This window comes from Macrobrachium rosenbergii, chromosome 36 (genome assembly GCF_040412425.1).
Source record: "Macrobrachium rosenbergii isolate ZJJX-2024 chromosome 36, ASM4041242v1, whole genome shotgun sequence".
Taxonomy (NCBI): domain Eukaryota; kingdom Metazoa; phylum Arthropoda; class Malacostraca; order Decapoda; family Palaemonidae; genus Macrobrachium; species Macrobrachium rosenbergii.
In genome coordinates, this window is record NC_089776.1 from 6,041,207 (window position 1) to 6,152,689 (window position 111,483).

Sequence of the window (111,483 nt, forward strand, 5' to 3'; positions counted from 1 at the left end):
TTCTGAAGTTTATAAATAAATGCCTTGTGATTTACTAAATCAAAAGCAGCACTAAAATCTATTTGAATTACTCTGCACTCAAAGTCCTATCAAGGTTCTCTTGCAAATGGCATGTCAAGTCTACAAGAGCATTGCAGGTACCTAGCTGCTTCGCCTGTGCATATTGACTATCAGCCACAATCCTTTAGAGTCCACATACTTATGTAGCGGCTCAAAAATAAGTTATTCTGCAACTTTGGAGAATGCAGGGAGAATAGAAATTGGCCCTGTAGTTACTGCAGTCTTCAGATATGCCATTCATAGGAACAGGCGCTGAATTACTAAGCTTGCGCTCATCCGCAAAGATACTGTGTCGACACAAAAATCTATAGAATCTAATCTTGGGAAACAAAACACTAGGAACTTTTTTAAAATACAAAGGGAAAAAACCATCAGGATCTTCTCTGCCCCAGCTATCAAGATTATCAAGAGTTTTCTTAACATCCCTAGAGCAAAATGAAAAGAGGTTCAAGATGACAAGTATCAGGGAGAGAGATATCCTCAGCTGAAAAAAGCTCTATGAAGCAGTTCAGCCTTTTCCCTAGGGCCAGTAACCAGTCTACCATCATCTGTTAGTACTGGTGGAGTGGAAGACAAACTGACCCAAAGATGGATGATGCCAATTTGGTCCACCATAGATGAGGCTGAGTAATTCCTTCCAGTTTCCTCTTCAAGGAGTTATTTTAATTTCTCTTGGCTGTCTAGTGAATTCTACTTGCAGCATGGTGAGAGTCAACAAAAATGGTGTAATTTTCATTTGATCGATTTCTTCTCCATGTGTTAAGTTTTGTCTGTTTGTTATGGTAAGCTCGCCTACATGTGTATCATCAAACCATGGCTGGTCATTTGTCCTGAATTTGATGACCTTTCTAGGGACATACCTTATTAAAACAGCCATCAGCATTTCATTTAACTTCTTCTTGGGATCAGGATCTAATATAGCATCTGAAATATTAAGTGCCTGACAAGCTTCAATAATACAGTCTCAGTTGGCTCTGGGTTTCAGCCAGACAATTTTTTCAATGGTGGCATTAGGAATGTACTGATAGACAGATATGTCCATCTCAATGGGACAATAATCAGAAGTGCCTATGTATTCGCAGACTTGGACTTTACAGTAGCCGGAACATCTGTGAATATGAGGTCTAATCTATTACCAGACACATGCGTGGGATCCTCAGTTAGATGGAAAAAATCGGAGGATACACAGAACTCAAGAACTTACCAGCCATGTTGATCTGTAGAATTTGAGTTTAGCCACTCACTGTGCTTTGCATTAGTCTCCACAAATAACGAATGAAGCTTTTGAATCCTGTGACTGAGCCATATTAATCCTTTCCAAGAGACAGTCATATATAGAATTGTTGATACCTGGATTTGGATTTTGGTAAACAGCAAAAACGTTGTAGAACTTATTGAAAATTTTAAAACAAAGAATTTTATGGGAACTAAATTCCAAATTTTTCTGATGATAAATATGTCGTCCAGCCATACCTTGCGCATGTGGGATGTTATGATGATAAATAAAATCAAGGCCATCAAAATCTGGGATTAAAAACTCAATCTTTAAGTTGTTACTACTTACAAGTGTCTCAGATAAAAACATCAAACCGTAGTCTGTTTATCATGTTCAGAGTATCTCAGGGTTTGCCTTTATGAGTTGTAGCTCACCTTCCTTAATGAAGGCCATGTCTACTGTGTACATATTGTTGGGGTTTGGCTGTGTTCGTCCAAGCTAATATGTCAAAACTGGACTGTGTATTAGTGGTTCCTATTCACCTCCATAATCTGAGGTTTTCTGTAAACACCCCTTGGGATTCATTACCTTCCAGTTATGTCGCTGTGCCTCCCTCTTCTGTGGGTTCTGTCAAGTTATTTCCATGTATCCTCCCTCTGCAAAGCTTCAGAGGCACTCTATGGACATGCAAAGGACTGTGTCAGCTCATTCTACCACCCCAAAGACAGACATTTCATTTACCACTGCTGATATTGTGGTTGCCTCTCCTATCAGTAGGTTCATGTTATCAAATTCATGTTACTGAATCTGCTTCCTCCTTTGTCACTCATGCCTTCAACTACTATCATCACTCACTGTTGACTGTTGAAGTCTCTGGTCTCTGGCTACCTGGATCATGCAGGGTGTTATCAAAGCATAACTTTGGTCAGTCACTGACTCTTCTGTAGATGCCTTGTAACCATCTATTCTAGCCTTTCTTTACTATTTCTGCTCCTTATCCTGCTGTATTGACGTCCTCTTATGGTACAGTTTCCTCAGTTGCCTGAAGTCCCATGTGCTGTGCCTTCAAATTTGGCTGCTCCCAGTCTGGTTGCCATGCTGTCCCTCAGTGATATTCCTTTTCCAGATGTTTGCCCAAGTGATCCTAGTTCTCCTTTACTACTGCCATTTCAATGGAAATTCGTCCTCTTTGTTAATCTTTTTTCCATAGGCAAAGATGATCACCCTATTTGGAGTTTCAAAGGCACCACTTAATCCACGTTGGCAATCTGTGCTTCATACTCCAGGGCCACTGGTTGTCTACCCTCAGCATTCCTGGTGCTCCATTTACTCCAGACTTAGTAGCCAAGACTTAATCTTAAGGTGCCTACGGCTTGACAGTTGTCCCTTTTGCTATCCCCTAGCTGTCCTCCAATGATGATGACCTTTGTCCTGTCCAGGAAATTAAATTTTTTCTTACTGGCCTGCAGAGAATTCTCTTAGTTTTCTCCTAGCCTCTTTCTTCATTTTAGGCATTGGAAGTCTCAAGCATCAAAAGATATGGTTTTATTTTGGCTCTGCCAGATAATCATTCACAGATGAAACTAAAGATGCACACATGGTCCTTCCTCTTCATTAGCCTTAAAATATGTCTAATTTGGAGCTCATTGAAATCCTATGAGCAGATACCTGGAAATGTTATTCCATGTTTACAAGATTTTACCCACATGATGCCTCATGGACATTTGGATGTGTTGTTGTTGGCTCAAATTGTCACTAGGTCATGTTTTATCAGTAGGGAGAGGTCATGCAATTTTTCTCAGCATTCTCTTCATCATATTTACTATCTCCTCATCTTTCTGGCACTTTGGAGGGTTGGCTGTCCAGGTTATTTATGCCTCAATTTACTGGTGAGTGTTTAATTCTATTTTATCAAATTTGTTTTATGGTACAAGTTATTAAGTGCCAGGCCCAACTGATGACAAATACAGTTGCTTTACAAATCAGACCCTCCTTGCTTTGCACATAATGACCTCACTCATTGTCCTCTTCCCTCTCTGCAATGCTTGATGATGGGCCTGTTTCCATCTTCCTTCTTAGTTTGCTATTCATGTTTTCCCTTCTAGAACAACGCATAAAATGTGCATACATCACACTTTTCCTCTACATTGTTAGCCATCTGTTGAGATCTCTTTGCTTGTTTCTATCTTGACTCCTACTTTCCTAATTCCTGTCTTGTCCAGGTCCTCATCTCTGACCTTTCTTTGTGATTTGGGCATTTTACCTTGCCAACTGGCTACTCTTCTCCCATTCTAATCAAAGGCCAAAATCATCTAAATTTTCCTGCCTCAGAAGACCATATCTCTGCTACTTCCTTATCTGGAAAATGATGTATCTAACACATTTTGTACCATGCCTTTTCAGAATCTCATCTTTTTTTGCAAATGCACTTTCTTAGAGAATCACAGGTCTTACACATGCATCACATAAAGACACCTTTTATCACCTTCACTTTATTCAAATGAACTAAAAGTTCTTTTGCTCATTTCTGTCTTGTAATCTCTTTCTTTTTTATAGTATACGTAAACATTATTGGAACTACATAATTTTTTACCGGCAGTTAGTGCATTTGACGTAAATTTGTCCCATTTATTTATGTGGTTGCTGGATTGGCGATAGTCTCATTTAGGGTCATTAACATTTTACCCCAACATCCATATTTAGAATATCATTTGCACATCACCTAAATTATTAGGTGATGGTACCATACCTAGTGATATACATGACGCAACTTGATAGGTACTGTTTTCAGTTTCATAAATTGTTAGGTAGTGTTCAAATGTTAAAATGGTTTAAATCATTGATTCACAATACTCAATTATCTAGTATCAAAGAAGACACCATTTCTTCTATCCTCTATACTAGACACCCAGATGGTTGTACTCTAAAACTACAAAACAAGTTGATGAACCTTTAATCAGTCCAAAGTCAAAATAAATATGGAGGCTGAGGTTTATCGATAATAGTGTGCAGCGAGTGCAAAAAGATACTCAAAACAATAATTGTGCAGCTTTATTATAATACTAGCACAATGGTGGCTATGATGCAGTTTTACTTTTCTCTGCTTTTTCAATTTCTTTAACTAGCTGGTTTCTTGCAGCATTGACCATCTTCTCATGACACACTGTTATTTACCTTTGACTTTGAAATGCTGTGGATCTGTTACTGTTACACAGACTTAAGAGGGCTAAGGATACTTAACTTGCCTTTTTCTTTGTCATCCAACACCCAATGCATTTTGCTGATTGTCATAACTGTACATTAAACACAACTGAATTTTCCTAACTTCAAACCCCTGCAAGTAGACGAAACTTCAGCTGTTAGACCTTTGGATCATTCTCATTTTCTTCAGCCTTCACCTCTCACTCGCAGAGAACTTCTACACATCAGCTGTGAGAATTCTAGATAGTCTAACGCAAGAATTTTTCTCTTTGATTTTCGAGAGATTGTTACTTGAGATGGATCCCCGAACTTGTGATGTCTAATGTTGATGAGCTTTCAAGACCGATTATTGAGTTGTCTCCTCGTTTACTTGTTTACCCTGCCTGTCCTCTAACCACTGGTTTGACCAGCCCTGCTTTTCAGCCATCCAGTTAAGAGTGGATACTTATCATTTCTAGTATCTACTGTTGCTACTTATGCCTCATTTACATCTTCTAGGAATCATTATTCTATGGAAAAAATTTTCTCCAAGTTCTATTGATACTTACACTTGCAGAATTTTTTCCTGAATTACATACTACCATAATTTTCATTTAGGGGGATTGCTGGAGATATCTGAAACATGCTGTCTTCACAGTATAACTTTTTTGCTAAGCTTGACAGTTTAAGCATATCGTCATTACCAAAATGGCTGCACAGGAAACCTGACAATGAAAAACAATTCAGCCCCACCGACTACAGATCCTCTTAAACTGACTAATGTGGTATACTTATTCAAATGCCCTATATCATTATGACCACAGTGAAACTGGCAAAGAGGATCTCTTGTCATGCCCACCATACTAACACCACAAGGAATGCAATTATGGGAAATAAAGAAGTACATAATTGGAGAGGCCCCTAATCCAAGATGCCTATGGCTGCTAGAGGCACTCTTGATACAGCAAGAGATGCCCTTTTTGAATACCACCCAGGATATGTTCCTCCTGCCTACCAGCCTTAGGCAGCCTATTGCTCATATAACTAATAGACCTGTGCCAGACACTGTGACGAGCGACATTCCTGACTGGGAAACACAAGACAGTGTCTGAGATTCTGTGAGCCGCCTGGCAACCAATCAGAATATTCGCCAGATAATACCTGATAATGATGTCAAACACCAGCCGTGCGACTCAGCAAGGTTGCAGCAGCAAGATCATCAACCATAAGTTTTTGGTTTATGAGGAAATCTCACCAGCCTATCAGCGACGTGCTTTCCTCTTCAGCCAATCAGCGGTCAGCATACATTTGCCCACTGCTGACTATCTCGTATATAACGAGCAAGACTCCCCATGAATGAACCCACTTCCGTCTTCCGGTGTGATCATGCTCAGCGAAGCCTGAGAGAAATGTGGCCTAGTTCTACACTGACGAAGATTTTCTCCAGAATGACAACTCCACAGAGGATGAACTCCAGATTTCAGTTACCATTATTGTTACTCTGTAACCAATAGTGTATTCATCTGAAATTAAACTATTAAACTAACAAGCTTGCAACTGCTTTCCTCTCCAAGAATGACAAACATTGGCTAGTTACCAGCAGAATGCAGTAACCCTGAAAAATCAGTGATCAGAGAGATGAATAGAATAGAATATAGAATTTAGACCAAAGGCCAAGTACTGGGACCTATGAGGTCAATCAGTACTAAACAGGGAATTGACAGTAAGAAGGTTTGATAGATGTAACAGGAGGAAAACCTTGCAGTTGCACTTTTGAAACAGATGGGATTTATGAAGGGAAGGGGAACAACAGATGGTATATTTTGTCTGAGACAGCTAATGGAGAAATTCAGGGAAAAACAAAGGGACCTACACATGGTATTTATTGACCTTGAAAAGGCTTATGACTGAGTCCTGAGACAAGAGGTATGGAGGAGCCTGAGGGAGAGGATGGTGCCAGAGAAGTACGTGCGATTGATACAGGAGATGTACCGGAATGTATTTACCAGAGTGAGGAGCAGTGTTGGGGAGACGGAGGGCTTTGAGGTGAGAGTAGGATTACACCAGGGGTTGGCTCTTAGCCCACTTATCTTTAACATAGTGATGGACGTTATCATAGAGGAAGTAAGGGAGGCAGTACCGTGGAACATATTGTATGCGGATGATATTGTCCTGTGCGCACAGAGCAAGGAAGATCTGGAAATGGAATTGGAAAGATGGAGACAAGTACTGGAGGACAGAGGAATGAGAATAAGTAGATCTAAGACAGAATATATGTGTACCACCAATGAGGGGGGTGATAGGGAAAGTGTTCAGCTTGGGGGAGAACCAATAAAGAGAGTTGATAATTTTAAGTATTTGGGCTCCTTTGTTAATGCTGGAGGAAGTATGGAAGAAGTAAAACATCGGGTACAGGCAGGCTGGAACAACTGGAGAGCGGCTTCCGGAGTTCTTTGGGACAACAGAGTACCGCTGAGGTTAAAAGGAAAATTTCATAAGACGGTGGTAAGAACAGCAATGATGTATGGCATGGAAACAGCATGAGAAAGACAGAGGAGAAGAAGATGGATGTGGCAGAAATGAGAATGCTTAGGTGGATGGCTAGGGTGACGAGAGAGGATAGGATCCGAAATGATTACATTAGGCGGTCAACCAAGGTGGTGGAAATATCAAAGAAGGTGCAGGAGGGAAGGCTGGGATGGTATAGACACCTGTTGAGGAGAGATGGGGACCACGCTGGTAGACATACTATGGGGATGGAGGTCCAGGGAAGAAGAAGAAGAGGGGAGACCAAGAAAGAGATGGAAGGACTGTGTGAGGGGAGACCTGCGTGAGAAGGGAATTGACGAGGCAGAGGCACAGGATAGAAATAGATGGAAACGGCGACCCCATATAAAAATGGGAACAAGCTGGGAAGAAGTTGGAGGGCAGAAAGTCAGATGGAAGAGAATAAAAATGGAGGTACAGTAAAAGGAATGAAAGAGGTTGAGGCTAGGTGCTGAAGGGATGCTGCAAAGACCCTAAGTAATGCCTACAGTGTACCATGTGAGGCACACTGATGGTACTAACCCCCTATGAGTCAGAGAGATAAAACTCTATACACTGCAAATTTAATGCTGTTATCATCTTCAATACTACAGAGAGAAAATTTATTAAGTAGCTCAACCAACCCACTATGCTACTTTATTTGGCTCTTACAGGGATGGCCCAAAGGATATGCCTTTAATAATGATGGTGTAGACTTTATTCAGTTACAGCTCCTTATAAATGTTATAATTGAGCTACTTGAAAATGATGGATAATCTCACAAAACTTCCCGATCTGTTTCCAAAAATTGACATTTGTTGATTATATTTTGGATATTTCACAAAAGAAAATACTAAGTTAAGTGTTATTCCAAAGTTTGTACCCATGGGTGATCATGCTGGCTGTTCATGAAGCATCCATGGATTAACCAACCCACTGAGCTAATTTAGGAGCTCTCTCAGAGCTGAACCAAAAGTTTTAATTATTGATAAAGTTTTGAGATTATCTTTATATTACAGATTTTTCAAATTTTATATGGCTAATTTAAAATGGAGAATATCTTTTTAACTGACTTTCTTCCAAAGTCTGACATTCATTACTGATTATATTTTGGACAATCCTGCAATTTGTAACTTACACTAGTTTGTACATAAAGGGACTGGATCATGTGGGTTATTCCTCATATATCCATGTTTAATGAGTAAATTGCTCCCTTTTGATCTGATGAATACCACACTTCAGTACTGGTATTGATCATTTTAATACGTTCCTATAAAGTTCATTGTTCCATACACACTGCCAAGTTAATATACTGGTTTCTAGATGTTACATAATCACTAATAGGAATGTCTACATGTGACCTCATAGTAGTTGCAGCATCGGCTGGTGTTTTGGCTGCTTCACTTCCTTTAATACCTACAGATTCAACATATTTCTACGTTTTAACCTTTTGTTTCAAATCTGGAGGCCTTGATTCAGTTATAGTTTTTACTTTACAAAAATGTTCATCTTGGTTCTTGTTCCTACTTACTTTAGAAGAATTTTCCTGATATGTTGGTTATCCCTTGTGATTTTTTTCTGTTTTTAATTTTCATTGATGATTTTCTTTCAAGTTTCACTTCTCCTAGCTTTGAAGAGGTCATTATTTTCCCTGCCTCTGAGATTATAGAGTTCATAATTCTTCACAGTACAGCACCTATTTTGAGTCTTAAAATTTTTTTTCAGTTGGTTCATCTTCAACATTGGGTAATAAGATTCCTCCTTTTATACTCTGTTTCATGTTTTGTTAGTTATACTTTTTGTTGAAAGACCAATTTTTGGTATTGCTTCAAACAACCATGAATTGTTTTTGTTTTTTGTGTGCGAGAGGTAACTTAGTTGTTAAATGCCTGCTCAACAATAGTTTTCAAATCTTGCTGATGAAAATTGATTTTTATCTTCTAGTGTCTAGAAAAGGACCTAGACCAGTTCTTGTTTCCAAAAATGATAATCAAAATGGGTCAAGATCGGATCCTGCCAGATCTTAGCTTTTGTTACCCAAAATTTTTACATGTTATTTCAATATAGTTTTCATTTGACCGAGAGATTCTGTAAAAAGAATCACAGGTGCCAGATGTCGGAGTTTACAGATAATTATTCATGTTACAAAATACAATTCAGGATGAGTTCCCTCCATCCAAGGGAGGGCGTAATATTGCTACCTTTAACAAGTCAACTCCACTGGGAGACCCATCTGACTGCACCTTACCCTCAGCATCCAAGCCAGAACTTAGGGTAAGGTTTGAGACGTTTCCCCTCGCTCAGTTGTCAGGAACTCCAATTTTATGGATGGACAGGCATGCCACCCTCCATCACAGATTCATGGGCAAAATAAAGTTAGTTTTCATCTTAGTCTGTTTTGTAAGATGAAAAATAAATTTTAAAAGTAATGTATATTTTTCCTAACATACAGACCCGAAGTTCTTTACATTGGATTTTGCTTACGAACACAAGCAGGAATGGCCATATAAAACTTATTTGACAAGGCAGTAAATTACCAACAGGCAGGGGGAAGCCCTGTCCACCTGGTGGGCAGAGTGATTTTTGCCCATGTATCTGATGGAGGGTGGCAAGTGGAAGGTATCCCTTTTCCCAAAAAAATGGAGTACCTGACAACTGAGCGAGGGGAAATGTCATCAAACTTTGCCCTAAGTTCTGGCTCTGATCTTGATGGACTGATGATTGCTAGGGTGCCAAGGGTAAGGTGTACAGTCAGATGGGTCTCCCAGTAGAGTTGCCTTTTTAAAGGTAGAAATACTGCTCTTCTTGTATGGAGGGAAACCATTCCAAATTGATTTTATTTTGTAATATGAATAATTATCCTCAAACTCCAACAGCTAGCACCCATGATTCTCCTTTTGCAATCTTCCAAATGAAAAATTTATTGAAATAACATGTAAACATTTTGGGGTAATAAATACTAAGATCTGGCAGGATCCAACCTTCACCCATTTTGATTATCATTTTGGAAACTAGAACTGGTCTTGGTTTTTGACACTAGAAGATGAAGTCTGTCTGCACTCCACTTTGCCTTACGGCCCAAGTACTGGAGTGAGGGGTGGCTGAGATGGGCCGTAAATGTTAAGAACTTCAGGTTTGTATGTTAGGAAAAATACAAATTACTTTTAAAATTTCCTATTTGTTCCTACACAAATACCAACCTTCGTTCTTTACACGAGACTTACCCATTGGTGAGAGGAATCTGGGTATTCTCTGAACTGATTGGTAGGTTCCCCCAATCTGGTTTGTTTAAGAGTAGAGGAAAGAACCCCACACCTCTAGCATACAGCACATATGGGATGTATCGGACGCTAGACTTCTAGACCATTAGTAAAAGGTGTGTACACCATTAGTAAAAGGTGTGTACACCATTAGTAAAAGGTTTGTACACCATTACTAAATCAGGCTTAAGAACCCACACTGAAGTGTCAGAGACAAACTGGTAAACATGATCAAAGAACTTGCTTTATTGTCTGTCCTCCTCTCCCCTTGCCAAGAGAGGAGGGAACTTGTATCCCTTAATTGCCAATGAAAAGACTGGTGCTCATTCGAAAAGCTAACCTGTACTTACATCTGTCCTGCTTGTAAACTGAATGGCCCTCTCTCTCTGCTGGAGAGGAAGGAAGAAAAAGAGAGGGATGAGAACCAGTTACTCCTATCCTGTCTCCTGCCAACTGGACACCTAGACAAGGTGCTACCTCTCCCAGAGGGAGCTGGGTTCACCCTTTGAGCAGCCACCACTGGTCCATGGAAAGCCTGTCCAAGACTAGTGGGCAACACTCTGCAGATAAAACAACATACAGATGATCATACCTGATCGCCTTTCAGTATATAATACCTGAGAGCTGACAGGTTCCTACCAAGTGGAAAGCATAGGGTAATGCCCTTACTATCCTGAGCTCTCATCTGGACTGTAATCCTTCACACTGGAAGAGACAATGCCTGCGGATCAACTTACAGAGCCAGGATGCAAGTGTACTCAGAAAACTCCAACTCTTGTTTGTACTAACCAAAGAGTTGGCGACATACGAATCAGAGGTGTCAAGTTCCTGCAAGATAGTACTGCAACACTCTAACAAAGTCCGGTAGTATCTCACAAGTCACTACTGATAAGTCTTTCCGTGGGAATAATGACCAACAGTTCTAAATCTTATTACAAAATTCAGGGCACTTCAGACAAACAGATCTCCATTCTCTGAGTGCCATACATACGAGAGCCTAGACGACTCGCCTATTCCTATGCCAATGTCAAGGATAAATGAGACAAAGTCTTGTGTTCAGACTTATGTCTGACAACCCTTGAGGTCAAACTCCTAGAGGAGTGTCACGACCCTTTGGTGTTTGAATTCCCTAGAGAGAAAAAGACTTACAGTTTCTCAGGAGTACAAAAGATCTCCCTCAAAATGCAGACCTACTCCTAGAATTAATTCCTAGTTAAAGATTGACCAAGCCTTTCAAAAACTGTGGCAGAAAGAAGCTTCATGGCAAAGGTATGAGAGCGAAACACCGCTATCTGCTGACATGCAGCTCTGACCAAAGATATATCTTCATCTCCAACACCAATAACTGGAGACCATTCTAGTTTTGCAAGCAACTGCTCCAGGGACGAAGTATTCGAGAATTCCAATGAAGAGTAAAGAAAGAACCCTCTCACTGGGAGAGGCTGGAAAACATCCAGGCGTGAAGTGCCAGAGCTCTCAACACCAGGAGATACCAGGAGTGGCTGGATCTGATGTTTAACTAGAGAGGAATATCTCTTACAACCTTGAACCACAGTGCTGGCAGGTCGGGATATTACTTGGCTTGGACATATGGTAAATCCCAGATTTCACTTGGGAGAAACAAAAATCAACATGCTGTTGATTACATACTAAAAGGTGAAATGGTGATAAAGACATAAGGTTCAAGGTTGCCTTCCAGGAAAGAAATCTTTTTCTATGCCCAAACCAAAGCAAGCATGGAGAAGAATAAACCCCTAAGCCACCAGTTCTGCTGAATGTTAGCCAGGTGAAAGCTCAGAACCTGGAAATCTCAAACAACTTCTTTGCCATACAGGTGATTAGGGACCATACATCCCTATTACCTGTCACTGGTATCAAAAGCTATCTGGACATCAGCCCTAAAGTGAGATTTATCACTCTGAGAAATGCCCAAGTGTGCATCCTGCTCACTCACTGGATGCATCCAACCATGAAAGCATCCCTGGGGGAAAAACCTAGTGGCACTCCCATGTACAGTTCCTGTCTTCCTGCTATAGTCTCAGTCCCCTGAAGACAACTTCTTAAGACTAAGTCAGGAGAGAAAGTGAAGTTGCCCTTGGAACCCGCCTCTAGAAGGACAACAGGGGAACTAAAGAAATAAAAATCTAAAGAAATAAAAATCTCAAATTCATCACCATTAAATTTGAGAAAGGTTGTCCTATGGCCAAAACTGCAACAAGTTCACCAAGACAAACCAATATCTGAATACGTTCAGTATACCTCTCAGGAAAGCGTAACTTGACACCAACGTAGACTCTGTGTTAGACCTTGAGGGGAGGTGACTGAAAGTCCTGATGGAAGGCCTTCCTCCCATAGAGTAAAGCCGAGGTATTTTTGAGATAACCAAAATGTGTATTTGAACAATAACCATCCTTTTAGTTCCTCGATAAAGAAAGAGGTTGCTCTCCCTTGACTTCTAGCACAAATCTTCAGCATTGCACTTCCTCTACTGAGGGTGAGGTCCCATTGAGAGCCACAAAGAAGGCAAGGAAATGGACTGGAAAAGGGTATGAGATGTTGGGAAGTCAAAAGCGATGGGCATTTTCTTATGAATAGCAACCGCAGGGAAAGAATGCCACCCTTGCATTTCCCCTTCTCTTCTTCCCCTTACCACCCTTCTGAAAACGGAAGAGTGATTAAAGGTAAGACAAAACTCCCAACCGGAGTAGTAGTCCGGGAAACTCCACGGGGAAAAACGATGTTGAAGCACTGCTGTCCCAAAGAAAAGAAGGCCAACTGAACGCAAAAGATCAACTGTAGTGCCTTACAGGCCTGGGAGCCTATAGGACACTGTGAAGCAAAGATGGGTGCTGTTAATCAACTGCACCAACCTTGCTGCAGCCTCTACCTCATTCCAAAAGGATTGAAGTAGACCTTGAGCCGGAACAATCCTAAGTGCCAAAATTTTGCCCAGGGACTTGAAACAACACTGTAGCTAGTTCCCCTACACACAGAAAGCAGCTTGCAGGATGTGTTCTGGTGGGTCGGGTAGTCAACAAAGACTAACCCCAGAGAACAGCATTTGAAACGAGCTGTACAAAGGAAAGACTCACTACTGAGAGAGAGAGAGAGAGAGAGAGAGAGAGAGAGAGAGAGAGAGAGAGAGAGAGAGAGAGAGAGAGAGAGAGAGAGAGAGAGAGAGAGAGAGAGAGAGAGAGAGATAGCTGATGACAACATGTTGGCTCAACAGCTGAGGTGCAATGTTTTCAGGTCTTTGATGTCTGTCATCATAAAAGTACTGTAATACTGCTCGCTGTCATCCTCTAAGGTCCTTAAGTTGGTAACAGGAGAATCTAATGAGCACTTCTGGTACTTTCTGTGTTTCTGACCACAGAGCTTCCTATGTGGAGAACATCCAGTGAACTCCCCAGAGGGTAAACAGGAATGCATATCCTATCTCTGCAACACGACCATACGCAACAATGATCTATGCTAAAGGGTGGCATTCAGCATTTGCAAAATACAACTCAACTCACCTCACACAGCTATGCTGTTCAAAACCATGTTCTTATTTTGAACAAAACCCATACCGAAAGAGTCCGAGCATACTTGCAAACACAGCACATCATCAAAAGCCACAAAAATTTTAAGCAAAATTTTAACACAACAGTCAGTGTCTCAGGATGGTAGCTGAAGAGGAAGTACTGAGTTACCAACAGGGAAGTGGGCAGTAGCCTGCCATTCACCCCAATTAATCACCCTATTACCACACTTCACAGATTGTTTCAGCTCACATCAGGAATACTCCTGTACAAAAAACAAGGGTTTGTATCTTCGTAGGAATAAATTAAAGTATTATAATTAATTAATATACGAGAACAAGGTAAAGAGATTGAAAGACTTGTCTGAACATTCTTCTGCTTTAGAAAGCCGTCATAAAAAATTACATGGTAGGAAGCATTAACATACCCCTACCTAGTTTCTTAACATATAATCCTATTTCCAGTGCTGTTCTAACAGAAAAATTAGTTATTATATTCTCAATCAGCACTGTTTCAGACAAGCTTAATTTTGAATAATCCCTGTTAATGTATTGTAAATGACAAGGTATTTTGAAGTTTTGTTTCCTGTGACATTTCCATACAATGATGCTTACTACCAGAACATAAAACATTTTACAAAAAGTTGAAAGGGGTGAAATCACAATAGAAATGGTTGAAAATTTATGTAGTGATAATTACTGTAGGTGCTAATATATCTTACACCTTCAGTATTCCATGTGTAAGACAATAGCATTTCATACTTTATCTTATTAAAGAATGTGAATGAAGCTTACAGACTGATCATTCCACTTGAAATTGAAACCTCAAGCCATGAACAAATTACACTTCACAATAATCACATGGAAAAGGTAATGCCATGCTTATTAATACTACTAGGTCAAGCTAAAAATGTTTTGATTCTAGCTTTAACAGTTACACAAGTGCACACTACCTAAATCCACACCATAAGAACAAGAGTAAATTGCATAACAGGATGGTATCAACCTGGCCACAAATTAAGAAAGAAATTAAGACAAAACACAAAAATTAAAAGCTACACTACAAGATTGTAAAGCTCATGTCAACTTAAAACTAAACACAACAATACAGAACACAGAAGGATAAAACAAAAATCCAGCAAACATTAAAATGGATTTATATCTTAAAACAAAATTTTCTTACTTTTTTTATAATAAAGAAAATCAACAAAAGACATTTTGGTAATTTTTTTCCATTGCAATAAGGCTAATTAGAGAAAGTAACACCAAAAAATATGAAACAGACCAACAGGAAATATAATGCATGAAAATAATAAATACAGGGATTCAACCAAAGGAAATGAAGTCCTTAATCCAATGCGTTAAGGTGCATAGTGTTCTCATCAATATTCTCCAGTCTAAACATTCTTTATATATACAGATCAGCTTACAAGACAAGTGATAGCTCTTTTCATTTCAAAGTTTAAAGGATTATTCATATGATATTTAATACTTAAATTTTATTTTTTGATGAAGGCTTGAAGCCTTTCAAACAGTGATATATAAACCTACCCTTTTTGGCCATAAAAATACTTTCCACAACAAAATTCATTAGATTACAATATATAAAAAGAAAATCAAGTAATGAAAAGCATTAGCACATTTCTTTCAACTTATATACAGCTATGGAACATCACAAACTAGAAAACAAAACTGATCTGTAGGTTGGTTCTGTAACAAGCTCATAAATAAATGGGCTCTTAGAACCTTCTAATGTGCATTAGGACACGTGAAAATGTACACCCTTAGCCGGGGATGATGTTTCTGTAAATTTTATAAAATCCATACCAAACTTTTACATATATGATGGCATTGTTCTCATAGCAATTTATGCAGTATTTTTCATAAAGCTATATTTGGTGTGTTTAACTTTCCAATTTCCAACCTTTCTAAACAAGCTCTGCAGACACATTCCAGGTACATGCCTCTTAATGGCATGATTGAGTCAGGAATGATCTGCAATGCACTTGGTATGATTTGCATCACTTAAAAAATCATCTAATAAGTAAAGTGTAACTGAATAGATAAATATGTACTATATAATTAACACCACCAAGCCGTCAGCAAGCAGGCCATCTCTAGGAACAAACATGTAGTTCCCCACTAAACTTTCACACAGCAAGGCATCAGGAATAGACACAGCAGCAATGAAGGGTAACGACTTCAAGCCCTCCAGTTACCAAGCAGTCTAATTAAATTGCCATCCTCAAAGGGGAAGGGCATACCGGTATGTATTTGGCTCATTCCATAAATAGTTTGTGGGTAATGTAAGAAAGCCTGCTGCCCACAAGGCTTGATGCTTGGATACACTATCAAAAAACGGCCCATAAAACCAACCACAAATGGATTATTGTGCTATCCTAATAAAATCCTAAAACTTGGTGACTTGAGCATGAAATAACCTTGGATGCATAAAAACAAAATCACAAAAAAGGAATAATAGAAAAGATGTGCTCCTTAAATGGTTGTATTTAAGGACCCCAGCTACAAGGAAACCCAAAATCAATGCCAATATTCCATCGATGGCAAAGGCAAGGCGTCTTCGATAGCCTACCCAAATGTAACAAGGAGGAGAGATGTGTTTAACCTTCATTAACAGTGCGCTTTTATAACATTGGCATGATATTCACTCCAGAGAAGCCCAAATAAGCAATGTTTCCTCTGTAAGGAATGAAAGGAAATCACTGAATTTGCTGGAAACTGTAAATCACAGAACCTATTTTTTTTTTTATATATTTTGACACAGAAGGTTAAATAAACAAATCTGTGATAATAAACTTCACACAGTAATAATGTAATATTTATCTAGAACAAAATAATTTAACTCTGCAGTATCAACAATTGACAATAATAAAATGGGAATTATGTATGCCAAATGCACTGTCCAGACTTGCTCCCAAGACAAACCATGAAGAGCAAGCCTATTTTTAAAAATGTTTCTTAGTCCCATATTAATTATTATTGTTTTTTCAGTTCCTTTCCGACAGTATAGGTAACTATCTTGTTCCAGTCTATCTTAGTACGTGTAACTGGCAGCTGGCGACGCAAGGCCTTGAATGTTGTGTCCGACATAGTTTGATAATTTTCACTTATGGCTGTCTGATATTCACTTTCTGCACTTTCCATAAATTCCACAAGCTCACGGGCCGTTTCCTCTTCACCCTAAAATGAAATTATATACATAAGTTGACTAAAGAAAACAAGAATTAACACTTTAGTATACCTGAAAAAGTGACATGGAACTTCCTGTTTACAAAAATTCAAAATGGTGAAACAATCAAATGAATATTTCTTATTTAATGTAATTTTTAAATCATATCACAATACAGTTCTGTAGTCCAATACTTCATAGACTACTGAACAAAATATCACTAAAAAATACAGCCAAGTACAATGAGGAAGAGTCAGCTCCCTTTTACACAGATAAAAGATTCCACTGAGATCTCAAAAGATTAAGGCTAGGACATATAATGAAACGGGATGAGCGACAGTCAAATAGTAGTAGATACAGAAGTAGCTGGATGAAGACTCAAGAGGAAGGCTCAGGAAATCACTCACACAAAAGAAAAGGGCACAGATGAAGTTCTGGATCAGGCATTATGTTTGGCAGGCAGAAGACAGTAAAGGGAATGTTTCTCAGCTAACACCAAGGAATGTTTGGCAGGCAGAAGACAGTAAAGGGAATGTTTCTCAGCTAACACCAAGGAATGTTTGGCAGGCAGAAGACAGTAAAGGGAATGTTTCTCAGCTAACACCAAGGAATGTTTGGCAGGCAGAAGACAGTAAAGGGAATGTTTCTCAGCTAACACCAAGGAATGTTTGGCAGGCAGAAGACAGTAAAGGGAATGTTTCTCAGCTAACACCAAGGAAGGAAAAGCAGATATAAAAATGTGTGGGATGACAATTTTGAGGTTCACATCAACTGAAAAAGTTATAAGCCCAAACCTTTTATAAAAGTTTATATACCTGTGATGCGGTTTATTTTGAAATTCAACGTAAAAACATTATCAAAATACAATACTTGTACCAATACCGTACTGTACTGAAATGTAATAAATATACCAATGATACAGTATGACTTTGCATTATAAGTTCATATTCCTATCATTTTTTGTAAAGAAACAGATTCATAATGGATTTCTCCTTTGGCAGCTCAAGAAAAAAAATGTGATAATATGAAATCATGTTCATTGTTAATAAACTTAACTTAACACTTAAAATATTGTACTAACCTTAAAAATATTTAGTTTACTGTTACCAAATTGAGGTTTTAAGGTGCCTTACTTACTCGGTTGTTGTATTGACTCTTACATTTTTTATCCAAAGTTAGCACTTTTGTCTTTAAAAACTTAAGACTGGTTAGATTGGGAGTTGGAATATATTAAGTTTCTAAATATGCTATAAGATCCTCTTACTGGTGTGGTAAATGGATGAGGGGTGCTAGATGGTTCATAACTGTGGCTAAAGAAGTGAGTGAAGAGTGGAAGATTAGAGTAGGATCATGGAATGTTGGTACCCTAGCAGGATGGAGAGGGGGTGCTAAATGTTCTGTGTGTACAAAATACTAGGTGGAAGGGGGAAAGGAACCACTTAATTACTGTGTTTCACAGACAGAAGAGTAGGAGTTATATTTAGTAGTAAGTGGAGAGAGAAAGTGAATTAATAAAATGAGTTAGGGATAGGCTTACAATAGTAATGGAAAGAATTGTCTATGTAATTCAACATCTTCACCTTAGATGGGTTGCAAGGAGCAAGAGTATATGAGCTTCTGAAAAAGTTGAGAAACATGCCAAGTGCCATTATTAAAATACTGAAGACGGATCTGTGATGTACAAGGATAAAACCAGCGAAAAATAAATTAAAAACACTTTGGCCCAGGTTGGCGCTTGGCATGTTTCTTGACTGAAAGTCTCATATCTAGATAGGGAAGAACTGGTCACAGCAATCTGAAAGGTAGAGGCTGGAGACAAATAATCATAGGAGTAGATATAAATGGTAGAAGTACGCAAAGTAGACAAGCATCTCAGGAGGTTCATGGAGGCCGTGGATTTGGAGTAAGGAATGAAGATGGAGAACATGTACTGGAAATGGCACAGAGTTTCACATTAGCCTTTATGATCAGCTGTTTTATAAAGGTAGACTGTCATTTGGTAACATATGAAACTGGTGGAATACAGAGCCAGACAGATTACCTTATCTTTAAGAGTTTCACATTAGCCTCTATGATCAGCTGGTTTGCAAAAGCAGACTGTCATCTGGTAACATAGGCAAATGGTGAAATACAGAGCCATATGGCTTACCTTATGTTTAAGAGGGAAAACAAAAGCAATGTTGTAAATTTTAAGGTAATTCTTGGTTATGCATGTGCAACACAACATAGGTTGCTAGTGATGGATATTACCATGAGCTACAGAAAACCCATCAAAAGACTGAAGAGATCAAGCAATAAAATGTGGGATCTTAAAGGAGAGTAGCAGGACATATAGGAGATAAACATCCAGTAGGAATAAATTCCAGAGAGGATGGAATTGGTATAGCAGAAAATACTTAGAATGATATGAGAACATGTGTAAAAGTTGCAAAAGAAGCAGTAGGGCAAACTAGTGGCTATGGGGTGTCAAAAAGGGGAGATTGGTGGTGGTGGAATAGAGGTGCTAGAATAAGTTAAGCACAGGTGCTAGAATAAGTTAAGAACAAGTCTAGGGCTTCCAAGGACTGGAATGTGAGACAAGTGGAAGGTGCCAAGGAATGATATACAGAAGAGATGAGAGATACTTAGATGTTAGGCACTGCCATTGGAAGAGCTACAGTGGAGTTGTACAGAGGGTTAAGAACAAAGGAAGGTGAAAAGGATATTTTTCAGAATATCAAATGTAAAGAAAAAGCAAAGACAAGATCTGTGTCAGCCTGGTGTCATCAAAGATAAAGAAAATATGTTGCTTAAGGATGATAACATAAAGACAGTTAGAATACTAGATAATCTTTTAAACACAGAAAATGAAAGGGATTCTGGGGAAGGTGGGATCTATTTACTTGCAGATGACCCAGTGATTATGGCATAGACTGAAGAAGAATTGCAAAAAAGGGTAGGAGAGTGGCAGGGAGCTCTTGAATGGGGGGAGGGGTTATCAAGGTAAATGCGGGTAAAACTGAGGTTATGGTGTCCAGCAAGCATGGAGATGATGGGTTATTTGAGTAAAATAGAAGGGGGTTAGACTTAAAACATTGTGAGAATTCCAAATGCTGAGGATCTACTTTAAGCCAGGAGAATGGGTGTGAAGTAGAAATTGAAAGTAAATAAAAGTAGCTGGGGGAAAATAGAGGGAGGTGGCAGGGGTGGTGTTCGACAAAAGAATGCTAATTAAACTGCAAATAAAGATCTATTGCAGTGAAAAGTGTATGATTCAGAAACATGGGCATTAAGCAGGAAGGAGGAACAAAAGCTGGAATAAACAGAAATGAGAATGCAGAGGTGGATTATGAGGGTCTTGTAGCATAAGAGTTTGGAAAATGACAAAATCAGAAGAAATGCTGGAGTGGTAAAGATTACTGTTACGATAAGAGAGTCAAGACTGCAATGCAGTCTATTAAGGGGAGCGTTTGACAAAAAAATCGAAAAATCAAAATTTTCTGAGATATTTTATATATGGCATCATACATATCCTGACTATCTTCTCAGAAAGTTTTATTAAAAAATTCGCCATAGTTTAGGAGTTATAAACAAAAACAGTAACCCTATCATAGACAAAATTACATTTTTTCGTATAATGTAATGATAATGTCAGTATATCGGTATTAATTTCCTTTTAGCTATGAAATAATAATATCTAAATGCGTTATATGGCAACCCTGTGGACCTAGTACGCATCAGCGAAAGCCAGGAATGCCGCAGGGCAGGCAGTGACGTCAGACAGTCAGTCAGTAGCAGCTCAGAGCTTGACTAAGTAAGACGTCGCTGCCCAACCTGAGCCGTGTTTGACACTCGCTTCATCTAGCTTCATTTAGCGAAGTTATATTACTTTGCAAGTCTATTGTTATATATTTTGGCTTTTCAAATATGTCATAAAAACATCAAACTGTGTAACAGCAAGCAAATAAATACACAGAGAAGCAAAAAATATTGTATATCTCAAAACTAAAGTTATCGACATTCAAATGCATCTCCTCCATAATGAATGCACCGATCTCAATGAAACAAAAAGCAAACGAAAGCTAAATAAATTGTCTACAAACAAATAGAGAGTTTTTTTCATTTTGTCCCTCAAAAATTTTGGGGGAATTTTTTCTAAAAAAATCAATCAAAGTTTCTTCAAAAACGAAAAATATTCATAAAAAAAGAAAAAAATTGAAAAAATGCTCTCTTACTTTGTTCTAATATATAATATCTGTCTACCAAGTAAATTTGAGCTCTTAGTTTGCAGAAGTTATGGAGGAGATGCATTTTGAAAAATTTTTGGGGGTGGGGTTACCAGCTAATGGGGGGGCGGAAGACGAAAATTATGGTTACAGTCCTTTGCCCTATACAAAAATAAACCCAGGCACAAAATTTGAAACTGATTCATTAAAAAACACGGGAGTTATTAGCAAAAAACGATTTTATCAAACGCTCCTCATATCGTTATAAAACTTTGAAGGCCGATATCTCAAAACTAAAGTTATCGACATTCAAACTGCATCTCCTCCATAACGAATGCACCGATCTCAATAAAACAAAAAGCAAATGAAAGCTAAATAAATTGTCTACAAACAAAAGAGTTTTTTTTCATTTTGTCCTCGAAAATTTTTGGGAATTTTTTCCAAAAAATCAATCAAAGTTTTTCAAAAAACAAAAATATTCAAAAAAAGAAAAAAATTGAAAAAACGCACTCTTACTTTGTTCTAATATATAATATCTGTCTACCATGTAAATTTGAGCTCTTAGTTTGCAGAAGTTATGGAGGAGATGCATTTTGAAAAATTTTTGGGGGTGGGGTTACCAGCTAATGGGGGCGGAAGACGAAAATTATGGTTACAGTCCTTTGCCCTATACAAAAATAAACCCAGGCACAAAATTTGAAACTGATTCATTAAAAAACACAGGAGTTATTAACGAAAAACGGTTTTATCAAACGCTCCCCTTAAGTAAGTTTTGTAAAAACATGCTTAATACCCTGATTAACATAGCATAGTCTGCACATTCAGCCTGTCAAGTTTCTACCATATGGCCAAACTGCAAAGGTGACAAGGTAATCTGTAACACCATGCAATTTACTGCAAATTTACTTGATAAGGCTCCAGCATTAACTCTGGTTTGAAAGAGAAAGGAAAAATGGAAATAAAAAAGTTACTAACAGACTAAAGAAACCAAGCTAAACCAGTAGTGGGATTTTCTTGGAGTAAAACATTTAATGAAGTTGTAGCAATGGATGTGGGAGAGATAGAAGAGAGAAAATTCTTGGTAATGGTAGATATGGCAACGAGTTATTGTCAGGCTTTTGGATAAAAGACAAGAAACCAGAAACTATTATAAAGACGCTTTTTGATGAGCATTTTGCTATATTTGGAGCACCTTCTAAAATATTATCAAAATGAAAAAGTAAGGAGGATGGCAGACAGATGTAATAATAAAGGCAGAGATAGATGGAATATTAAAGTATTGGCCACAGGATCTGAATCTCCATGGAGCAACGGAATATGTGAAAGAGGGTAGGCATAATCAAAGAAAGCTTAAGAACGATGAAAGATGATGATGAAGTGGATTGGTCCATGCATTAAGATGGGTAGTGAGTGCTAGGAACTGCTTAATAAATAATGGTGGTTTCTCCCCTAACCAATTTGTATTTGGAAAAAACTGTTCTTTGCCAAATTTAATGGGAGAAGAAAGTTCAAATCCTGCCAGCAGAGAGACAGGTATGGAAGACAGCATAGTAAGAGATACACTGAATGCAATACATAAGGCCACAGAAGTGTTAATCAAAAATGAGTCTTAAAATAAGAAACGCTTTAAACAAAAATGTCACGAGAACATAAATTTAAAGAAGCAGTAATGGAAGATGAGGTATTCTATGAGAGAAAATGAAAATGAATGGAGAGGACCTGCTCAGGTAGTGGGAGCATCGGGTAAAACGGTAGTGGTTAAACATGGGGATTCTCTAAGAGAAGTAGCTAGAATACAACTTACTAGGATTCAAAAACTAAGAGAAGTAGCTAGAATACAAGTTACTAGGATTCAAAAACTAAGAGAAGAAGCTAGAATACAAGTTACTAGGATTCAAAAACTAAGAGAAGTAGCTAGAATACAAGTTACTAGGATTCAAAGACTATCACCAGAAAAAGAAAAGATACCTAAAATGTGCATCAAAGGAAGGGAATACAGATGGGGAAGAAGGAAAGATGATAATGGGCTGGAAAAGGAATGCAGGTATAGAAGAGGCTATAAAAGAGATTTGGCAGAGGAAACACTGCAAGATGAAGGGGAAAGTGAGGTAACATAATGCGAGTTAAGAGAAGAGATACACAAATTCAAAAAGGGAAATAGAGTTAGAGCTATAAACAAAAATACAGGACAAGTAGAAGAATGGACTATATTAAGTCTTGCAGGAAAAAGATCAAGCAAATCTTGGGCTGACTTGTACAATCACAGTCAGGTGACAAGGAATGGGTTAACTCAAGAGATTATAGTCATGTAGAAAAAGTTGAAGAAGAATAGGTTTTGCTAGGATTAAAAAATAGAAGCATAACTGAAGCTAAAAAAAGAACTGCAAAGTTGGAGAGAAAACAAGGTATATGAGGAGGTAAATGACGTTGGACAAAAAGCTATATCTACAAGATGGATAGTAACTGAAAAGGTATAAGCAGGGGGGTGGGGAAAGGATATGTAAAGCAAGATTGGTAGCTAGAGATTTTGAAGAAGAAATGACCACATGGAAAAAAGATGCTCCTGCTTGCAATGCCAAACTTTTAAAATTTTGTTTGACAGTAATAAATTGAAAGATTGGAATTGTTATACGTTAGATGTAAAAACTGCATGTCTACAATGTCATGAAATATAACGAAAGGTATATTTGAAACCATCTAGAGAAGATGGTTGGGGTGGATTATGGAAATTGAAGAAAACTGTTTATGGGCTCCAGGATGCAGCAAAGGCACAGTATTGTAAGGTGCTAAAAATGGTGGAGCTTAGAAGTGAGAGAAGTATATTAGAACATAATATATTCTTTTGGAGGAAAGACAAAAAATTGAATGGTACTTTATGTACACATGTATATGATTTTTGCTATGGAGGACCTGAAGGATTTTCAAAGAAAGCAATTGGGAAATTGAAAGGGAAACTGCAAGTAGGAGAACAAGAAAGTAAAAGTTTTAAGTATATCGGAGTAATAGTAGAGCATAAGGAAAATATAATTTGTCTTACTCAGTGGCAGTATATAAATTCTATAAGAGAACCAGAAGCTAGAAAATTTACGATAATAGAGTATTAGGGCAAAAGGAGTTAACAGAATACAGATCAGTGGTAAGCCAGTTGAATTGGGTATTGCTACATACCATGACAGAAATATCATATGATGTCAGTGAATTAAGTAGAGCTTTTAAAGAAGGAACAACTCAAGATATGAAAAAGCTGATTAAAATAATGAGAAAAACTAAGAGCATAATGGGAAAAGTGATAATACGTGAGTTAGAAGAAGAAAAGATTTATTGGGAAGCCTATGCAGAGGCTTCACTTGGGAACAATACGTAGAGGGTAAAGAATTGGAGAACAATGGAGAGTACAGGGGATTAGGATAAGAACCGAGGTTGGAGGGGCAGGAGAAGGAGACAAGTGGGATTGTGTGTCCGTTTTAGAAGTTTAATCAATATTTTATTTTTATTTTCTGCATTAGTGAAATGGTATGGGCATTACAAAATGTATAAAAAGCATGTTTAATTTTATAAGATGTTTTAATAGCAAAACATTCTTTATGTTTAAAAGTATCTGTTCATGTTGTGACGTCATACGAAGTGATGTCATAGGACGACAAATGGCGGGAACAAAATGTAAACAAATGCAGGCGGGAGTGATGAAAACACTGTGGTATGGTAGAGAGAGCTCTCTAATGGTTAGGTTGTCAATTTTGTGTTGTAAGTCTGTTTTGTGGTTTTTTTGTAGTCGTAAGCTGCATTATAAAAGAAGAACAATGTGAACAGGTGGGTGGGTTGCATAATTGTAGCATTTTTGGAAGGGTTAGGCTAGAAAAACTTTCAGTATATACTTACCAAGTAATTACATTGCTATTAGTTTCACTCGCTCAGCAACTAAAATTTTGAAGTTCGGGCCACGCTATTTTGTTTGGCTAGGTGACTAACACCACCCACTTTCAGGGTAAGAGAGGAACAACCAGCAAAATGATTCAATTGGTTTACGCCATTATGTTCATGCGAGGGGAGGAGGGGGGGCTCCAATTATGTAATTACTTGGTACGTATATATAAAACTTCAGTTTATTATAAAAATTTTATTTTTATATAAGTAACTTACCAAGTAATTATATTGCTAATTCCCACATTGACAGGAGGTGGAATGCATGAACAAACCTATCCCAAAACATTAGGAATGGTAATGAATTTGAGAACAGAACAGAGTGCTAGCATTATAATTACCTGGTAAGTGAGCTGCTGCACGAAGGTACTGCCACTATTTGGTGCTCGCCTTATCATATAGTGGCATGGTGGTATAACCGAGGATTGCCTACTTTATTAGTGGGTACCTTGTAACAAGGATGATTCCAACTGCTGACTTGAGTAATTGTGTTGCCCCTGCCCAGGGCACAGTACAGAACATACAACCATAAAATCATCATCACCTAATACCATCAAAAGATTTAAAAACCACTACCCAGCCATGAAGGAATGGAGGGCACTCCAATGCACAGTAACCCCAGGCTTCCCTAAAAACTCAACAACCTTATTTCAAGACGAAGAAAGAAAGGAAGGAATGCTTCCTACACTTCCTCCCCCGACACCATGCCAGCCACCGAAAATGGACCCAATGCACTGCAATTATCGTAAACTGTTTCAATTACCTTCAAATAATGTGATGCAAACACTGACTTGGATTTCCAAAAAGTTGCTTGAAATATGGAGGAGAGAGACAAATTATGCTTGAATGCCAAAGAAGTGGCTACAGCTCTGGTTTCATGAGCCTTCACTTTACACAAGGGAAAAGCCTCATCCCCAATCAAAGAAAGGGCTTCCGAGATGAGGTCTCTAAGGAAGAATGCCAGGGTATTCTTCGAAAGTGGCCCAGAAGGGTTTTAACTAAACATCATAATGCCCTCAATAGTCCATGTATTTTCTCTATCCTGTGACGATCAAGTGTTAAGAGCTCTCACAGGACACAATGCTCTCTCTTCCTCATTTTGACCTACAATTTCAGGCAAACTTTTATTAACAAAGGAATGAGGCCCAGGCTTAGAAAAGGGACTCGTTTTTGGCTAAAAATCCCAAGGAAAAGGAACAGACAGCATTCCCTTGCAAGAAGCCTACTCTTCTGTCTATTGCATGGACCTCACTGACCTGTTTGGCAGTCACTAAAGTAACAAGAAAAAGGTTCTTCCTAGTTAATTCTCAGAGAAATTGAGTGCATAGGCTCAAATTGGGGGCCCAGACAATCACTTAAGAACCACGTCTAGGTTCCATGGCACTACTGCTACCACCTCCTGTCTCGGAAGACAGAGCTTAACATGGCCCTACAGCCCTTGATTGCTGAAGCTGACAGGTTTCTATCGGTCTTCAGATATAGCAAAAAGTCTGCTATTTCAGCTATAGATGTCTGAGAAGACGACACTCTGTGCCTTCTGCACCAGTCTCCAAAAACTGTCTACTTAGCCTGATATACTCTATCAGAAGACTGCCACCTGCATCTGGCAATAGCTTGCAAAGCTGATCATGAAAACCCCTTTTTTCTAAGGACTTTCCTGATAGTTTGTAGTCTGTCAGGGTCAGAGTAGACAACCCCTGATGAAACTGTGAGAAGTGGGCTTGTTTTAGGAGATGAGGTTTTTGAGGTAGCAGTCTTGGAAAGTCTGCCAGGAGGTCAAGAATGAATGAATGAATGAATATAGAATTTAGGCAAAAGGCCTAGCGCCGGGACCTATGAGGTCATTCAGCGCTGAAAAGGAAATTGAAAGTAGAAAGGTTTGAAAGGTGTAACAGGAGGAAAACCTTGCAGTTGCACTAAGAAACAATTGTTAAAAGAGGGTGTATAGCAAGATGGAAGAGAATATGATTGGAGGTGCAGTAAAAGGAATGAAAGGGGTTGCAGCTAGGGGACGAAGGAACGCTGCAAAGAACCTTAAGTAATTGCTACAGTGCACCGCTTGAGGTGCACTGACGGCAATACCCCCTACGGGAAGGAGGTCGAGAAGATTCGGGAACCATTCTTTTCTTGGCCAAAAGGGAGACACTAGAATCATTGACAGATTTTGATGGGACTGGAACTTGTTTATCACCTGCCTCACCATACTGAGAGGGGGGGAAGGCATAGAGGTGTTTGTTCGATCAGTCCTGAAGCATGGCATCAGTTGCCCATGCTAAAGGATCCAGGACTGGCGAGCAACAAAGGGAGGCGATGGTTCCTGGAAGTCGCGAACACGTCTGTGAATGGAGTCCCCCCCACAACTTCCGTAGATCTGAACATACCTGCGGATCCAGTGTCCATTCTGTGGGTAACACTTGTTTCTGGTGACTCAATTTGTACGCCAGAATGTTGAGCTTCCCTTGAATGAAGCGGTTAGAAGCTTGACCTGAAATTGTTCTGCCCAAAGCAGAAGATCCCTTGCTGTCTTGTAAAGGGAGAAAGTGTGTTCCCCCTTAGTTCTGATGTATGACAGGGCAATTCTACTGTTGGAGTGCACTGCCACTGTCCTGTTGCACACTTCTTCCTTGAAAAAGTGCAACCCCAGATGAGATGCCTTTAGTTCTTTGACATTTATATGCCACTTTCTTTGCTCCAGGGACCAAGTCCCATGACAGGGCAATTGTACTGTCGGAGTGCACTGCCACTGTCTTGTTGCACACTTCTTCCTTGAAAAAGTGCAACCCCAGATGAACTGCCTTCAGTTCTTTGACATTTATATGCCACTTTCTTTGCTCCAGGGACCAAGTCCCTGAAACTTCCTTGCTCCCTAGCAGAGCTCCCCAACCTAGATTCGACGCGTCTAGGTAGAAGTCTAGGTTAGGGTTCAACGGAAGGAAAAATTTCCCTTGTGACAACCTTTCTTCTAAGCTCCACCAGAGCAACCTTTCTTCTAAGCTCCACCAGAGCAGGTCTTCTTGTAACTCAGGGGTCACCCAGGACACGAATGAGTCTCGATATTTCTTCCTGTCCCAGCTGATTCTTAAAAAGTATTGAAGCAGTCTCATTTGTAGTCTTCCAAGAAGAATGAACTGTTCTATGGATGATAACGTCCCCAGGAGGCTCATCCATTCTTTGGCGGAGCACTGATCTTGAAGAAACCTGCTCACTGTCTTCCGGCAAGACTATATTCTTTTTGGGGAGGGAGAAACCCAAAAATTCTGAGTCTATTATCATCCCTAAATAGTGAATCCACTGTGAAGGAATTAGCTGAGACTTCTGTAAGTTGATCATCAATCCCAGATCCTGGGCCAGGAGAAGGGTCCTTTGAAGGTCCTCCAAACTTTTCTTTCTCTTGATTGGGCCCACAGGAGCCAATTGGCCAGATCGAGGGAGATCTTCATTCCCATCCGATAGAGCCACTTCGCTAGGGGGGGGGGAGAACTCTGGTAAACACTTGTGGTGCCATCAATAAACCGAAACACAGAGAGCGGAACTAGAAAAAACTGTCCCGTACATGAACCTCAGAAACTTCCTTCATTCCTGATGTATTGGAATGTGGAAGTTATTGATGTCATCTAGTCTCCCTGGGGAATGGATGACAAGACGGTTTGATCTGTCTCCATCCTGAACACTGTCTTTTGTATGAAGACACTCAGGGCGCTGACGTAGAGGACGGGCCTCCAGCCCCCTGACGCCTTGGGCACCACAAACAGGCGGTTGTAGAATCCCAGAGAGTTCATCTACTAATCTACTAGTTCTATCGCCCCGTTCTTGATAGGGGACGATACTACTTCTGAGAGGGCCGAAGACTTCTTTGAGCCTTCAGAGTAGGCTGTCAAAGCTACTGGAGTGCTGACTAAAGGAGGCTTTACTTTGAAGGGGATGGTATAACCTTCCCTTGGGACACTGATAATCCAAGGTTCCACTCCTCTTTCTCTCCACTTTTCCCAGAAGAGAAGGAGCCTAGCTCCTACAGAAGTCCAGAGCATGAAATTCTCAGTTGCGAGAGACGGATCAGGTTGAGGATTTTTTAATGGCTCTCGGGACAAATCTGCCAGAAGACTGAGATCTACAGAAAGATCCCTGTCTGCTGCCACGAAAGGGACGCATCTGCAGAGGAGAGACTGTCCTGGAAGCATGAACGGGCGCTTCTTTAGGCCACCTAGAAGATTGGGCAAGAAGGTCTTGGGTGCTCTTCTTCTTTAGATCTGAAGGAATCACAAGAACTGTGGCCTGCAGGAACAAGTGGTGACGGTCCAGTGGGGAAAACAAAAGTGCCAACTTCTGTGAGGGAGTTACCCCCTTAGAGGTGTAGGAACACCACAGTTTCCTCTTTTTAAGGACTCCCATTGTGTAAAGGGAAACTAACTCCTAGGAACCATCCCTGATCCCTTTGTCAATGAACGAGAGAACTCCCAGCCAGTCAGAGGCATGATCTTCAGGAACAACAGGGCAGTCCTTAATCTTACGGGCTAGGGAGCCCACGGCCCAGTCAAGGAAACTCAAAACCTCAAATCCTTTAAAGTTCTTAAGAAGGTGGACGAGTTCCGACGAACTGAACATAATCTTCGCTGACACAAAACCAGATCTGCGAGCAGAATCCCCCCTGGGAGGAGGCAGAAACTCCCAGGGAAGGAAATTCCCTGATAGCATAAGATAACTGTCTCCTCTTACACAATCTCCAAGGGGAAAGCTGAAGATGGCTCTACCCTGGTCCCTCTTCTCCGCTAGCCATCCATCAATATCACTGAAGGCTTTCTTAGCAGAAGAAAAAAGCACTAATTTGGGCAGCCTCAAAGAATCAGAAGACTGGGCCTCCATAAGAAAAGCAGAGGAGGGTAAAGGTGCTGCAGGGGAAAAGAAACTCGGGAAGGCAGCAAGAAGATACCTTAACAAAGACGCATAAGCTAAAGGAGACAAAGACAAAAGAAGGAGCCTGGCTCTTACAGAAGTTCGGAGGATGAAATTCTCACTTGCGAGAGACAGATCAGGTTGAGGATTTTTTAATGGCTTGAGACGAACCTGCCGGAAGGGAGAGATCTAGAGAAAGATCTCTGTCTGCTGCCATGAAAGGGACACGTCTGCAGAGGAGACACTATCCTAGCGGCATGAGCGGGTACCTGTTTAGGCCCCCCCTAGAAGATTGGGCAAGAAGGTCTTGGGGAAGAAGGACGTGCATCTTGAGAAAGAACCTCTTCCTCCTTGTCCAAGGATAATACAGGATAGAAAGCCAAGTCCATAGTTTGGGGGGCTGATGGAGCCTTCCTGAGTAGGCTCAAAATACTGTCGAGCTTGCTCTGAATTGGGTCCACAATGGTGGATGCTTGCGTGCTAGAAGTGGGTAAAACCCGAAGTACGGGAGACTGATGCACGGAAGAAGGTGCTGGAAGTTTAACTGGTTGAGAATCACCCACAGCAGTCAGTCCCGAAGCACCGACAGCAGAAGCATGACGATTGGTGGGAGGGTGCTCAAGTGCCAATGGGAGCTCTGTCGCTGAAGGGAGCTTGGGCGCCGTTGGGCACTTTCTCCCTGCTGGACATCCATGAATCACTGAGTGGTCAGGCAATGGTGGGTGCTTGGGCGCTCTGACACAGAAGGGCAAGCAGGCGCCAACAAGCGCTTACACGATTTTGGGCGCTCGGACGAAACTGGGCATTTGGCACTCAAGGAAGCTTCAGAAACTGCAGGGCGCTCAAGAGCCAGAGGAGTATCGGACGCTCAGAAGATGATGCTTTAGAAGAGGAGCGCTTGGAAGCTGCACTCTGACTCTCCACCAAGGGAGGTACGTAAGGAAAATGCTCTGGGCTGTCCCAGTGACTGCACAACAGAAGAGGACTGCATATAGGCTCATTGAATCTCTTACATGGCACTAAAAACGCGACACATCACCTGCACGCCTTTTCAAAGTCGAACTTGAGTCTGACATTTTGCAAACAAGTCAACTACAGTCACAATCAATACATAAGGTATAAGTCCGACTGACCAAGAGTATTTCTCATGTGCCATCTTCCAGTCAGTGAGTAAAATTAAATAAGGACTAAGCAACTAATTCATTTAATTCAGTATGATTAACTGTAGACAATTTTGCCTATATAAAACCTCTATCTCACCACTGCCTTGGAGGGGAACCACTTGAATTTTTTTCTTGTCCAAGTGCTGCCAAAACTTCTTCAATTCCAGGTGCGGGACTGGTCAGAGTTAATCGTCGCCCAAGGCGAACTGAACATCTGCGTTCTGCCATCTTGAAACTTCAGCCATGCTGCCCGCATTGCCATGTAGGCAGAACGATCCCAACGCCACTAAGAGGAGGAAAGACATAATTCCCGAAAGTTATAAAGGGTCTTGGAGAGAGATGCTCGGTCTTAGAATTGCTCGGACACTGCCAGAGGACGGATGTCCTACCCCTTGCTCCATTAAACTGCCTATACTAACATGTGGCTGGCAGTAAGCAAATTAACTTTTACTGTGAAATTAGTCACTTGCCCTCCCTCTCGCTGGCCCCCATAAGAAGAAAACTTCAGCTCCTAAGTAAGGTAAAGTGCCGGGTTTAAGGTCTTTTTCATCAGTCATGTCCTATTCGTCTATATTTTTCTGCTTTTTTTTCATAGTGCAATATACCTACAGTGAGGCCTGTACTGCTTTTTATATTTGTGCCATTTAATTTGCGAAGCATTGACGAGAAGTGTAACGTATATAGTAAAAATATTCAAGTTACTGGAATTGAGTTCAGTCTAGGTATCTTCTATGCAATTCCTCGATTCCTTCATTACAGTGCTATTTTCGGTTGAGTAACCATAAGTGTTTCGATTACAGATTAGGAGTTAGTCAGCTGTGGATCTTTGCATCATCTTGTGTGTGTAGTGGCCCCCACTACATTGTTTGCCACACCCTTTGAAGTGGGCACCCCAACATGTTTCCTCCAGCAAATCCCCAGTCATTTGCTCTTCATCTTATTACACCAGAATTACGCTACCATTCTTCTGATATGTGTTTTCTTTTGTAAATACAATTAAGTTAAACCCCAGGGTTTACCTAATCACTCTCCTCTTGAAGTAGGGCTTCAGCCATATTTTGATGTTCATAGTTTTAGCTAACCTCAAGGCCAGAGTCCAATTTTTTTGTTGTACTTAATGTAAGTTGTGTAATATCTTTAGTATACTAGTATACCCCACTGATCTACCAAGAACCCAGCTTAAAACTATAACACCAAGTTGTCACAACAATGATAAAACAATCTAACTCTATCTAAGAATGCCAAAAGGCTATGAAAGCAAGAATGCTTCACCAAAACGATAAAAAGATAATCGGAAATGACGAATTCCAAAATCAGAGCTGCTGCTAAAAGCTGGTGTACAGCCATCAGTCAGCGAAGCAAATTGAATCCTTTTGCTAATTGTTCCTCTCTCATGCCGAAAGTGGGTGGGGTTAATCACCTGGCAAAACAAAATAGCGCAACCCGCCAAATTCAAAATTTTAGCTGAAGAGTGAGTGAAACTAATAGCACTGTAATTAACTGGTAAGTTACTTATATAAAACTACCTTTTTATTCTCTAAGCATTCTATCAATTTCATTTGCCAACCTACTGAGAATAAACATATTGAATATTCCTGTCACAACCAACTCGAGTGTTCCGCCTCTATAGTTACTGTATCGCCTTCTTTGATACCTTTACTATGACTTGCAATTTCCAAATGTCTAGTCAGTATACTGTAGTTTCACTTTAAAAACTATGAATTCACTCATTAATAATTCTGTGGGCTACCCTAACACCAATGCCTCTGCCCAAATACAAGGGTCTCTCAGCATAATCTTGTTTTTCTAGATAATTCTGTCTCCTCTTGCACTTCAACTTCACTTTGTAGATTTTAGTTGAAACATTCTACTTTGAATTCATGTCCTTTAAGAAATTTTTCTTTAAGTACCGTCTGCTTTTGTAGTTTCTAGAACAGCAATTACATTGTTTCTACATCAGCAAATCTATCCACACATTTATTTGCAAAGCATCTCAGATGTTCATATTCAAGAAGCTTTACATAAATTTTCATAATAAAATTTATTTGGATATTTACCTACTTTTTAAAGATAACTTACATCTTTGCACTAGTGAGGTGCAGTCAGCATTCAAATTACAATTAGAATGCTTGGCTGAACCAGATAGAATGTCTAGTTCACCTGTTCTCCACCAGGTGGGTCTGAAATGATTTTGTTCTTGTCATAATTCTTCTTGACATCCCACTACGAAAAGGGAAGCAAGGCAAGTTTTACTTTAGCAGTAAGAAAGAATCCAAATAATGAATTTTATAAAGAATTTGCAAAAAATTTGGTAATTCGCAGATTTTTTTTTTGATAAATATTTGCTAATTACTGTATTTTTGTTATTTTACAAAAAAAACCATTACTAATTTTCCAATATTAATATTAATGTCAACACGGCAAAATATCAAAATTTTTTAATGCATATTACAGTGCCTCCCCTTTTAAACATTTCACATTTCCGTGTTTCATTTTGTTGCAAATTTTTGTGAACACATTATTCGGAAACCACTGGCGCTGCCTCCAAAGAGGCAGAAGTGCCAGAAACCACTGGTTCAGCCTCCAAAGGGGCAGAGTGCCAGAAACCACTGGCACAGCCTCTGAAGAGGCAGGAGTGCCAGAGACCACTGGCACAACCTCCAATGAGGCGGGAGTACAGGTTGCCACTGATCTTCCCCTTACATTGCCAAGCAAAGCACCTCTGGTAGCAGCAATAATGGAAAAGGATATTCCGGGTCTAACATACTGACTTAATACTTTCTCTTTTGCCTCTCGAAATAAGATACGTTCAGTTACCCTCAATGTCTGTATCTCCTTTTCCATGATGTACACATCACAGTTCTCTGAAGATGGACGATTCTCTCCACGATGTATACATCTTGCTTCTTTGTAACATACACCATGCTCTAGTTCACTACCTTTAACACATGTGGCAGGCTTGCCTTTTAACTTCTGCCTACAGACCCTAATATATGTCCACATTCTTGGCAATAAAAACATCTCCTCAGTCTTGGGATATAATGCTTTACCTTAAAACGTAACCATGCTACTTTTATGACATTAGGGAATCGTGCTTTGAACTCTAATTACACCCTGATCCTTTAATTCTTTTACCAGCTTCTCTTCTGAGTACGTCACAAATATCATTCCCTTGGTGCAATTCCAAAAAAGCATGTACTGAGCAGTCTACTTTAACTCCTCCAAGGTGCGATAATGCTTTTAATTTTTCACTTTTCTTTGCTGAGGTCAATTCTACTGTCAGTTTTCCTCGACCTTCAGGTGGTATCTTCGGCTCTTGGCCACAACACTTCCCAATACATGCAGTCCCCGGTTATCGGCGGGGGTTCCATTCTGACGGTATGATAACTGAAAATCAATGATTTTCTGCGCTTTTTTGGCTATCGGCACCAATACCCAATTATCAGCACCGATAAACGGAAAGTGGCAATTTTTGGCACCGAAAATTGCCGATTCTCATCGCTAAACAAGCACCGTAAAACTGGATCGCCGTTAATCAAGCCTGCCGTTAACTGGGGACTGCCTGTATATCTATATGCATTAAAAATAATGCAATTAGAATCTTTCAGATTAAAGGTCAAACACTTATCATAAGAGGTTTCAAATATTCCTGGTCCTATTTCACATGTGCATTTCTAGTCAATTTCCCTTTGCTCCATGCTGGAGAATAAGGTCCTAGTGTAATTACACTAGGTTTCCTAGCCTTTTCCAAAGAAAGGTTATCAGAGAAAGTTGCAGTGGTCATAAACTAAGCTGAAAAGGCATCATCAGAGGGGCCAGGGGCGCTGGAATCTTTATTCCGATTATTCATAAAGCTAGATTAAAAAAAAATAAACCTGAAAACCTCAAAAAGATAACACCAGCCTTTCATGGAGTTTATTCTTCAACCAGTGGCACAACTGAGAGCTGACTCCCAAATACCTGCCCCTTACCCTACCCCACAGGAGATGGCACAACACAATTAGCATGGCCTAAGTGTAAGCCAACCCTGCTTGCTGGGACTGAGAGTATTACAAGAACACAATCAACCCCACCCTAATCGTATTATGGGCAAACCGGATAGAACGCCGAGTCCTATCCCCAAAACCAAATCCCCATGGGATATGTGGCCCAGACCTGCAAAATAGTTCCACCCTTGAGTTATCAATCCGATATCTCTCAGGTCCAAACATTATTAGGTAGTTGATGATCCTACCACAGTTCCCACTATTTAGCTTCAGACATATATCCAGTCCCAGCTATTGATACCCTTTCCTATTCATGAGGTCCAATAAATTTTACCAAAAGTGGAAAATTCCACAAAAATTCAGCTAAACTAATATACAATGATATTTAGGACTCTTGGACTCTCCTGGGAACAAATTCTAGGGGTTCAAGAGGCCCTCACCACATCAAGGTGGTCCCAACTCGAGGGGGTGCCAAAGAGCGCCTCTGATTAAAAGATTATGCAACACGACAAGTACACTGCACCCGATTTTTGTAAGCAGGTTCTACATACCTTCATTGTTTCTACCAACTTTCACATTCATCTCATGGTATTTTATCTATAATAATTCTACAGTTCAATGAAAATTCATCTTTTACTTTTTAACTCTTATAGGCCAGGCAAAAATTTACACTGAGAACACCCTGAGATTGGGCAAACTTTAAAGTTGGCCACTTTGAGAAAAACACCCCAATGGAAAGAGGAAGATATGCAAATGCACATGGTATAAGAAATTAAATTCTAGAAAATTTTCTCTCTTCTATGGGAAGTTGAAAGGGAGTATGTCCAACCCAATGTGGGGGCCCTTTTCCACGACAATTGTAAAAATATAAATTTTTTAGTTATATGTGTACTTTCTAATAATTTTTCAAAAATTTTATCTTGCAAAATTATAATTTCAACTCATAATATCATAACAGATAAGAACTAAAATCAGCAACAATCCCCGAGTACATCAATAGACAAATATTTATGAGATGTACTGGGATGGGGAGATGTAGTACATACCCTTTAGTGAGTTATATGTTTTTCTAAACTAAAACCAGCAACAAACCCTGTGTATATTTATGGGACAGGGAGATAAAGTACCTTTCCTATGACATTGCATATGAGACTGTTCTTCCTCATTTCACCAGCTGTGGCATGAGTGTTGCCATAAGAATTGCTCAAAAGTAATTTATGGCCATTTTAAGTGATTTGAACATTTTCCAGCAAAATTTGTTCAAACTATATGGCAGGAAATACAAATTCTCACCTGAACTGATTTGGATAGCACCCCAAAAGCTATTACAGGCAGTCCCTGGTTATCGGTACCCTGGTTTTACGGTGGTTGTCTAGCAATGAAAATTGGAGATTTTCGGTGCCGACATGCGCCGATTTCCACTTATCAGCCCAATAATTGGGTATTGGTGCTGATACATACCTAACAGAGGCACTGATCTCCGGTTATCGGCGATTTTCACTTATCGTTACAACGTCGGACTGTAACCCCCGCTGATAACCAGGCACTGCCTGTATTATGCCTCACTCAATCATGACTGAATACAAGGGGTTAGAAGAGTCAATTTGTTGGTGTGTAGCACACAATATAATGCTCATATCTGCATGCATTTGATTTAGATCTCTCAAGCATTAACCTACTTCTCACTGTTCTAATGGCAGTTAGTCCCTTTTCTACATTTGGTGGTAGGATCATGCCTACTCCACCAATTCCATCTGCTTTTCCTGAATATAAAAACACATTAACCTCCTCCCAACCTCTTCTAATTTGTTTGTGGTGTTTAACAAACAGCCAAGAACTCTAGTCCACATCTCTTAAATTCATTCTCTACCTATTCTATCTTTTCAATTTGATTCTGATTTCATACCTTCCAATTTCATATTTTCAAGTGATGAAAATTTTAATGATAAAATTATGTGCAATCAGTATTAAAAATAAATATAAGAATAACGCTTGGCTGACCCAAATGGACTGTCTGTAATCACCTGTTCCCCACCAGGCAGCATCGGAATGTTTGTTCTTCAAGTAATTAATTGTCTCAAAACAACGTTCATTAATTTCAATACTGTTCACATTAACTAACTACCACATTGAGTAAGGATGGTAGGTTAGTGCAGCCAGAGAAACATCCGCTCAGTCAAGCAAACCAAAAGCTTTTTTGAAAGGGAAAAAAGCTTCTAAACATTCTTGCCTATTGTGTGACCCTTCCTACGAATACCGTCCCCAGATGGTGGATCCACGGCAGGTTGTCATGTCCTCATAGAGAGACTTGTTGGAGGATCCTTACCAGGAAAAAGGACTCTTATATCTTGTACAGTACTAATGACTCCTGTGCTAGAGTTGAAAGCCCACAGATATAAGTCCAAAACTACAGACAATGAACACCCTCAGATATTAAGATATGCTCCTATACACTAATGTGTACCTCTGTGCTCCCCAAACTCAACACTGGGATTTCTCAACAACCTGAATATAGAGGTAAAAGGAAGATTCTCTCATATCTGGTTCAAGAGAAAATAATTTCTGATGTGACGACAGGACAAAAGGCTTTACAATTCTCATACGAAATTTGATGTATTGCAAACAAAGCATGGTAAAAATGAGTTCAACATCCACTGAGCTGCACTGAAACCTTCTTTACCAAAAAGTTAACAAAATCAAAAGACATGCTTACAGTAAGGATGTTACAAGGATTTACAGTATTTTAAAAAAATGGCAAATGATCAGGATTCGACTAAGTGTGCTGACTTGATTAAACAATGTAGAAAAAAAAAAGCATTCTTTGGCCTTCTAACACCAGAATAAATAATTTTCAACTTTTCTTCTTTCTAAATACATCCTTAGATCTATAGCTGGACATAGCAGAGCCCTCTTCACTGCCTATGAAAAGCAGTTATATTAGGCACCATCACAAATGTGGGAAGGGCTTCACTTTGACGCTTTTAGCCTTAAACAATAGAAAAAAAAAAAGACATGCCCTCTTGAACCAAGCTTTATAGGAAAGGGCTTGAAGCTCATTAATACATTTTGCTGCAGCAAGAGCTAAAGGAAAAAGAATTTTCAAAGTTCTTAAAGGAGGCTTTATCCAAAGGCTCAAAGTGAGGTAATGTCAAATTTAAGGCCTATGTCCCAATTCCATACTAAATAATGACAGGAAGATTTTAGGGATTCCAGCTCAAAAGAACAGTGGACCTCAATCAAACTCACAAGCAATATTCAAGTTAGAGTGTCCGAGAACTGAAGACAACATAAAGCAACATACTTTAAGCCCTGGACCAGAAAGTGGCTTTGCAAACCTGAGATACTGTAAGAACTCAATTAGGTTCTACAGAGGTACGGGAGCTGAAAATCCCTATGTTCAAGCACCAAGATCAGTAACTGAGGACTCTTGTTGATGGAGTCTAACAAATGTAGGGCACTCAAGACTGGAGGATGGTTCCCTAGCTGCTCTTGAAAAGCCTCTAGCTCACAAGAAACAGAATGACAGTTTCTATGCAGTCCAATTAAGCATGTGAACATTCTGTTGGAATTTTCTCAAATGTGGCAATTTATAAGATCTTTCCTGATTGGCAGATGATGAAAGTTTTACTGCATGGAGACCTAGCTCAGGAAAATATTCCTTTGGGGACATGAAGAACTAACAACAACTTGTAAGCTTCTTAAATTGACATACTTTGCATAACAAATATAAGGAAAATAAATTTCTACCACTCAACAGGACTGAACCCAAGACCTCTTGGGTTAATCATAATATGATCGACCCAAGGACCTCTTATGTAAGAGAATGCTTCCAACCAGACCACACAATTATCTCCATTTATATGTTTCATGTTCATTTTCAGTCTAAGTTTACTTAATTAACTCCATCAGAAATGGCCAGAATAATCCAAATTAAAATACAGTATTCCCTCAATTATCTGCAATAATAGATACAAGACCCAAGACCCTTATGGATACTGGAAATTTGTGGCATGAGTAAAAAAACACTCCATGGAAGTACAACAGCAATTCTGTAACAATTTTTTTCTATTTTGTCACATCACAATATTTATTAACTACACAGAATAAAAAAATAAAACTAAACTGTTAAGTATACTTTATATAATATGTAATGCCAAAACTGAAAACTGCATACAGCATACTGTATGGGCAAGACTTGAAAAATATGACATTTTTATAATAAAAATAAAGTTTTATATATACTTATCAAACAATTACATACCTATTAGTTTCTATTAACCGGCAGCTAGAATTCTGAAATTTGCGGTAGCTCTACTTTTGTTTTGGCTAGGCGAGGAACCCCACCCACTTTCAGGGTAAGAGGGGAACCAGCTTAGCAAACGATCTCAATATGTTTATGCCTTCCTAACCATGCGAGGGGAGGAGGGAGGGCTTTGATTATGTAATTACTTGGTAAGTATATATAAAACTATTTTATTATAAAAATGTAATTTTTATATAAGCTACTTACCAAGTAATTACATAGCTGAATCCCACATTACAGGAGGTGGGATGCATGGATTATCTATCCTAATACATTAAAAACTGTAATGTAAAAGAAATAGAAGAATTGCTAGTGTAGTTAAAATGCTTGCTGGTTCCTTACCTGTTGAGAGAGCTGCTACAGGAAAGTACTGTCTCTGGATGGTACTCATCTCAACGCATAGAGGTGTGGCGGTGTAGCCAGGAGTTGCCTGCTACATTAGCGGGATTCCTTTGTGGTGTTGCAAAGGAGTCTCCAATTGCACATAACGAATAACAAAATTGCTCTGGCCCTTGGCACAGTACCAAAAAACAAAACCAGAGAATAAAAAACACAATTGCCTATAGCCAAACGTTAAAGCATACCATTACCCAACCATTTATGGGCAAAACTGGTGAGCTCCAAATACCAAGCACCCCCAGGCTCCCCTACAACTCGGCAACATGAATCAAGGCGAAAAATAGGAAGGATTAAGAAAGACTTCCTACATTCCTTCTCCCAACACCATACCAGCAATCAAAATAAAACCCAAGCTACTGCAATTTTCATAAACAGTTTCAATGTCACACAAATACTGAGCTGCAAACACTGATTTGCATTTCCAAAATGTTGGTTGTATAAGAAGTAATAGACAAATTATGCCTAAAAGCCAGGGACATGGCAACCGCCCTCACTTCATGCGCTTCAACTTTCACTAAGGGCAACACATCCTCCTCAATTTGAGAGTGCGCCTCTAGAATTATACCTTTAATAAAAATGCCACGGCATTTGTCGAAAGAGGCGAGAAGGATTCTTTACTGAGCTTCAAAGGTTACTCAAAGGCCCATGGATCTTTTCTCTTCTCAGTAAATAGTATTTCAATGCCCTAGAATATCTATTAAACTTTTAATAATGAATGAGCTAGGCCAGGGATTGGAAGGGGACTCATTCTTAGCTAAGAATCCTAAAGTAAATGAGCAAATTGCATTACCTTGAGAGGACCCAATCTTTTTATCAAAAGCTTGTAGCTCACTTACCCTCTTGGCAGTCGCTAACGCTACTGGGAACAGTGTCTTCCTAGTTAGGTCTCTTAAGGAGATAGATTGCAGAGGTTCAAAACGTGGTTGCAACAGCCACTTTAGTACCACGTCTAAATTCCAGGCTACTAGCTTACCTTCTTTCTGTTTGGTCATGTCGAACAACTTGATGAGATCAGAAAGATCCTTATTAGCAGAGAGATCTAAACCCCTATGACTAAATACAGAGCTCAACATTGCCCTGTAGCCTTTAATGGTCGAGGTAGAAAGACTCCTGGAAGACTTTAAATGGATTCGGATATCACCTATTTCAGCTACAGATGTCTTAGAAGACAAGATGTTGTGTCTCCTGCACCAGTCACGGATGACTGTCCACTTGGTTTGATAAACTTGCTCAAGGGAATGGCATCTATAAAGAGCAATAGTGTCTGCAACTGCCTTTGAAAATCCTTTTGTTCTTTTGTTCAAACCAATCTGTAGACAGTCTGAACATGGTTAGAACCAGTGGACAGTCCTTGATGGAACCTTCTGAAATGTGGTTGTTTGAGTAGATTGGGTTTTTGAGGCAACAGCCTCGGAAAATCCATGAGAAGTTCCAGCAAGTCTGGGAACCACTCCCGTGCTGGCCAGAATGGGGCTACTAAAGTCATCTTTACATTCCAATGATTCCTGAACTCTAATACTTCTCTCACCATCTTGAATGGGGGGAAGTCATAAAGGTCCACGTTTGACCAGTCTAAAAGCATTGCATCCGTCGCCCACGCTTGTGGATCTGGCGCTGGTGAACAATACAGAGGGAGACGATAGTTCTTTGCAGTCACAAACAGATCTAGAACCGGCCTTTCCCACAGTTTCCACGACTCTAGGCATGCGAGAGGGTCGAGAATCCATTCCGTGGGGAGAACTTGTTTTCGACGGCTGAGTTTGTCTGCTAACACGTTGAACTTTCCCTGAATAAATTTGGTTAGGATCTGGGTTTGATTCTGATCCCCCAAATGAGCAGGGCTCTTGCTGCTTGGCAAAGGGTAAATGAATGAGTTCCCCCTTGTTTTCTGACATAGGACAGAGCCGTGGTGTTGTCTGAGTGGATGGACACTGTCTTCCCGGACACCTCCAATGCAAACGCTTGCAATCCCCAGTGAATTGCCGTCAATTCTTTCACAATGATGTGCCACTTCATCTGTTCTGAAGTCCAAAGACCTGAAACTTCGTCTCCCAGGAGGGCTCCCCAATCTAGTCTGATGCATCTGAATAAAACACTAGGTCAGGGTTCACAGGGAAGAGCGATTTCCCTTGAGGGAGCTTGTCTCTTGAATTTCACCAAGCAAGATCCTCTTTTATTTCCCTCGTTATTGGAAAAACAAAAGAATCCGGATATTTCTTTCTGTTTCAGTTGATTTTCAGAAAGAACTAAGTTTCTCATGTGTAGCCTTCCCAAGGACACAAACTGTTCCATGGATAAGACAGTCCCATACAGGCTCATCCAGCTGTTCGCAGAACAGGACTGAAGGGCAAGAAGTCTACCTTCTGAAGGCATGAGTCTATCCTTTGGGGGGGGAGGGAAAAGCCCAAAAAATCCAAGAGTTTCTCCTCGTCCCCAAATAAGCTATCTCCTGAGAAGGAGTCAGTTGAGACTTTGGGAAATTTATCAAGAGGCCCAAATCCTGGGCAAGAGGAAGGGCCTTGTGAAGGTCCTCCACACATTTTTCCTTCCACTCGGAGCGAATAAGCCAATCGTCAAGATACAGCGAAATGTTGATCCCCATCAAGTGTAACTATTTTGCTATTGGGGTTAGAACACGTGTGAATACCTGTGGGGCCATCAACAGACCGAAGCAAAGGGCTCTCAACTAGTACACTTTGTGCTGGAACATGAACCTTAAAAACTTCGAGTCCTGTTGAATTGGGACATGGAAGTAGGTGTCTTTCATGTTTATTGAGATCATCCAATCTTCCAGACGAATGGATGCAGGGACGGACTGGGACGTCACCATCTTGAATTTTGTTTTCTGCACTTACAAGGTCAGAGCACTTACATCCAGAACTGGCCTCCAGCCCCCTGAGACTTTGGGGACTGCAAACAGCCAATTGTAGAAACCCGGAGAGGAGGTGTCCTCGACTAGTTCGACTGCTTCTTTTTCGAGGAGAGCTGTCACTTCTTGGGAGAGGGCTGAAAACTTCTCGGAGTTTGACGAGTAGGTCGTCAATAATACAGGCTTGTTGGTTAAGGGAGGTTTCTTCAAGAACGGGATCAAATAGCACTCTCTCAGGACTTGAACAATCCAACTCTCCGCTCCTCTCGCTTCCAAATGTTCCCAAAAGTGGAAGAGTCTTGGCCCCCACAGGTGTGGGGAGGACTAGATCCTCACTTATGTGCAGGTGGTTTATTGGAGGACTTCTTGATTGCTCTGGGGGGTGCAACGGGCATTTCCGCGAGGTCTGGGGAAGCCTCTTTGTCTGCCTCTACCCTGAAAGGGATGGGGTTGAACTGGAGAAACTGTCCCAGAGGTGAAGGCCGGAGACTCTCTAGGTCATCTTGCTGATTGTGTAAGAAGGTCCTGAGTAGACTTTTTCTGCAGATCAGAAGCAGTCTGCAGCACAATTGCTTGAAGGAAAAGGTGCTTCTTATCAAGAGGAGAGAAGAAGAGCACGGACTTCTGGGAAGGTGTAACTCCCTTTGTGGTGTAGGAACTCCAAAGCTCCCTCCTCTTGAGGATTCCCATCACAAACAGCAAGGATAATTCAAACAGACCGTGTCTAATACCTTTATCTAGGCCAGAGATGACCCCCGAAAAATCTGAAGAAAAGTCTTCTAGGATATGAGGGCAATCCTTCAATTTATGGGCAAGAGCTCCTACTGCCCAGCTGAGAAAGCTGAGAACTTCCAAGACCTTGAGTAAGTGCTTGATAAGGCAGTCCAATTCTGAGGACAAGAACAAAATCTTGGCTGAATTGAATGCTGACCATCTGGGGGAGTCACTTAACCTGGAGAAGTCTCCTGGGAGAAGGCAGAAGCTCCCATGGATGGGGCCTCTCCGGTCGCATAAGAAAGTTATCTTCTCTGCGACAAACTAGACGGAGGACAACAATAAGAGGCTCTTACCTGGCCCCCTTGCTCAAGAGCCAGTTTTCCACCTCATGGAGAGCTTTCTTAGCTGAGGAGGACAGTACCATTTTAGGAAGCCTTGTAGAAGTCGACTGATCATCCATTAGGTACATTGTAGCCGGAGAAGCTGGACCTGCAGGAGAGAAGTCTGGAAAAGTCACCAGAAGAAATCTGAGTAAAGAGGCATACGCCGAAGGAGGGGTAACAGGATCCACTTCCTCCTCCTCCTCAGATGAAATTGGCGAGAGTTCCACAATTGGCTGGGGAGCTGATGGGGCTTTCTGAATTAAACCCAGGATATAATCCAATTTGTGTTGGATCGACTGAACAGAAGGATCCAAAACAGAGGGAACCTGTTGTGCTGCAGAAGACGAAGGAAAAGACTTAACTGGGAGCGAAACTGCAACTGCCAGAGCAGGAGTTGGCAGCACAGAAGGAAACACAGGCGCTGCTGAAGAAACATACGAAATTGGGTGCTCAGAAACGGAAATAGACTTAGGTGCCAACAGAACGTCTTGCTGCAAAAGGTGAACGGGCACCAACGGGCGCTCAGGAGCCAATGGGCACTCAGGAGCCAATGGACACTTGGGAGCTGATGGGCTCTCGGGAGCCAACGGGCGCAAGTATGTGCCAGCGGCTGCTCTGGAGCCAACGTGCACTTGGTAAGAGAGCCAGGGTGCAGAGACAATGGTCGCACAGACAGATTGAGACAGGGATCGGGTGACAGAACAGGAGGCACGTTCAACTGGAGAAGGAAGTTCTGGCACCACTGGGAAAGAATCAGCCAAAGATTATCAGAAAAAATTTTGCAGACAGGAACAGCTAAAATCTTCTTGCTAGTGAGCTCTAAATCACTGTTCTAGGCAATCTTTTTTAGATGGTTTAGAAGCAGACTAACTAATGCAGAAGATCATACCCATGGCACCCTTAGAAGGCTGAACTTGTCCCACTACCATCTGATGATCCTGAATGAAATGTTCGGACTTTAATAAGGAAGGAAAATTTTCTTTAACCTTCTTAATAGGAATACAATAGCTAGAAGCATATATATCTTCAGAGGACAAGATCACCTTGAAAACTCCATTATCCTAGGACTGGAGTCATTGCTGGAAATACTAGATGAAAGACAATCCACTATCCATAGAGACACCTTTCCATCTATATATGGGAATTATATATATGAGGGGATATATATGGGCAGACCCCACCAACCTCCTTTGGGCTGCCAGTTTGGATCCTCCCAGGTTTAGGGGAGTTTCAGGGACCTTGGCCTAGAGAATCAGCAGGACAGGCAGCCACCTCCTCCAATAACATTCATCAGATAATTACTTTGTCCATTAGGGCTTTAACAGAAGCACCAATTTTCTCCATTGTATCAACAAGTAAACTAAACTTAACATTAATTCTGGACTTAAGGCTGGCAATGAGGTCGGGATCGATAAGAGAGCCCGGAGTGATTGGTACAGATTGAAAGGGGATGGGTGGAACAAAGGCATAGAATCAGAATAATCAGAAAAAATTTTGAGAGGTTTTTTGACTAGCTAAAACTTCTACTAATAATGGTTCTCAATTTACATTGTTTAACTAATGTAATCACCCATGGCAGCATTCTTCACCATCCCACCATATGGTATGAATTAACTTATGATTTAATAAAGAAAATTTTCCATACTACATATAATTATATATATATATATATATATATATATATATATTATATATATATTATATATATATATATAGCGAATATATATATATATATATATATATATATATATATATATATATATATATATATATATATATATATATATATATATAATTAGAGTAGACACACCAATAATAACTATATGAAAATATGACATTTTTATGATAAAATGAAGTTTCATTATACTTACCAAAACACTGTAAAAGGTTTAATCTCTTAAATTTCGACACGTCCGAGATATATTTTTTCAAACTTTGGAATGCTGATATAATTGGTGGGAGACCCAACCCCACCGGATGATGTGGGGGGGGGAGTGGAAGGAGACTAGCCCAGTAAACGGCTCCAGTTTCAATCTCGGGCGTGTTGTGAACGCATCTCGCGCGTCCATTCGATTCAAACTGTTTGGAGTTACTTCAGCTCTCGATGTGCTTCTTTCTGTTTTTTTTACGAATGTTCATTGAGATGATCTAGCCAAGACAAAATTCATGACAATCTTGCGGCACCCCTAGGCACTGTCCATGGCACCCCAGGGTGCCACGGCACCCAGTTTGAGAATCACTATCTAGCCGCTGCTTTCCTCTTTTTATCCCCGTCTAATTTGGTCAAATTACTATTCAAAGTCTTCCACATTTTAGAATCCCATGAAACACATTCCTCACAAGTCAAATCAGGGAAACATATTTGATCACTGCAACATGTACAAAGAGTATGAGGGTCATAGCAGGCTTTAGTCAGTCTTGTACTGCAGCCTTTACTGCAATACCTAAAACTCTCAGAGCCCGAATCGGACATTGTTGACAAGTCAAGAGTCAGAGAAAATCTAAAAAATCGTCAAAATCGGTAATACTGGTCTCCAATGAAAACCTGACACTAATTGTGCCTAAATAAAGAGAATACTTCACCAACTATTCCAATATCAAAAGGCTACCATAAAGAGAATACTTCACCAACTATTCCAATATCAAAAGAGAAGAGAAATTCCAAAAAACCGTTGCTGCCAATCACTGTAACCACAGCCATCAGCCAGCAGAAACATATTGAGATTGTTTGCTAAGCTGGTTCCTCTCTTACCCCGAAAGTGGGCGGGGTCACTCACCTAGCCAAAACAAAAGTAGTGCTACCGCGAATTTCAAAATTCTAGCTGCCGATTAATAGAAACTAGTAGCTATGTAATTACTTGGTAAGCAGCTTACACAAAACTGTTGTGTCTTTATATAAGAATAACCAAAAAGGAAAAAGAAAGGTGAGCAAACACAGAATCATGATGCATGTGTATATATACAGAGAAATACAGTAAGCATACACATGCTGATTTATGTTGAGAGAGAGAGAGAGAGAGAGAGAGAGAGAGAGAGAGAGAGAGAGAGAGAGAGAGAAAAATTTATGAAGTCTTGACACCAACTGAAGCAAACTGTAAACTACTGCATATAATTGGTTGAAACCTTTGGTAAATATATACTAAATTTATAGATTAACACAATTACATTAATCGAATTCAATTACTGGATAATACCTTTATCCTATACTATGTAATAAAATTTACACTGTAAAGTTCAGTTAATTTGTTGATTACATGCAAATTACACTTCCGTAAGCAATTGTATTAGTGTCCTTTACTATCACCCTATTTCCCATTGTGCATTATTATTTTATGAGGTTAATATCATTTAATAAAATGTGAATTATACAATCATGTTTATCAATAAACATGATGCATTAACTGCTAACACAAGGTTTCTACCAATGATATATGACTGCCCAAGCTGACAGCAGACTATGATTTGTTTTGGATGAGTATGGATTCATAAATTTTCAAATGTCACAGCATATAAATAGCAATAACAGAATAATCCACTGACAGAGAAAGAGAAAGGCAAGCAAATGTACACCAAGTTCATACTATAGTTTACACTGTGGTGCAAACAACCGCATATAGTACACAGACATGTGCGTATACACAAGCACACATACCCAGATTGGGACACTGATGGGCTAGAAAAGTTCTAACACAACATGGCTGTGCAGTTTATACAGATATGTTACTTTGTAATCTGTTCAAGTTTTTCAATTTGCTGGTAAGTCAACTTCCAAAAAGCTTATCTACTATTAAACTCAATAAAATTGGAAAAAGAAACAAAGCATTTTTAAAATGGATGAAGGAAAAATGTGCTGAGACAGTCAAATGTGCACAACATACCAACAAAATCTTTGCTTGTCAAAAGTGGGTTGCATTTTCAAGGTCAGAGCATCTTTCAAGTTGGAAAAGATGTTAATTTCTTATGTTCAATCTATGATTTTGTCTTATTTTGTTTGCAAATTTAGGTACTCAAACTCACTCTCACAGTCGGAGTCATCAACTGGAGGCAAGGGAGGACTCTTGAGTAGCAGTGGAGTTTGATCTATACACTCACACACAAGCAGTCAATGAGAGAACAAAACTTCTTTGAAATAGTCATGATGCCTCTCTACCTGCGACTCAAAGGAAGTAAGCAAAAGGATGTATGATGTAATTTTGAGCTAATAAAATTCAAAGCTCCCAAGCACTCTTCCAGCCATAAAACCTCTATGATAAATTGTAGTCAAGATGCATCTCTCAACCACTGAAGGGCAATAAACAATATGACATTGTTGCTTTTGGGTCAATGACAGTTGCAAAAGTTCCAAAGCAGATGAGGTTCTTCCCAGCCCTTTCTTCCAGAATGTGACTGCTCCAGTCTATCCCTCCAAAATACCCCTCTCTTTTGTGCTATATGAACTGTTAACAGTGTTACCATCATGTTTTTCTCCCCATGTAGCATTTTAAACCCAACACAAGGCTTTTCATTCATTTTTATTCATTGTATATATTTATTTTAATATATTTTTGGCAGGCTGCAGTTGCTTGAAAAAATGTTGAGTTACAGATAGACGAGGATAACCAAGGGAATACTGTAATAAAACCCAGTTTTCCAACATCTTTGTTGAATTCTGTGACCATATCTTTGTTTATCGTATGCAATTTAGTTGTATTAATATAATTGTAAACTCAATTATGTTCACTGAGAATTACTTACCGAGACTGTAAGATTACCCTTGACATCTTTGGATGTGACTAACTGGACGTTTCCATCCTCATAATAGTGGACTTGTACTTTAAGAACTCCTTTAAGCTCTACACTTCCCCCACCTAAGGTTACTGTCCACGTTGAACGCCACCGACCATTCCTGTAATGTGGAAGATGAACACAAATACTACACTAATAGTAATTAAAAATTATCATCATTTTTTAGCAGTTTAACCTGCCCACTGAGCTAACTTATTTAGTTGTTACATGGCTGACCAGAAGGGTTTGTCTGTTTAGATTTTGTTTATGACTTCTTAAAATTTCATAATTTGGTTAATTAACATGAAGGGAATTCTCACAAAATTTCTTTGATTTGTTTCCAAAACTTGACATCCAATGTCAAATACATTTTGGACATTCACACAAAAAATTTTCAACTCTTAGTGTTACTTTACATTCTGTACATATAGGGATTGATCATGTGGGCTATTCACAAAATATCCACAGGTCAAACAAGAGTGACCCAATCTGAAAGGAGTCAAAATTACTTAAATGACTTACCTTTTGATATGATGAATTCCATATTTTGACACTTGGCTTTTGTTTTAATCCATTACTGTCAGGTCCATATTCTTTATCTTCTGCCATTTACTGATCATAATGGGTTTTAGATATGTTATATAATCACTAATATAAATAACTATGCATAATCTTGTCATAATAACAGTTGCAGCTTTGGCTGCTTTCTCAGCTTCATTTCTTTTAATACCTACAAGACAGGCATCCAACATATTTCTACATTTTTACTGTTCATATAACTAACGAAGTGAAAATTTATTGTGCAAGGGTACCTCTGGATTTTAATTTATAAGGGTTTCTATAGCACTTTTAGAGTTGCTGAAAATTACAAATTTCTGCAATGACATATCTTTATTTTTAATGGCTGATCCTACGGCACATAACTTTGTATGAAAACAGCAGCAATGTTAGGGGTAATATGGCTGCAAATCCCACTCCTGATGAAGATCTGGATTCATCAGTATATATTGTACATTGTGAACCTCTACTTCTAATACGTTCTACAGCATGTTATATTAAATGCTCTTGAGCATTTATATAGTCTCAAGATTAAAATTTCAAGTGTGTACTTTATGCATAATCCAGGAAGAGGCTGGCTCTATCATTAGAGAAACTTTATATTTGCTGACTCAAATGTAAATACCATTGGGAAATGTGGCAAGCAATTATTCAATAAATATACCTCCTTGATCAAAAAGTTTTTGTTGATGAAATGCTTGTATTTTTACTGCACTATGCATTAAGTCATGAGTTAAATGTACAATGGTGTGTCCTTCACCCACACTCCCGGAATGAATGCGCCTTTCAGGTGTGTGTCCCAACCATCTTCAGTACATCTAAAAACAATGGACAACAGTCCATGTATGGAATCCTTCATCTTTCCCAAAGGACAGATGCTACCTACGGTTCTGCCCTTTGACTCTACCACCCTGCCCAATAGCCCCTCCCTTCAACAAAGCAGCTTGAGCTCCCTTTCTGGTCTGGGAGGTGCTTAGCTACCCCTCAAAAGATTTAGCTACTTGTACCTTTGCCCCTAAACCCATATCTAAAGTATACTGCACAATTGATCAGTCCCAAAAATCTTTTCTCATCTCAACTGCTGTCTCCACACTACTCTCTGGGACAATAACAGGAGAGCCCAACACCAAACTATTCTTAAGCAAGAGGCCACCCTCATGAGAAACCTGGCAGGAGAAAAAGAAATAACCATGTCGCTTCTCCTCAGAACCAGGTTCATCTGCATGCTAGTGCTCTAGTACATGAGGAAAATCAATGACTTTCCCCCAATGCCAACAACCTCCTCATCATTTCCCTTTTGTCATAAAATGAGAAATCTGTGAGGCAGTCAGCCAATGTGTTCAACCATAGGTCATTCCAAGAGGAAGACCGGAGAAGCCATGGCAAAAAACTCCACAACATACATCTCAGCAGCTGAGAAGGAACCTCCTCCTTAATGAAGTCTTTCCATGGGAAGATCAAATTATCAATCAACAAACTGACAATTCTAACCCAAGAGAGTGAGGAGTAGCCACCTGTGTGTAGTATCTCCTCTAGCCCATGAGATGCTGGGGGAGGAGCTTGCTCGATAAGCTAGACGAAAGGGAATTCAGACCAACAAATTAAAGCATTTACCGTGTCAAAAATACCACAGGGAAGCTGAGCCCAGAAGCTGACATGGCCTCCCAAGATTATTATGCTCACCAATGAGTGCAATACCCTCTTAAAAATGCCAGTCCACCTTGGCCTGAAGGGGGTATGGAAGACTGAGACTGTCCAGTCCTATGAGATCCACGAGACACGAGCTACATCCTTTCCCACAAAAGAGGAAGACTCACGTGACTTCTACTCCTTCACTCGCTCGCAATCTCATAAAGAATGAAAACAAATCCTCCTGGGAGAAGCTCCACGAGACCCACCAGTCACTGCCTGAGCAGCATTCGGACTTGGACTCTGTTGTCCTGGCACCACCCCTATAGTCGGTAACATCTGAAAGAGTAGAAAGCACAGGTGAGCAAGCATGAGCAATGCTTGTCTGATGTGCATATGTTAAACCACGTGCAAGAAGTGGAAGAGCTCAAAGGAGACCTCCCCCTAGGGTCAGACTGCTTGGCATGTATGTACCCTAGAGAATGTTTCTTCTCTCCTGAAAAAAAAAAAAAAAAAAAAAAAAAAAAAGCTACTCATCAAACATTCAACAACAGAAGTAGGAATGCAGCAGATGAAAAAGTGAATGGTGATGTATGGAGAGTAAGGGTATGCCTCACTCACCCCCATAACCACTGGTTAACAACCTTCTTGAGCTCAATGACCACTCCAGTCAGTTCCAGGATGTGGTTTGCATTTCTGTAGGAACAATTAATACCTTTGAACTTTACAATTAAGTAAACCACATGCCTGAAAGGAACACATTACGTTCTATAAAATACAATATGTGAAAGAAATTAAAAGTAAATTACCAATAATTTTTAGGCTGAAACTGATGGTCTTCTATACACATAGTTAAAGTAACTGCTGAACCTTGCGCTCTTGCATACACAGCACACACACCATGAGGATAGTGATCACTAGCATAACTAATTAACTGCGTCTCCACCGCACTCCTCCAGCTTTCTGTAGTTGGGTCACTTTCACAAGCCTGTAAAGTGAAAATGAAAAAATAATAAGCCTGAAGTCAATCTTTCGTTGTTAAGTGAATACCCATCCTCTGAAGTAAGTGAAATATTTTTATCAAGATTACCTTGCCTTCCAACTGGCAAGACACTGACCTCCTTAATCAAACCGGCACCACTCTGGATAAGAAGAGCTGAAGAAATCACAGTCACTTCTCCCAACTTATTACTTATATGCTTTTAACTATAAGAGGATATGCTGGTATGCTTTTCAATATATTTCTTTCCATTCTTGCACAACAGTTATTTTGTCCTAATGCTATGTGACTTAAGGTTTCATGTAGTAAATATTCTTTGCAAAACCTTCTGAAATACAGATATTGGTGTTTATGTATTGCCACTCACATCTCATGATAATCATGGATTGAATGCCAACTGCCTATGGTATCCATACACCCTCTATTCTAATATTAGTTAAAAATATAAATCAAAATAATTAATTTATAAAATTAGCATCTTTATAAAAAATACCTTTTTGTAAACACAAGGTGAGATTTATTACAGTTACAATAACTGATTACTTTGTAAAACCCATGCAGCAAGTTGTAAAGTTTTCCTATTGGCTTTGATCACAATTAACTTTTTACAAAACTACAAACAATGCAGATAAATGAATTATTAGGAAAACCTTCCAATCATGAGAAAACCTAAGCTTTGTGCCATACACCTCACCTTCCAATCATGGAAAATATGCTCGTTCAACCATTAAAGATTTTTAAACATTTTACTGAATTAGACATGAAGAAGACATTTGATGTCATCATTGAAGACGTGACATTTGAAGTCATCATTAAGATAGAAGTACTCAATGCAAGTAAACACTCTAATTACCAAGCCTGCATATAATAAGTAGTGAGTAAAAAAAAAAAAAAAAAAAAGGCATAGTTGAGGCTTTAGGACAAATTCAAGTTGCTGACAGCATTTTATCAAGGGGAAAATACTTTGAAACTGATGCTACAAATGAGGGGCGGCGTAACAAGGTGAGCGCCAGCGAACTGGTTTTTATTGTGAGCAGCAGCTAAAGTACAGCACTATCCTGTACACACACTTTTGTCCCCTTATGTTACTGGCAAAAGGTTGAAAATCCATGCAAAACAAAGGGAAATTTCGCCCTTTAGCGAGTTCTCACTGCTACATCATAAGACTCGTCATCATAAAAGGAGGCAAGCGGCAACCAGTGGAGGTGCGTGGGTGGATGTAGGAGGATGTTTTTGTTTTATAATATTTTCATGGAAATTTTACTCAGATATGTTATAATAATAATTTTAGAGCATTATTAGGATAAATATTTTAGGTTGTTTTCACAAAAACATGCTTTAATTGCCGTATGAAAACATTTTCATTGTGTTCATTAACACTTTACAATCTTACATTACCTCACTTTTGTGGTTGTGGCGCTAAATGACAAAACATTATAATGATTTTTGCATATGTAATAGGCGAATAAATTTCCTTTAAAATGAGGTATGATTCATAGAAATCGTTTGGCTGGTTTTTTTTTATAAAGCGTTTTCATAGTTGGCAAACTTTAAATGCGTTTTTATCATTTTTTAAAAACGGCGCTTGGCACCTTATTACACTGCGCCACTGAAATAAGATTGGTATGTTGTCGAAACTGCAAAAATACAAAATGGTGAGGAAGCTTTCACCAAATATTAAGTAAGGTTTCAAAAGGAGGTTCTTACAAAAAACCTATTGCAAAAAATGGAGTTTTTGCAAATGCTAAGATTAGTAGGAACTCTATATATGAACAACTCTTATTCCAAAAGTTCTTTTGTTATTTTGTTTTAGTCTTAAAATCAACATAGTTACCCTAGGCATCTATTACTATACATTACTTGAATACAGTAGTTAGTCCTCATAATAAAGCCTACCACTGTATGGTAAACAAGTTTTCTATCAAGACAATCTTCTCAAACTAAAATCTTTCATTTTGAAAGAAAAGTGGCAATAAAATATGAAATTAAGTTTAGTCCAAGAAAAGTAGCCTCAGCACCCAGCACTGTACATGGTTAGCCTAAGTCATATAGACTAACACTGTACAGTAAAACAGGCAGTCCCCAGTTATTAGTGGGAGTTCCGTTCTGATGGCTTGACGATATGCAAAAATTGCCGATAACTGAAAATTGGTGATTTTGTGCCGATAACCGGAGATCAGCACCTCTGTTAGGCATGTATTGCTGCCAATACCTGATTATCGGTGCCGAAAATCACTGATTTTTGTTACCAGAAAAGCACCAGAAACCGGATCGCCAATAACTGGGAACTGCCTGTACAGGCAGTCCCCAGTTATTGGCAGGCCTGGTTATCAGCAATCTGGTTTAACGGGGTTTGTCTAGCGACGAAAATCGGCAATTTTCAGTGCCGAAAACTGCCAATTTCCACTTATAAGCGCAGATAATTGGGTATTGGCGCCAATACATACCTAACAGTGGTGCCTATAACCAAAAATCTGCACTTCTCGGCGCCAATAAGCCCCATAAATGGTAAAAAAAGCGCATTATCATCACACCGCCAGAACGGAACCCTAACCCCCGATAACCAGGTACCGGCGGGGGTTCCGTTCCCTGCGCCTGGGACCAAGGGTCCTATAAAATGATAGTTGCTAATAATAAGTACATTTACAATAAAAAGGTACACTCCTATATAATACTGTATACTGTATGTACCTTCATGCTCCCCGAAATACTGAAACACAGGATTTAAAACAAAGAGCCGAAAAGATTGCTCTTTCCTTGGTTCAGGAAAAGACTTTACCTGCTACTAGTAACGGACTAAGACCTTTACTGTTTCAAACAGGATTCTGCATACTTATCGTATTGAAGAGCAAACCAAATTGCACTTCCACTGAGCCACAATAAACTCATTCTCATGTGACAATTTTGTCATCAAACTAAATGAGGTAGCAACAGCTCTCACATTATGAATATTTACCTTCAATAAAAATACATGGTCTGGAGCTAGTTCCCATGCACTAGCCCAATCAAATATGTAACAGAGAACCTCGTGTTCTTTGACCAAGACATTATAGGTTTCTAAAATCAAAAAACAAAATCTTAACTTTGCCTCTTCTAGGCTTAACCTTTGACAAAGACATCAAGGTTTTCTAAAACCACAAAACAAAATGTTAACTTGTCTTCTCCAGGCTTAACCTTTGACAAAGACATTCTAGGTTTCTAAAACCATTAAGTAAAACGTTAACTTTGCTCTTCCAGGCTTAACCCTTGACAACGACAAGTACATTTTCTAAAACCACAAAATAAAAGCTCAACTTGGCCTCTTCCAGGCTTAACGTTTGACAAAGACATTCTAGATTTCTAAAACCACAAAATAAAAAGTTAACTTTGCCTCTTCTAGGCTTAACCCTTCACAAGGACATGTACGTTTTCTAAAACCATAAAATAATTTTGCCTCCTCTAGGTTTAACCTTTGACAGATGTTCTAGGTTCTATAATCACAAAATAAAAGGATAACTGCCTCTTTCAGGCTTAACCTACCTAAATAAGTTTTAATTGCCCCAAAATGACAGAGAACTGTTTCCTCTTCTTCCCTGCCACAGGTTGAATGTAATACTTACAATTCTCTGGAAACTTAGCCTTAACCTCATTCTCACGTATAATGCAAAAAGACAAAATAGCATTCCCTAACAACAGCCTTAAGGAGAGTGCTTGCAATAAATTTAATCTTTTTAACTGTTGATAGTGCTAAAGAAGTTTTCATAATAAATAATTCAATGGAACTAAATCCAGAGGCTCAAAAGAACCTGCAAATAGAACTTTTGACCTGCATCTAAATCCAGAGAGAGATTGATACAGTACTGAGTTGAAGGAGCTTCCACCTCAACGGAATTCAAAACCTTCAGGTGTTGATCATCAGCCAGATCTAATAGCACATGATGCAATACCTAGGAAAGTGTGGAACGATAACCTTGAAAGCAGACAGTGAAAAAGTCTTACTATATCCAACAAAGCAGAGAAACTCTGATGTCTGCAAGGTTCCAGGAGCTGAGAATTCCTCTAGAAAGGCACCCTGAGTATTACAGAAACAGCTGCTTCTGAGCTTCTGACACAAGGCCATGGTTGCTCTCCACTTGATTAAAGTTGGAACCCATGAAACCTTACAAAATCCGCCAACTGAGAAGAGACAGTTGAGCATCTCCAAGCGGTTAAGTGTGAGATGCTGAAGTTAGTGAAAGTGCATGAAATTCTGTAGTCTGAGTCAATTGCCTCTTAACGGAAGAATAAGATACATCTACCAGGAGAGCTTGAAAAGTTTGAAAATCATTAGCTCTTGGACTAGTAGGGCTCTACAAGTCACTGAGCAATTCTTGAATATGAAATTTGCTCATTGCAGTGCTTCCTTAAGAGTAGATAAGAGGGGAAAGGCCTATGAGTCTGAATCAGGCCTAACTTACAGAAACACATCCACTGCTCAAGCCTGAGGGCACTTAAAGGAATAGTAATCATCTGGATGTTCCTTTCATCTGCATGCCAATAAGTCTACATCTGAATGCTCCTCTAATCCCACAGCAGATGAAGAACTTGTGGATGTAATGGCCACTCTAGGTAGTTTTGTTCTTCTGAATTCCAATTGCCAAAAACACTGTTCTTCCACAGAATGAATCATCAAACCATCACCATGATGTTCATTTCACTCAAAGAAGCAATCTTTCCACTATGACTTTGTTTTCGACCAGAGATAAAGCTGCTAGGCATCTTCGATGAGGTTTCCATTGCCCTTACATCTAGTAAGCTTTACCAGGTGCAGTGTTGATCCTTCTATGCTGTATGTAAGTAACGACACTAGTCAGAAATCTTTGTTTTGTATCACACGACTGAGGGGAAAAGCAAAACCTGGACAGATGTTTAAGAATAAAATGGTCAACTCTTGGTTTCAGCGTCCCTCCTACAAAACCTGGCGACAATAATGGTCCTGTAATACTCACAAGTTTAATGAACATTAGCTGTAAGTCATAATCCCTTAAGCTGAGACTATACAGTAATTGAGCCTGATTATTCTGATAAAATCACAGTGAGGCCATGTTTCTTAACAAAGAAAGCCCTTACCACTTAGGAAGCTTCCTTCAGGGCTAAAAACTACAAGTGCTAATTCATCTTCTGATAGACAAGCCTGCAAATTCAAGTATCATCCCCCCATCACTAGATAAGAGGGAGGAGTTGCCAACTTGAACCAGATGACTAAGAAGAAAAGATTTCTTGCTGTTAAAAATTGACCCCATCCACCTATGGGCAACAAATTCCCTGTGAATACTTATCAAGGCGCTGTACACAAGCCCAAACAAAGTGCCTTGAACAGCAATACCTCCTCTGTAAATACACCTCGAAGGAACTTGGGTGACTGAGGATGTACTAGTGTGAGAAAAATGTCTCCTGGACATTCACCAAAACATCTGATCGTTCTTTGGAAAGTCACTAAAATCATACTGGAAAAACGAAAAGCATGGGGACAGACATGTAAAGTCATTCAGTCTCAATGTGTCCAATACTGATCACCAATCTCCAATTAAGCATTAAGGAGTTAGGAAAAGTCAAGAACCAAATCCCATTGAATTACCACCTGACCTACTTCTTTCTGTCTAATTTACAACCTCCTACTACAGAAAGAGATGGTTTAAGCACCTGTATTGCAGAGTCAGTGCTCTGCAACTTCCTAAAAAACCAGAGGTCAATCCTTGGCAGAGCTAAAGGGTGCTTCGTGCACCTGAGTAAGAGAAAACTTAAGAAATGCACTCTAAATGAAGGAGAAAGCTTGGGTTCTCTTTCTCCAAAGACTTAAAGGGTGCCATAATACTCGAAGACAACCCAGACCTATTCTCTATGCAATCTCTTATACTCCAGGAAATCCCGATCAAACCAAAGGAGATCCTCTGATTCACCCGATCAAACCAAAGGAGATCCTCTGATTCACCTGATCAAACCAAAGGAGATCCTCTGTTCAAAGTCTTCTTCCATCAGAGGGTGGCAGGAGAAGACAGTTGTCTCTTGGCAACAGGAGACAGCTGTCTCCTGTCTGTCTCCTGTCGACAGGAGAAGACAGCTGTCTCCTGGCAACAAGAGGAGACAGCTGTTTCCTGGCAACAAGAGGAGACAGCTGTTTCCTGGCAACAGGAGGAGACAGCTGTTTCCTGGCAACAGGAGGAGACAGCTGTTTCCTGGCAACAGGAGGAGACAGCTGTCTCCTGGTGACACCTGGCAACACAAGATGACAGCAGCCGAGCACCTGCACAGTAAATCCCCCGTATTCGCGTTCTCATGATTCGCTGACTCATGCATTCATGGGTTTCTCTGTGGAACATATCTAGCCATTATTCGCGGAAAATTTGCCCATTCGCGGTATTTTTCACTGAGAAATATTCACTAATTACTGTATTTTCAAATAATTTTCACGCATAAATGTACTTTTTGTGATAAAACTATTAAATACTCAGGTATAAGCATTTTTACAGGGTTTTTCTTGTGTTTAAAACTATCAAAATGGGCAGTTCTAAGTGTTTTTAGAGGGGTTTTAAGTATTCGTGGATTTCAGCTATTCGCGGGTGTGTGGGGTACGCATCCCCCGTGAATACGGGGGGGTTCACTGTATTGCATCCATGACTCGAAGAAAAGCAGATAGGAAAATGCTTCACCGATAGACAGGAAAATGGAGTCGAAGCTACTCAGTGGAGTGAAAGAAAATGAGGCAGCAAAAGAAAATGGGAGAGTTGGGAGTCAGGGGGCGAGGAGTTACACCGACCCTCCCGCCTCATCCCAAAGTGAGTCAACAGACCTAAGAGCATTCCCATAAGACACACCCTTAGAAAGCTATGTAGCTAAATAATATCTAGCTTGGAAATAACAGAAAATACTGCAACCATGGTAGAATTAGAAAGAAGAACTTTTACAGAGGCAGAAGTAAGAGATTTGCCATTACCTGAAAAAAAGGCATGATAAAAAATTAACAGGAATTTAAAATGAGTAAAAGATGAAAAGATTGGTTACACAATCGGCTGAGTGACATAACATTAGAATAAAAATCTAGTTACAGACATTATTTCTAATAAAACTGTCTAACCTATATAACTGGTCCTATCGGTATTAACAACCTTATACTTATAACTGGTCCTATCGGTATTAACAACCTTATACTAAGTGTCAATGATGGCAGAAGTCGCATACTTAGTGAAGATTGTTTACCAAAATGATCTTTCAGCTAACGCATTACAGGCAGTCCCCGGTTAATGGGGGCTGATGCTGATAAACCGATTATCGACGCTGATAAACCGCTTACCAACACTGAAAACTGCTTACCATTGCCGAAAATCTTGTTAACAACGTCATTAGCCAAGTGCCGTAAAATTGGAACGCCATTAACCGATGCTGCTAATAAGCGAGGACTGCCTGTATACAAGGCTATGAACGTGAAAAATGGAGAGGCAGGTGACAAGAGGGCACAGAAGTTAGAATCAAATTGCCCTGAGAACCGACCCGGTTCCCTAGCAGTGGGCTACTTCTTGAGAATCCAACTGTTGCAGGGCAGTCGTAGGCTCGGGCTACAGACTGGCGAGGGCACTGACACCTTAGCTCTTATGAGGGAAGGCAAAAATGATCATACAATGGGGGGACCTGGAGCATTTCCCTAACCTATTCAGACAAACCTTGTATTGAACAAATTAAGGTTCTGACAAACCTTGTATCAGGTTTAATTCCTGTTATAAACTCTCAATAAGCTTTTCCTGAAGCGAATGGGGAGCAGAAGGTGCGGCTAAAGAGGAAGGCTCAGTACTAACTAAAGCATTAGCAAAGGAAAAGCCCAGACTGAGTATGGATACCTACAGAAAAAGGACCTGGAGAAGGGGGGAGAAATGACAGGTTGCTAAGCTGACCTAACTAATAGCTTTACAATCTAACTGCTTCCCTTCTCTTCCTATACTAACGAACTTAAGCAGAAAGTCCTTCAAAAATCCCTACTTCCTCACATCTATTCTGAACACATTTTAAAACATTGCAGCAGGTGTAAACAGTGTGTATCTCCTAAAAACACAACATCCTGCTAACACAGTACAGGCAGTCTCTGGATATTGGCAGGCTCAGTTATCAGCTATCCGGTTTTTCGGCACTTGTTCAGCGATGAATATCAGCGATTTTCAGTGCTGATTTCCACGTATCGGTGCCAGTAATCACGTATTGGCGCCAATACATACCTAACAGAGGCGGCGATGACGAATTTCAGTTATCGCTGATTTTTGCTTATCATCATGCTGTCGGAATGGAACCCCTGCCGATAACCAAGGACTGCCAGTAATCATTCCTACAGAACCTGACTTTCTTAGCCTTGATTCCACGAGCTTGAACATCTGTAACACAACTTTGGAGAAGAGGTGAACCACACCATCATCCAGGCAGCCATTCAATCTTTTTTTTGAATGCTGACTCGCCTATCAGCGCAGAGATGTCAGCTAACTTTAACAGTAGGTAAAATTCATCCCAAATAATATATACCTATTTATAGCTACTGTATTTGTAGAGAAGAAACATGGTATTTTTATGATAAAATCAAGTTTCATATATACTTACCGAGTACAGTAATTACAACGCTATACTTTTCTACTAGCGCGGCAGCTAAAATTTGAAGTTCGCGGTAACGGTTCTATTGTTTATGTGTAGGTGACTACTCCGCCCACTATCGGGGAACACTATCGGTGAATAATAGGAACAACCAAACAGAGAAGCTCATTTCTTCCCGATCTAATTACTTGGTAAGTATATATGATACAATTTTATTATGAAAATACCATTTCCATATAAGTAACTTACTAAGTAATTACATAGCTGAATCCCACACTGATAGGAGGTGGGATGTGGACATTTTCTGCTCCAAAAACAGTCGGGTATGAAGATGAATTTGAAGCATAAAACTCTCTTAACATTGAAAAAATGCTTGTTGTTTCCTGAACTGGTAAGAGAGCTACTGCTGATGATTACTGCCTCCGGTCAGTGCTCATCTTGACCTGTAGTGACCTAACCAACTTGTGAGAAGTCTCTACTTTTAAGCGGAGACTTTGGAGTAAAGGAGTTTTCTGCATACCCGCAAATCATGAAAAAAAAAAACTGCCCTTGCCCTGGACACAGTACCAAAAGCATAAAAAGACCAGGCAATGCTGTCACCTGCACCAACAAAGAAATATCTAGAAACCATTAATCACAAGTCAAGTTAAAGTTAAGTATACCTTAGTTTAACCAGACCACTGAGCTGATTAACAGCTCTTTGGGCGCCCACTCTGGGTAACAGTAAGTAACCCCCAAGGCTCCCCAAAAGAACTAGACACTAATTTCAAGGCGAAAGAGCTAGATATGAAGGAATGCTTCCTATGCTTCTTTCCTCAAAACTTATGCCAGCCACTGATAACGGACCTAGAGTTCTGCAATTTTCGAAAACCATTTTTATTTCCTTCAAATAACAAGTCCAGAAATGGAGTTGCATTTCCAGTAAGTCGACTGGAGGATAGCCGAAAGCTACATATTATGCCTGAAAGCATACGACGTGGCAACAGCCCTGATTCGTGTGCTCTCATCTTAAAGGGGCACGACATGGTCTTGTAGTCATACCCCGAACTTACATGTGGTTGGGTTCCAGAACCCCTCGCACAAGGTGAATTTTTACGTAAGTTTGGCATAGTCTCTACAAATGCTAATACATGCTTATTTCTAAATTTTAAACACTAAATATGAACCTAATCATGCTTCCAAATTATTAAGTTGACTTTTAATGAAATTAAAGTTACTGTAATTTCATTTAAATGTCAGCTTAATACATTACCCCTAAAAGAAGAAATAAATGGTTGACATAAAAATATAGTTGGAAGAGAATTTCCGTCTCTCTCTCTCCTTCCGACTGATCTATTTTTAGAAGTCTTCTCAACCTCATTTTTAAGAACTTCTTTATTCTACATCTCTTTCTCTTTGTTCTGAAATGCTTTTTCATGAACAAACAGCGTTTTTTATTTGGACTAATACAACTCTTAGTTATTATGTCTCTATGTTTTAGAACGTATTTGCCACACTACATTTACAGTTCATAGACAGCACAGGTAAAATTAGATCAATTTAAACTATCTACTGTACAGGTAAAGATGTACACAGAAATAATAAGTTAAAAATGAGAGAGAGAGAGAGAGAGAGAGAGAGAGAGAGAGAGAGAGAGAGAGAGAGAGAGAGAGAGAGAGAGAGAGAGAGAGAGAGAGAGAGAGAGAGAGAGAGAGAGAGACTTAAAATATCAAGTCAAATTATTTGATAAATAATTTCTCTCTCTAAGTAAGGACCACCCTTATGTCTGAAAAAATTGCATATGACAATGAGTTAGGTTCCAATGAGAAATTCGCGCCTCTGTGAATTCGCTTAACTCGAATCGTGTAAGATAGAGGTATTACTGTACTGTACAAACAGAGCATTGTGTTTTAGGATGAAAAAACGTACAGTACTACGGTGGGTCATCGCTAGATCGCGGATCAGCAATCAAGCCTTCAGTTAAGTGTGGTTTTTTCTGTGGAACCCATCTCCAAATATATATCGCAGAAAATTCACTACTTCATGGATTTCTTCGTAGACCAATATTCACTAATTACTGTATTTTCATTTTATTTTATGACCAAATACATTTTTTATGACAAAAAAATTATTTACTAATTTTCAAACACTAATATAAATAAAAACACAGCAAAATATCAATCAAATGTTAAAATAAAAGCCCTCAAAATCGCAAAACAGCTTACTATGTACTGTACACACACCTCAGTTCAACCCACACTTTCTCTCTCTCTCTCTCAGTATACACATACTTTAATGAAAAACACAGCAAAATATCAGTAAAATGTTATTTCACTTATATAATCCATTTATACTGGATAATTATATATTGATCTACTATCATCGTAATATGTATGTATAAAAAAAAATTATCATCCCGACATTTGTAATCATTTTTACCAATGTAAACATAATATCAGTTCTCTCTCTCTCTCTCTTTCCAGGACAACAGTTCGTAGTGTCTAAGCGTATAAGTTGTATTTCTCTCTCTCTCTCTCTCTCTCTCTCTCTCTCTCTTAATGAAATATGAATTACTGAATAAATATATTTTTATGATAAAAAACGATTTACTAATTTTCAAATATTAATAAAATTTAATATATCAATAAAATATATTTTTTTCAGTGCACTCTTGATATTCAATGTAAGGCAAACCATCTCTCTCTCTCTCTCTCTCTCTCTCTCTCTCTCTCTCTCTCTCTCTCTCTCTCTCTCTCTCTCTCTCTCTCTCTCTCTCTCTCTCATATGAATTACTGCATCATAAATACATTTTTTATGACAAAAAAAAATTACTAATTTTAAAATATTATATTCTGTGTGTGTGTGTGTGTGTGTGTGTGTGTGTGTGTGTGTGTGTGTGTGTGTGTGTGTGTGTGTGTGTGTGTGGGGGCATGCTACCCTGCTTTTTCATGTTTCATTTTGTCAAGGATTTTTGTGGAACATATCTCACTTTTCCAGGGGGAACTTTCACCAATTCATGAATTTTTTTCTATGGACCGCATCTCTAAAATTATCACTAATTTGCTTTTTTTTTTGTAGAGCAACACTATTTATTCACTAATTACTGTATTTTTTCATATTGTGTTCATGACCAAATACAGATTTTTATGATAAAGAAATGATTTACAGTGTACTTATACTGTAGTATTGTAGCTGTTAAGCTCATGCCAGGGTGGGGCCCAGAATGAACATAACAGGTTTACGATTTCTCTCTCTCTCTCTCTTTTTTTAAGGTAATGTAAGATGTATTTGAAATGACATTACTGTAGTAGTGTTTTTGGAAGACTGAGCATACTGTGCAATATCTAAAATATTCACTAATCATTTTAATTTTATTTTCCAGTCTGCTTTTATTGAAATGCATGAAAATAATTAACGGATATTTTAGATATTGTACAGTATGCTCTATCATCCAAAAACAATTTACAGTAATATTTCAAATACATCTTAAGAGAGAGAGAGAAATCATAAACCTGTTATGCACATTCTGGGGCCCACCCTGGAATGAGCTGAACAGCTTTAGTTGTACAGTATGAGCACACTGGAAATAATTCTTATCATAAAAATCTGTATTTAGTCACAAACACAATATGAAAAAACACAATAATTAATGAATATACAGTGTTGCTCTACAAAAAAAGTGAATTAGTGATAATTTACCTGTTTTTACAAATGTGAAAGGAAAACGGAATGACTTCAATACTATGAGAGAAAACAGCTATGCTTATGTATACAAGGGTAACTTGATTAGTTGTCAAATGTTCTGTTAGCCAGATTTATCTAATTTGTATTGAAGATATATTTCATTTGTATTAAAGATTTTATAGATATTTTGCTGTTTACATTAATATTAATATTTTAAAATTAGTAAATCTTAGTTATAAGCATTTTAGGGGTGTATGTATATAAAGGGTAATCTTAAGATGACTTAGGGTGTTTTGGGATGAAGGTTTGGGGTGTACTTTTGCTTGAACTGATGTTAAATTGTTTTAGTATGATAAGGTATATTTTTGTTTGAACTATTAAATTAGGCAGTAAACTTTTGAAATAGACAATTATTAGCATTTTAGTTTAAGGGGTACAGGGTATTTGTCAGTTATATGCATTTTTTTAGGGGATTTTGCATTTCCGCAGTGGGTTCTGGAACCTATCCCCGTAAAAAAGTGGGGAGCACTGTATATCCTTTAATGAAATATGAATTACTATATCATATAAATACTCCAGGAAGCTCACAAAGCCATCATCAAATGAGCACATATACGTTACAATTTTTTTACTGCTTTAACGTAGGCTCCATGACAACATGCTATTGGTTGGAGGAATTGGAAGTAGCCAATCACAGAGGTTGTAGCAAACCCCCTCTCTCCATAGTTTTATAGATAAACATGATAATGCTTTGTCATTCATTTTTTTATATTTTCCATGCCGATTATCGGCGCCAATAACCAAGAATTGGTGCTATTATCAGCGATTTTCAGTTATCGTCACGCTGTCAGGAACGGAACCCTGTTGATAACCAGGGACTGCCTGTATGTTTATTTGCTTTGTATAGTTTTATAGATAAACATTACTTTGTCATTCATTTTTTCATATTTTCCATGCTATAATTACAACTTTTTGCATTTTAATAACTAGGAAAATATGGTAAATTAGTTAACATTTTAGCATATACAGGTAATTCTGTGGAATTTCAGGTCTTTTTCTGGTAGATAAGCGGGAGAGGAGTGTAGCCCTGTCAATCATTTTGACATACTGACGTGAAGCGTGATGGGGTACCAACCTAAAAGTGGATTTTTGCTTATCACTGGTGGTTGTGGTCTCTAACCCCTGCGAATATGGGGAGGCATGTTGAATATTGATTTTATATCATACTGTACTTAAATAGGCATGAAGAGTACAGTAACTAACTTACAATTAAAAAAAATTAGCCATCTAGAAAGTAGCTCATTTGTAAGTAGGGTAGTGTCTGTACACTAGGAGGTTTCCTAGCCAAAACACATAAGAGGATGGCACAGAGGTCATCACCTATGCCAAAAGGGTATTATCAAACGGTCCAGGGGTACTCGATACTTTACTGATACTAATAAAGATCGAATCGAAAGAAAAAAAATTAAGTAAACTTGAAAATCTTAAAAGATATCACCAGCCTTTCATGGACTTTATTTTTCCACCAATGGCACCAGTAAGAGCTGACTCCCCAACCAGACCACCATTAAGAATCAATGGCCCAGATCTGCAGAATAGTTTTGCCCTTGAGCTATCAATGTGATATCTCTAAGGTTAAAACATTACTGGGTAATTGATCATCCTACCATAGTTCCCACTATTTAGCATCAGATGTCAACTCCACTCCCAGCTATCATACCTTTTCCTATTTATGGAGAACAACAACCGAGATGAAATATCAACAGTGGTAAAACATTCTTTTGTGTATTGTTATGAAATGTGATAATATTACTTTGAGTCAACTAAACTTGTAATGATATATTGTAAAGTAAATCAGGCAAAGCAAAAAAAGAAAAATGGCAAACTTGATACCACACTTAAAAACCACACACAAGAACGCATACACTATGTAGAGACAGTAACGTCAACATTGATGAAATGCCACATAGATGTAAACACACACACACAGGCACACAACTAGAACTTCCATGATATTAATGGTTGAAAAGAAAAATCATTAATCCCAATAAAACAGATAATGATCAACTACTTTTTAGAAGTATTCTTAAAGTGAATTTGCTTTGGACAGTCATCACTGTGAAATGTCATATGTAATAAAGATGTAAACACAGGGTGTTTTACACAAACACAATTTCCATGATCTTTGCTTATTGAAATTTTCATTTTTTGTAGACTGAACTAGGCTAGGTTTTCTAAAAAGATTACCAAATTTATGGCTTACGTAACAATTCATAATCATCTCTTACACTTAACAACCACTTACCAAAGATCTTACATAAACATCGAGTAAATTGGTAAACACCTGTTTTGCGATTTTGAGGGATTTTACTTTAACAAAGTATGTTGGTTTCCCTTTGTATAAACGTTTAACATGTATTTACAAAAATACAAGTCATTATTCCATTAATACATTCATTTCTTCCAGTAACTAAAAAATGGCATTTTTAATTAATTTGTATTTTTCATAACTACAAACCCAAGGTCTTTACATAGAGGACTTTCTTGGGGGAAAATCTCTAAGTGCTAGCTGGGTCCGGTTAAAAAGGCAACAAGGTGATAGACAATGGGGAGACAGTAGGCAAGCTGATTCTGATAACGTAAAAATTTGTCATTGCAAATGGCAGACGATTGGTTTTTTATACATATTATGATGATGACATAACATGATAATAATACAGTATAAATGGATTCAGTAAGTAAAATATCAGTTTCATTACCATTACCTCTATCTTAAATACAGATGTAATAGCCTATTTGACTTATGCAAATGGATACTGTGACTGTAACACCAAGCCTCGGTCAACAGTTCACACATACACATTTTGTATCTTGTGTATGGTAACAACTGATAAGAATGTTGCTATATAAAATTACATTCATGGTTATAAAACCATGGTACAGACAGGCTGGCTACCTACCTACTGAAGTGTGCCATTTGCATAAGAGGGGAAAAAGGAGGAGTTACATCTTTTTTTCAAAGTGTACTTATGCAGTATACTTTGTTACAAATATGGGGAAAAAAGGTAGATAATTGCCTTTTGCACACTTTTCAATTTCAAGTGTGATGGTTGTTGTTTATAAGAATACTGAGCGTTTACAGTTATGTGTTACTGACAAGGTCAGGTGAGGAAGGGTACTTACTCTGGGCCCTGGGCTCTGTTAATTCAGATAATTGAAGGATTACTGTAATTACCGCCATAAAATGCCTCTGCAGCTTGGGGGCATCCTAGTCCTTGGGGCATTGGAACCTCAGGCCCCTCAAGTTCCAATTCCTCTTAAGTTGCCCCCTTTGCAGGAAAGGAACACAAGCCAGAGCACCCTAGCAATCTCTCCACCACTCAGGAATACGACCTGTCTGGCCTGAGGACCGAACCAGGAATGTAAACCTCCAAGGTGGAGCTAGAATATGATTGAGAACAGTTCCCTTCCTGTACTCCGGGCCTGTCTGGCTCCTGGTAAACCCCGAGGAGATGGAGGGGACAGGTGAAAAATCACAAGCACCCTTCCCCACTTGGCAAAGACTGTAGTCTTGCCAGGTGAGTGAGGCTGTGGGCAGTTGTCAACCAGCGGTGATGACATCTGCATAGGATAGAGAGCAGTCCCACTCATGTGAGCTTGAACCAGGGCTGTCCCTTGGATGTGCTTCAGTCTTCAGAGAAGCCGAAGCTTATACAGGAAGGGAAGACTGAAAGGGGGACCTCCTCATGCTTGGTCTGGGCGATGAAGCTGGGTGGGTCTAATCACTTTCCTGGGACCCCTGAGCTGCTCTCTCTGCTGGCAAGCAGGACCAGATCCATATACCAGGAACCCTTGTTAGCCCAGGAAGAGGTACTACCAGGGCCAGTACCAGTATACCATAGAACCACTGGTAGCAGTTGCACCCTTGCACTTGGCAATGGGTGCCATGGACAAGCAAGAGCCCCGTCAGTCTGCACAGAGGACTGACTACTGGAAGCACAATGAGACTTCCTTTGGGGAGTCGTAGCAGACTTCTTCCTCCATTTATGAGCTTTGGAAGAGGTGGAGGAGGAGGCAACACCACCTGATGATGAAGACAAAGACTAAGACTATGACTTCCCACTCCTCTACCTCAACTTTTTCCCAAGTATGGCTGAGGTCAGCACTGTAGAGAACGAGAGGAGGAGAACCTCCCCCAGAAATGTAGGCAAAGGCAACACTTGTGGGCACATCACCGAAGATGTGTGGGGAGACACCGAGAAGGTGGGAGCAGTTCGATAGCCAGTGGAGACAGTGACCATCAAAGTCATCATGGTCATGGTAGAAGCAGTACAGGCAGTCTCGGTTATCGGCAGGGTTTCCGTTCCCGACAGCATGATATTAACCAAAAATTGGCTATAATAGTGCTGGTCCCCAGTTATCGGCGCTGATAACTGGGGGATCAGCGCCGATAACTGGGGATCAGCACTGATAACTGGGGATCAGCGCCAATAACCAGGGGATCGGCGCCGATGACTGGAGTTCGGTGTCGAAAATCCGGTTATCATTGTCACTAGATAAGCGCTGTAAAACCGGATCACCAATAACAGGGGACTGCCTGTATAAGCAGACACCTTACTTGCCTTCAGATGGTCGAGAAGAGACGAAACACTGAACTTGTTCACGATGCTCAGGGAGTGCCACAACTCCCTGAGCCTCTTGTCCTCCCCTGCACCTAGAGCAAAAGTGACATTAAAGTTATGCTCTTCTCTTTGCCCCATGAAAGAGCGTCCTTAAGAAGAAAGCTCTCCCCCAGGGCAAAAAGTCTCCATGCGAGATGCCAGGCTAGATGGCTCACAACCAAATACTCAGTAGGTGTCGGCAAGGGAGGTACTACACCCTTGGGAGTAGCAACAGCGGGTGGGAGTTTGGCAAGTGGAAGAATAGTGCCGAAGAGGACCTTCAGTGTCGCTGGCAGAGTACTGCAATCTGATGACACCGTGGAGACCCTTTTCTCTCTTCTTCTTCCTTGTCAACCTCACACACTGTTCAGATGGCCAGACAAGGCACTCTGAATACAGACTTGATTGAGAACACTTGTGACTCCTGCAGGAGGTGCAGAAGGTGTGAGGGTCTACCTCTACAGAAGAGAGAAACCTATTACAAGGCCTGTCCTTCCCCGGGCAGCACCTGAAAACCTGAGGTTTCCTCTCTGAGGTACAAGGCTTAAGTGATTGAGGTGCTTGGCTCACATTTATTTATTAGACAAATCTCAACAACCATACAGAAGCAAAATACTCAAAAAGCATATGAAAGAAAGCAAACAGCAAGTTGGGCAGCCAGAAGCAAAGTGGAGTGCATATTGACAGGTGGCTGGGGCGTCGCCCCCACCCCCCTTCAACAGTTAACAACCTTGTCTGAAAGTTAAATGGTCATTCCAGCTCACGTTCGCAAGCTAAATCCCTACGTAAAGAACTTGAGGTTTGTAACTGTGTAGTGGGGGGATATGTTTTAGTATTAATTCAAGATTTCCTTACAGGTAAGTGAGTTGCTCTTCAAGGGATTCTTAGCCAACCAAGACCTACTGTGTCTGGAGTTCACAAGGTAGTGTTCTTGGTCCGGTCTTATTTTTAGTGTATATAAGTGATATGGTTGTTGGCCTGGAAAAAAGATTGTTCAGTATGCCGATGATGCAACACTTGTGGAGTAGTAAAGTCTCCACTTGCAAGAAATGAAGCTGCCCTAGTCTTAATCGTGACATAGTGAATGGTGTAGTTAGTGGGGTATGAGTCTGTACTCCAGTAACATGAAAACACTATTGATTAGTGGATCTAGTACAGATTTTCCAACCCATTCTCCCATTCAGGTGGAGAGGACTCTACTTCAACTATTCTTGGTATAACTTTTGTCTCACATCTTACTTTTGAGAAACGTCTAATGAAAGTGTCAGCAAAAGACGCATGGAAGCTGGGTATTGTACGTAAGACCTCTTCTATTTAGAACAGTGATAAAATCAATGCAAATTGTTTTATGTCATTTGTGCTTCCTGTACTAGAATACTCTCTGGAATGGATGTCAGCTTCTGCCAAAAACTTAAGAGTGGTTCATGGTGGTATGTTTCTGTCTCCTAACTTGAGCAGTTATGATTTGGACCCTTGATGGATGGTCTCATTTGTAAATTTTTCATAAGTTGCATTTTAATAGAGAGCTTTCACATTCACAAATGATCCCTTATCCTCTTTTCCCGCCAAGAGTGACCAGATTTGCTTGAACAGCAGCACCAATATGCAGTAACTGTATTTCACTGTTGAACTTTTAAGTTTCTCACACTGCTGGACTGGGGAACAGTCCCTCTGAGGATGTTGTGCCATTGGAATCTCAACGTTCACGCGAAGATGCTCGACATTACTACCCCAAAACAAATCTCATTGTATTTTAATAATTTATCTACATTTTTACCTATTCATTTATTATTTTTATTAAATTATATTTTCTTTTCTAAGATAACTATTTTTCTGTATTTCCTATTACCTTCTGTTACTTCTATCAAATGAACACCATGTTCTTTGAAAGCTTGAAATCAAGTAAATGGCCCCAGTGGGCTTGTTCCATATGAATAGGGTTCATAGTCTGAATAGTAGTAATAATTTGAAAAAAAAAAAAATTACTAAAATTTTTAAGTTCACTATACAAGCCCAGTACTATTTTATGGATCTTTCATTCCATGGAAGGGCTAAGCCCTGGAGAATTTTTTACTCAACAGTAAACAGCTCTAGTAAGGTCATGATCTGTCTATCACAAAAACTTAAAGGAACTTTCAAGTAAAGAACTAACCTTCAAGTCCGTTGCTTCCTTCCTTAAATGATCAAACTTGAAAGTCTGTTTAGCTCTAGGGTCTAGAAATCGCCCTCCACCCAAATCATTGTATTCAGTGACCAATGCATAATGGCTCTGTCCATCTAGCCTCACAGGAGTTAGTTGATCTTTATTATATTCAGCTATTGCTCTTGCTACTCCTTCACGCAAAAGTGTGTCGTTGTTGACAAGTGTTCGTACATCTGTTGCAAAAAAGAAAAGCAATAAACACATTTTAAAGCAAAACAATTTCCTCCAGCGACTCATAAGTTCTGCTTTATGTACAAAGAACATCATGTTACTATTTTATAAATCTTTTACCTGCTATATCTAATTATGCATTAAAATATATCTACTGGTGTCATACATACTATAAGTGTAACAATTTGTACTAGTGTATATTATTCTGAAATAAATAGTGAAAAATGTCTTAAGATTTATCACTCACCATTAAAAACTTCATTGAATTCACCAGGAGGGGAATGTAAGACGAAGTCAGAAGCAATGCGCACCTGAAAAGAAATTAAAGGTTAGCTCTTACTGCTACTAATAATATATACTTGTGACCACAAATTTTATTTATTTACTTTAATGCAGGTTCAGCATACACCATTTATTTAACTCAATTAGAAAATATTACATATAGAAATAAAAAATTTGTCCATTAATCCTTAATGGATGGCAGGGCCCTTAAGATCCCTAATAACCGAGTATGAAACTCCCTGGTTCAGCTCATATGAGTAATGTACTGTTATTTTGTGCCACAATATTTGAACAAATTTTGTGTGGAAACATTCCTATTACTTGATTGGGTCATAAATGACTTACGGGGAAGATCAGTGTGACTCAAGATTTTGTGGGGGAATGTACTAGATCTCCCTGACCCTGTACATCTTGTATGTATTTGCCTATAAATATGCTCAGGGACTCCTGTTAGTGTTAGTACTTATCTTTTATAAAAGTAAGTCAGCTGTAATTTAATTCTGCAAAGTACAGAAAAATAAAAGGTACTAAATTTACATCTCGCCATCCCAGAACATCTCTTTAAATATTTTACCATAAATAAATATATTAGGGGAGTGTCGCTGATTTTAGTTCTTATCTGTTAAGATTTTATGAAAGTTTTAACTGTAATTTTACAAAATAAAATTTTAAAAATTATTAGAAAGGACATGTATGTATAACTTCCTAAAACTAGCATATTTTTACGAGTGTCTTGGAAAAGAGGTTCTCTTTCCAGCGATTTTTTTTTTCTTAATTTGCCGACCTTAAGTATTCCCAGTTTTAGGGTACTGTTAATGTATATTCAGCCCAGCCTGTTAGGGTTGAGCTTTAAAATTAACGTTGCGCATGGCTACAATCTGGTAAGCAGCCTGTGTGATTTAACTCTGAGCCAACATTACTTCGTCCCAATGATCATCCCTGCTACGCCAGCACATCATCCATAATGCCTTAGTCTAGCTGTAGCATTCATGTTTTAATACTTTATCCAAGCTCGATCATTTTACTGCCCACTTTTAGTGTTTCTTGAAACTTGCATAGACCAAAAGTACAATAGTACTGATGATAAAAATTCTGCCAAGTCTCAGAGTGTCTACAAAGTCCCTCCTTTATGTTAGAGGATTAAATTCTTCATATGCACAAAGAAAAAGACCTTATGCACAAAGAAAAAGACCTGTCTTTCTAAAGTAGTTAACATATAAATTTCCATAAAATTTATTCCAGTAATATAGCAAATTTTTACAGTAATTTGTATTTTTCCTAACATATAAACCTGGAGGTCTTTACATAGCTTGCAAATGAGAGCTGGAGATGGCAGTTTTACTTTCAGACATGGTTGCTAATTGCCAATGGTAGGGTAGGGAAGTCCTGACCACTCATAAGTCTGCGCTCTACTTTGCCTTTCAGCCCAAATATCAGAATGAGGAGTGGCTGAGGTGGGCAGTAAATTTAAAGACCTTCAGGTTTGCATATTAGGCAAAATACAAATTACTTTTAAAAATTTGCAATTTTTTCCTACACAAATACAAGCCTTTGGTCTTTACATAGAAGAACTACCCATTTAACGGTGGAGTCTGAGTAAATCTCTGAACTGACTGGTTTGGTTCTACCCACCTGGGAATACTGTCCTGGTCTGGAAGAGCTGAGGAAGTAATCCTGCACCTCTAGCTTGTTGGGCATATACAATATGGAATACAGTATTGAATTTTGGCCCAAGACCAAGCACTGGGACCCATGAGGTCATTCAGTGCTGAAAGGTTAACTGATAGTAGAAAGGTTTTAAAGGTGTTACAGGAGGAAAGTCTCACAGTTGCACTATGAAACAATTGTTAGGAGAGGGTGGAAAGTAAGATGGAAGAAGGGGAATATGATGTTGAGCATATGGGATGTTGTAACTGCTAGACTTCTGGGCTTAAAGTAATAAGTTGCATCACTAGTTTGAAGAAGGCTTGGAGGAATCAGAGTTTTGGAGACGATAAAATTTCCTAATACAACCAACGGGTTTGTTTCATTTTCTATCCCTCTCTCCCCTTGTCTAGAAAGAGGGGGCACAAGCATCCAATCCATCTACAACAAGATGAAGGCCAGGATGGTCCCGTCATGTAGTCACTTGCAAAACCGTCCAGCATGTGACAGCTTGCGACCTGCCTCTCTGTCTTACGAGAGAGACAGGTAAAAGAGAAAAGGAAGGAGCCAATCACTAACATATGTTCTCTCTCACTTACCAAACACCTTAGACGAGATGCACTTGTGCCCTAGGGGAGCCGGATGAGCCACACACCTTGTTCGGCAGCCACCACAAGATCCAAGGAAAAAATCGTGTCCAAGGATTTGTTGGCAATGTCCCAAAGGTAACACGAGGTAAGTGTGGTCTGGTGCAACCTCATACCTGCTCGTATTACCTGCTTAACTGACAGGTTCTTCTGGAATGAAAAGGCTAGGGCGATGCCCCTAACTTTGAGATCTCTTGCCCAGACTGAGCTCCTGTCTACCTCGTCAGACGAAGAGTAAGCTCATTACTGTTTCATGAAGCCCAGAAGAGATTGTGCTCTTGGACACCTCATCCTTGGCCATGTTGGAACCACGAAGAGGCGTCAACACATATCTGAGATGCCGAGTTCTCTTGACGTAGTACCACAGCACCAAATTGGACAGAGAAGTGTCTCGTCCCTATCATACCTAAAAAGTACTTTAAGGAGGGGATCAATAAGAACTTGAATCTGGCATCAGGGGCCTACGGATTTTTGAGTCTTAGCGGAATTCCGTTTCCAACCTCATCATCGGTTCATTCTCAAGGAAGGGCGGGTGAGTTCTGGTTGAAATGGGGTCGTCAGCCCACCCATCCTTGAGAATGAACTGATGATACGGTCAGAAACATTAGAATTCCACTATGCGTTCTTAGAAAAACGACGAAGAAGATTCTACACACGAGAATATGACAATCCTGAGTTCCAGATTCTGCAATTTGCAAACTATCACGATCAGATGCAATTTTCAACTTCCATATGAAAAAAATTAATATTTCAAGAAACCAATTCCTTATCCAGTCTATGAACATCAGCCAGTTATCAGCACATACCAGCACAGATGAGAAAAAAATAAGAACTGAGAAGGTCATATATAAAATTAATTCCACCGATGCTGCCATTCTCTAACAAAACATGCTTGAGAGAGGGTCTCCCACCTTCATATACTACTCTACGGCTACATGAACCATCTGCACAGGATGACCCAGGCACTAGGAGCTTCAGGAGGACCTTGCTTCAATGTCAGCTTTTGGCAAAGGAACGAGACAGAGTGGCACTCGATGATGAGCTGAAGAACTTGCATGCCGAGTGGGACAAACTCCATCGCAGCAGCAGTAGTAACCCTGTAGCAGCCCATATGAGTGTCTGGGAAGGCGATGTTAATTATGGAATGGCCAACAGAGACGACGATTCCCCCCAGGAGGGGGCACATGCCAGTGCCATTGTGGAATGCCTGCACCGCCGGCTCCCACACAAGAGAGAAGAGTACATTAACCTGACCGACTATGTACCTACTGCCAAACAAGTTACGATTCTATGCATAGGACTTAAATGCCATTTCTCTAGCCTACCGAGGCCCAAGGAGAAACGCAGAATACCTGCTGGGCACCATACACAAGCATGAAGATCAAGGCACCATACGTACTATGGACGCCCTCCAGTTCCTCTTCTTGGCCGAGGACCTTACAGAAGGAGGTGATTACAAGTGATGTGATTGACAGGCACCTAAGGAAAGCAGCCAAAGAACTCGAAGCTAAAAAGGATTCCACTGTCGGTCGGGCCGATAAAACTGCTCTTTGTACTCATCCACACTGAAGAACACCACCACAAGTTGGATGAGATACTGGCAGACTGCAGCAAATTTCAGAGGATCATTAAGAACCTGGTAGATGACATTAAGCACGAGGCTAATTGGATCATTGAGACTGTTAACGCTGTTTCCAACACCCTTCCTCAGTTGCTGATCGTAGGGGACTACAACCTTGGCTACATATATAGGAACCTTAAAACCCATAAACCAGGGAACCCCATTATGCCCCATTATTAGCCAGATTCCTGCCCTTACATACCAGCTTGCGAATAAATTGAAGGCTATTTTGACTCCTTACGCTCCAGATGACCACAGTTTGAAGTCCTCTGTCAAATTTACAGAAGCCCTGAAAACGACACCCCTGGGAGGAGTTATTGCATCAATGGATGTAGAGCCTCTCTTCATGAATGTCCTCATGGATGAAACAATCCAGATAATTCTGGATCATGTATACAGAAACAATTCCATGCCCCGATTAAACATCCCTGAGCATGCCCTCCGAACACTCCGCAAGATTTGTACAATAAAGGCCCTTTTCCACCCACAGAGGCCATATGTACATACAAAAAGATGGTGTAGCAAGGGGTTCTCCTCTCAGAGTGCTTTTTGCGAACTTCTACTTGAGAAACCGTTGATGTATGTCCGGTATATTGATGACACCTTCATATGCGCCAGCAAGGTGGAAGAAACAGAGCACCTGCGACAAGCCTTCCCCAACCACAGCAGCCTCAACTTCACCACTGTACATTGCTGTGATTGTCACCTCCCCTTCCTTGGCATCCTCGTCAGGCAACAAGGGGAGCTCTTTGTAACGCACGTATATACGAAACCCACAAACCTGGGCATGTGCCTTAATGGTGAGAGTGAGTGTCCAGAGAGATGCAAGCGCACTGCAATCAGCGTCTTCATCAGGAGAGCGCTCTCACACTGCTCTTCTTTGAAGGACACACACCAAATTAGAGCATATTGTCCAGGTTTTAATTAACATTGGGTGTTCCAACCAGGAATTAACATTGGGTATTCCAACCAGGACATCATGAAATGCATACGAAGAAGCATTGATAAATGGTATCAACAGGAGCCTTCCCCCGCTGCCCTTGAAGACGTCACTCTCTTTTACAAGGGAGTGTTTCAAAGGAAATACGGAGGACCGAGCAAGCCCTTTGCAATATCACAGAAGGAAACAACTCCCCTAAGGACCCTGCAAAAAAGGTTAAAACTGCTAATATTGCAAAAGCAAGAAGACAAGTGGCCTGATCATGAAAAACAACCCAGCCCCCTAGTGCAGGACCCACTGGAGAAAACCAACGTTATCTACCAATACAAATGCCTTGTCCGGGAATGCCCCAGAGCCTACATTGGGATGACCCTGATGAGATTTTCCAAGAGGATCTCCTGCCACGCTCAGGAAGGCGCCATCCATAATCATGCCAAGAACTCAGAGTATCAGAATAATGAGAAAGGACATAATTCCTAATACCTGAATTATTGATAAGGCGACAGACCACCGCCGCTTCCGCCTCCTGGAGGTCCTACACATCGGAGAGGAGAGACCTAGCCTCAACACCACACGAGGCTTCCCTTCTCCTGATGGTGATGTGTAGGGTGCCACCTGCCAGCACCCCAGAGCTGAACGAACGGACCAATTCGGTGGTGCCCCCTTCTACTGGCAGTGACCTTCTCAATACTACCCTACCAGTGTCCAACGTCTGCATGCAAAGACCAGTGCAAGCATCCACTTCTAGGAGATTGGTTTGCTCAAGGACTTAATCCCCTGACCCAGCTAATGATAATTCAGCTTTCACAACATGGAGCACCCGGGACACTATAAACACCATCTAATGACCCAATTTCAACCAGAACAAGCCCAACCTTCCTTGAGAATGAACCGATGATACGGTTAGAAACGTTGGAATTCCGTTACACCCTTAGAACAACAAAGAATATTCTACACTCAAGAATATGACAAATCCTGATTCCGATATTCTGCAATTTGCAAACTCTACAGCGATCAGATGCCATTTTCAACTTCCATATGAAATAAAATTAATATTTCAAGAAACCAATTCCTTATCCAGACTATGAACAACAGCCAGTTATTAGCAAATATCAGCCCTGATGAGAAGAAAATAAGAAGAATTGAGACGACCATATATATATAGGCTATATATATATAAAATCAAATCCCCTAATAATAAATAAATATAAACACAAATATAAATATAATAATAATAATAATAATAACAACAACACAGGCAGTCCCTGGTTATCAGCAATCCAGTTTTTCGGCACTTGTCTAGCAATGAAAATCTGTGATTTTCGGTGCAATTATGCGCCAATTTCCACTTATCGACACCAATACATACCTAACAGAGGTACCAATAACTGAAAATCGGAGATTTTCGCTTATCATCACGCCGTCAGAATGGAGCCCCCGCTGATAACCGGGGAATGCGTGTAGTTGTTGTTGTTAATAATAATAATAAATAATATAATTAATAATTAATAATTAATAATAAAAATAATAATAAAAATAAATTATTATTATTACTATTATTCAGAAAATAAACACCATTCATATGGAACAAGACCACAGGGGGCACTGACTTGAAATTCAAGCTTCCAAAGAATACGGTGTTTGTTAGGAAGTAGTAAGAGGAGGTAAAGAGAAATATAGAAAGAAGAGGCCCCACTTATTAAAAAAGAAAAAAATTAATAAATTAAAAAATAGATAAAAATATATTCAAATGCACGGACAACAGTATTAGGGTAGTAATGCACTCCACCTTTGCTTGAACTTATGAAGTTCCAATTGAATGACATCCTCTCGGAGGCTGTTCCACAGCCCAACAGTGTGAGGAATAAGAACCTCTGGAACTGAGAAATTCGACAGTGAGGCACATTTACTGCATATTGTTGCTGCTTTTAAGTGAATCTGGTTGCTCTCAGCAGATAAAATAGGATCAAGGATCAATTGTGAATGGGAAAGATCTCTGTCGAAATACATGTGAAGATCTTTGTTGAAATACAACTTATAAAAAAGCGACAAACAAGAGACCATCCGCTGATGGTCCAAGTCATAACCACCACAAACCACTTTATCTTAAAGAGATAAATCTCTGGCAGAAGCAGACATTCACACTGGAGAACAGTATTCTAGGAAAGGAGTACAATGACCTAAAACAGGCTGCATTGATTTTATCACTGTTAGAAATATATGAGGCCTCACGAACAATACCTAACTTTTGTTCGGAATTTGCTGAAACTTTGATTAGATGTTTCTCAAAAGTCTGATGTGAGTCAAAGGTTACACCTAGAACAGTTACAGCTTCAGACTCGTTCAGTGAAGTTCCATTCACCTGAAGGGGAGGATGGGGTGGGAAATCTGTACGAGACCTGCTAATCAATAGTGTTTTCGTTTTACTGGAGTTCAGCCTCATACCCCACCGACTACACCATTCCCTGATCCGGTCCATATCCTGATTGAGGCTGAGGGCAGCTTCATTTCTCAAAAGGGGAGACTTTACTACAACCACGTGTTGCATCATCGGCATACTGAACAATCTCGTTTTCCAAGCCAATAACCATGTCACTTGTATATACTAAAAGTAAGAGTGGACCAAGAACACCGACCTGTGGAAGTCTTGGTTCACTAAAGATCCCATCCACAGCAACTCACTGCTGCCTACCTGTAAGGAAATCTTGACAGTACAGTAACCCTAAAACATATCCACCCACTCCGAGATTCTTAAGTTGATAAATAGGTGCCTTTTGATTTACTAAACCGAAAGCAGCACTAAAATCCGAGTTACTCTGCACTCAAAACCTTATCAAGGTTCCCCTGCAAATGGCATGTCAAGTCTAAAAGAGCATCGCAGGTACCTAGCTGCTTCCTATAAGCATAATGACTATCAGCTAACAATCCTTTAGATTCCACACAGTACAAGCAGTCTCCGGTTATCGGTGAGGGTTCTGTTCTGATGGCGTGACAATAAGCAAAAATCGGCGATAACCGAAAATCAGCACTTTTCGGCACTTTATCGGCGCCTCTGTTAGGTATGTATTGGCACCAATAAGTGGAAATCGGCACATACTGGCGTAAAAAATAACTGATTTTTGTTGCTAGACAAACCCCAGAAACCCAGATCGCTGATAACCGGGGACTGCCTCTATTTATATATTTGCTTAAAAATATAAGTTTTCATAATACAATTATTTGGATACTTACCTACTGGTAAGATTTCCGCGCCAATACGCGAGTCAGCATTCAAAATAAAGAGCAAATGGCTGCCAGGATGACTGTCTAGTACAACTATTCTCCACCAGGTGTGTTTCAAATGTTTTAGCTCTTGTCGGAATTCTCCTTGACAGGCCACTAAGTTGTGGGGAGGCTGGGTGGGGTCTACTCTAACAGTACTTAAGTATCCAAATAATGATAATTTTCATGATAAAATCAACTATTTGGATACTTACCTACTGTTAAAGTTAGCTTTATCTTCGCCCCATTTGGTGCGATCAGCATTTACAAAAAATTAAAATGCACTTGGCTAACTCACTAGGATTGTCTTTGTATTCACCAGATGACGCTGGAATTTTTATGTTCTGTCAAATCTCTTCATGACCAGCCACCAAGATGTGGGGAGGCCGGGTGGGTTTCTACTTTAACAGTAAGTATGTATCCAAATAATTCATTCTATCATGAAAATTATCATTATTTGGAATGAATCTTACCTACTATTAAAGTTAGCTGACTACCACACTGAATGAGGATGGTGGGTTAGTGCAGACAAAGAAACAGAGTTCAGCCAAGCAAACTAAAAGCTTTTTGATGGGGAGAAAAAGCTTCTTAACATTCCTGCTTGATGTGTGACCCTTACTGGCAACTACTGCTGACAGACATTGGAACCACAACAGGGCGTGAGGTTCCCATATCGAGACTTGTCAGAGGAGATCCTCTGACAAGGAAAAAGGACTATCTTGTTGAGTACTGGTGATGTCTGTGCCTGAGTCGAAAGCCCATAACCAACAAGCCAAAAACTAAAGATAATTACTACCTTCATATATGAAGGTGCCCTCCTATATATACCAACGTGTACCTTCATGCACCCAAAAATTCAATAGCGGGATTCCTACCAACTAATGGTTGCCATCATATTTGGTTCAAAGAAAGAGTCCCTGCCGCAATGATAGGACTCAGGGCTTAACACCTCATGCTAAAATTGAACATTTGCAAAAAAAAAAAAAAAAAAAAATTGTTTTAGCTCCCCTGAGCTGCAAGACAACCTTCTCTAGAAGAAGGTTTTAAAGGCAATAAAGACATGTTTACAGTATGGAAGCGATGAGGATTATCTCCAAAAATGGTAAAATATTCAGGCATCAATTGTGTGTGCATAGACTTCAGCCATCTTGGACATAGGAGCGTTTGACCTTCTAATACCACAGATAAATTCTTAACTTCTCCTCTTATGGGTTTATGTCTGTCCAGGTAAACCCTTAAGAGTTCTAACTGGACATAAGTAGATAAATTAGACACAGTCACAAATCTGGGAAGGGCTTTCAATTCTAAGTCTTCTCTCTAAGCAATGAAGGAAAAGAAAGAAGTTGCCACTAGAACAGTGCCAAAGAACAAGATAGGGCTTGAAGCTCACTAATATAACCTCTCAACCCTTAAGGGATAGAGTGAGCCTAAGTGTGAAGTAAACAGGATTGAGGAGGTGGACGGATTAAGCCTGAGTGTTAAACAATATTATGCACCACTGATATGGTAAGAATGAGGCAAAAAGAGAGGTGCCAATACTTCTATATGCTATAAATTCACTAATGGCAACTTTTATACTGACTTGAGAGTCGGGCCAGTTGCCACAGACGTCTTTTCAGCTGTCAGTAATGCTTCTGACTTGAAGGGGGAAAAGTACTGCATCTCTCTCTCACACAAGTCTTTTTGTAAATTTGCTTGTAATTATACAAAGGGGTTGCTGTTGTTTTTTGTTTTTGTCTTTTATAATAGTGTCAGTTGTAAATGTAATTTTACAAAGAAAATTGCAAAGAAATATTAGAAAAAGCATGTAAAAGTAAAAAGAAAAGTTACTGAATCTTCCTTCTCATAAATTTACGTGAATATTTTTCCCCAATATGCAAAAGATTTGTTACTGCTTTTATTTCTTATCTGTTTTGATATTGTGTGAGCAGTAATAATAATAATTTTACAAAATACAATAAATTTATTTATTAGAAAAAACATATATAAGTTGGTAAAATTTACGACTGTCTTGTAAATGAGGCCCCACAAGGGGTTGTAAATAGTCATTTTCAACTTCTCATGGAAGGTGGGGAAAATTTTTTAGCATTTTTTTCATACAGTGTGCATGTACATTGATGTGATTTTTTTTTTTTATTTCGCCGACCTCAAAGTTTCCCCAGTCTGGGTGCTACACATTGATAAATTGTGCCGTCCGTCCCTTAAGGGTTAATAGGTCTAATCTGGACATTAAGACAGCCACTTCAAAGCAGTTAAATTAGGAACTGTAACCAAAACTGGGAAGGGCTTACTCCTATATATATTTTTTCTCTTACTCCTTTTTATATTTTTTCTCTGAGTAATGAAAGAAAAGAGAGGGATTGCCACTAGAACAGAGCTGCCAACAAGAAAGGGCTTGAAGGTCACTAATACACTTTGCTTAAACAGGAGTTAAAAGAAGCGTCTTAAAAGTTCTTGAGTGATGGCCTATCAAAGGGCTTAACTGAGGTTATGTCAACATCTGAAGGCTTATGTCTAAATTTCATCGTAAATCCTGACTGGAAGAAGAAATTCCCATAACAAAAGATTGAAAACTTTTCAAACTTTATATCTTGAGCAGTATTCCAGTCAGCATGATGTATAACTGAAAGCAATATACAGTGGGATCCTTGATTGCTGTGACAGAAAACTGCTTTGTGTATCTGAGATAATGGTAGAGTTTTAACAAGATGCCTAGTGGAACGGGTGCTGGACATCACTCAGGACGAGCACCGAGATAAAAAAAACTTATTGAAATACCAGTCTAACAGTGGGGGCATTCTCTATTAAATCAACCAAAATTTTTTTAAATTAACACCCTCATCTCTTAGAGTTTGATAAAATTTGGTTTATAGGGAAATCATAGGCCCTGTATCCATTTCTGAAATTTTTAGACCAATCCGACAAACGGTTCAAAAGATATGACCTCGGGAAATTTGAGGTCACGTGTGAGGTCACATATTTTCACTGACCCATAACTTGGTTAATGATCACAATTGCATAAATGTATATATATTTAGAATCAGAAAGAGCCAAGGAATTCAAATATACATGTTTTAAAACTCTAGGTTGAAAAATAAAAAAGTTATACAAAAAAAAATTTGAAGTCACAATTTGACCTCCGGGGATCAAATGAGAATTTTTTCATAGATGTAAAAAATGAAGGCAAGGGTATTAGCTATTAGATTCAGCAAAAAAAAAGTTTGTGTAAGAAAGTATTTTTCATGATACTAACCCATAAGTGAACACCATATTCATAAGTCGGGCGTCGGTGAACGATCTATTTTTTCACACTTATGCTCATATTTTGGCATATAGATTTTTTATAGACATAAAAACAAAGACAGGGTTCTTAGCTATGAGAAACAACCAACAGTGTTGTTAATTAACCAGTTGAAATAAGTTGCTACTTGTCTAATTTCAGCATCCATGTCCACAGGTTAGTACAGTTGTAGCCATATAACTGGGTGGCTGGTGGGTATGGTGCTCTGATCCTCAGAGACTATCAAGGCTCAAAACATCAAGTGTACATAGCTATATTTTCTAAAAATTTATGTTATCTAATTGATATTCCTGTATTCATATCTTTACAGATTACATCACAATGGTTCGACATTTGAAATACTGCCAGGACCCAATTAAAATACACATAAAACGCATAACAATCAATCTTAGAAAAGTGAGACATACACTTGCTGAAAAATTTCATGGTAGACTGAAAAAAGACCCATAGTTGTGTGTGAACTGTTGGAAAATTATAATGAAAAACCCCACTATACTTAGTACCACTGTAAACAAGTCTGATCAAGATTCAAGTGAATCATGTACTACAGACAGGTTGATAACCTGACCTAACTTACTGCTTTGCAATCTATCTGCTTTCCTTCTCTTCCTAAAGTGACAAACTTAAGCAGAAAATCCTTCGAAAATCCCTGCTTCCTTACATCCATTCTCAAGATGACACTTTATACCATTACAGCCAGTGCAAAGTGTGTACACTTTCTACAACTGCAGCCAGCGTAAACAGTGTCTGTCTCCTAAAAAATAAAAATCCTGCTAACATAGTCATCATTCCTACAGAATATGACATCCTTAGCCTTGAGTCCAGTGGAGGCATCCTATAAAAAAATGTGTACAGTGCTGTGATAGCAGCAAACTGCCATGAAATACCAATAAGCACCTAAACACAATGGCGGCAAGGAGAATTCTGACAAGAGCTAAAACATTCAAAGCATATCTGACGGAGAACAGGTGTACTAGACAGTCACCCAGGCAGCCATTGATCTTTTGTTTGAATGGCGACTCACCTAACGGTGTGGAGATGTAAGCTAACTTTAACAGTAGGTAAGATTCATCCCAAAAAATAAGTTTTTCAGCAACTTTGGAGAGCACAGGGAAAATAGAGATTGGTCTGCAGTTACTGCAGTCTGCACATATGCCACTATTCGGAACAGGCACTGTATTACTAAGCTTGCACTCATCCGCAAAGATACATTGTCAACATAAAAATCTATAGAATCTACTAAACTTGGGAGACAACACGCTAGAAACTTTTTTAAACAACAAAGGGAAGAAACCATCAGGGTCTTCTCCACCCCAGCTATCAAGTTTATCCAGAATTTTAACATCCCTGGAGAAAATGCAAATTCTGTAAGAGGTTCAGGATGACAAGTATCAGGGAGAGGGACATCCTCAGCTGACTGCTTAGTTTCAAAAGTTTGATGAAGCAGTTCAGCCTTTTCCCTAGGGCCAGTAACCTCAATTAGCTGGACAAAATCAGAGGATACACAGAACTCAAGAGCAGACTGGCCATGGTGATCTGTGGAATCTGAATTTAGCAACTCACTCTGCTTTGCATTACAGTCTCCACAAATAACAAATGAAGCTTTTGAATCCAGCGACTGAGCCATACTAATCCTCTCCAAAAGACAGTCATATATAGAATCGTCAATATTTGGATTATGGTAAACAGCAAACACATAAACATTGTAGAACTTACTGAAAATTTTAAAGCAAAGAACTTCACAGCAACTACACTCAAATTTTTCTGATGATAAATTGGTCATCCAGACTTAAGAGTATCCAGCCATACCTTGCAAGTGTGCAATGTTATGACGATAACTAAAGTCAGGGCCATCAAACGCCAAGATTAAAAACTCGACCTTTGACTTGTTACTACTTGCAAGAATCTCAGGTAAAAACATCAAATTGTAGTTGTGGGCACAACTCTGGATAAAGAAAATTTGACTTTAAGCCCTGAATATTTGAATAAAGCACAGTACTTTGCAATCATTCTTGCTGTAATGAGTGACAGGCCCAGGGTTCAGCTCAATGTCTCCCCAAAGAATCGGGAAATATCTTTCTCCACCAGTTGGCTCTGAGATAGAACTGAAGTGGTCTGATGTGTAGCCTGCCAGAGGCACAAACTTCTCGACTGACGACAGAGTTCCCACAAGGCTTGTCCAAGCGTTGTCCGAGCAGGACAGAAGAGAAATGAATTTTCAACCTTTTGAAATGCAGTTGCAAATCCTTTGTTGGGTCGGAAAAGCCTGAAAATTCAGAGAACCTATCACTATCCCCAAATAAAGATTCGACTGTGTGGGGACTAATTGTGATTTCTTGAAGTTTATCACCAATCCTATACTCTATCGGTGCCTTCATGGCTATTTAGGCGTTGTCCCCTACGTTGCCAAATGTACTTCTCTCGAGTTTTTAAAGGCCTACCCTTCCCATTTACCCCTTTTAATCCGTGCTTCTGTCAAGGAGGTTTAACCTCCTTGGCATTTGTTAATGTCATTCTTCCAGGTCTCTGTTTTTCATGTAGGCCTAATTGAATCTCTTTTTGGACCTTCCTTGTGATTATCTCACATTACTGGACTTCTACGCTTTTAATTTACTTGTTTTTGTGTCAATTTACTGTGTATATATATGTCTATATACACATACATATATATATATGTACATACATATATATAGAAGAGAGAGAGAGAGAGAGAGAGAGAGAGAGAGAGAGAGAGAGAGAGAGAGAGAGAGAGAGAGAGAGAGAGAGAGAGAGAGAGAGAGAGAGAGAGCGTGCGCTATTGACATTTGAAAAGGATTGTGTGCGTAGACAGATAAGAGGGCGCAGCATAAATATACATAGGTTACACAAATAAGATTATCGGCAGCTATTTAATTTATCATCTATTCATAATATGGTCCTTCGTTTCTTTCCAGTAAGAGTATTCGTAACATTTTTCTATTCATATATCTTCTTTTCTTTGATTAAATCAAGCGTTGGTACTTCCTTCCTTACTTAAAAATCTAAAACAGTTCTACATAAAACGCTCGTCAAAATCGTCAAAATCTGTCATGGTTCTTGGTTGATGCTTCTCCCGTTCCAGGAAAATTGCTGTGCCGCATCTCTCTTCCATATCTTTGCAAATCCTGCTGATTGTTCTCTCCGGTATCATTGTTGCTTCTTAGGCACGTTGCAGTGTTTTTCTGATATCCACAATGGGTCCACGGTTTGCCTTTTCTTTAGAAAGGTACTTAACAACCCTATGAACGGCTTCTCGAGCCTGTGGATAAAGATTAATGCGGGAACGAGGACTTCCTTCCATGTTGTTTGTAAGGCGACAGACTCCTTAATGAGTCAGTGAGTGTTTTGACTGAGCTTCCCTTGTGGAGGCATGGGTTGTTTGACATCTTTATGCCCTGAGGTCAGCTTAACACATGAGAGAGGAAGTGGCAGCGCTGGAAATTTTTTTGTCACGTTTAAGAATAAACGTGTTGTTTTATTGTTGTTAAATGCTAGAAAATTACGAGGGCCTTTAATAATTGGCAAAAATTGATTAGCAACCAATAATATTTGTGTTGTATAACTTATGCTGCCTTCATATACCATACAACATGAGTGGGAATATTTGATGTGGCAGCGCCGGTCACCTACCATGCCCTGCCCTTTTCACCATGAAGGAGCCGATGGAGTGTAGGTCTTGCACAAGCTGAAGGGTTTTCTGAAGGTCCTCTGTGCACTGGGCTTCTGATGGGGAGCGAAGGAGCCAATTGTCTAGGTATAAGGACATGTTGATTCCTATTAGGTGTAGCCACTTCGCTAAAGGAACGAAAACTTGGGTGAAAACTTGAGGGGATGTGGAAAGGCCGAAACACAGGGCCTGAAACTGGAAGACCCTGTCCTGGAACACAAATATTAGATACTTCCTGGAATCCTCCATATCTACTGTCACCATCCAATCCCCCTGATGGATGGCTGACAGGACCGATTGATTCATTTCCATCTTGAACTTCGTAGTCTGGACAAAGACGTTCAGAGCACCGACGTCCAGGACAGGTCTCCATCCCCCTAATGACTTGGGGGACTATAAAGAGGCAATTTTAAAATCCCTGTGTGTTCGTGTCTTTGACTTCCTCCACTGCCTGTTCTCAAGCAGAGCCAAAATTTCTCAAGACAGGGCTGAAAACCTCTCTGAGCCTACACAGTAGGCTGTCAATTTGTTCTTTGGAGAAGTGGTAGAGCTTTCGACTGGCATGCTGTTGGCCCAGCGTTCGACTCTCGAGCCGCCAAAGAAGAATTAGAGGAATTTATTTCTGGTGATAGAAATTCATTTCTCGTCATAATGTGGTTCAGATTCCACAATAAGCTGTAGGTCCCATTGCTAAGTAACCAGTAGGTTCTTAGCCACGTAAAAATAAGTCTAATCCTTCGGGCCAGCCCTAGGAGAGCTGTTAACCAGCTCAGTGGTCTGGTTAAACTAAGATATACTTAACTTTGTTTTTTGTCAATTTGATGGGAGAGGTTACTAAGGGAGGTTTCTGCCTGAAGAGGATAGCATAGTCCTCTTTCAATACTTGAAGCACCCAAGGATCTACTTTTCTTGATTCCCATCGGTTCCAAAAATGAAGTACTCTTGCTCCCACCAGGGCACGAAGGACAGGTGGCTCACTTGTGAGACGTGGTTTTGTTAGAGGGTTGTTTGTTGGGTCGCACTGGACACAAATTGGCTCTCAGATGGGACTGGACGCGACCTCTACTCCCTCGAAAGGGTTGCTGAGGGAACAGAGAAGTAGTCCTAGTCGAAGGAACTGCAGTGGAAGAAGAACGTATCGAGATCCTAGTCCTCTTGGTGGACTGAGTGGGAAAATCTTAGGTGGATTTCTTCTACAACTCTCCTGCCACCAGTTCTAAAGTCTCTTGAAGAAATAAGCTGTTGCTGTCCAATGGAGCGAACTGAAGGGAAGAATGCCGAGGAGGAGTGACACCCTTAGAGGTGAACGAGCACTAAAAATCTTGTTTCTTCAGTACACCAGTTGTGAAAATGGTGGCTAGTTCATGAGTGCCGTCCCTCTCTGCACGATCTGTGCAGGCCAGAACTCCCACTCAGTCGGAGGCAAAATTCTCTTGAAGTGATGCGCAGTCCTCAATCTTCTTTGCTAGCGCACCCATGGTCCAATCGAGGAAACTCAGAACCTTGGAAAGCTTAAAAATATCTTTCATCAAATGGTCTAGCTCCGATGAGGTAAACAAAATCCTAGCGGACGAGAGGGCTAACCGACGAGTAGCACCAATGAGACTGGAGAAGTTCCCTTGAGAGGAGGCAGAAACTCCCTAAGATGGAACTTCCCTAGTAGAACAGGACAGATACTTCTGTCGTACCAGACGAGAAGGAGACAAACAGAACACCGCTTTCCCTACATCTCTCTTCGCTAACAACCATACGTTTATATGTGAAAATGGTTTCCCGGAGGAGGAGGACAGAACCATACACAGCAACTTAGCTGCTCCTATCGGTTTTCACATCATAAAAGCCAAGCCTGAAGTCCAGGTAACATACCAGGAAGAACCACAGCAGAGCAGTGTAGTTCGATGTAGGAACGTCGTCCTCTACAGGTTCCTCCTCAGACGAAATCAGGGGCATTGGAGGATCTGAAGGAGCTTGAGTTGGTGTAGATGGGTTCCGCAGCAGGTTCAAGATGTTACCTAAGCGTCGTTGAATAGAGACTAAGGAAGCATCCTGAACTGTAAGAGGATCGGAGCAAGTCCCACCTGTGGCGCCGGACGAACGCTGGAAGGTGGACAAACATCAACATTGGTGCCCACTAACACTGGACACTCGGTCCCTGGACGTCCGCTCCCTGATCTGAAGTCTGCAATTCAGACACTATGCGCTCAAAGGGAGGACGCTCGGGAGCTGGGTGTCCATATGACGCACACTCGGACTCTTGATGTCCAAGCACAGAATGTTCCAACAAAATACGATCACTCTCGGAACGCAGGGACACTGGACGTCCACTTGTTGGAAGTGCGGACAACGGACGCTCCGTATGTCAATCAGACACTGATTTCTCACAATCGGGCACCAAATTCTCGGACTACGGGCATTTGGACACTACATGTCCATACGCTTCACTAAGAGGCACTTTCTTACACACTTTGTGGCGCTCGGTGTCCATCCAAAGGGAGCGAGAAGCTTGAGGAGACTCCCATAAACTACAGGAGGGCAGAGGAATACGAGCTCTATCCAATACTTGCTTACGAGATGGGAACGCCCTCGTCCATCAGGGCGCCAGACGTTTTCAATGGTCTTGAAACATTGGCAAATCACCAGATGCGCTTATGAGCGCCAGAGTTCGAGTCACTAGAAGATAAAGCATGTACATCCATTCGGATGCCTTTCCAATGGCAATCCTTTGAGTCCTGGGGCGGGCGGAAAACAGGCTCGTATGAGGCAACGACTACTCGTGGACAAACCCCACCGACCTCCCTTGGACTGCCAGTTTGCTTCCTACCAGGCAAGCAAGGGGCGTCCAGCAGGGACCTTGGTCTAGGAGCATTGGTGGGACGAGTAGCCGCCCCTCCACTGACACTGCACCTGACACTGAACTCACATTGTTGAATTTGTCCATGAGGACATGCACAGAATTCCCAATCTGGGAAATGGTGTTCACTAATAAATCAAATTTCTTGTCAACACGTGCTTCTAAGCTGGCAATGGCGCTGGAATCAGAGGAATGAGAGCCAGGGATCGGAGTTGCAGGGAAAGTCGGAGGACTTGAGATAAGGGAAAAAGTGGTCCCAGGTGTTACAGGAGTAGGTAAATGAGTCACATCAACCTCCGGAGACAAAGCCTGACTAGCGGAAGCCTTCGCTTCAGCCCTAGCAGTATCTTTCCTAAGCCTGTCATGCTGTAACTTGTCTAAATATGCATTAAGAGTCTTCCACTTCCCCTTATCCCAGTCTACACTCATCACAGCAAAGTTTGGGAGAGCAAACTTGTTCCCTGCACCAACGACAAACAGTATGACTGTCATATTTGGCTGAAGCCAACCTATTCTTACAGCCCTTACTGCAATACCTTATATTAGAAAGGCTAGAATCTGACATGATTAATAAGTCGTAATTGGGAAGTCACAAAAAGAGAAGTCTGAATTAGCCAAGCCAATTAACAGGACTGCCCTACCAAAAAGAACAAAGTACTTCACCAAATGAAGGATAACAGCAACCATCCAGTGAAAATTAATGAAATCAGAGCTGCCAATGGCCAAGAGTTCAGTCATTGACCGGCAGAAACGAACTGAGCTCTTTAGCTGCGTTGTACCTATTCTTCCTCAAAAATGGGCGGGGCAGTATAACTACACCCTAAACAAAAGAGCGCTACCGCAAATTTTAATTTTGAGCTGCCATGCAAAGTAGAAACAATAGCTATGTAATTATTTGGTAAGTTACTATATAAAATTTTACTTTAAAATCACTTAATGTTTTAATGTGAACTTTGAACATTTCACACTTTTGTCCTCAGCAAATGACCTAACTAACTAGATCTAACTTAACCCAACCTAGGGTACCAGGTCCTTACAATAGTGCATGACACTGTTTGAAAGCATTCCATAAACTTGCCTAAATGTAAATGAGAACTCTCACTGGGATTAAAGCTCTTAGTAGAACTAAGCAAAAGCTCGGCATTGGGTATTACTTTGGAATTGATTTTTCCCATAACTGTAATTACCCTGAACTCAGAAGTTATACGTTGGCTATCCTGGAATGCTCTCGCGATGCTCAGTGTGATAAGGGAACTTTTGGTTAAAAGTAGTTTCCTCCACTGGGAGATTCGGGGCAGAGCTTCCCAACTAAGAAACATGACCTGCTAGGTTAGGTTAGTTTAGGGTATGTTAAGTTAATATAGTCCCTTTCATAATAGGTTTCCTTAGCCAATCCCTTCTTAAATGTGGCTCCCTAATGACTTGCAAATGCTTGGAACCATTCCATAACAACAACATGACAGTCCGGTCTTTCTCCCATCGTTTCCAAAACCGCGCATTCCTAAAGGTTTCCCAACCATGTTAGGTAAATATGAGCTTAATAATAATTGACCAACAATAAACACCACCACCTCCTTCATCAGCAACACTAAAAGCATATGAAAAATCATTTTCCAAGGTAACAGCCCGTGCAGAGTTCTTACTTAGAAATACCAAGCTCTTTTCATTTATGCATTTTGTTTTCCCTAACCAGAAACCTCTCTTTCCCACTGTGGTCACCCAAATTGTTGGACACCCTATAAGGGTAGGGTCCACTACTTCTGAAAAGTGCTCATTTGGGTAAATGCAAAGTTGACATCTGCACAATATATAGTTTATTAATATAATTTTTTGGCTAAACAGTACATAAAAGGGTGCACATAATGCGGTACAGGCGAGATTCGGAATGCCACATTTACTAACAGGCCTTCTGGGATAAAAGTAAACATATAAACAAAAGATAGTAAATTTCTTACTATCCCCGTAAGTTTCTCAAATTATCTCATCTGTACTGCATTATTTACACTCGTTTTGATATTTAGCCAAAATTTATATTAATAAATATCTTTGTGTTGCCATCTCCTTTACAATTACCCTCTTTTGCTAACAAAACAATTGTCAGAAAGATTCAAAACGTCATAAGAAAATGGTGCTTTCAAATTTGAAATTCAATAATGGTTTAATGAAAATTTAAACCATTCTTCAAACTGAGGAGTAAGACGTTACAAGCACTCTGTAAATGTTAATATGAGCCTCTGTAAGTTAGCAGCATAACCTCGCAGAGTTACCAAGATGCAAATTTGTCATGGAGACTGCACTACCTTTGGTGAGATGACAGAATTCTATACGTATACCCTAAAAGGTTAGGTTAGTAGAGTACAGCACAACCACCTACAGAATGAGGTTAGGCTTGTGGGCTACCTATCAGCAAATCAATTACAGGCTAAACATTGCTGTTTAATCTTCAAGGGTACAACTCTCATGTGTAGCCTAATTCCACAAATTAGCAAAAAGGCCTCTGCTTTTACTGGCGGTAACATTTGGCCGAGTTTAGGCTATGCATCAGTTTGGCTACGTTGGGTTTGCCTAACACCCGATTTGGAATCTCTGCTCCGGTCGACATCACATCGGGGCCTATGACCGTCTTTTCTCAACACCACGAGAACGTCTCATTGACTTTGAACCAACAGTGACCGACTCGAAGCGTCCCTCACTCGGACTAATAAACAAACAAAGGAAACGGCGAAATGTTTCACGAAGAAACGACACTTTCAACGCAACCGAGTAATGACAGAACAATGTAAACAAACCCTTCCATTACTTTCCTGATCAATTCCCTTTGGAAAACGAAAACACTTTCCACGTCTCCGAATCACTGCTGGAGTTGCTTTCACAAAAGAAGTTGTCAAAAGAAACACGCGAACGTGTCCTGACTAAATTTATGGCATGGAAATGTTATTTTTGACATGCCGGTCCTAAGCAGGATACGCCCACAGTCTCCATTTATGCAAATCCATCGCTTCTGTTGCCACACTGCCATTTGACTACAATAGCTGATATACTCATGTATATGGATTTCAGTAGTAAAAGCAAATCTCTGTCCAAAATACCAAAGAAATAATACAAAACCTTTTCATCATCGGTGAGTTGGTCTCCAAAGTCTGTTGACGCCATGTTGGATTTCACGATGACTTCCGCTATACGTGTTTCTTATAAACTACCTTTATACTTTTCAGTTCTTATATTTCTCCTTATACTATCTGAATACGACCTTAATGGCACTGGTAATGTTAAAATCAATATGAATATACCAAGGACAAAACCTATAAATAATTAAGGTGTCAGTTAAGGCAAGCGTTTTCTTTCGTACAACCTAGATTTTCGTTTTCTTTCACTTATCAGCGATGACTCATAATAGCCCTACTGGGCATATGGGCATAACACCGATAAGGATCTTATCATTTGAATTTTAATACACCCACCCACTTCGTAATAATCACAGCAGGAAGTGTTTTACTTATTTATAGCCCCAAATGCACCTTATTTTATGCAACACGCCCTTTTGACCTCTGACCTCAGTATTATTCGACCATTCCCTTTCCCTCCACCCCTACTAGAGCATGTGACCGCCTGACCTGACGCTAATAATACCTGATATACAGCACAAGGCCAGTGAAACTAACGAACTTGCGCTTTATTTTAGCAAAAATTGACGTGTTCTTTTAATCCATGCAGTCTCAATGCGTTTTCTGGACATTCATCCTTTTAAAGTGGTGAAATTTATCCCGAGCATACAGTAGAACTAAGCACGGCAAATGCTGGATGCAATGTGGCGTAATGATGACGTTAGCCAGATGTTTTGGACATCATGAATAAATCTGGTTGACTCGACGAGCCTGGCTCTTTGTCATATTGACTCGAATAACCAATGAAGATAATGTAATCCAACGGTTATTTTCCTAGCATGAATTGATAGAAGAAAAACAGATGGCAAACATTTTCCACTGGGGGGGGGAAAGTGAAAGATCGTTGCTATTATATCTTGTTCGCTGCCACATCAAGCCAGTGCAGACCGTGGTAGCCAAGAACACACACGAAAAAAAATATGTGAATGAGTCATGGAATACACAGGTAATACGTCACAACTGGATAAATTGCAGTGGCTTTCCGATGTCTTCTAGAGTCAAACCAGTCGGTAGTGGCCGCTGAGAGGTGCTCTCATCCAGAATGTTTCGTTTCATAGTTTAACTACTTCTGTCATTTTCCCTTAAACAGTACGCTGTGTAGAGAAATGTTATAATGGAGAAATTAAGACGAGCAGAAATACTCAAATCTGGTCGCGAAAAGAATCTAGAAAAATAATAAAAGATAGCAGATGATGAAAGCCTGTATAATAATAAAAACGGAGACGGAAAAATCTTCATATAAATGAGGATGGCTCCTCAAATGATGGAAGACTTGCTTCCTAGAGAGAGAGAGAGAGAGAGAGAGAGAGAGAGAGAGATCTGCGGAATAACAATAGGCGCAGAGATTGAATTGACATTGTTTTTCTTTCGTGAAACATCTATAAACCTTTCTCAAGATTTCCCTGGGTGAAGCAGAGAGAACAACCTTAGGAGAGGTTTCCATTACATGCGGTACTGAACGAGTAGGATCAACAGTGTTGCCATATATACACATAGATGAAAGACTATAATTAAAGGATTGCCATGACTTTAGCTTGATATGAATTTTACGGCTTTTGAACAACGCGAGTGAAATCCTAATCTTTTAAGCCGAATCCGTCCGTAAGAAAGCAATGAGAGGTAGAGAGCGAAAGAGGTTTCTTTGACACAGGAAGCGCAATTAAAAGATTCAAAAGGTCTTTTCTTATTCAGAACACCCTTCCCACTCTAATACACGTTTTGTTTATAGTGTATGTTTGTATGTCTGTTTTACCAGTTTGATTCGTAGATTTTATATACCGGTCGTCTTAATAAATCTCTGGCAAAATCCAGCTTAATCTAACACCAATAACATTAAATTTCGATTTTTGTATGCTTAGTGCCTCTGACGGGCCTATCGTTTTACATCTTCACGCTGTAAACAATACAACATCTCACCGTCATATATATAAAAAATCGTAAGAGAGAGAGAGAGAGAGAGAGAGAGAGAGAGTCACCCTGGCCATCCTTGCTACTCGATAGCCCATAATAATAAGCACTAGCAGACGACCCAATGATAATTAGGCCTAGTACACTTCATCTTTTGGCCGTTGCTTTTCAAAGTAACATTTAAAAGCTTTCCTCGTTTGCTTTCCGTTATATTAAGTTAGTATGTTTTAGTATATATATATATATATATATATATATATATATATATATATATATATATATATATATATATATATATATATATATATATATATATATATATGAGAGAGAGAGAGAGACCCACACATGCAAATAAATGACCGATTAATGTACACTTATCTAAAAAAAAATTATCAAAATAAAACTGCAGGGAAGCTGACTTTCAGAGAAAAACACATAAATTTCCAGTACACAGGCTACCCTCAGTCGAGGATGAAGTTTCCAACATCATGGGGAAAATTAGAGAAAATAAAAATCCATACAGTAGAAGATTCGTTTCAGTGTAATGAGTGTACCTCAGTGAGCTTTGAAATTACATAAAAGCAAACTGACAAGTAATGAAACAAAATTATCAGGCATATTAACACTACTCTTAGAGGGAAAACAATTGTAATCCAAGACAGAAAGCTTTGATGATAGCTCATTACCTTTTCAAAGAATCCCTAAGTGCTATATTCCATTTTAGTCTTATTCTGATGCATGGCTTTTTATTTTTATCTGATTTTAGCCTTGATAACAGGAACTGTATTCCTGAAACGTTGGCGATGGAAATAAATTGACTAGTTATTCTGAAGTTTCTGCAGGCCATCTTATTCTTGTATGTGTGTGTATGTATATATATATATATATATATATATATATATATATATATATATATATATATATATATATATATGTGTGTGTGTGTGTGTGTGTGTGTGTGTGTGTGTGTGTATAACAGAATCACGAAAATATGGAACGTGATGAATATATAAATAAAGATAAAATCACGAAGGAAATGAATGCTGGAGTGCTGCGAGGCCTTTGACGCTATGTCCTTTACTTAGCAGAGTAAAGGACATAGCGCTGAAAGGCCTAGCAGCACTCCAGTGTTTCCGTTTCCTTCGTGATTTTGGATTTTATATTTATATATATATATATATATATATATATATATATATATATATATATATATATATATATATATATATATATATGAAATAAGGACTAAGCAACTAATTTATAGCAGTATGATTCACTGTGGGCGAATTCACCTCCATAAAGTCTCTCTCACCACTGCCTTGGGGGAAACTACTTATTCTTTTCTTGTTCAAGTGCTGCTGAAATTCCTTAAATTCCAGGTGCTGTCCCAGTAGGAGCTAATCGTCGCCCGAGGCAGGTCAGCTGGCGTCCTGAACATGTGCGTTCAGCTATCTTGAAACTACCGCCATGCTGCCCGCATTTGCCATGTGGGCAGAATGATCGCAACACACTTAGGAGGAGAAAAAATGTAATTCCCGAAAGTGATAAAGGGTCTTGGAGAGAGACGCTCGGTCTTAGAATGGCTCAGACGCTGCCATAGGACGGATGTCCTGTCCCTGGCTCCATTAAACTGCCTATTTCTAACACGTGGCTGGCAGTAACCAAAGTAGCTTCCTCTGTGGAATTATTCATTTGCCCTCCCTCTCGCTGGCCCCCTTAGGAAGAGAACTTCATCTTCTTATTAAGGTAAAGTACCGGATTTAAGGTTATTTTCGTCAGTCATGTCCCTATTTGTCTCTACATATTTTCTGCTTTCTTTTCACAGTGCGATATGCCTACAGTGAGACTTGTGTTGCTTTTTATATTTTGTGCTGTTTAATTTGTAAAGCATTGACGAGAAGTGTAACGTAATCGTAAAATATTCGAGTTACTGGAATCGGGTTCAGTCTAGGCATCTTCTATGCAATTCCTCGATTCCTTCATTACAGTTCTAGTTTCGGTTGAGTAACCATAAGTGTTTCGATTAAAGATTAGGAGTTAGTCAGCTGTGGATCTGTGCATCATCTTGTGTGAGTAGTGGTCCCCGCTACATCGTTTTCAGTGCCCTTTGAAGTGGGCATCCCATTGTGTTTCCCCTGTAAGGGTGTCAAATCGCCTCTCCATTCTTGTGTTTCGCTCCTCATATGTACATTAATCACGTCATATATGGTGTTATTATTTCAGATTCTTTATGTATCTCATTGTATGCATCATTGTACGGCCTTTCCGCCGATATATATATCTGCCTTTTACATGTTCTGTAACGCATTATAAATGTCTTCCTATGCCTGTTAACAAGCACAATTTCTGTATGGACACAGTGGGGGCCCTCAGGTCGCCCACTACCTTTCCGTCAGTTTTCAGCATTATAAACATCTGTCGAGAATAATAAGGAATCAGTCTTTCACTTCTGACATTTCTTGAACCTCACACTGGTGACCCTAGAGTGACGGGCGGCGTGGTTTTGGCCCAGCCATTAACGGACTAAAAACGGCCGCAGCCTACCATCAGAGAGCCTTTAGCGGACTAATTACAGCATCAAAGTTTAGGCCTCTGATAGCTCCCTCCCTGGTGGAAACCGTGCCATTAATGGACTAAATATGGCATACCAAAAAAGGGTACATTTTGGCACTTTGTTCGACCACTCGAACGATCAGCACCATTAACAGACTCAATACAGCGCATTTTCCTACATTTTGGTGCGTGAGTAGTAAAGATGTTGGAAGCTGAACTTCAATGCGAACCTGCGAGCATCGTCTGTACGCCCCTCTCTCCAACAAAGCCAGATGCGGTCAAACTTCCTCCATTTTTGCTGCAGAACACGGCATCATGGTTCCTGCATGCAAACACGCACTTTCGTGTGGTGCGCATCTCAGACGATGCTATCAAATCCGACATCACCATGACGGTGCTCCCAGAAGAGGTGTTCAACAGAATCTCCCTCTGGCTCGACACGCAGCCAGACAAGGTCACATACACGGCCTTGAAGGATAAACTCATCCAAACTTACTCCATGCCCATGACCGTGAACCTCTCAGAGGCAGACACCTCCCTCTTGCAACCCCCTCCCACGCGCACCTCCACACTGGTAACGACGCCCCATGCGATGACCCCCCTGACAGACCAACCAAAGGCAGCCCTTAACATAAGGCTGCCGCCATTCACCAGGAAGAATGCAGCGTCTTGGTTCTACAGGGTTGAGGGGCAATTCAGAATAGCAGGCCTGACTGACGAGGTGTTGAAGGTGGACATTGCCATTAACGCCCTCCCGGAGGAGATATATAAGATCGCCCCTTGGTTAATGACAATGTCAGTCCCTGCCACCTTCCAAGAACTGAAATCCACCTGCTGGTCTCTGAGAGAGCTGCCCACGCCCTCGACCTCAACCCCTGGCAGGAGGAAAACCTCTTGGAAGTGTGGCACGCCCTCGAGGACCTCCTCCTCCTCCCTGAGACTGACAGCAGCGGCAGGTGCAAGGAAATCAGTCTGTCAAGGGAGATCTTCCTACGGCAGCTACTGCCGGAGGTCCGTGGGCAGATCACGGACGCATACACCCTGCCGGTCGAGGTTGGCGCAGCAGCTGACAGACTCCATGAAGGTGGCCAAGTGGGCGACCAAGCCCACACACTCTGCCAACTGTCTTCTGCCAGAGGACCCCACCACTGAGCCCATCAACTCCATTGAGCAAAAAAGGTCATGCCACCAGCAGAAGAGGGAGAGGCTGGGGCTATGCCTCTTCCACCGGAAGTTTGGGAGAGCCACCCGGAGGTGCGAAGCCCCCTTCCCTTTCTCTGCAAAAAACGGAGGAGGCGGTGGCCAACCCCACAGGCCGCCGTGGCAGCAACAACAGAAACACCCAGGGCCCCTTACCATTAGGGTTCTATGTCCATGATGCGATCTCCAGCAGGATGATGTTGGTCGACACTGGAGCCATGCGTTCAGTGCTTCCACCTTCAGGAGAGGACCGTAGACGACCGCCGGATCCGACTACCTGCCTGACGGCCACAAACAGGTCCCCCATCCTCTCCTACGGCACCAAGCTCCTGTCAGTCTCCATCCTTGGCTGGAGGTACAGCTGGGAGTTCATCATCGCGGACATCAGGACCCCACTCCTGGGGGCGGATTTTCTAGCCCACTTCAGTCTATCAGTCGACGTCGGCCGCAAAAGCCTGCTAGACACCCAGTCCTGCTAGTCCCTACCCTTGTCGCCAGGCCCCAGGGAGCCTGCCATCTGTTCCATTGCGCCCCACCAGTATGGTTCCCTCCTGAAGGAGTTCCCGGAGGTCTTCAAACCCGAGCTCTGCCAGATGCCCAGGACTCCTGCCAAACACAGGATATACCACTATATCAAGACAAGGGGCCCCCGACGCATGCGAAGTTCTGATGGCTTCCCCCGCAGCGCCTTCAGGAGGAAAAAAGGCCTTCACAGAGATGGAAAGGATGGGCATATGCAGAAAGCGGATGGCACCTGGAGGCCCTGCGGCGACTACAGGCAACAGAACCGGACCACTAGCCCCTGCCGAACATGCAGGAGCTAACAACCTCTTTCCACGGGTCCAGGATATTCTCCAAAATGGACCTACTGAAATCTTATTTTCAGGTCCCAGTAGCGCCGGAGGACATCCCCAAAACCGCCATCATCACACCCTTCTGGTCCTGCATCTTCGCCTTCTTCACCTTCAGCCTAAGGAACGTGGGCAACCTTGGGGATCTGGACTTCTGCGTCTGCTATGTCGATGATATCTTAATCTTTTCCAGATCGCGGGAGGAACACCTGCAACACATCCGGAAGGTCCTGCAGTGCCTGCAGGAAAGTGGCCTCGTCATCAGGTTTGACAAATGCACCTTCGGTGTCAATAAGGTGGAGTTCCTGGGCCATGAGATATCCCCGAAAGGCGTCTTCCTAATATCATCGAAGGTCGAAGCCGTTGAGAAGTTCCCCACCACTACCTCCATCAGTGCCATACAAGAATTCCTCGGGATGGTCAACTACTACAGAAGATTCATCCTGGGGATTGCTCATACCATGGCCCCCCTGACGGAGGTCCTGAAGGGATGTCCAAAGACCTTAGTGTGGGGCCCCGACCAGCAGAAGGCTTTCCTCCTGATGAAGGCCGCCCTCGCCAAAGCAACATCTTTGGCCCACCAGGACCCCAGCGCTCCCCTCCAGCTGATGACGGACACCAGCAGCATCGCCTGCAGAGCAGTCCTGGAACAGGTCATTGGAGGGACCCCTCAGCCCATCACCTTCTTCAGTAGGAAGCTAAACCCTGCTGAGTCCCGCTACAGAACCTTCGACTGAGAGCTCTTCGCAGCATACCAGGCAGTACAGCACTTCAAGTTCCTCCTGGAGGGGACGCCCTTCACAATTTGGACTGACCACCAGCTGCTGGTCCACGCCTTCACAAAGCTGGGCAATGCGTGGTCCTCTAGGCAGCAGCGGCACCTCGCAGCCATTGCGAAGTTCACTTGCACCATCAAGTATCTCCCTGGGAGGAAGAACCCGGTAGTCTACGCCCTCTCGAGGATCGAGATTGATTCTGTATAGCTCGGGATCGATTACGTGGACCTCGCCCGCAAACAAGCTGCTAACCCTGAGACCCCAGCCTACCATACAGCCATCACGTTGCTGAAGTGGAAGGACGTGCCCTTCGGCTCAGGAGGATCAACATTACTGAGCGATGTCAGTACCGGACATCTCCGCCTGCTGGTACCCACCTCCAGACGTCGGCTGGTCTTCAACATCATCCACGGCCTATCCCACCCTCCGGAAGGACAACAGCCAGACTGCTGATGAAGAAGTTTGTTTAGCACGGCATATGGAAAGACGTGACGGCCTGGGCAAGACAGTGTATGCAGTATCAAACAAGCAAAGTGGGTCAGGCACACCGAATCGGGAGTGGGCGAATTCCCTCAGCCAAAGAGACACTTTGGGCACATCCACATCGACGTAGTAGGACCTCTTCCCCCATCAGGAGGAGCCAGATACCTTCTGATAGCCGTTGACTGCTCTACCAGGTGGCCGGAAGCTACGCCCATGGAGGAAGCCACCTCCAGTGCATGCACGGAAGCCATCCTCTCCAGCTGGATCAGCCGGTTCGGTGTCCCAGACGACATAACAACAGAAAGGGGACCCGCTTTCCTGTCCAAGCTGTGGACCGCCCTGGCACATCTAATGGGGACCACTCACCACAGCACCACCACCTACAACCCGGCAGCCAACGGAATGGTGGAAAGGTTCCACAGGTCTCTGAAGGCGTCCCTCATGGCTCGTTGCTCCTCTGAAAACTGGAAGTACCAGCTGCCCTGGGTCCTCCTCGGGTTGAGGACTGCCCCCAGAGCCAACGGCAACCCCTCCTCAGCAGGAAAAGTCTCCGGGGAGACTGTGGTAGTCCCTGGGGAACTCGTCTCAGAGAACAAGTTAAAAAAGTTAAGTATCTCTTAGTTTAACCAGACCACTGAGCTGATTAACAGCTCTCCTAGGGCTGGCCCAAAGGATTAGATTTATTTTATGTGGCTAACAACCAATTGGTTACCTAGCAACGGGACCTACAGTTTATTGTGGAATCTGAACCACATTATAGCGAGGAATGAATTTCTATCACCAGAAATAAATTCCTCTTATTCTTCATTGGCCGGTTGGAGATTCGAACTCGCAGCCAACAGAGTGGTAGCTGAGAATGGAACCCGCTCGCCCAAAGGGGAACTCGCAGAGGACAAGGACGACATAGGAATGCAGAGGGTCCGAGACAGGGCTGGAAAGTTTTTAAGAGGTGCAAAAGAATGAGCAGGAGAAAAGGTACTGCTACTTTATTGGAGACGCAGGCCGTTTATATAGTGGTGGACTGACGTCACAGAGGAATACAATGGATTCTCGGTGACCTGAGGTCAATTACTCTTGACAATAATTACAATGGATAAATACAAGTCATGCAAAAAGAAAATGGACAATTGCCAACCTAACAACATTCTAGTACATGTACAAAAGAGACAGATACAAAATAAATTAATAACAGGTGCAAATTTACATAGAAAAGCATGGCTGATTCAATATGGATAATTTTGCATGACTCGATCCTATAGGAGGGGAAGTGAAAGAAAATGGGTCATTCATCATAGAAGACTCACTCAGCGGGGACTTTACAAATACTCCCCCCCCCCTGCCAAGACGTGGGTAACGTCAGATTAATCGAGGTATCTGCTGGGATGTTGAAGAGTGCCGGGAGGTGTGCAGGCAGTTGGTCTCTGCTGGCGAACTTCCCAACTATGTTGCGGGAGCCTCTGGAAGTCAGCTGGGGGGTGCGGTGTGTAACGCCTTCATGGAAGCGGCTGATCTCAGACAGGAAGGCCAGGACTGCGGGTGTGGCTGGAGATGAGAGCCTCCACGCACGCACTGGTGGTGGCTTCTTGCATGGGCGTCGCCTCAGGCCACCTGGTTGAGCGGTCAATGATCGTCAGGAGGTATATGGCCCCGCCTGATGGGGGAAGAGGGCCTACAACGTCTATGTGTATGTGGCCAAACCGCCTTTCTGGCTAGGGAAACTCGCCTACCCCTGACTCGGTGTGACGACCTATCTTGCTGGTTTGGCACCGGATGCATTGTCTCGCTCAGGCCCTTGCATCCTTCTGCATCCCATTCCAGACGAACTTCTCTGTCAGCAGCTTGGCCGTCGTCCTGCTGGAGGGGATGACATCGAACACGAGGCGGGGGCTGGAGGCAGGCACCAGGGGGTGAGGCTGGCCGGTGCTTATGTCGCACAGGAGTTTTGGTTACCCGGGGGCGAGGGTCACGTCCTTCCACTTTAGGGACGTGATGGCGGTGTGGTAGGCTGGAGTCTCTGGGTCGGCGGTCTGCTCCCAGGCGAGGTCCTCGTAGTTGATCCCGAGCTGCACTGCATTGAGCTCGATTCTGGAGAGGGTGTCTGCTACAGGATTCTTCCTGCCGGGGAGGTATTTGATTGAGCAGGTGAACTCCGAGATGGCCGTGAGATGCCGCTGCTGTCTGGAAGACCATGTGTCCCCCTGCTTCGTGAAGGCGTCGACCAGCGGCTAGTGGTCCGTCCAGATTGTGAAGGGCATACCCTCCAGGAGGAACTTGAAGTGGAGTACCGCCCGATACACTGCACAGAGTTCCCTGTCGAAGGTGCTGTAGCGGGCCTCCGCGGGGTTGAACTTTATGCTGAAGAAGGCGATGGACTAGGGGCCGCCGGCGACGACCTGCTCCAGGACGGCCCCGCAGGTGACGTTGCTGGCATCTGTCATCAGCTGGAGGGGCGTTGGGGTCCTGGTGGGCCAAGGTGGTTGCCTCGGCGAGGGCAGCCTTCGTCAGGGAGAAGGCCTGCTGCTGGCTGGGTCCCCACACTAAGGACTTCGGTTGGCCTTTCAGGATCTCCGTCATGGGGGCCATGGTGTGTGCGATCCCGGGGATGAACCTTCTGTAGTAATTTACCATCCTGAGGAATTCCTGATGGCCTTGATGGAGGTAGGGGTGGGAACCTGGTGACGGCTGCGACCTTTGATGTGAGCAGGTGGACGCCATCCGGGATAACTTTTTCGTGGCCCAGGAAGTCAGCTTTTCGGCGCGAAGTTGCACTTGTTGAATCTGACAACGATGGCCAGGTTCTCTTTGGCAGTCTGCTGCAAGATTACCCTGATGTGCCGCAAAGTTCAGGTCGCCCAGAATGCTGTCCATCAGCCTCTGGAGAGTTGCCCCCACGTTCCTCAGGCCGAAGGTGGAGAAGGTGAAGACGTAGGACCCGAAGGGCATAATGATGGCGGTTTTTGGGATATCCTCTGGAGCAACTGGTACCTGGAAGTAAGATTTTAAAAGATCTAATTTAGAGAATATTTTGGCCCCGTGAAAGGAGGCTGTGAGATCTTGCATGTTTGGCAGAGGGTAGTGATCAGGTTCAGTTGCGAGGCTGAGCCGCCTGTAGTCACCACAGGGTCTCCAGGAGCCATCTGGTTTCTGAACCACATGGAGGAGAGGCCCACGGGCTGGAGGCCTTTTTGAGTATGCCCATCCGCTCCATCTAGGAGAAGGCGTCCTTGGCCTCCTGAAGGCATCGAGGGGGGGAAGCCTCCGGAACTTTGCGTGTGGTGGGGGGCCCTTCGTTTTGATGTGGTGGTAGATTCCATGCTCTGCTGGGGCTCTGGGTACCTGGTGCAGCTCGGGCTTGAACACGTCGGGGAACTCCTTCAGCAGCTGGGCGTACTGGTGTGGGGCGATGGAGCAGTTGATGGGCACACTGGGTCCCAGTGCCAGGGAGAGGGACTGGCAGGAGTTGGGGTCTAGGTGATGCTTGCGACTGACGTCGACTGCCAGCCCAAAGTGGGCAAGGAAATTCGTGCCCAGGAGTGGGGTCCTTATGTCCACGATGATGAAGTTCCATGTATATCTCTGGCCAAGGATGGAGATCGACAGGAGCCTGGTGCTGTAGGGAGGATTGGGGACCCGTTGGTGGCCGTCAGGAAGTCAGCCGGGTCCGGCGGGCGCTTGCGGTCTTCCCTGGACGATGGCAACACTGATCGGATGGCTCCGGTGTCGACCAACATCATCCTGCCGGAGATGGTGTCGCAGACATAGAAACCTAATGGCTTTGGGCTCCTGGGTTCCTCACTGCCATGGCGGCCTGTTCTGCCGCCGCCTCCCTGTTTTTGGATGGGCAAAGGAGCAGGGGTTGGCAGTTCCGGGCATCCTTGCCATACCTCTGGTGGTAGTAGCAAGGGCCCGGTGGGTTCTTGTAGTGGTACGGTGGCCTCCTTCTGGTGACGGCGTTGATCTCCTCCTGTGCACTTTCCTCTGGCTGGAGAGAACTGATGGGGTTTGCGGGCGTGGATGCCCGCTTCGCTGCCCTTGTGGAATCTGTCAGCCGCTGCACCGTCCTAATTAGGTCCTCGAGCGGCATGGTGTAGGGGTCGAGGATCTGAGTTCGGATCTCCGGGAGGAGCTGACGGAGGAGGATTTCCCTTGATAGTCTGATCTCTGACTGCCTACCGCTGCTGTCCGTGCCTGGAAGGGTGAAGAGGTCTGGATCATGCCCCAAGTCTCCAGGATGTTCTGGTCATGCCGCGGGCTGGTGATGAGGTCAAGGGCGCTGGCGGCCCTCTCGGAGATCAGCAGGGAGCAGGTCTTGATGAGGGAGGTTTTTAGATTCTGGTAGGTGACAGGGCGTGCGGCAGACACCCACGGGACGAGCTTTCTGTAGACCTCCTCTGGTAGGGTGTTGATGACTGCGTCAGCTTGTAGTACCTCATCCGTGAGTCCCACCAGTCTGAACTGTCCCTCGACCCCATATAGCCATGATGATGGGTTGCTGTGCGTGAAGGGCAGCAATTTTATGGTGAGGGCAGCTTTAGTTTGTTCCGCCAGGATGGGCAGCACACAGGGTGCGGGTAGCAGCGTGGAGGAGCGCGTGATTCTTGGCACGGGGGAGGGCACGGGCGGGACGTGTGTTAGGTACAGTAGATATTTGAGTCCATGAAGTTCGTGGTTAACTGTACTTGGGAGGGAATGTCCACATCCATGCTCACTGTTACCCTCTTAACTGGAGTGGGGTACTTGCGTCAACACGCGCTTGGGAGAGTGCGCCGTGTGGGTCTGCTAATGACGCTGGTGATTTGCTGACAAGAATCAGCACGCCCGAACGCTGGTTACAGCACCGTATTTAGTCCGCTAGGGGCGTGGGGTAGTTCATGGAGCCAAGACTAGGTCGCTGTCTGAGTCCGCTAATGGCACCGGGAACCACTCCAGGGTCACCACTTTAAGAGGTGCAAAAGAATGAGCAGGAGAAAAGGTACTGCTACTTTATTGGAGATGCAGGCCGTTTATATAGCAGCAGACTGACGTCACACAGAGGAATACAATGGAATCTCGGAGACCTGAGGTCAATTACTCTTGACAATAATTACAATGGATAAATACAAGTCATGTAAAAAGAAAATGGACAATGACCGACCTAACAACATTCTAATACATGTACAAAAGAGACAGATACAAAATAAATTAATGACAGGTACAAATTTACATAGAAAAGCATGGCTGATTCAATATGGCTGATTTTACGTGACCTGATCCTATAGGAGCGGAATTGAAAGAAAATGGGTCGTTCATCATATAAGACTCACTCAGTGGGGACTTTACAAGTTAGCCCCCTGCCAAAAGACATTCACCGACAGGACGTCCCCCTTCATGCCCCCTGGGCTGTCCTCCACCACCCATGTCTTCGTCAGGGACGACGCCATATGCCCACCCTTGACTAGACCCTACAGGGGACCATTCCTTGTACTGGCAAGGAACAAGAAGGCATTCCGAATATCCATCCGTGGGCAGGAAGACTGGATGTCAATAGATAATCTCAAAACCCCTCATTCCTGGAGAGGGGCAATGGAGGCGGACCCCAAGATCTCCTGCGAGATGCAGCAGCCCCTCAAACAACCCCAGTCGCAGGAAGGAGGCAAGGGCATCCCTGAAAAACCCAGAAACCTGACGGAAAGGCACCCCAACAAACCACTGCAGAGGACACTGGGGAAGGCGACTGCCCTCTCCAGTTGACATCGAGAAAGAGAGGCCCCCTTGGTCGCCCCAGCAGATACCTGGTTTAATCAGACATTGCCTCCGTCTTGGGGAGGGAGTATTGTAAAGTCTCCGCTCAACGCGTTCCCTGTAGAGAACATCCTGTTTTCTGTGGTGCCTTTTCATCGACCTAAGGCCTATCGGAATATATATTTATCATCATAATTGTAACCTGTATATATGTTGCCTTTCTAAACAATCATGTTTTATGTACAAGTAATGAGTTATTTATGTTAAGTGTCAGGCATTGTTGATCAACATGTTCTCTGTATGAACCTGTCCTGTTTTTGTAAGAAATTAGTTTGACCTCAGGTCACCTGTAAATCTTTGTACCAGCAGTCTCTGCAAACTATGCAGACATCCGCATCCTGCTTTATAAGCAGCTCGTTTTCATCAATAAACCAGCAGTACTTGTCTTCCTGCTCATTATTTCGCACCTCTCTCACGGATGGACTAATTATGGCACTTAAGTTCTGTCTTTGTTCTTATGAGAGAGAACAAGGTTGTCCTTCATTAGCTCAGCACATACAGCATGATTATTTTATTAAACCCTGGCAGTTAATTGGCTCACTACAGCTATGCCTATCACTGCAAAAAAAAAAAAAAAACTCAGGATGTCCATGGATGAACAACCAAACACAAATACTATCAAACTCTGTCTGCCTTCTTTATCAACAAGTGAACTAGCTATGTTGGTTCCAGAAAGCGGACATACTGCTACATCTCTGCAATATCACAAGTTCAACAAAGTAGACAGGTTATGTCCTCAAACTGATCCAAGACACCCTCTCCCCTTGGATCACATATTAGCTTAGTACTCAGGGTGAGAGGATCTATTGTGAGGGCCTGTACCAGTTTCTCATAGCCTAGTTCTATTTAACCCACCTGCCCCACAGCAAATGGGCACTTGACATATTGAACACTCCAAGACAATGAAAGTCAGGCTTATGCCTAGCAGAAGTGCCTTTGCAAGCTATGACAAAAAGGACACCTTCACCACCTGTCATCTGTATATACCATCATTGATTTGGGAAAATGAGTAAGAACTGTGCCCTCAAACACACCTGAATCAAAAATGAATAAGGCAAACATCCAACAATTAATGGTGGTTGCCAGAACCCCAACAAACCTCTGCTCCTCCATGTTCTACAAAGATGACTGTTCACCCAGCAGAAAGTTCCAGGTAGACACAAATGCCTTGAAGTCAAGTCTTACCAGCATAGGCAGGGGACCACTGAAAGCCCCCAAACAGTGACCAACATCTAATAACTGCCAACAGCACCCAGTACCATCTTACAGCTATTTAACCCTCACCCTTTACTTACTGGGAAAGAAATACCAACAGGCCTTCATAATCGCCGACATTCAAATGCCCTTGCTCATTGCTGACCTCCCACGACATTTCATTTTACTGGTGGATGTTGCTGATAGCTGCCTTCTCAAACTGGCTGCCTTCCACATAGCACTGTTCACCACCAGCCCCCAGGTAGCCATTCATTTCACTGATAGATCCTACAGACCTACATCCCTCTTGTTATCAGTCCCATACTCAAACCACTCCTGGAATCACAGCACAATTAACATATACCATCATATCAAGAGGATATACCCCTGGTCTATTCAAAATTCTGCTGTCTGCCCTTGGAAAAACTATACATCACAAAAAAATCCATCAAGGAAATGGAACATATGGGCAAATGCCAGCAGGCCTTTAGCACTCAAGCCTCCCAACTCTGTGTGGTAAAGAATCAGACAGTTCTTGCTGACCCTACAGAGATTACAGGCAACTAAACCTACTAACAGAACCCAACCCTTGCCTACTTCCCAACATGGCAGACATCATGACAAGAACCTTCCCCAAGTTTGACCTAATGAAGGGCTACCTCTAAATCTTATTCTACCATAAGCAGTGATCATTACACCCAATGGAACCTACACATTTACCCTCTGAAACTCAAAGGCTGCGTTTCAGAGGCTGACAACATACAGAGCAACCTGTCCTTCTACATCTGCTGTATTGGTAACATCCTCATCTTCTCCAGAAATCATAAAGACTATCCAAAGCACATCATATCCATTCTGTTCCTACTTTGGGATAACAGCTTTGTGATCCAACCCTACAAAAACATCACCGATTGAAATCTTCCATTGAAATCCTGGGGCATCAAGCCTTGGGAAGCAGCATCTATCCCCCTGCCCTCTGAAGTATCTGTCATAAGGAAATACCAAAATCCAGCCACTGAAAAAGCCTACAGGAATTCACAGGAGTGGTAAACAACTGCCACTAATTCCTACTGAACATCACACAAAACATGGTCCCCCTCTCTATAACTCCCTCAGCAGAAACACCAAGACACTGAACTAAGACACTGCCAAACATGATGCCTTCAAAGCTACCAAAGACGTCCTGGCAACTACCACTGCTCTGACATCCCTATGGACATGAGAAACATCACCTCCAGTGCTGTTACATAACAGTCAATCAATGGGGAACCTCAAACTCAGTGGAAAAATCAAATTAGTGTTTAAAGGACCAAGCAAAAAATTCCAACAAGCGTCCCTACAAATCTTAGGGACACAGCCAGTCAAGCTCCATTTTCAGAAATTTTACCAAATCAACACTTCAAAACATTAGGGAAATATTACAAAGACATGCACATATTACAAAGATATACACATCAAAGCCGTTTATTACAACAGATTAGGAATCTTTAAAAATCGAGTCCTTGATAAGGAAACAGAACTCAAGCTTTAAAGAGAAGCAGTAACATTTAAAGAAAAATACAAGAAAATGTAATGATATTAAGCTTATTTAAGTAACAAACACGTTAAAGTTCCGAACAAGCATGTTAAAGTGTATACAGTTTAGTGCTGAGAAAAAACTTGACAGCTCAGTCTCATCCGTTGTGAGAGGACTTGACCTTCCTCACCACCGACTTTCCAATAAAAAATAAAATCAGTATCTGAGTATCTAATGCAAAATATCAAATCAAATGTAAAACTTACCAAAAATAATGAGAAATTGTCAATATAATGTGCAAATCTTGAAATCAAAATCAACAAAGTAAAACATTTGCCAATAATCAAAACCTATACAAAAAACCAACAAATCCACATTTAATACAAGGACAAACTGAGTCGCTTAAGGCAAATGAAAACTTGAGACAAAATCTACCAATCATGATATGAAAATCTAAGTATTAGCACCTAAATTTACAATACAGCAGTAATCACAGACTGTAACTGAAGGACTGTAAATTGTAGATAATAACTGGTTCAATATATGTATAAACTCAAGCTCACTAAAAAAATTATTTCATTTGAACAACTGGGTTTCTAGATTCACAGTAACACTAGAGCAAGGACAAGTCCCACTCGCTTACCCAAATTATGTCAACTGGACTGACGATGATTCCAAAGAAAACCCTGGTTGACCACATCCCAGGATAGCATCCATTTGATGACTTTAACATGTCATAGTCACTTCCAGGTAAACTTAAAAAAACTATGTAACTCTTGATTGTAGATCAGGCCAGTTAAAAATTATCGATGTACTTTTGAAGTATGTAAAATAATGTCTACAGCTTTCACTCAAGATAAATATTCAATTCAATAGGGAAACCGCTTGCTACAGAAAAAATGGTGCAATCTGGAAAAATCTGAAGTTAATATCCAATTGGCCAATAAGAGCTAATATTTCCATTTCTATAGCATGGTAGAGGACTATGAGCCTGGTATGAGCCCAATTAGAAGTCACAGCTACTTTGGGCTTTCCATGGCCTCCCACACTCCAAAGAAAGACATCACATGCCTCTCCCACTGTAAGAGTATTTGACTAAACCATTCATGTCTCAGACAAATTTTTACCAACCAGCAGCTATGTCCAATACAAAGGAGACCTCTGAAAAAACTGCATAACTGTCAGAACTTATTGTCCGTATACGCTGCTTCCTGGGTCACCTGCACACGTCACACTTCCTGTTCCTATGAAACAAGGCCAACAAGCCTCTACTAATGCCCTCATACGTGGCCCCTACCACATCTTGAATGTAAGGATAAAGCATTCAAGTGTGTTTCGCTCCTCATATGTACATTAATCACGTCATATATGTTACTTATTATTTCAGATTCTTTATGTATCTCATTGTATGCATCATTGTACGGCCTTTCCGCCGATATATATATATATATATATATGTATATATATATATATATATATATATATATATATATATATATATATATATATATATATATATATATATATATATATATATATATATATATATATATATATATATATATATATTTATATGTATATATATATATATATATATATATATATATATATCTGCCTTTTACATGTCCTGTAACGCATTATATATGTCTTCGTATGCCTGTTAACAACCACAATTTCTGTATGGACGCAGCAGGGGGCCTCGGGTCGTTGCTACCTTTCCGTCCGCTTTCCACATTATAAACACCATAGAGGTAGAATCTTTCCTCCAAGATAAACACCTGTCGAGAATAATAAAGAATCAGTCTTTCACTTCGGACATTTCTTGAACCTCACGCAAGATACAACTACATGGACAAGAGAACTGGGCCACCCTACCCACCATCAATCTATCTAAGTCTAGCCATCAAATCCGACCTCCATGTAAACTTCATTTGCAACAGAATTTATTCAATATATACACCAACATTATCAGTATCCTGAAAGCCAACTACCAAGTAAGTATGTGGAATGGTTATGTAGATATATCTTATAATGTTCATTTTGAAATATTCCTTTTGTACACTACACTACACTATTTAGTTGTAACTCAGTACCTTACCAGCATCCTGAAAGGTATTTGCTAAATCTATTAAGGATGTGGATCAGCTGTGTAATTTATGTCTTGTTTCTGTACCATGTAATTTTAATGTTTTTGCTTTCATTAGTAAATTCTGCTCTCTAGATTATCAGCAGTCTGTAAGGCAACGACCCAGTAAGGATGTAGAATTGTTGAATATTTCATTGTGATTTAAATTATTTGTGATATGTATATATCATATAAAACATATCAGTACCTGTCATTTCGACCATTTCTTTTTCTTTGTCTCTTTTGAGAGGGGAGCCCTGTAAATCTTCCAGCTTTGCTGTTAAACCCAGATTTAGCCACAAGGTTTGGCAGCCTGTCACAAAGTGACCCCACAATCACATGCTTAAGGGGCGCGCCGATCGCCGAATTTCGAGGAATTATCGATTTTTAGTTTTTAGTTTTGGACTGGTATATGTCTAAATAAGCATGTCCTGAAATATTCTTGCTAAAAAAATTTTTAAGTGGGTTTTTTTACATTTTTGTTCTACCGGCATTTCAGCGGCATTGAGCGAAAAATTTTCGCAAACATTCTGTATGACTTTTTAGGTGGAAGTGAGAAATGTACTCTACTTTCCTACTAAAATACACATTATCTACGTTAAAAACTTGTTCTCTCTCTCAAAAAATGTAATATCTGAGTAAATATGTATCTATGTATCTCGATATCGCCATGTGAT

At 40.9% G+C, this 111,483-nt stretch overlaps 1 protein-coding gene across 2 annotated transcripts; it reads right to left on the minus strand.

Annotated features, from left to right (window-relative positions):
- Positions 1-14,903: 14,903 nt before the first annotated feature.
- On the minus strand, positions 14,904-92,849 carry cpa (F-actin-capping protein subunit alpha). Of its 2 annotated transcripts, none has more exons than XM_067134436.1 (6): positions 92,364-92,849; positions 71,271-71,334; positions 70,802-71,025; positions 51,549-51,727; positions 48,523-48,673; positions 14,904-16,963 (listed from the first exon to the last, which is right to left on the minus strand). In XM_067134436.1, the coding sequence occupies exons 1-6, from the start codon at positions 92,406-92,408 to the stop codon at positions 16,760-16,762; spliced, it is 867 nt and encodes a 288-aa protein (XP_066990537.1). In that variant the 5' UTR covers positions 92,409-92,849; the 3' UTR covers positions 14,904-16,759. The 2 variants fall into 2 exon arrangements, with proteins under 2 accessions (XP_066990537.1, XP_066990538.1); XM_067134437.1 differs by lacking the exon at positions 92,364-92,849 and adding an exon at positions 91,763-92,034.
- Between the last annotated feature and the right edge of the window lie 18,634 nt (positions 92,850-111,483).

Excerpts from the sequence above, each read along its gene's own strand:
- cpa (XM_067134436.1), bottom strand. The coding sequence starts at position 92,408 with ATGGCGTCAACAGACTTTGGAGACCAACTCACCGATGATGAAAAG. Across the intron at positions 48,674-51,548 it reads TTTCAGCCTAAAAATTATTG|GAATGGTCGGTGGCGTTCAA; the intron begins GTAATTTACTTT and ends TCCACATTACAG. Across the intron at positions 16,964-48,522 it reads AGGGTAATCTTACAGTCTCG|GGTGAAGAGGAAACGGCCCG; the intron begins GTAAGTAATTCT and ends ATTTCATTTTAG.